Genomic DNA, 144,179 nt, shown 5'->3' on the forward strand with positions numbered 1-144,179 from the left:
ACTCTTCCATTTTCCACATCACCCATTGTTCCTCTGAGTGAGATTGCCAGTTTAGTACCAAGTTAGAGGCAGTTTTAAACTGCACTCATGCCAACTAGAGGCTGTGTTGAACCTGTCCTAACTCACTTCATCTAACATGCCTGCCCTTTTCCAAACAATTAGGCTGACCTGGGAGTGCAGTGAGGAGCGAGGCCCGACCAGAGCGGACCTGCGTGAGGTACGAGGCGAGGTGGCAGTTAAAAGGAGGAGCGAGGCGAGGCCCGACCACAGCGGCTGACCTGGGAGTGCAGTGAGGAGCGAGGCCCGACCAGAGCGGACCTGCATGAGGTACGAGGCGAGGCGGCAGTTAAAAGGAGGAGCGAGGCGAGGCCCGACCACAGCGGCTGACCTGGGAGTGCAGTGAGGAGCGAGGCCCGACCAGAGCGGACCTGCGTGAGGTACGAGGCGAGGCGGCAGTTAAAAGGAGGAGCGAGGCGAGGCATACCAATTCAGCAGCAGGGGAGAGAGGTAAAAAGTAATCCAAGTGTGACGTCACCAGGAAGCAGGTAAGTGATTGGTTGGTGAGATTTCTTTCTCCTTTTCATTACAAGCTTAAATTCTGCGGTTTATATTTTCTTGGGTCTCTGTGGTGTAGTGGGGACAGTTGGTAAATAAGCGCCCTAGGGTATATCTTTAACTGGTGGTATTGAATTAATTTTAATTAATTAAAGGGGTAAGTCATGCCAGGAGAGCCCAGCCCCGTGTTATGCTCCTCTTCCTCTATGTGGGAATTCAGGGAAGCTGCCAGTGTCCCTGACGACCACGTGTGCCAGAAATGCATCCAGCTGCAGCTACTAACGGGCCGTATTGAGGCGCTGGAGCTGCGGATGGATGGGTTGTGGAGCATTCACGATGCTGAGAGGGTCGTGGATTACACATTTGATGAGTTGGTCATGCCGCAGGGTAGGGCTGCACAGGCAGAAGGGAAATGGGTGACCACCAGGCGGAGCAATAGAAGCAGGCAGGTAGTGCAGGGGACCCCTGTGGCCATCCCCCCCTTTCAAACAGGTATACCAATTTGGATACTGTTGAGGGGGATGACTCACCAGGGGAAGGCAGCAGCAGCCAACTTCCTGGCACCAGGGGTGCTTCTGTTGCTCAGGAAGGGAGGAAAAAGAGTGGAAGAGCAATAGTGGTAGGGGATTCTATCGTAAGGGGAACAGTTAGGCGTTTCTGTGGCCGTAGACGTGACTCCAGGATGGTTTGTTGCCTCCCTGGTGCCAGGGTCAAGGATGTCACTGAACGGCTGCAGGGCATTCTGAAGGGGGAGGGTGAACAGGCAGAGGTCATGGTTCACATTGGGACCAACGACATAGGTAGGAAGAGGGATGAGGTCCTGCAGAAAGAACTTAGGGAGCTAGGTAGCAGATTAAAGAGTAGGACCTCAAAGGTTGTAATCTCTAGATTACTCCTGGTGCCACGTGCTGGTGAGTATAGGAATAGGAGGATAGAGCAGATGAATGCGTGGCTAAAGAGTTGGTGCAGGAGGGAGGGCTTTAGTTTCCTGGATCACTGGGCCTGCTTCTGGGGAAGGTGGGACTTGTACAAATCGGACGGGTTGCACCTGAACCAGAGCGGGACAAATATCCTTGCGGGGAGGTTTGCTAGCACTGTTCGGGGGGGTTTAAACTAAAATGGCAGGGGGTTGGGAACCTGAGCAAGGAGGCAGAAGAAAGGAAAACAGGGATAAAAGCAAAAGATAGGAAGGAGAAAAACAAAAGTGGCAGTCAGAGAAATCAACGGTTTAAATCAAACGTGGCCACAGTAAATAATAATTCTAATAGGTCTAAGAGCATTAAAAAAACAAGCCTGAAGGCTTTGTGTCTTAATGCGAGGAGCATTTGTAATAAGGTGGATGAATTGGCTGCGCAAATAGAGGTAAACGAATATGATTTGGTTGGGATTACGGAAACGTGGCTCAAGGATGGCCAAAGCTGGGAACTCAACATCCAGGGGTATTCGATATTCAGGAAAGATAGGCAAAAAGGAAAGGGAGGTGGGGTAGCATTACTGGTTAAAGAAGGGATTAATACAATTGTAATGAAGGATGTTAGCTCTGATGTGGAATCTGTATGGGTAGAATTGAGAAATACTAAGGGGAAAAAAACATTAGTGGGAGTGGTATATAGGCCTCCAAACAGTAATGCGGAGGTTGGGGATGGCATTAAAAGAAGCGTGCAATAAGGGCAAAGCAGTCATCATGGGTGACTTTAGTCTACATATAGATTGGGCCAACCAAATTAGTAACAATACTGTGGAGGAGGAATTCCTGGAGTGTTTACGGGATGGTTTCCTGGACCAATATGTCGAGGAACCAACCAGAGATCAGGCCATCTTAGACTGGGTATTATGTAACGAGAAAGGATTAATTAGCAATCTTGTTGTACGAGGCCCCTTGGGTCGGAGCGATCATAATATGATCGAATTCTTCATTAAGATGGAGAATGAAGTAGTTGACTCAGAGACAAGGGTCCTCAATTTAGATAAAGGAAACTACAATGGTCTGAGGAGCGAGTTGGGTAGGATTGATTGGGGAATGTCACTCAAAGGGTTGACGGTGGATAGGCAATGGCAAACATTCAAAGACCGAATGGATGAGCTACAGAATTTGTTCATCCCAGTTTGGCATAAAAATAAAACAAAAAAGGTGACTCAACTGTGGCTAACAAGGGAAATTAGCGATAGCATAAGATCCAGGGAGAGGACATATAAATTGGCTAGAAAAAGCAATAATCCTGAGGATTGGGAGCAGTTTAGGAGTCAACAAAGGAGGACAAAGGGATTAATTAAGGGAAAATAGAATATGAGAGTAAGCTTGCAGGGAACATAAAAACTGACTGTAAAAGCTTTTATAGATATGTGAAGAGAAAAAGATTGGTGAAGTCAAGCGTAGGTCCCTTACAGTCAGAATCAGGGGAATTTATAATGGGAAACAAGGAAATGGCAGACCAACTAAATACATACTTTGGTTCTGTCTTCACAAAGGAGGACACAAATAACCTCCCAGAGATGCCGGGGAACATAGGGTCTGATGAAAGGGAGGAACTGAAAGAAATCAGTATTTGTAGGGAAATGGTGTTAGGGAAATTGATGGGACTGAAGGCTGATAAAACCCCAGGGCCTGATGGTCTACATCCCAGGGTACTTAAGGAAGTGGCCCTAGAGATAGTAGATGCATTGCTGGTCATCTTCCAGAACTCGATAGACTCTGGAACGGTACCCATGGATTGGAGGGTAGCTAATGTTACCCCACTATTCAAAAAAGGTGGTAGAGAAAAAGCGGGGAATTATAGACCGGTAAGCCTGACATCGGTAGTGGGGAAAATGCTAGAGTCTATTGTAAAGGATGTAATAGCAGAGCACTTGGAAAGCAGTGACAGGATCAGACAAAGTCAACATGGATTTACAAAAGGTAAATCATGCTTGACTAATCTACTGGAATTTTTTGAGGATGTAACTGGTAAAATAGATAAGGGAGAACCAGTGGATGTGGTGTATTTGGACTTTCAGAAGGCTTTCGATAAGGTCCCACATAAGAGATTAGCGTGCAAAATTAAGGCACATGGAATTGGGGGCAAGGTATTGACTTGGATAGAGAACTGGTTGGCGGACAGAAAGCAAAGAGTTGGAATAGACGGGTCGTTTTCCGAGTGGCAGGCAGTGACTAGTGGGGTACCGCAGGGATCGGTCCTAGAACCTGAGGAAATCTACATGATATAAGGGGTTAATTTCAAGTGCTTGCTGGGTAAAAGTTTTCAGACTTGACACTGGGCAAGTGTCGATGTGTAACTAGAGCTATTGTACGTACGCGGACTACAGCCAAGAACAGATGTCTACCCACCTAATGAGAATGTAGAAGTGAAATAATGAGTTCCTTTGATGTACCAATGACCTGATAACTTGTGACCGTAAGCAAAGCTAGCCTCCCAATATACGATTAAAGAGGACCTCCGGTTACACGATTCATGCCCTGTTATAGATTAACGGTTGACTTATGTGTCCAGGATCCTTCTGTTAATATGTCATCAATACCTGATGATTAATCTAAAATGTATCCTGATAGAGGAACAAAGGAATGTCAATTAAACTTGTTTGTTACACTGTATAAATATGGAACGCTTACGCTGTATCATTGGAATAGTAGCCTCACCCCTTGAGTAGAGGTGCTGATTCCCCTTGCAAGAAGAGAAATAAAAGGCCTGTCTGTCTGACGAATCCAAGTGTGTATTGAGTCATTACCCAGAGCTAAGAAGTAAGGCACTTCTACAATTTGGAGGTTCCACCGAGATGGCTTGCTGTACCAATTGGTGAGTTAACAGACGCCGAGTACGTTGCTCGGTTGGGAAAATCCCATCGGCCGAAGGTGGTGTTTTGCCACATTTTTGGGACTTTCCCTGCCAGAAGCATAGCTGCGCATAGTCTGTTTATTCCATTGGACAGTACTGCCATCGGGTAATTGACTCACAAGGTTCGGAGGTTAAACTGCCGTTGTGACTGCTTCCCTTTCAGAAACGGAACAGAGGACCAGCCATGAGGCGCTGACGCCCCGCGAACAGGATCGTGCAGAAAAGGACTGTATAAAGGTACCAGAGAGAGAAGGTTAAGTCAGGAATTTGATTAACTAAGGAGCTAGCGATTTATTGGAAATTGAACTAGCAAGGTTCCAGCTTGCTGAGAGAGAAGGTTAAGTCAGGAATTTGATTAACTAAGGAGCTAGCGATTTACTGGAAATTGAACTAGCAAGGTTCCAGCTTGAAGTTAGTTGGGACAAATTGAAGGCCCTTTTTGCTAAAGATTTGGCTAAAGGGAGTAGGGTAGAAGGAGAGAAGAGCTTGAAGTTAGCTGGGACAAATTGAAGGCCCTTTTTGCTAAAGATTTGGCTAAAGGGAATAGGGTAAAAAAAAGAGAGAAGAGTGGGCGATTGTCTGAAACACAGTGTCAATGTTTAATGTTTATGAGAGTGAGTATTTAACTACTTGTTATTATCAATCAACTTTGTCCAGTAAGGCTGCATAGGTTGGGGATTTAGTAACACTTTGGTTGTTGTTTAACAAGTGTATTGTTTATTGTTTATTGTTATATGTATTAATGTTTAGTCATGTCTGATCTGTAGAGGCGTCCCACGCAGATCATAGAGTGTTACGGAATTGTTGTATGTTTTAACTAAAATATTTAAGCTGAAAAAAAAACTGCAGAAGGGGTTGGAAAAGACCCAAGCCGGGGAAGTGAGTCCCGCAGCGGAATGTATGGTTGAGAAAATAGTGATGTCTTTTACATGATCCACTAAGCTATTGTGGATTCAGTATTTTCCCCAGTTAGAAATACCTTCCACGAGGGTTGAGAACCCTCGAGTTTTATACGTATGTATAGTTTATTAATCTGATCTGTAGGGGCGTACAACGCAGATCATGGATTGTCACGGGAGTTTAGATTGTTTTAAGTGAACCATTTAAGCTGCTAAAATGAGTGCTAGCGCCAGTAAGCCACCCGAGAAAGGCACGCCAGCAGCCTTTATGTTAAAGAACTGGTCAATCATCCATTGATCACCTACCAAATTGGTCCAAATGGACTGTAAATAAGACTAGACCCTTTCCCTCAGATAGTCATTTAACATAGAATTACTTGCCTCGAGAAATGTTTAACGGACAAGAGAGAAATAGAGAACAGCCAGATAAAAAGACTGCCTCTATGTTTGTTGAGTCAGAAAAAAAAAATTACCCCAAAGAAACACCTTTCTCCTCTATTATGGTAGGATAACAAGGTAACTATAGAAGGATGAATAGAGGGGAATATAGAGGAAGACGTGGTAGAGTAAGAGGGTATGGACGATCTGGTAATTGTTACAATTGCGGACAACCCAGACATTGGGCAAACCAATGCCCTGCGAAAAATCGTCAGAACAGAACCTCCAATAATGGACCTCCGTTAGAGAATAAAGGTTCTAATTTCACTGGCCATAACCCTGTTTCGGACCAGTCAGGAGGTTACCCTACAAACGGACAGGGATTTAGGAGAAATAGAGATCAGAATTACTGACTGACACCAGCAGCCCCAGGCGCCACAGACCACCAAATGCCCGTTGTTTCTTTAAATTCACGCAGCGAACCTGAAATTAAAATGCAAATAGCTGGGAGACCTATGTCATTTTAGTAGATACAGGAGCAACCTTTTCAGTGTTAGGGAAAGGATATTCTGAAGGAATGCCTATTAATGGGAAAAAGACCCCGATAGCTGGATTGGCTTGAATACTACAATGCTTGAATCAATCGACTCCCCTCACAGTAAAAGTAGAAGAATTTGAGGAAGAACACTCCTTTCTGTTATCAGGAGATGTCTCTATGAATTTATGTGGAAGAGACTTGCTGTGCAAAATGAATGCTACAATTATTTGCTCCCCATCAGGAGTAACGGTGGAAATCCAAGTAGATAAGGCATATGCGTACCCGGTAACAGAAATAAAACACCCTGTTCTTTACGCATGGGAAATTGCCGACCCAAGTTTGAGTCCCAAACTTGTCAGTCTGTTAGGAGCGTGGGGATTCGTTACAAGCTCCATAAAACAATACCAGGAATCCCTGAAACTAGGGAAATGGCATTCAAAATTGCACTGCACGGCCTGCTATGACAAAACAGGACAAGATTATCAGCCGTTTTTTAAAATTTAAAATACCTCCTAACTATTAGACTGCACAGCCCTATAAAGTTACAATTAATCCAGCTGCACCATTACCCAAAAGGTCACAGTATCCATTGTCAGAGAAAGCAGAAAAAGGAATTGAGCCAGTGATGGAATCATTGTTAAAACAGGGAGTTAACGCCGGATAGAATAAAGGTCGTTTGCAACACATCGTTGCCAAAAACTAAAAGAGAAATGAAGCATTTTCTAGGAATGACTGGCTATTGTAGACAATGGATATTGAACTATTCAGAAATAACCAGACATGAGCATGACAAATTTGGAAAATTCACGGTTACCTGACTTCCTCGGGAACCCAGATTAAAAATGCACAAGAAGTGCAAAATCTTTTACTAGCTATTCAGAGACCTAAACAGATTGCAATTATTAAGTGCCAAGCGCACACAGGGCATTTGGACAAGGTTGCGCTTGGAAACGCTGCTGCAGATAGCGCTAAGTCAGTAGCTATATCAAGTACTGAACGACAAGTTTCAGCCTTCCCTGTTAGGGAAAAGCCAGAGATACCGCAGCCCCCGTCCTTAGGTGATGTGCTGACCCATCAAGATAGGGCCAGTTCTGATGAAGTAAAGGAATGGGTTGTTAATCATTGTTTCAAAAAACACTGACGGCTTATGGGTTCATCATGACGGCCGCATGGTGGCACCCAAATCATTACTATCACCAATTGCCCGATGTGTTCATAAATTCACCCATGCGGGCAAAAGGGGGATGGCGGACTGTATCCTCAAGACCTGGTATGCACCAGGAATCTCAAAGTTGGCAAAACAAATATGTAAAAATTGTACTATCTGCCAGACCATGAATGCAGGGAAAATAAAGAAGGTACAGCCCGCATCCCACCCAAACCCCATGGGCCCTTTTGTACACTTGCAAATGGATTTTATTGAACTACCTGTGTGTATGAGCTTTAAATATGTATTAGTTATTGTTGATATGTTTTCAAGATGGATTGAAGCGTTTCCTTGTAGAAAGAGTGACGCCACTACTGTTGCTAAATGTTTATTGAAGGACATTGTACCTCGCTTTGGGATACCAGCAAAACTGTCAAGTGACAATGGGTCCCATTTTACGGGAACAGTGATTAAGGAACTGTGCAAAGCCTTACAGATTAATCAGCACCTCCATTGCAGTTATCATCCACAGTCGGCTGGACTAGTGGAAAGATATAACGGGATGCTGAAAAATAAGCTTGCAAAACTGTGTAAAAAAACTGGACTTAAATGGGTTGATTTATTACCCATAGCTTTAATGACAATGCGGTCTGCTACCAACAGAACTACAGGATTGTCGCCTCACGAGATCGTCATGGGAAGACCACAAAGATTGCCCTTTTCGGCACCTTTAACAGCTAAACAAATGGACATTCATAAAATGGAGGAAGATATGTTGAGTTATTGCATTGCACTAACAAAATGCATTTCTAGTTTCCATCAACAGGTGAAGGAAGCCCAGGTCGATCCCGCTGAAGGAAAGTGCCATACTTTCGAGCCAGGAGATAATGTCTATATAAAAATCTTCAAGCGAAAGAATGGCCTTCAACCCAGATTTGAGGGACCCTTCCAAGTACTCCTGACCACAAACACCGCTGTAAAAGTAAAGGAGCGACCAACATGGATACACGCGTCCCATTGTAAGAAGGCATCAGTTGAAGACGATACACTGCCAAGATGAACTGGATTTGGACTCTAATAAGACTGTTCCCTTTGTTAACGATAATTGAAACTGCCATATTGATTTATCAGATCCCCTGAAGGGCAAACCATGCATAGAAGAATGTGTACTTTTAAACAGTGATTTCTTTTATATTATATGCTATAACGAGACTATGAAGGTTCAGCTTCAGGATCACACTATGCAGGTACCCCCGTATCAACCCCTGAGTCTTAGGATTAGGCAGGATAAGGTAGTAGAAGAAGATAGATGGAGTGAGTGCAAATGTAACTACACTTTGACTAAAACTACTACTAAACCACCGGGTGCAGTCGAATGGCCCTATTGGGGATGGTGGAACCTGTCCACAGTACAAAATTTGACTAGTAAAAAATCTGGAAAGGAGAAGACGGAATAGGAATGATGCACCAGATATGGAACAAATTTGAAGCCTATAATAACACCTATTTCATCTGTGGGCATAGAGCATACCCTTGGTTACCACAAAATTGGACTGGGTCATGTTACTTGGGATATGTAGTGCCCTATATACATCATATTTCATCTTTGGATAGCCACCCTGGGACACGAGTAAAACGAGCCATTACAGAAACTGAAAGGTTCTTTGCTATAGCATTTCCCTGGTATGGAACAGGGAAGCTAGCAAGAGAATCTATAAACATGGCAGCAGTGCTGGAACAAATAGCCAATGATAAACGCAGAAATGGTGGCTATGCGCACTGTTGCTTTACAAAACCGCATGGCTCTGGACTAATTGTTGGCAAAAGGGGGCACATGTGCAATCATAAAAACCGAATGTTGCACCTATATCCCAGATAGCTCAGAAAATATCACCAATCTGGTAAACCACATAAAGGAGGCTGTAGAGAAACTACGTCAACCTGAACCATGGTCCATGTGGGATTGGATTTCAGGATGGGGAGGAGCACTAGGAAAGCAAATTTTGGAAGCCTTAATCGCAATTGTGATGATAATAATTTTAATTAGTTTATTGATTGGTTGTTTAAAATTATTGTGTACAAAAGTCCTTTCCTTATTAACGTCAACTCCTCCAGTACCAATGATGTCTGAATATGAGGATATTAAGGGTGAGACCTTTGGTGTAGAGTTTCTTAAACTTAGCGAAATAGATTGTCCTTAGAAAGGACAAAAGGGGGGAATGAGGAAATCTACATGATATAAGGGGTTAATTTCAAGTGCTTGCTGGGTAAAAGTTTTCAGACTTGACACTGGGCAAGTGTCGATGTGTAACTAGAGCTATTGTACGTACGCGGACTACAGCCAAGAACAGATGTCTGCCCACCTAATGAGAATGTAGAAGTGAAATAATGAGTTCCTTTGATGTACCAATGACCTGATAACTTGTGACCGTAAGCAAAGCTAGCCTCCCAATATACGATTAAAGAGGACCTCCGGTTACACGATTCATGCCCTGTTATAGATTAACAGTTGACTTATGTGTCCAGGATCCTTCTGTTAATATGTCATTAATACCTGATGATTAATCTAAAATGTATCCTGATAGAGGAACAAAGGAATGTCAATTAAACTTGTTTGTTACACTGTATAAATATGGAACGCTTACGCTGTATCATTGGAATAGTAGCCTCACCCCTTGAGTAGAGGTGCTGATTCCCCTCGCAAGAAGAGAAATAAAAGGCCTGTCCGTCTGACGAATCCAAGTGTGTATTGAGTCATTACCCAGAGCTAAGAAGTAAGGCACTTCTACAGACCCCAGCTGTTCACAATATATATTAATGATCTGGACGAGGGAATTGGATGTAATATCTCCAAATTTGCAGATGACACAAAGCTGGGTGGGAGAGTATGCTGTGAGGAGGATGTCGTGAAACTCCAGTACGATTTGGACAGGTTGGGTGATTGGGCAGAAACATGGCAAATGCACTATAATGTGGATAAATGTGAGGTTATCCACATTGGTGGCAAAAACAGGAAGGCAGATTATTATTTGAATGGCAATAGATTGGGAGAAGGGGAAGTGCAAAGAGACCTGGGTGTTATTGTGCACCAGCCGCTGAAGGTAAGCATGCAGGTGCAGCAGGCGGTTAAGAAGGCAAATGGTATGTTGGCCTTCATAGCAAGAGGGTTCGAGTACAGGAACAAGGATGTCTTGCTACAGTTGTACAGGGCCTTGGTGAGACCGCACCTTGAGTATTGTGTGCAGTTTTGGTCACCTTACTTGAGGAAGGACGTTCTTGCCATGGAGTGCAGCGAAGATTCACCAGGCTGATACCTGGGATGGCAGGAATGACGTATGAGGAGAGATTGTGTCGATTGGGCTTATACTCACTGGAGTTTAGAAGATTGAGAGGGGATCTCATCGAAACCTATAAAATTCTGTCAGGTCTGGACAGACTAGATGCAGGAAGGATGTTTCTGATGGCCGGGGAGTCATAGTCTAAGGATAAGGGGTAAGCCATTTAGGACTGAAATGAGGAGGAATTTCTTCACCCAGAGAGTGGTGACCCTGTGGAATTCTCTGCCACAGAGGACAGTGGAAGCCAGTTCATTAAATATATTCAAGAAAGAGTTGGATATATTTCTTGAGGCTAAAGGGATCAAGGGATATGGGGAGGAGGCAGGGACAGGGTACTGAATTTGGATGATCAGCCATGGTCTCATTGAATGGCGGCGCAGGCTCGAAGGGCCGAATGGCCTACTCCTGCTCCTATCTTCTATGTTTCTATGAAACTTTATCTTGCATATAGGGTGCAAGTATCCTATCAATCTGGGTTGGGAATGGATCCAAGTTCCATGGGCATCACCCAGTTCCCCCCAAAATATCAAATGTGGTACTGGCTGTTTCATGCAGTTATTTCAGGTTCTGAATATTGACTAGGTCATTGGGATGAGGTGGGTGATAGGCTTAGAGTGAAAGTGCATTCCTCCTCCACCTTCCCCTCCTCTACCTTCCCCTCCTCTTTCTTCACACGCACACAGTCTCCTTTTAAAAACTAAAGGAAGGAGGGAACGAGTAATAGTAAAAATGTTTGACAAAAAATATCCTTAATAAAACAGTGCAACACCAATGAACTGTATTCTCTCTTTGGGCTATTATGATACATACTTCTGTCCTGATGAAGGATGGCGATATGCTGGGGATAAGTGATACCCTAATCCGATTATCTAGTAAGCGTAACTTGGAATGTTTCCATTCTCCCCTGCCTTCCCCCAATCACCTGTTCTCACCTGTTCAGTACTAATGTCCAGCTTTGATCCCTGGTTCTTATCTGGGATAGAGAGAGGGATCCTATAAGTGGCCTTGGTGTTCCTGACTGAGGTGGGGAAGAAAATTGGCCAAAGTTCTTGCCTCTAGTTGGAAATGGGTAATGGTGTCCCACAAGATATATTTCTGTGGCCATTTCTGTTCACTGTGTCTATCAATGATTAGGCTATAAACCTAGAGAGAGGTGTCAAAATTTGCAGATGATGTCAAAATAGGAGGTATAGTTAATTACTTAGAAGATCAATGGAAGCTGTAAAGGGATATTGATAAGATGGTAGAATAAACTCAAAAGTGGCAGATGGACTCCAATGTCAGCAAGCGTGAGGTGATACAGTTTTTTTAAAAAAAAGCAGTAATACTCTGAATGGAAGTAGGCTTGGTGCTGTGAAAGAGCAGAGGAATTTGGGGGGTATAGGTTCCCAGGACATTAAAGGCAACACGTCCGATTGATAAGGCTTTTAAAAAGTGAATGGAATTCTAGGTTTTATCACGCAGTATAGAATATAAAAGCCGAGCTAATGGTGAGCCTATATAAAACCTCCCATTGGAGTATACTTTGGGAGGATATGGAGGCTTTAGAGAGGGTCCAATCTGGATTCTCAGATGCTGCCTGGTGTGAGGAAAGACTTGAAAAATTGCATCGTATTTGTTAGAACAATGCAGAAGTTGAAAAATTACCAAAGGATGGGACAGGTAAATAGAAGTATGTAGTTGAGGAGCCAAGAACGAGGGGACATAGATACATGATTAAATATAAGACACTTGGAACAGAGGGCAGGAGAAACGCCTTTAGCGAACTGAGGCTGTGAAATTCACTTCCAGGGTTAGTGGTTGAGGCAGAAACTGTCAACATGGTGGGTAAATGTCATCATTTGAACTATTTGCTCACATCAAGGTTAAACACCGACATGACTGGTTGGGCTGAATGTATTTCCATGATCACGGTCTAGTGACTTGTTCTGGAAAGCGTATGTATGTCGGGTGAGGACAGGTTCTGCATCTTTTTGGAGGAAATAGCCTGCTGACCTTCTGAAGAATGAGCACTTGGTGAGGGAACCAGGAAAATATTTTTACAATATATTAATGAGGTGCTACCGCTCACAATCATTGTATAAAATGCTCATCACCTATACATGCCACTGTGACTAACACCAAATTTACACCTATTTTATGAAAAACACCTGTAATCATTCTGGACAGGATAGATGAACACGATAAGCCTAAGAAATCCAGCTGGCTGTTGCTGAACACACACTGCGCTAATGATACTGAGGAAATACTGGCACCTTGAGGCTCTGAGAACTTGCCAACGCCTGTTGATACTAAAGTCCTGGGTTTTGGACAACACAGACAGCACTGGCACTGACTAATGTGGAAAACCCCTTTATACTCCTTGGTACCAAAAGTTTATCAGCATTGATCAGCACATCAAGAATCTTGGCACCAAATTCTATATAAATCACCGGGCAAATTATACATAATCCCTTTAAGGTGATAATTATTGGTTTTAGGACTCCTTTCAAAAAAGGACTCCCTTTGCTTGGAAGTGCTGAATTTGAGATGGTATTGCTGAAGCAACTGAAGCCAGTTGGTGCAGTTACTCTTTAGATTATATAAGGATGAATGGGAGACAAAGAAGGGGATCTAAAAAGTGGGGCCAGTTTTAACCTACCATGCCCGTTGGGAATAGGGCCAGGGGACCTTTAAAATTGGGCAATTTGATTTGCTGCCTTACTGCTTGTTCCATCTATAATCACACTGGTCGCCATCTTAAGTGAAAGATGGCTGCCATTAGGCTGGGAACTCTTCACTTCTATCCATGGGAACCTCCTACAATCCTTTGCCCTTTCTCTCTCAAATCTCCTCGCTTCCACTGTTCAAGTTCCCCTGGCTCCATTAGTTGGTGCATTTTAGTCCTAACTACAAGCGCGCTTACAACTGCACTTACGAAATCCTAACTGTCCAGCCTTTGGCCCTCCATTCACCATGACATTCCTACAGCTACCGATCAACCACACCCTCACCACCACCTTTGATATCCTAGTCGCTATTAAAACAATTACTCTCTCTCACCCTGGCTGTTCCCCTGGTACGGCCATCATCTTCGCTCCCTCAAGTCCAAGGGATGCAGTCTTGAACGGATATGGCAGACAACTGGTTTAGCCATTCACCACCAGATCTGGCTGGACCATGTAAAGCATTATCGGGTCCTGCTCTCGTTTGCCAAAACTGCTCACTATTCCAGGATCATTCTGAAATGCAAAGATAACCCCCGGCTCCTATTCTCTACTGCTAACAATCTTCTTAAACCCCTCTCCCCTGTCTCCGCCACACTCACCTCCAACAACAAGTGTGAGGAGCTCATGAACTTCTTTGTCTCAGATTGAGACCATCCGATCAGCTGCCTCTGCCACTCCCCTTCCTTCCCCTAGGTCACTGGGCCAAACTTGCTCTAAGGTTCCCCATTTCCCTAGCCTTAACCTCGCATCTTTCTCCAGTTTCTCTCCGATCTCCCCTCTTTACCTCTCCACACTCATCTTGTCCATGAGACCCACTTCCTGCTCCCTCAACCCTATTCCCATTAAACTGCCGACCACCCTACTTCCTTTTCTGGTTCCCATGTTAGCGGACATGGTTAATGGTTTGCTCTCCTCAGGTCCCCCTCTCCTTCAAATCTGCCGTCATCACCCCTCTCCTCAAAAAACAACACTTGACCCCTCTGTCCTTGCAAACTACCGCCCCATCTCCAACCTCCCTTTCCTCTCCAAAGTCCTTGAACGTGTTGTCGCCTCCCAAATCCGTGCCCATCTTTCCCAGGACGCCATGTTTGAATCTCTCCAATCTGGTTTCCGCCCCGCCACAATACCAAAACGGCACTCATCAAAGGCACAAATGACATCCTTTGTGACTGTGACAAAGGTAACCTATCCCTCCTCGTCCTTCTTGATCTGTCTGCAGCCTTTGACACGGTTGACCACTCCATCCACCTCCAACGCCTCTCCACCATCATCCAGCTGGCTGGGACTGCACTCGCCTGGTTCCATTCTTATCTATCTAATCGTAGCCAGAAAATCACCTGCAATGGCTTCTCTTCCCACACCTGCATTGTTACCTCTGGGGTCCCCAAAGGATCTATCCTTGGCTCCCTCCTAATTCTTATCTGTCTGCTGCCTCTTGGTGACATCTTCTGACATGTACGCTGACAACACCCAACTCTACCTCACCACTCTTATGTTCATTAATAAATAGACATTCTTATTATGAACAGAGCTAGCTTTTGCTAGACACTTTTATTGAGCACATGTAGACCAGGTACATTATCTGTAGAGGCATCCATCTTGACTGCTGCCTTGTGGGTAGCCTAGAGCCTCATGGGTAATGTAGTCTTAATATACATACAGCTGGGTAGTGTAGTCTTATATACATACAGCTATATACAGCTCTACACAGCTCTACGGCTCCACCTAGTGTCCACTATAGAATGACATGTTATTGATCATTACAGCCCCCTTTCTTTGAGGTTTAACAAAATCAATATCAATCAACTTTCAAGAAAACAATAAAGATAATATCAGTAACACTTTTGTTAGTGCTCTATAAACATAAACATTTTCAAAACAGTCAACACATTTTCAAAGCTTTACATTGTACTCAAAGATTAAGTCTATCAGGCTTTTTTACTTCACGTGTGGATCTTCTCAACACGGGTAAGTCTGATGTGTCTTCATGAGATTGTTCTGGCGGTGAATGACAAGATGCAGTTGCGGCATTGTTATCAATCTGCTCTTGAATAGTCTCTTGTGTTTTTAGGAGGGAACGGCGGTTCCTCCTGAGAATCTGTCCTTCCTCAGTTCTAACAGTGTATGACCTTGGTCCTACTTCCTGAAGAACTGTAGCTTTCCTGTTTCATGCATCTGGATCCTCAATCCTGACAACATCATCCCTTGTCAATGGTTTTAGAGTTTTGGATGACTTGTCATAGTATGATTTCTGTTTCAGCTTTAACAGTTGAAGTCTCTGTCTCAGTTCCTCACTTTGCTGTTCTTTTGCACAGCAGGGTAGCATGGTGCGCAACTTGCGACCCATTAGTAGTTCAGCAGGTGAAGAACCACAGTCTAAAGGTGAGGCTCGGTAGCTCAGCAGGGTGAGATAAGGATCAGACTTGCTTTCTGTCGCTTTCTTCAGTAGCTGCTTGAGAACTTGAACACCTTTCCCTGCCTTACCATTTGACTGAGCATACAAAGGACTGGATGTGATGTGCTGAAAGTCAATGTGCTGCAAACTGTTGCCACTCCTTACAGTTGAAGCACGGACCATTGTCGCTAACGGCAATCCTGGGAATTCCATGTCTGGCGAAGATGGATTTCACATGCATTATGACACTGCTTGCTGTGGTGCTTGAGAGCAGCGCCATCTCAGGATAGTTAGAATAGTAGTCAATCACTATTAGATAGTCTTTACCATTTAAATGAAAAAGGTCCATACCAACCTTTTGCCATGGTGCTGTTGGTATGTCAGCTACTATCATTGGTTCTTTTGCTTGTTTGTTTTGGTGTTTCTGACATGTCTCACATTTGCCTATCATGTTCTCAATGTCCTTATTTATGCCAGGCCAATAAACAGTGTCTCTTGCCCTCCTTTTGAATTTTTCAATTCCGAGGTGTCCCTCATGAATCCTTTTGAGCATGTCTTGACGTAGAGCCTGTGGAATGACTATTCTATTCTGTTTTAGTAATAGTCCACTTGCGACACTCAATTCTGACCTTATGTGAAAATATTTTGGACAGGAACCTTTTGGCCAACCATGATGAATGTTCTCTATTACTGTTTGTAATACTGTATCTTTTACTGTTTCTTCTGCTGTTTGCTTTGATTTTGTGTCTGACACGGGCAGCACAGCAGTGACCATACTCACATGAACATCCACGTCTTCTTCAGTAGAGCTCACATGACTCATTGTGGGTGCTTGGGATAGTGCATCTGCTAACACTATGTATTTGCCTGGTGTGTAGATCAGTTCAAAGTCATATCTTTGCAGCTTCATCATGAGTCGTTGAATCCTTGGAGACATCTCATTCAGGTTCTTTTTTATGATGGCAACCAGAGGGCTTTGGTCTGTCTCAACTGTGAAGGTGGGAAGTCCATATATGTAGCCATGAAACTTTTCTAGTCCAACTACCAAGCCTAGACATTCCTTTTCAATCTGGGCGTATCGACACTCAGTATCAGTCAATCTTCACCCTCTGCTTGTAGCAAGACCACACCTAGGCCATCTTTTGATGCATCCGTTGACACTTTGATTCTTTTTGTTGGGTCAAAGAAGGTGAGTACAGGTGTGGTTGTCAGCACTGTTTTGAGGTTTATCCATTCTTGTTCATGTCTTTCTGTCCATGCGAACTCATTTGTTTTATGTAGCAGGTCTCGCAGACAGGCTGTCTTGGCTGACAAGTTAGGAATGAACTTTCCAATGAAGTTTATCATCCCCATGATGCGTAGCACTCCTTTTTTGTCAGTGGGTCGGGGCATTTTGAGTATGGCGTTTACTTTTTCCATATCTGGCTCTATTCCTTTACCAGATAGATTATCTCCTCGGAAAGTGACTTCCTGGACGCCAAACTGACACTTGGCTTTGTTGAACTTCAGTCCATTCCGGCGTATGCTCTGTAGCACTTTAGTCAGTCTCTCATTGTGTTCTTTCAGTGTGGAGCCCCAGATGATGATGTCATCAACATAGACCCGAACTCCTTCCAGACCTTCAATTATGTGTTCCATCGCTCTATGAAAGATTTCAGATGCAGATATTATCCCGAAAGGCATTCTGAGGAAACAATACCTGCCAAATGGTGTGTTGAAGGTACAGTATTTGGTGCTCTCTTCATCCAGTTTTAGTTGCCAAAATCCTTGTGAGGCATCGAGCTTTGTAAAGTATCTGGCACCTGACATTTCACTGGTGATTTCTTCTCGCTTGGGAATCTGGTAGTGTTCACGTTTTATGTTTGCATTTAAGTCCTTTGGATCCATGCATATTCTTAGATCATTGTTCTTTTTCTTTACACATACCATGGAGTTAACCCAGTCTGTTGGCTCTTCAACTTTCCTGATGACTCCTAGTGTGGTCATTCTGTCCAGTTCATTCTTGAGCCGGTCACGCAGGGTTGCTGGAACTCTTCATGGAGCATGTACCACTGGCTGAGCATCCTCCTTTAGCTGGATCTTGTAAGTGAATGGTAGAACTCCAAATCCTTTGAACACATCCTGGAAATTATTTACTACAGAATCCACTGAGTCATCTGGTCTGCTTATGGCACAGTTTATACGGTAGACTCTCTGGACCAGTTCTAAGTCCTCACAAGCTTTGTCACCCAGTAGTGAATCAAGTCTTTCAGCCACAACAGAAAACATGAGATGATGCACTTTGTCTTTGACTGTCACTTTAAGTCTGCATACACCTAAGCTATCTATTTTCTGTCCATTATAGTCCTTCAGTAGTACTGACTTTTTCTGTATTTTGGGCTTTTCTTTCATATTGTTAATGTCACTCATACTGATTAAGTTTGCTTTTGCCCCAGTGTCTAGTTTCAAGGTAACGAATGCTCCATTTACCTGCAGTGGGATCATCCATTTGTCCTCTTTTACTGCATTAACTTTATGTTCAGCATTGTCCATTTCTGAGGGCTGCACATTTTCTGTATCCTTTTTGATGTTGTCACATGACACCATTCCAACAAAAAATGTCTCACTTAAATCAGTGTCCTCAATTACATTAACTCGTTGCCCTTTCTTAGTTTTTACTTTTGAAAAGCATTGTTTGGCAAAGTGATTCTTTCCATTACACTTTGTGCACATTTTTCCAAATGCTGGGCATTGTCTTAACTGGTGTTTGTAACCACAGCATTTACAATTAAAAATTTCATCCTCCGATTGCTTTTCATTTCTGTTCTGCCCACGTTTCTTCCCCTTGTAGGACACAGCACCGACAGCAGCATTATCACTCATTACAATCGCATCATTATTGATTTCACTGAAAGTCTTCGCGTGCGTTCGGGCTAGCTCGCTGGCTTGGCATATTTTCACCGCATTTTCCAAATTTATTTCGGTTTCTCTCAACAGACGTTCCCTGACTTTTTTTATCATGAATACCAAACACAATCTGGTCACGAATCATGGATGCTTTGAGCTCAGAGAAATTACATGTCTGTGCTTTCAGTTTCAGATCAGTTATAAAGCAATCAAAAGTCTCATTTTGCTGCTGTGTCCGAGAATGGAAGATGTATCTTTCAAAGGTCTCATTCTTTTTGGGAGAGCAATGTGCATCAAATTTTTTTAGCACATCTTCTAAGTTTTCTCTGTTCTCTTCTGGATTAAATACAAATGTATTAAATACCTCTATCGCCTGTGGGCCTGCAACCGTAAGCAGCAACGCTATCTTCCTTGCGTCTGGCTTCGTACCGAATCCGATGGCTGCAATGTAGAGTTCGAATTGTTGTTTAAGAGTCTGCCAATTGTAGTTGATATTTCCTGTGAGTTTCAAACGCTCTGGTGGATTCAAATTCTCCATTTCGCTTTTCACATTTTTCAGCAGATCTTCCCCATCCTGGTACCATCTTATGTTCATTAATAAATAGACATTCTTATTATGAACACAACTAGCTTTTGCTAGACACTTTTATTGAGCACATGTGGACTAGGTACAGTATCTGTAGAGGCATCCATCTTGGCTGCTGCCTTGTGGGTAGCCTAGTGCCTCGTGGGTAATGTAGTCTTAATATACATACAGCTGGGTAGTGTAGTCTTATATACATACAGCTATATACAGCTCTACGGCTCCACCTAGTGTCCACTATAGAATGACATGTTATTGATCATTACAACCACCACTTCTCTCGACCCCTGCACGGTCTCTAAATTGCCACATTGCTTGACCGACATCCAGTACTGGATGAGCAGAAATTTTCTCCAATTAAATATTGGAAAGACCAAAGCTATTGTCTTCCGGCCCCGCCACAAACTCCGTTCCCTACCCACCAACTCCATCCCTCTCCCTAGCATCTGTCTGAGGCTGAACCACACTGTTTACGACCTTGATGTAATATGTGACCTTGAAATGAGCTTCCGACCTCATATCCACGCATAACTAAGACCGTCTATTTCCACCTCCGTAACATCGCCTGTCTCCACCCTTGCCTCAGCTCATCTGCTGCTGAAACCCTCATCCATGCCTTTGTTACCTCTAGACTTGACTATTCCAACACACTCGTGGCTGGCCTCCCACGTTCTACCCTCTGTAAACTTGAGGTCATCCAAAACTCGGCTGCCCGTGTCCTAACTTGCACTGAGTCCCGTTCACCCATTACCCCTGTGCTCGCTGACCTACATTGGCTCCCGGTTAAGTAATGCGTCGATTTCAAAATTCTCATCCTTGTTTTCAAATCCCTTCATGGCCTCGCCCCTCCCTATCTCTGTAATCTCCTTCAGCCCCACAACCCCCCACCCCTCCGAGATATCTGCGCTCCTCAAATTCTGTCCTCTTGAGCATCCCTGATTATAATCGCTCAACCATTGGTGGCCGTGCCTTCAGCTGCCTAGGCCCTAAGCTTTGGAATTCCCTCCCTAAATCTCACCGCCTCTCTTACCTCCTTTAAGACGTTCCTTAAAACCTGCCTCTTTGACCAAGCTTTTAGTCATCTGTCCTAACTTCTTATGTGGCTCGGTGTCAAATTTTTGTCTTATAACACTCCTGTGAAGCATCTCGAGATGTTTTACTACGTTAAAGGCACTATATAAATACAAGTTGTTGTTGTTGTTCTACACAGGTATCAAGTGCCAAGATTGAAGTGAGTATCCTTTGTCTCCTACGAGACAGCCTTTAAGTCTGCTTCCTGGGATGAAAAGTCTGGAATGTTGGACTGCCTCAGAAAAATGCATCATGACAACTTCCAGGGAATCTGGAGCAGACCTTCAGGAACTTAAATGTAATTTATATTTCCTGTTTACTTCCTGCTTTCAGCCTGCGTGTCTCAGTGAGGATTCGCTAATCTCATTGGTTGAAAAGCCTCGCTGCTGCTTGCCCGCAGACGTCATCTATCCCCTGCAGAGGGTGCCACATTCAAATAGACAGCAGATAACTGGAAGTCTCCGCTAACAAGCCTGCCAAAAGTCTGTGGGGAACTGTATGCAAGGTGAACGCCGCTCACTACAAAATCCAGGCCCATATGTTTGGTCAAATGAAAATTAATATCCTGATAATATGCTGGGCTTTTCTGACAAAAGTGAGACTGAAGCTGGATGTTGGGGGTGCCTCTAAGAAAAATATGTTGTTATTGTCTAGGAGTAAGGAAGCATTAAACTAATCCATAATAAAGTGATACACACTAATGAAGCATTGGCTAAATAACAATATTCTTGAAGTTGGTAATCCTGTTGATTTTAAGGATCATTCCTTTCTAATATTACTTATGAAATGGCCTTTACCAAGCACACTCACTTGCTTGTAATGCATTTAGGCTACTATTAATCTGATCTGATGTTTCAAGGGAAATAAAGAAGATATTGATAATATGTAGGCCATTTAGGATTATACATGATTCTTTGTGTACTTTTCTGTATTTTTTCATCTAACAAGAGGAGCGAGGAATGTAGCTGCCATTTACCAAGGAAACTGCATGTCATTCACAGGTCTGTATTGGCTCAGTACATCACTTCCATGATTTAGGAAAACTCAGGTAGAGGGCCCAGTCTGCACGTTATCTTGAAGAAAAGCTCTGGTCTATGAGGTTGAGAGCTGCAAGTATCAAATGGGGCAGAAGATACTTCGGCTTTCCGCTATAAACCTGACAAAGTCCATCAATTGTTTGAAAAGGGATGTGGAGGACTTGCCAAAATTAACGGCAGGACCTCATTAACATTTTTTTGTTCTGTTTCCCGCCCAGCAGCCGGTCAAATGGACAGCCTGGCCAGTGGCCAAGAGGGAACACCAGTGGCAGGAGGCTGCAGCCAGGGACCCATTGGGGACGGTCCCTGGCAATCGAGAGGGAGGACAGAGGTCAGAAATAGGAAGGGCTGGGGTTGGGGGTGGGAGGGAGGCTGGTGATCGGGGCTGGGAGGGAGGCTGGTGATCGGGGCTGGGAGGGAGGCCAAAGGCTTCCTTGAGGGGCCGGGGGAGCACAGCTGCTCCTTCTGGCCCAGAAGGAATACTGAAAAAGGCACTTACCTTGTCAAGCCGGCAGCTCCTGCCTCTCTTTCACTGCTGAGATTCCCGACCCCTGGGAAACCCATGCAGCACCCCATGCCCATCACCAAGAGTGGCTCGGTAGCACCACTACTGACCGAGCTGGCCGTGTCCTGAAGGATATAGCTGCCAGACTGGGCCTGAGGTTCCTGGTGAGAGAACCAACACGAGGGAAATTTCTACTTGACCTCGTCCTCACCAATCTACCGGTCACAGATGCATCTGTCCATGACAGTATTGGTAGGAGAGACCACTGCACAGTCCTTGTGGAGACGAAGTCCCGTCTTCACACTGAGGACACCCTCCATCGTGTTGTGTGGCACTACCACCGTGCTAAATGGGATAGATTCAGAACAGATTTAGCAGCTCAAAACTGGGCATCCATGAGGCATTGTGGGCCACCAGCAGCAGCAGAATTGTAATCCACCACAATCTGTAATCTCATGGCCCGGCATATCCCTCACCCTACCATTACCATCAAGCCAGGAGACCAGCCCTGGTTTAATGGGGAGTGCAGGAGCAGCAGCAGGTGTACCTAAAAATGAGATGGCAACCTGGTGAAGCTACAACACAGGACTACATACATGCTAAACAGTGGAAACAGCATGCTATTGACAGGGCTAAGCGATCCCACATTCAACAAATCAGATCAAAGCTCTGTAGTCCTACCACATCCAGTTATGGTGGACAATTAAACAACTAATTGGAGGAGGAGACTCTATGAACATCCCCATCCTCAACAATGGTGAAGCACAGCATGTGATTGCATAAGGCAAGGCTGAAGCGTTTGCAACCATCGTCAGCCAGAAGTGCCGAGTGGATGATCCATATCGGCCACCTCCCGAGGTCCCCACCATCACAAGCCAGTCTTCAGCCAATTTGATTTACTCCATATGATATCAAGAAACGGCTAAGCGCATTAGATACAGCAAAGGCTATCGTCCCCGACAACATCCCGCCTGTCGTGCTGAAGACTTATGCTCCAGAACTAGTCACGCCTCTAGCCAAACTGTTCCAGTACAGCTACAACACCGGCATCGAGCCGACAATGTGGAAAATTGCCCAGGTGTGTCCTGTCCACAAAAAGCAGCACAAATCCAATCCGGCCAATTACAGCCCCATCAGTCGACCCTCAATCATCAGCAAAATGATGAAAGCTGTTGTTGACAGTGCTATCAAGTGGCACTTACTCACCAATAACCTGCTCACCAATGCTCAGTTTGGGTTCCGCCAGGACCACTCAGCTCCAGACCTCATTACAGCCTTGGTCCAAACATGGACAAAAGAGCTGAATTTCAGAGGTGAGCTGAGAGTGACTGCCCTTGTCATCAAGGCAGCATTTGACCGAGTGTGGCATCAAGGAGCCCTAGCAAAATTGAAGTCAATGGGAACCAAGGGGAAAACTCTCCACTTGCTGGAGTCGTACCTGGTACAAAGGAAGTTGGGTGTGGTTGTTGGAGGCCAAACATCTCAGCCACAAGACATTGCTGTAGGAGTTCCTCAGGGCAGTGTCCTAGCCCAACCATCATCAGCTGCTTCATCAATGACTTTCCCTCCATCATAAGGTCAGAAGTGGGGATGTTCGCTGATGACTGCACAGTGTTCGATTCCATTCACAACTCCTCAGATAATGAAGCAGTCCGTGACGACATGCAGAAAAACCTGGCGGAACGGTGAGCAGGTTACAAACAAACAAGGAAATGGCAGAGGCATTGAACAAATATTTTGTATCTGTCTTTACAGTAGAGGACAGTAAAAATATCCCAGTAATAGTAGAAAATCAAGGGGCAAAAGGGAGGGTTGAACTTAAAACAATCACTAGAGAAAAAGTGCTAGGCAAACTTATGGGTCTAAAGGCTGACAAGTCCCCTGGACCTGATGGCTTGCATCCTAGGGTCTTAAAAGAAGTGGCTACAGAGATAGTGGATGCATTGGTTGTAATCTTACAAAATTCCCTTGACTCTGGAAAAGTCCCAGCAGATTGGAAAACCGCAAATGTAATGCCCTTATTCAAAAAAGGGAGACAGAAAGCAGGAAACTATAGGCCAGTTAGCCTAACATCTGTCATTGCCAAAATGCTCAAATCCATTATTAAGAAAGTACCTGTAGTAGCAGGGCATTATATTTTGATTTTCTAAATCAGAGTCAGCATGGTTTTATGAAAGGAAAATCGTGTTTGACAAATTTATTGAGGTGGTAACGAGCAGGGTGGATAAAGAGGAACCAGTTGATGTAGTATACTTGGATTTCCAAAAGGCATTCGACAAGGTGCCACATAAAAGGTTACTACATAAGATAAGAGTTCATGGTGTTGGAGGTAATATATTAGCATGGATAGAGGATTGGCCAACTAACAGAAAACAGAGATTCGGGATAAATGGGTCATTTTCAGGATGGCAATCTGTAACTAGCAGGGTGCCACAGGGGTCAGTGCTGGGGTCTCAACTATTTTCAATCTAGATTAATGACTTGGATGAAGGGACTGAGTGTACTGTTGCCAAATTTGCTGGTGATACAAAGATAGGTGGGAAAGCAAGTTGTGAGGACAGAGTCTGCAAAGGGGTATTGATAAGTTAAGTGAGTGGGCAAGAATTTGGCAGATGGAGTATAATGTGGGAAAATGTGAAGTTATCCACTTTGGTAGGAAGAATAGAAAAGAAAAATATTATTTAAATGGAGAAAGACTACAGAATGCGGTGGTACAGAGGGATTTGGGTGTCCTCGTACATGAAACACAAAAAGTTAACATGCAGGTGCAGTAAGTAATTAGGAAGGCAAATGGAATGTTGGCCTTTATTTCAAGGGGGATAGAGTATAAAAGTAGGGAATTCTTGCTGGTGAGACCAAACCTAAAGTACTGCGTACAGTTTTGGCCCCCTTATTTAAGGAGGGATATACTTGCATTGGAAGCAGTTCAGAGAAGGTTCACTAGGTTGATTCCTGGGATGGAAGGGTTGTCTTATGAGGCAAGGTTGAGCAGGTTGGCCTATACTCATTGGAGTTTAGAAGAATGAGAGGTGATCTAATTGAAACATATAAGATTCTGAGGTGGTTGGACAGGGTAGATGTTTCCCCTCGTGGGGGAATCTAGAACAAGGGGGCATAGTCTCAGAATAAGGGGTTCCCATTTAAGACGGAGATGAGGAGGAATTTCTTCTCTCAGAGGGTCAGGAATCTTTGGAATTCTTTACCCCAGAGAGCTGTGGAAGCTGAGTCATTGAATATATTCAAGATTGAGACAGACAGATTTTTGAGCAACAGGAGATTCAAGGGTTATGGGGAGCAGGCAGGAAAGTGGAGTTGAGGCCAAAATTAGATCAGCCATGATCTCATTAAATGGTGGAGCAGGCTCGAGGGGCCGAATGGCCTGCTCTTGCTCCTATTTCTTATGTTCTTATGTTCTTATTGGTGAGTGATGCTTGATAGCACTTTCGACGACACCGTCCATCACTTTGCTGTGGATTAATTAAGGAAAGCCAGCATGGATTTGTCAAAGGCAAATCATATTTATCCAACTTGATTGAGTTTTTTGATGAGGTAACAGAGAGGGTTGATGAGGGCAATGCGTATGATGTGGTGTACATGGACTTCCAAAAGGCGTTTGATAAAGTGCCACATAATAGGCTTGCCAGCAAAGTTGAAGCCCACGGAATAAAAAGGACAGTGGCAGAATGGATACGAAATTGGATAAGGAAACAGAATAGTGGTGAATGGTTGTTTTTCAGACTGGTGGAAGGTATACAGTGGTGTTCCCCAGGGGTCAGTACCAGGACCACCGCTTTTCTTGATATATATTATGACTTGAACTTGGGTGTAGAGGGCACAATTTCAGAATTTTCAGATGACACAAAACTTACAAGTATAGTGAAGAGTGAGGAGGATAGTGATAGACTTTAAGAGGACATAGATAGGCTGGTGGAATGGGCAGACATGTGGCAGATGAAATTTAACACAGAAAATTGCAAAATGTTACAATTTGGTATGAAGAACGAGGAGAGGCAATATAAGCTAAAGGGTACAATTCTAAAGGAGGTGCATGAACAGAGAGACTTGGGGGTATATGTGCACAAATCATTGAAGCTGGCAGGGCAGGTTGAGAAAACGGTTAAAAAAGCATACGGGATACTGGGCTTCATAAATAGAGGTTTAGAGTACAAAAGCAAGGAAGTTATGATGAACCTGTATAAAACACTGGTTCGGCCTCAACTGGAGCATTGTGTCCAATTCTGGGCACCACATGTTAGGAAGGATGTGAAGGCCTTAGAGAGGGTACAAAAAAGATTTACAAGAATATTTCCAGGGATGAGGGACTTCAGTTACCTGGATAGACTAGAGAAGTTGGGGTTGTTCTCCTTAGAGCAGAGAAGTTTGAGAAGAGATTTGATCGAGGTGTTCAAAATCATGAGGGGTCTAGACAGAGTAGATAGAGAGAAACTGTTCCCATTGGCGGAAGGATCAAGAACCAGAGGACACAGATTTCAGGTGATTGGCAAAAGAACCAAAGGCGACATGTGTTGTGTCGGTACCTTTCTACCTAGACACAATTTAGGACTCAGAACTCAGAGATTCAAACATGAAGTGCTTTATTCAGGAAGGAAAGGAAGTTCTGGGAAGTTCTGAACAAAGAGAGCTAAACTTAACCAAGAGAACACCCAACCATTTATCTGCTGTGACAGCGCCACCACAGGTGGGAGGAGAACACATAATACATAACATATTCCTCCCCTCTTAAATGAAAGGTCCACATTATTCCTCAACAGGCAAGTTACTTTCAATGCACTCACTAACCAAGGGTAGAGGTAGACTGCCTCAAACCCTGACTTTACCCTGGGGTTTATTCTGCCCCAGTCTTGTGGGTAAGTCACTAAGCCTACAGATCCAAGCGTCTTGGAGGCTGCCACTCCCTGACAGGATACCGGTGGTCATCGCTGGCTTCCACAGCAGTAGGCATTGACACAGGCCTGGATGGAGAAGGTGCCTGTGTCAGTCGAAAGTCAGGAGTTTGCACAGGTGGAACTGTCTCTATGACTTCCTGTGTTGGAGAAGAGCAGTGTGGCAAAGGATGCTGGTTTGCGGGATCATCCGTAAACAGTTCAGGCCAACCAGCCGTTGGAGCCTCTGTGGCTGTCTCTGCTCCTAGCAACAGTTGATCTGTGTGTCTTCTCCAGATGACGCCCTCGGCAGTCTCAACCGTGTAAGACACAGGGCCTGTCTGTGCGATCACCGTAGCAGGAACCCATTTCGGTCCAGTGTTGTAGTTTCAAGCTAGGACGTGCTCTCCAGGGTGAAACCATCTCTCCTTGGCTCTTTTCTCTCTTTTCAACTTGAGCTTGTTGTTGACAATGGACAACCTGCTCTGCCCTTGGAGGTTTGAGTAAGTCAAAACTTGTCCGCAACTGCCTCTTCATCATGAGCGAAGCGGGGGAAGTTTTGGTTGTGGCATGCGGCTCGTTCCTGTAGGACAACAGGAAGCTGTTCAGACGTTGGTGGATGGAGCCCTGACCTGATCAAGGCGTGCTTCAAAGTTTGCACGAACCTTTCTGCCAGGCCGTTAGTAGAGGGATGATAGGGCGCAGACCTGATGTGTTGGACACCATTCACATGCAAGAAGGTTGCAAACTCCTGTGATACAAATTGTGGACCGTTGTCACTTACGAGTTGTTCCGGTGAGCCATAACGGCTGAACATCTCACCAAGTTTCTCAATTGTTTTCTCTGCCGTGGTAGACCTCATCACAGCGACCTCCGGCCACTTGCTGCAAGCATCCACAACCACCATAAACATCTTCTGTTCGAAAGACCGGCGAAGTCCACATGTACTCGCTGCCACACTTCTGCAGGCCAATCCCAGGGGTGTAGGGTTGCCAGCTGTGGAACATTCCGGACCCTTTGACATGGGGAACATGTTTTGGCTTTCTCCTCAATATTCCCATCGAGACCTGGCCACCAGAAGTAGCTTCTTGCCATTTCCTTCATCCGAACCATCCCACTGTGGCCTGTATGAAGTTGTTGCAGTATAGGTTCCCTCAGAGGTGGCGGAATGATGACATGGCGTCTCCAAAGAAGACAACCTGCCTGGACGGAGAGCTCATTTCTTTTTGAAACGTAAGGTTTCAAACTAGGAGAATCTCCTATAGCTCTCCCTCGAATGACATCGTCCATTACCTCAGACAGGACTGGATCGTTGCGGGTGTACCTTCACACCTGAACTGCCGTGACAGGTGCTCCCTCCACTTGTCTAAAGTAGAAGATGTCTATCTGACAAGGCTATGGGGGAGTAACAGGCAAAGGTAGCCTCGAGAGACCGTCTGCGTTGCCGTGCAAGTCTGATTTGCGATATTTGATGTCGTATGTGTGTCCTGACAACAGTAAAGCCCACCTTTGCATCCTGCTTGCAGCAAGAGACAGAATTCTGGTGTGGGGCCCGAAGATTGAAGTCAATGGACGGTGGTCTGTCAGGAGTGTGAACCTTCTCCCAAACAGGTACTGATGAAATTTTCGAATTCCAAAAACGATTCCCAAGGCCTCGCGCACAATCTGTGCATAGTTACTCTCGGCCTTGTTCAAGGTGCGTGATGCGAAGGCGATAGGTTTCTCTTCACCAGAAGGCATGATGTGGGATATTACTGCTCCCACACCATATGGTGACGCATCACATGCTAGCTGCACGGGTAGCTTTGGGTCGAAGTGTGTGAGGACCTCCGATTTCAGCAATGCTTTCTTTGCTTGGGCGAAAGCTTCGTTGCACAGTTCAGTCCATTTCTATGTTTTGCCTTGACATAGCAACATTGCTGAAGCCGTTACATCAGTTGCTAAGTCTGGAATAAACTTCCCATAGTAGTTAAGTAGCCCCAGAAAGGAACATAACTGGCTCACATTCTGGGGTGCTGGGGCCTCCACGATCGCCTTGACCTTTGACGGCGCCTTATGCAGGCCAGTAGCATCAATCACATGCCCCAGGTACTCAACTGAAGACTGAAAGAATTCACATTTGTCCTTACAAACTCTGAGTCCGTACTCTTTCAGTCATTGTAGTGTCGCATCCAAGTTCAGAAGATGATCCTCCTCATTTGTCCCAGTGACAAGGATGTTGTCCAGGTAGCACTGGACTCCTGGCAGTCCACTCAAAATCTGATCCATTGCCCTTTGGAATAGAGCAGGGGCCGACGTAATTCCAAACGGAAGGCGGCAGTACCTGTATAGCCCCTTGTGTGTCACAATTGTCAGCAGCTCCTTTGATTTGTCATCGGCATGCATTTGTAGATAAGCCTGGCATAAGTCTATTTTGCAGAACTTTTGCCCTCCGGCCAGGCCCGTAAAAAGATCATCAATGAGGGGGTAGAGGGTACTGTTCCGCAGACAGCACCGGGTTAATAGTCACTTTAAAAACCCCGCAGATTTGAAGAGATCCATCCTTTTTCAGGACAGGAACAATGGGTGTGGCCCATTTGCTCACGCTCACAGGCTCCAGGACTCCATTCTCGACTAAGGCCTCCAAGTTAGCCTCAACTTTTGGCCTAATTGCATAGGGTACAGGTCGGGCTTTGTGAAACTTCGGCTTGCTGTCAGGTTTAATGTCCAGTCTCACGCTGATCTTTTTCATGCTCCCAAGTTCCCCATTGAAGAGTTCTGCATGTTTGTTTAACACTGCAGTCAGACCTGACTCCCCTTTTGACATCATGCGGACTGCAGGCCAGTCCAGCGTGATTTTCTCTAGCCACGCACGCCCAGTAGCGATGGGTAATTTCCCTTTACCGCATATAGTGGCAGTTTCGCAGTCTGTCCGTTCAATTTAACTGTCACCTCAATGGCGCACTCATGGCCACAGGTTCGCCGGTATACATCTTTAGCACAATGTTTGTTGGCTGAAGGGTAAGATGCTTTAGCATTTTGTTGTAGACAGTGTCTGAAACAAGGGACACAGCCGCGCCTGTGTCCACCTCCATCCGCACTGATTGTCCCTCCACCAGTGGTGATACCCAGTAGCCATTTGAACCACTTGCAACCGTCAGTATGTGCCCCTCTTCCTCCTCAGTGGTGTCGCTCCCCTCCGTTTTGCTTGTTCCATCATACTGCACTGAATGAACACTCTTTTTCCTTTCTTGTCCAAATACAGACATTTTGCTTTCATGCTTCCCAGCTCTGTCTGTTCTTTTTTTTACCTCTACAGGCGCGTTCAATGTGACCCTTTTTGCCACAATTTCGGCATTCCAGCTACGTACACCAGCAGTCATTAGCATGATGGCCCGTTTTCCCACAACGGTAACATGTGCCGTTCCGCGCACCTTTAGGCTCAGACGACACCTTGTGAACTCTCCCTGTTGAACTCAACTGGTGAGCCTCCTTTTCCGCCATCTCCATGGAGACACTAACTTCAATGGCCTTTTCAAGAGTAAGGTTGTCCTCAGTAAGAAGGCGCTTCTGTGTGGCTGCACTTTGCAGACCACACACAAGTCTGTCTCTAATGGTGTCATTCAGCACCTCCTTGAACTTGCAGTGTTCTGACAACCTTCTTAAAGCAGCAATAAACATCGTCACTGATTCCCCCTCCTCTTGATTCCGTTTGTAAAATCTAAATCTCTCAGCAATAACCAGAGGTTTTGGTGAAAAATGTGCTCCAAGAATTTCCACTAGTTGCTTATATGTTTTAGTTCCTGGCTTATCTGGCTGCGAAGTAAATTGAATGTCTTCAGCCCCAGTACACTCAAAAAGGTAGGCACGACCTTTTCATTTGCCACTGCATTCGCCAATACAAAATAGTCAAAACGTTCCGTATATGCGCTCCATTGCTCCACATTTTCATCAAAATCACCGATGTTTCCTAATATAGTAGCCATCTCACGTTTCAAATTAAAATTTCTGTTTACTCACTGCCGTAACGTTAATGAGATGCTGCAATCTCTGTTCCGAGTGTTTTGTGGTCGAAAACAAGAAAGTTCCCACAACGCAGATTCATCCGATCCTCGTCGCCACTTGTTGTGTCGGTACCTTTCTACCTAGACACAATTTAGGACTCAGAAATTCAAACATGAAGTGCTTTACTGAAGAAGGAAAGGAATTCTGGGAAGTTCCGAACAAAGAGAGCTAAACTTAACCAAGAGAACACCCAACCATTTATCTGCTGTGACAGCGCCACCACAGGTGGGAGGAGAACACACAATACATAACAACATGAGGAAAAACTATTTTACGCAGCGAGTGGTTAGGATCTGGAATGCACTGCCTGAAAGGGTGGTGGAGGCAGATTGAATCATCCTTTGAAAAGGGAATTGGATAAGTAACTGAAGGTAAAAACAATTGCAGGGCTACGGGGAAAGGGTGGGGGAGTGTAACTGGCTGAAGTGCTCTTGCAGAGAGCCAGCATGGGCTCAACGGGCCAAATAGCCTCCTTCTGTGCTGTAACAATTCTATGATTTTCTGAACATTCAGGCTTGGGCTGATAAGTGGCAAGTTACATTTGCACCACACAAATGCCAGGTAATGACCATCTCCAACAAGAGAAAGTCTAACCACCACCCCTTGACAGTCAACGGCATTACCATCACCGAATCCCCCATCATCATCACCATTGACCAGAAACTTAACTGGACCAGCCACATAAGCAGGTCAAAGGCTGGGTATTCTGCAGCGAGTGACTTACCTCCTGACTCCTCAAAGCCTTTCCACCATCTACAAGGCACAAATCAGGATTGTGATGTAATACTCTCCACTTGCCTGGCTGAGTGCAGCTCCAACAACACTCAAGAAGCTCGATACCATCCAGAACAAAGCAGCCCGCTTGATTGGCACCTCATCCACCACCTTAAATATTCACTCTCTTCACCACCGGCGCACCGCGGCTGCAATGTGTACCATCTACAAAGTGCACTGCAGTATCTCACCAAGGCTTCTTCAGCAGCACCTCCCTAACCCTCGACCTCTGCCACCTCGAAGGACAAGGGCAGCAGGCACATGGGAACACTGTTGAATCCGTGGTTCTTAAAGTATGGTGTTTTCCAATAACTAGACGGAGGCTGTGAATTAACAATCAACAGGTGTTTACTGGAGGAGGGTAGTCTAAAGACTAACAGTACAGATGCCTGCTCAAGGCTTATATACAGGTGTGGTCACTGCCAGTACTACAGTATACAGGAGCTGTAAAAGTAGTTCTCTCTTAAAGGTACATACACTACAATTCCTCCCCTTTTAGATTAACAGTACCCATAACATTCAAATAACAGTTAACACTTTAACATGCACATTTAACTGAAATAGTCCATTTATAGATTCAGTCTTTGGGGCGGCTTCCTGATCCTTTCTGGATAGCGCCTTTCCTGAGTGTCTTGTTCTTGGTGCGGAGGCGATTCTGGCCCCCTTTCGTCGGTTAGTTCATCAGTTTCCGCTGCTACTGTTTCTGGGGTAGATGCTACCGGTATGTCGGGTTCATCCCCAGGTACGCGAGACATGGGGTTGACTCGTTCCTGTGACGCTAGGATCTGGTCGACATGGCGTCTCACAATGTTCTCCCCGACATGCACTGTGTACATTAGTGGCCCCTGCCGTGTGCATATCGTTCCGGGTTGCCATTTCTCTGTTCGGTAGTCGCGGGCCAAGACTGGTTGTCCTACATTGAAGCTCCTTGTCGGCTTCTCATTGATGTGCTGGAATTGCTTATCCTCAACATTTCTTCGCACATTTGGTCTGAGCAAATCCAGACGAGATCTCAACCTTCGGTTAAAGAACATCATGGCCGGGGTCTGGTTGGTAACTGCATGTGTCGCATTTCTGTAGGCTAACAGGAAGTTGTCCACCTTATGCTGTAGTGGAATGTCATCATCGCACATGGCCCTTATCACCTTTTTAAAGGTTTGTACGAACCTCTCAGCCAATCGATTTGTGGCTGGATGATACGGGGCGGATGTGTAATGCCTTACCCCATTCCTTCTCATAAATCTTCGAAACTCTTCGGACACAAACTGTGTTCCGTTATCAGAGCAAATCTGCTCTGGCAAGCGTTCCTGGCAAATATGGTCCGTAGGACTGCAATCGTTTTCTGTGTAGTGGTGGAGGACATTTTGATCACCTCAGGCCATTTTGAGTGCACATCCACTGATATTAGGTACATTGAGTCCATGAATGGACCAGCAAAATAAATATGCACCCGTTGCCATGGAGAGGAGGGCCACTCCCATGGGTGTAGAGGGGCATGTGGTGGTGCATTTTGGACCTTCTGGCATCCTGAGCAGCTCTTGGTTAGGTCCTCGATTTGTTGATCGATCCCCGGCCACCACACATAAGCCCTAGCAAGGCTTTTCATTTTCACCCCTCCCAGATGGCCTTCGTGAAGCTCATTGAGCACTCTCTCCCTTAACTTGGGTGGAATTACCACTCGGGATCCACACATCACTGTCCCCTGGCATACTGACAGCTGTTCTCTTCTGGATGAGAATGCTGGCAACAGTGAGTCGCCATGTGTTGGCCATCCCTTCACCGTCAAATCATATACCCGAGACAGTGCCGATCATTTCGGGTCTCCTTCTCTATATCCGCGTTAGTTACTGGCAAGCGTTCAATTATCGATGAATAAAATATTTCGATAGGGTCCACTGCTGGTGCTTCCTCCACAGTAGGCAGTGGCAGGCGTGATAGCCCATCACCGTTTCCATGCTGTTTCGTGCCCTTATACTCTATTTCATATTGGTTTGCCCCTAGAAAAAGGGACCATCTTTGCAGCCGTTGTGCAGTCATCACCAGAACGCCTTTCTTTGGATTAAAGATGGAGACAAGTGGTTGGTGGTCAGTCAGCAAGGTGAACTTCTGCCCATGCAGATAGTGGTTGAATTTTTTTACTCCCCATACTAGGCTGAGGGCCTCCCTGTCAATCTGGGCGTAGTTGCGCTCGGCTGAGGTTAGTGACCGAGACGCAAAGGCTACTGGCCTCTCCAACCCTTCTGGGAATTTGTGCGACAGCACCGCTCCAATACCATAGGGTGATGCATCACACGCCAACCGAATTGGTAGTGCTGGGTTGAAATGGGCCAACACCTCTTTTGATGTGATCAATTCTTTGCACTTCTGGAAAGCTCATTTACATTCGTCATTCCACTTCCATGATACACCCACTGAACACCCTACTGCAAATGGGGGTAATACTGTAGACAAATTTGGTAAGAACTTATGGTAGTAGTTCACCAGCCCGAGGAACGACCTCAGTTGTGACACATTTTCCGGTGCTGGAGCCTTGACTACTGCCTCAATCTTTTTAGGGGACTTATGTAACCCCTCTTCATCAATAACGTGGCCACAATACGAGATCTGCTTCTGAAAAAACTCGCACTTGTGGCAATTAGCTCGTAGCCCATATTCCTTTAATCTAGTGAGCACCTTCTCCAGGTTGGCGAGGTGATCACTGTCATTTTCGCCCGTGACCAGGATGTCATCCAAATAACACTGGGTCCCTGGAATCCCTTGCAGGACTTGATCCATTGCCCTTTGCCAAATAGCCGGAGCCGATGCTACCCCGAACACCAGCCGGTTGTATTGGTAGAGACCTTTATGAGTGTTGATCATGAGGTATTGTTTCGAGGCTTCTTCTACCTCCATTTACAGGTACGCCTGGGCCAGATCTATCTTAGTGAAGCGTTTACCTCCAGATAGCGAGGCGAAAATATCTTCAATCCGTGGAAGCGGATATTGTACCGTGTGAAGGACTGGGTTCACGGTCACCTTAAAATCCCCACAGATGCGGACCTTCTTTGGTTCCCCAGGCGCATTACTCAACGACCTCTTCATTACAGGAACGATGGGTGTAGCCCACTCGCTCCAGTCCACTTTGGACAGTACTCCTGAACGTTCCAAACCTTCCAGCTCTGCTTCGACGGCTGGTTGGATCGCATAAGGCGCCGGTCTGGCCGTAAAAAACTTTGGGCTTGCATTTTCTTCTATTTTAATCGTCGCTGTTATGCCTTTTAGTGTTCCGAGTCCCTCCTGGAACACTTCTTGTGCGTCAGTTAGCATTTTTGACAGTCGTCCAGGTGTGACGTCGTCATCCTTTTTGGCCTCAACCTTCAGTGCCTGTATGGAATGCCAATCTAATTGTATCTTCCGGATCCATTCATGTCCTAGTAGTGGTGGTCCTCCATCTGGCAATACATATAGGTCCATTTGTGGTATTTCCTGGCCTTTGTATATCACGTTCACCCTTATTTTTCCTTTGGGGTAGACTTCTTGCCCCGTGTAAGTCTTCAAGACAATCTCTGTAGCTTTCAAGGGTATATGTGAGAATAGCCGCTTGTAGTCCCTTCAGTTTATGACTGTTAGGGCTGATCCTGTGTCCAATTCCATTTTCACTTGGACTCCGTCTATCTTGAGCGTGACCCAGATAGTCTGGTGATCCTCCATTTTGATTACCTTATGTAGTTTCAGACAACCCAGCTCCTTGCTTCTGGAGTCTGTATCACTTTTCTGTTCGTCTGAACTACTGTCCATCACCTTATGTGCCTTTTTGTACTTCTCCTGTGGAGATTTCTTGCTGCTGGTTTTCTTCCCTGATCTGCAGACTCTTACTATGTGTCCTGCTTTTCCACACTGTCTGTACACTTGGTCCTTGAACCAACAATCCTTCTGGTCGTGTGTTGTTCTGCCGCAGCGATAACACTTCCCTGCTCCATATGACATTTCATTGGTGCCATATTCTTGCGGTCTCCGTTGTATCTCTGCAGCGCCCCGTGCGGCTGCTTCATGTGATACTGCCATGCTGAAAGCCTTGTCCAGCGTAAGATCCTTTTCCGATAGAAGCCGTTTCTGGGCTCCTTCACTTTGAAGCCCACACACAAACTTGTCCCTTAACGTATCTGCTAGTCCCAGTCCAAACTGGTAGTGTTTAGATAGCTTGCGCAGTTCCGTTAAATACTCAGCATTACTTTCGTCTTTATGCTGGTTCCTTTTGTGGAACTTAAATCTTTCTGCTATCAGCAGCGGTGTGGGGTTTAAGTGGTCCCGTAGGATTTCCACTATGCTTTCGAAATCCTTATCCACTGGCTTCTCTGGGGTTATTAGGTTTCGCAGTAAACCATAAGTTTTTGCACCCATGGAATTCAACAAAACCAGTGCTTTCCCAGCATCTGGCACTTCATTCGCCTTGCAGTACACCTCAATACGTTCCACATATGTCGCCCAATCTTCGACTTCATTGTCGAACGCAGTGACACTGCCACTCTTCGGCATCCCTGGGTGTGGTTAAACTGTCTAAAATGGCATCTCCCGCGCTCTCCCTTCTTCTCCGCTGGCTCAAAATGGCATCTCCCGTGCTTTCCTTTCTTCCCACGCTCGCCCTTCTTCTCCGCTGCGGCTTCTAAAATGGCGTCTCCCGCACTCTCCCTTCTTCTCCGTGGCTCAAATGGCATCTCCCGCGCTTCCTTTCTTCCCCCGCAGATGCTGCTCAGCCCTTGAGCCCTGGCTGCGCTCTGCGCGTTCTCCTGTGCGCCTCTCTCATTGCCGCCGCTCGGTCCTGAACCCCGGCTGTGCTTTACCCTCTCTCTCTTTTTGTTTTCCGTCGACGCCGCTCGGTCTTCAACCCCCAGCTGCGCCCTGTGCGCTTTACCCTCTCTTACCCAGTTGACGCTGCTCGGCCTTTTCTGTGCCGTCAGTTGGTTCCAGCCCCCGCTGTCTGGGAAGGGTCTGTGCTGTACCTGTTGCCAGTCTGTTGCTGGGTCGTCGTGGCTGGAGAACCAAGCCTAGCTCTCAACAGCCTCCCCTGCGATGTTCACTCTCTGCCGGATGACTGGGCAGTTGCTTGTGGTCGATGCCTGTGCTTCGGGCCTCGACTTTCTTCCACCCCGGAGTGAATCCTTGAAAGGAAATGCAGAGTTGCAGGTAGATTCGAATCGACCTCGTCGCCACTGTTGAATCCGTGGTTCTTAAAGTATGGTGTTTTCCAATAACTAGACGGAGGCTGTGAATTAACAATCAACAGGTGTTTACTGGAGGAGGGTAGTCTAAAGACTAACAGGACAGATGCCTGCTCAAGGCTTATAGACAGGTGTGGTCACTGCCAGTACTACAGTATACAGGAGCTGTAAAAGTAGTTCTCTCTTAAAGGTACATACACTACAAACACCACCTCCAAGTTCCCCTCCAAGTCACACAGCATCCTGACTTGGAAATATATCGCTGTTCCTTCATCGTTGCTGGGCCAAAATCCTAGAACTCCCTCCCTAACAGCACTGTGGGAGTGTCATCACCACACGGACTGCAGCAGTTCAAGAATGCAGCTCATCACCACCTTCTCGAGGGCAATTAGGGATGGGTAATAAATGCTGGCCTTACCAGCGACGCCCCCATCTCATGAACGAAAAAAAAGCCCTCTGAACCTGGTATTTTTTTGTGTAAACCCGGCCTCCTGAAGCAGGCAGGTGCAGTCCTGTCAATCAACCAGCGGACAGTTAGCCTCACCTCCTCCACCAGATCAGCTCAGATCTGCTAAGGTAGAGAGGCCCACACCCGCATTGCCCCTTGCTGTGGATTCCTGCAGTATCAATCAGTCAGTGTCTTACTGGCACAGTCACGTCTCCTTTATGCTTTGCGAAGGAAAAGCGTGAGTTTTCTGAGGGGAATCGCGAGTTGGGGCCGATTTTCATTAAAAAATGGCGTGTCTCGTGATTAAATCGTGAGAGTTGCCATGACAGTGAACGGCTGGCGCCGTTTATTCGCCGCTGACCTCAAAATCCGGGCCATTATGATTTAATTGAACCGTAAACACCCAAACTATACAAAAAAATAAATTAAAAGGGGCACTTTTGCGAGATTATTTTTATTTGTGTTGATGACACTGGAGGATGTTGTACTACAGTAATTGGCCAATAAGAGCAGGAAATGTATTAGATTTGAGGGAGCTGCAGTAGTTTGCAGCATTTAAAAGGTTAAGGGTGACGGCCCAGCCTGTCCTATCACGCGGGGAAGCCGCGCCTCCAGCTCTTGCGAATCAGCAGCGTCGTGTTGCAAGGGGCGCTCTTGTTTAGTGTCTTTTGAGCTTGGTCCTGGTGAAAGCCGGTTGCGAGTTTATTTCCAGTCAAGGTTATTTTGTCGAAAGACAATACAGGACCGCGATGTCTGCTGAAGACAAGGCAATCGAGCTGTCGAGCGGGTTTCAGCCACCTTTTGAACATTTTTCCACCCAGGCACTTCATGTGGGGCAGGAGCCCGAGCAGTGGAAGTCTATGGCTGTGGTGCCGCCAATATCTCTGTCTACCACATTTAAACAGAGTACCCCGGGGAAGCATGCGGTGAGTGTTTAATGGTGAAATAGCTTTAGGTTTCCGGTGCTAATCTTGGCCAATACGAAGAGCCCCATGTTCGCCTCTACGTGTACATGGTTTTTGATTGCAAAAAAGTGTTACTGGGGCGGGGGAAAACAAGGATATAATTTAAGCATTACCACTATGTTAGTGATTTGTCTTTAAATTTTAAAGATGGCTTACTGGCGAGAGGCATTGGAAGTGTGCTAAGAATCTAATGTATTGAATATGCAGTGGATTGTGAAGCTTCATGTGCTTCCGATTTGAACACTTAGACAAGTGTTGTGTATGATGTGGATTACTAGTTATATTTTGAGCGAAAACTCACCTGATCAGTTGCTCTGCATATTAGGTGAATTAAAAAAAAAATGTAATTTGACTTACAATTGGGCGCAGAGATGAAACACTGGAACAGATGGATCTTTATTATTCAGCTGCTGAAATTGGTTCTTTTGTCCGATCGCAGCCCTGCCTTCGATCTAGTTCCTTTTCTCTCCAGTTTTGAAGAAGGGTCAAACCCGAAACGTCAACTCAAATTTCTCTCCACGGATGTTGCCTGACTTGCTGAGTTTTTCCAGCATTTTCTGTTGTTATGCTGAAATTGGTGCCGTGTCAGGATGGTCAATCAATCACGACTGGAAGTTCCCAAAAAGTTGGCTCTATCCAAAAAACACATCTATCAGACACTTCAGTGACATGCTTCAGCCCCAAACACCGATTTTATGGGCCAGAAATTCGCGGCCAGAAGCGTGAGTACGGTCGGGGTACTCACGCATCTGGCCGTTGGAAATGCCGGCGTTCAGCAGGAACAGCGCATGCGGGGAACGCCGGCATTTCCAGACCCGAGGTCTATTCACAGCGCGTGCGACTGCACAGGCAGCGCTTGCGCAGTGAACTTTGTGGATTTCAATGATGGATTCAGTGAGGGTAAGTCCTTAGAAGTTACACTTGAAAAAAGCAAGTGTAAAGTTGTTCATTGGCTGCGGAGGAAGATATATTTTATCGTGGAGCTTCTGAAATGCAATATTTTTGTTTGGGAAAGGGAGGGAAGTTATTTTAAGAAATTTTAAGTAAGTTTTAAAGTTAAAATTTTTTTTTTTTTAAAAAGGGTTTTCAGAACGGTAGGTAGAAGGAGCAATTGTGGCTGTGTGAATGGAATGTGAGAAGTGAGTTATGTATGTATGTCCACATATATTCCTTTACGTATATGTATGTATGTTTTATATTCCTTTACTAATGTGTATGAATGTATGTTTTTAATTATGATTTTCCAATAAGTTACTTTCTCTGAGTCATAATTAAATAATACATTCATACACATAAGTAAAGGAATATATACATAACACGCAAAGGAATATATACAGACATACATACTTTTCAGAAGCTCCACGATAATAAATATCTTCCTTCGCAGCCTCTGGAGCAACTGTACCCATGCTTTTTTCATGTGTAAGTTGTAATGACTTGACCTCGCTGAAAGCATTAATGAAAGCGGCGAATTATACTGCGCACGCGCTGCCTGTGCAGTCGCACGCGTTCTGCCTCTGAACCCCTTCGTTCAGAGGACAGGAAATGCCGGTTTTCCCCACATGCACTGTGCATGCTGAAAACCGGCATTTCATCCGGCCAGATGCGTAAGTACCCCGACCGTACTCGCGCATTTGGAAGGGAATTACTGGGCCAACATTTTACATGTCAATAAAATGAAAAATGTAACAATTGCACGACTTGCCCCCTCGCATCTGCGACTGAGGGTCCAAGGAGGTGCATTGCGCAAGAGGTCATCATCGTACGTATCCTCACACTGTTCCCTTTGGGGAACTGTATGAAGTGGTGGAAGGATTTATGGCCGTGATTAACGCTCATTCCGTGACCGTAACCATCTTTGAACCAGCCATTAGGGTGGTTAGTCCTATGGCGGGAGGGTTTTACGGGCTCCCACAACCCATCTGAGGGTGGGGGGGGCCACCAACACCCACGGACGCAAGTATCCCGCTGGATGTCCACCCAGAATTTAAAGTTGGAGCTCCGACTCCACTTGCCGGGACTGTCTGGAGTGGGGTTCAAAACCCTACTCCTTCTGGCCCAGCGGCGGGGATGCTTACTGCTACGCAAAAGGCCCACTCCGCACAAAAGGTGACACCCATACGCTTCCTGCGCCTTTTCCCTCCCCATGACTGGAGCCCTATGCTGCCATTTCACGTTGCTAATCGGATTGGGCCTTTGTCATAGCGGTAGGATCCCCGCTGCTGGGCCAGATCAGGGTAGGGTTTCGAACCCCGCTCCAGACAGTCCTGGCAAGTGGAGTCGGAGCTCCGGCTCTAAATTCTGGGTTGACATCCAGTGGGATATTTGCGTCCGTGGGTGTGGGTGGCCCCCCCTCCTTGTATAGCTTGTGGGAGCCCGTAAAACCCTCCCGCCATAGGACTAACCGCCCTAATGGCTGGTTCAAAGATGGTTACGGTCACGGAATGAGCGTTAATCATGGCCATAAATCCTTCCACCACTTCATACAGTTCCCCAAAGGGAACAGTGTGAAGACACGTATGACGACGACATTGCTAAATAAATAAATGGAATTAAAAAAATTATTTTAGGGCTTTTAAAAGTCTTTAAATTGCTTTAATTCTCTTTGAAACTACTTCAGATTACTCAAAATAATGTAAACATTTAAAAAAGTTTATAAAAGTTACCAAAATCTTCAAAAAACTTCCAAAAACCTATTTTAAACTGCTGCTTTGCATGTAAAAATGCTTAGCAGCTTGACAGAAACATTGGGGGCGTGTCCAGTGAAACTGAGACCTCAAGGGGCGTGTCTCACTTGCACTACAGGCTCCTGGCTTCGCGCTGGCTGCAGTCCTGGGCGGCGTGACGTCATACGCTGCCCGGGATTCTTCTTTCTGTTTCAGCAAGTGCAGGCGTCCCTGGAGCTGATCGGCAGGAGCGCGGGGTAAGTGCAAAAACGGGGCTGCAAGCCCCGTTCAGCAATTTCTGGCCCAATATCTCAACCTGACGTGGCGCTCTCCTATTTCCGCGTGTATTCTCTTTACAAATGACATGGTGGGGGTGCGGAAGCGAGCAGTTGGACAAGTGTTCCCTTGACTGACTAGATGGGTTGAATAATGTTTTTTTTCCCCATTCGCTTTTTTTTTCTTCCTTCCCTTCCAACCACCACCCCCGCGACCCCCATGAGTGCGCAATTTTATAGTGTTAAGCAACATTAAGATTGGGTTAGGCAGGCAGGCAAGCTAATTTCAATGTCTATTTAAGTATATATTACCTATAATGTTTGGAAAGTGAGGGGTACTGCATGAGGCAGTGGATTAAGTACAGATCAGAGATGGAACATGGAATATTTCTCCTTTTTTATTTGATCAGTGATGTGATATGGGTTGTGCTGTTATCATTTTTGAGCCATAGAAGAGTGAAATTTGTGTGTTGAATGTTAGACCAGTTGCTGTACAAGTATTTTGGCACACATTAATAGAAATGGACATTTATCTTCACTTTATTCCCTAACTCTGCAACATTGATTTTTGAGGGCCATTTTGGCTCCGCTGGTAGCAATGTTACCCCTGGATCAGAAGCTTGAGAGTTCAAGCACCACTCTAGAACTTGGAGTGCTGAGGGAAGTGGTTTTTTTGTTCAAAGCGATGCCCTTTGGATTAGACTTTAACCTCTACCTGAACAACAGGAGATAAACAAGATTAGGCAGTCCTGTTTGTCAAGACTAGTATTCTTTCCTCAACCAAAGTCACAAAAACTGATCAATTCATCTACAGTAATTGGAAAGTTGCCCATCTTTACTTCTGTTTGTATTTAGTAATTAACAAGAATGAGTATTTGATAATTCTGTTTTGCTCCTGAAGTTGGAATTAATCATTTCCCCAAATAACTAGCTGAATATTGTTGCCTAACTTTAAAAAAAAATTGTAAAATGTTGATTCTAAATTACCCAACATTTTGGAATGGTCTCAAATTCCCTTCCATGAAGTAAACAACTTGTTCAGTGTTAACCTTGTACATACATTTTAATCAAAATATTGATATTTTTTATTTGTTCCTGGGATGTGGGCATTGCTGGCAAGCCCAGGATTTATTGGCCATCCCTAATTGTCCTTGCGAAGGTGGTGGTGAGCCGCCGCCTTGAACTGCTGCAGTCCATGGGGTGAAGGTACTCCCACAGTGTTGTTAGGGAGGGAAGTTCTGGGATTTTGACCCAACGACGATGAAGGAATGGTATTGTATTCCCAAGTCAGGATGGTGTGTGACTTGAAGGGGAACTTGGAAGTGCTGGTGTTCCCATAGAATAGAATGGCTATAGCACAGAAGGAGGCCGTTCGGCCCGTCTTGCCCATGCCAGCTCTCTGCAAGATCACTTCAGCTAGTCCCTTTCCCCGTAGCCCTGCTTTTTTAACTGTTTTCTCAACCTACCCTGCCACCTTCAACGATTTGTGCACATATACCCCCAGGTCTCTGTTAATACATCCCCTTTAGAATTGTACACATTAGTTAATATTGCCTCTCCTCGTTCTTCCTACCAAAATGTATCACTTCTGTGTTAAATTTCATCTGCCACGTGTCTGCCCATTTCACCAGCCTGTCTGCCTTCTTGAAGTCTATCACTCTCCTCCTTGCTGCTCACTATACTTCCAAGTTTTGTGTCCTGTAAATTTTGAAATTGTGCCCTGTACACCCAAGTCCAAGTCATTAATATATATCCATAAAAACAGTGGTCCTAGTACTGACCCCTGGGGAATAGTTTCCTGGATCACTGGGTCTGCTTCTGGGAAAGGTGGGACTTGTACAAGTCGGACGGTTTACACCTGAACCAGGGGGGAACCAATATCCTTGCGGGGAGGTTTGCTAGCACTGCTGGGGAGGGTTTAAACTAACTTGGCAGGGGGTTGGGGTACAGAGTGGAGCTATAGTAGGGGGTGATTTACGGCCAAATACAGAGGGAAAAACAAGTCAGCTGGGAAGGCAGAGCAAATATGTGAAGGCAAAAGAGAATATGGCAGGGCTGGAAGGCATTTATTTTAATGCAAGGAGTCTTGCAAATAAGGTGGATGAACTGAAGTTGTTGTTGAACACATGGGAGTACGATATTGTTGCTATCACGGAGACATGGTTGAGGGAGGGTCGGGACTGGCAGCTCAATATTCCGGGGTATAGAATCTTCAGGCGAGACAGAGGGGGGTGTAAAAGGGGAGGGGGTGTTGCAATATTAATTAAGGAGTCAATTACTGCTGTAAGGAGGGATGATATATTAGCGGGTTCCTCTAATGAGGCCATATGGGTAGAACTTAAAAACAAAAAGGGGGCAAGCACTTTGCTGGGAGTGTACTATAGGCCCCCAAACAGTCAGGGGGAGATAGAGGAACAGATATGTAGGCAAATCTCCGAGAAGTGCGAAAATAATAGGGTAATAATAGTGGGGGATTTCAACTTCCCCAATATAAATTGGGACAGTCAGAGTGTGAAAGGCTTAGAGGGTGCAGAATTCTTAAAGTGCATCCAGGAGAGCTTTTTGAGCCAACATGTAGAAAGTCCTACAAGAGAGGGGGCGGTACTGGACCTAATTCTGGGGAATGTAGCCGGGCAAGTGGTGGAAGTGTCAGTAGGAGAGCATTTTGGCGACAGTGACCATAATTCGGTGAGATTTAAGGTGGTCATGGAAAAAGACAAAGACGGCCCGGAAATAAGGGTTCTAAATTGGGGGAAGGCCGATTTTAATATGATAAGGCAGGATCTGGCCAAAGTGGACTGGGAGCAGCTGCTTATAGGAAAATCCACATCAAAACAGTGGGAGACTTTCAGAAGGGAAATAGAGAGAGTACAACGCCAACATGTTCCTGTAAAGGTCAAGGGTGGGACCAACAAGCAAAGGGAACCTTGGATGACAAGGGATATACAAAAATGCATTAGAAATAAGAGGGGGGCTTTTGGCAGTTACAAAAGACTAAAGACAGAAGAAGCCCTAGAGGAGTATAAAAAGTGCAGGGGCATACTTAAAAAAGAAATTAGGAGGGCGAGGAGGGGCCATGAAATAACACTGGCGAGCAAAATAAAGGAAAATCCTAAGATGTTTTATAAGTATATTAAGGGCAAGAGGATAACCAGGGAAAGGGTAGGGCCCATTAGGGACCAAAGTGGCAATCTGTGTGTAGAGCCAGAGGATGTAGGTGGGGTTTTAAATGAATTTTTTGCATCTGTGTTCACTATGGAGAAAGACGATGCAGACATAGAAATCGGGCAAGGGGACTGTGACATACTTGAACATATTAGCATCGAGAGGGAGGAGGTGCTAGCGGTTTTAGCGGGCCAAAAAGTGGATAAATCCCCAGGCCCGGACGAGATGTATCCCAGGCTGCTGTGGGAGGCAAGGGAGGAGATTGCAGGGGCTCTGACACTAATTTTCAGAACCTCTCTGGCCACAGGGGATGTACCAGAGGACTGGAGAACAGCTAACGTAGTACCATTATTCAAGAAGGGTAGCAGGGATAAACCAGGGAATTACAGGCCAGTGAGTCTAACATCTGTGGTGGGGAAATTATTGGAAAAAATTCTGAGGGACAAAATTAATCTCCACTTGGAGAGGCAAGGATTAATCGGGGATAGTCAGCATGGCTTTGTCAAGGGTAAATCATGTCTAACAAATCTGATCGAATTTTTCGAGGGGGTGACTAGTGGGGTGGATGAGGGAAATGCTGTGGATGTGGTGTACATGGACTTCAGTAAAGCTTTTGACAAAGTCCTGCATAGGAGACTGGTCAAGAAGGTAAGAGCCCATGGGATCCAGGGTGCCTTGGCGCGTTGGATCCTAAACTGGCTGAGTGGCAGGAGGCAGAGGGTGATGGTCGAAGGTTGCTTTTGTGACTGGAAGCCTGTGTCCAGTGGGGTACCTCAGGGATCGGTGCTGGGTCCCTTATTGTTTGTGATCTACATAAATGATTTGGATGAAAATGTAAAAGGTATGATCAGTAAGTTCGCAGATGACACGAAAATTGGTGGGGTGGTAAATTGCGAGGAGGAAAGCCTCCGGCTACAGGACGATATAAACGGGTTGGTCAGATGGGCGGAAAAGTGGCAAATGGAATTTAACCCTGAAAAGTGCGAGGTGATGCATTTTGGACGGACAAATAAGGCAAGGGAATACACAATGAGTGGTAGGACCCTAGGAAGTACAGAGGGTCAGAGGGACCTTGGTGTACATGTACATAGATCCCTGAAGGCAGCGGAGCAGGTAGATAAGGTGGTTAAAAAGGCATATGGGATACTTGCCTTCATTAGCCGAGGCATAGAATATAAGAGCAGGGAGGTTATGATGGAGCTGTACAAAACGCTGGTGAGGCCACAGCTGGAGTACTGTGTGCAGTTCTGGTCGCCTCACTATAGGAAGGATGTGATTGCTTTGGAGAGGGTGCAGAGAAGATTCACCAGGATGTTACCTGGGATGGAGCGCCTCAGCTATGAAGAGAGGCTGGACAGGCTGGAGTTGTTTTCCTTGGAGCAGAGAAGGCTGAGGGGGGACCTGATTGAGGTGTACAAAATAATGAGGGGCATAGATAGGGTAGATAAAGAGGAACTTTTCCCCTTAGTGGGGGGGTCAATAACAAGGGGGCATAGATTCAGGGTAAGGGGCAGGAGATTTAGAGGGGATTTGAGGAGGAACTTTTTCACCCAGAGGGTGGTTGGAATGTGGAACTCAATGCCTGAAAGGGTGGTGGAGGCAGGAACCCTCACAACATTCAAGAAGCATTTGGATGAGCACTTGAAATGCCATTGCATACAAGGCTATGGACCAAATGCTGGAAAATGGGATTAGACTGGACAGGGATGGATGGGCGGCGCAGACACGATGGGCCGAAGGGCCTCTTTCTGTGCTGTAAAACTCTATGACTCTCTATGACTCTACCACTGTATACCATCTTCCAGTCTGAAAAACAACTGTTCACCACTACTCTGTTTCCTGTCACTTAGCCAATTTCGTATCCATGCTGCCACTGTCTTTTATTCCACTTTGCTGCAAGCCTATTATGTGGCACTTTATCAAACTCCTTTTGGAAGTCTATGTACACCACGGCAACGGCATTGCCCTCATCAACCCTCTCTCTTGCCTCATCAAAAAACTCAGATCAAGTTAGTTAAACACGATTTGCCTTTAACAAATCCGTGCTGGCTTTCCTTTAATTAATCCACACTTGTCCAAGTGACTGTTAATCTTGTCCCTGATAATTGTTTCTAAAAGTTTCCCCACTACTGAGGTTAAACTGACTGACCTGTAGTTGCTGGGTTTATCCTTGTAATATTTGCAATTCTCCAGTCCTCTGGCACCACCCCAGTATCTAAGGAGGATTGGAAGATTATGGCCAGTAGCTCTGCGATTTCCTCTAATGTCCCTCCGCATCCTAGGATGCATCCCTTTCGGTGCTGGTGACTTATCTACTTTAAGTACAGACTGCCTTTCTAGTACCTCCTTTATCAATTTTTATCTCATCCAGTATCTCCACTACCTCCTCTTTCCCTATGACTTTGGCAGCATCTTCTTCCTTGGTGAAGACAGTTGCAAGGTACCATTTAGTACCTCAGCCATGCCCTCTGCCTCCATGTGTAGGTCTCCTTTTTGGCCCCTACTCGGCCCCACCCCTTCTTGCTACCCGTTTATACTATTTATATGCCTATCGAAGACTTTTTTTGGATTCCATTTTGTTAGCTTCCAATCTATTCTTATACACTCTTTGCCCCTCTTATTTTCTTTATCACTTCCCCTCTGAACTTTCTATATTCAGTCTGATTCTCAACCTGACACCTGTCATACGCGCTCTTTTTTTTCTGCTTCATCTTGCACTCTATCTCTCATCATCCATGGAGCTCTGGCTTTAGTTGCCCTACCTTTCCCCCTCGTGAGGATGTATCTCTACTGTACCCAAACCATCTCCTCTTTAAAGGCAGCCCGTTGTTCGATTTTACAGTTTTGCCAACCAATCCTTGATTCCAATTTACTTGGGCCAGATCCGTTCTCAACACTGAAATGTGCCTTCCTCCAATTAAGTATTTTTACTCCAGATTGCTCCTTGTCCTTTTCCATAGCTAATCTAAACCTTATGATACTATGATCACTGTTCCCTAAACGTTCCCCTACTGTCACTTGCTCCACTTGACCCACCTCATTTCCCAGAACCAGATCCAGCAAAGCCTCCTTCCTCATTCTGTCGGAAATGTACTGATCAAGAAAGTTCTCCTGACTGCACTACAGAAATTCTTCCCCCTCTCTGCCCTTTACACTACACTATTACTATCCCAGTCTATATTGGGATAATTGAAGTCCCCCATTATCACTGTTCTTGCAACTTTGCTCCTCTATCTTTCCCACTAGTTGGTGGCCTATAGAATGCACCTAGTAGTGTAATGGCACCTCCTATTATTTCATAAGAACATAAGAAATAGGAGTGGGAGTAGGCCATTTGGCCCTTCGAGCCTGCTTCGCCATTCAATAAGATCATGGCTGATCTTCTACCTCATCTGCACTATCCCCATATCCCTTGATTCCCTTAATATTCAAAAATCTATCGATCTCTGTCTTGAATATACTCAACGACTGAGCCTTCACAGCCCTCTGGGGTAGAGAATTCCAAAGATTCACCACCCTCCGTGAAGAAATTTCTTCTCATCACAGTCCTAAATGGCCGACCCTTTTATTCTGAGACTGCGACCCCTGGTCCTAGGCTCCCCAGCTAGGGAAACCATTCTCCCTGCATCTACCCTGTCAAGCCCTGTAAGAATTTTGTATATTTCATTGAGATCACCTCATTCTTCTAAACTCTAGAGAAAATAGGCCTAGTCTACTCAATCTCTCCTCATAGGACAATCCCCCCCATCCCAGGAACCAGCCTGGTGAACCTTCGTTGCACTCCTTCTATGGTAAGTATATCCTTCCTTGGGTAAGGAGACCAATACTCCCAGGTGTGGTCTCACCAGGGCCCTATATAATTGCAGTATGACGTCTTTACTCTTGTACTCAAATCCTCTTGTAATAAAGGCCAGCATACCATTTGCTTTCCTAATTGCTTGCTGTACCTGCATGTTAACTTTCAGTGATCTGTGTACAAGGACACCCAGGTCCCTCTGAACATTTCCCAATCTCTCTCCATTTAAAAAAAAAAATACTCCTGCTTTTCTATTTTTTCCTACCAAAGTGGATCACTTCACATTTTGCTACATTATATTCCATTTGCCATGTTCTTGCCCACTCACTTAGCCTGTCTATAATCCCCTTGAAGCCTCTTTGCATCCTCCTCACTATTTACATTCCCACCCAGCTTTGTATCAACTTGGATATATTACATTTGGTTCACTCATCCAAATCATTGATATAGATTGTGAATAGCTGAGGCCCAAGCACTGATCCTTGTGGTACCCCACTAGTTACAGCCTGCCAACCCGAAAATGACCTGTTTATTCCTACTGTTTTCTGTCCGTTAACCAATCCTCAATCCATATTACCCCTAATCCCATGAGCCCTAATTTTGTTTAATAACCTTGTGTGGCACCTTACCAAATGCCTTCTGAAAATCCAAATACACTATATCCACTGGTTCCCCCTTATCTAATCTGCTAGTTACAACCTCAAAAAACTCTTCATAAATCCATGTTGACTCTGCCCAATCCTATTATTATTTAAGTGCCCTGTTATCACGTCCTTTAATAATAGATTCCAGCATTTTCTCTACTATTGATGTCAGGCTAACTGGTCTGTAGCTCCCCATTTTCTCTCTCCCTCTCTTAAATAGTAGGGTTACATTTGCTACCTTCCAATCCGCAGGAACTGTTCTAGAATCTATGGAATTTTGGACGATGACAGCCAGTGCATCCACTATCTCTCTATAGCCACCTCTTTCAAAACCCTAGGATGTAGGCCATCGGGTCCAGGGATTTATTGGCTTTCAGTCCCATTAATTTCTCCAGTACTTTTTATTAATTTCTTTCAATTCCTCATTCTCACTAGACCCTTGGTTTTTCACAATTTCTGGAAGTTTTTTGCGTCTTCCGTGAAGACCGACACAAAGTATTTGTTAAATTTCTCTGCCATTTCCTTATTCCCATTTATAATTTCTCCTGTCTCAGCCTGTAAGGGTCCCACATTTACTTTCGCCAATCTTTTCCTTTTTACGTACTATAAAAGCTTTTACAGTCTGTGTTTTTATGTTTACTCTTATTCTATTTTCCCTTTCTATCAATTTCTTGGTCCTCCTTTGCTGAATTCTAAAATCCTCCCAATCCTCAGGCTTACTTTTTTTTGGCAACATTATAAGCCTCTTCCTTCAATCTAATACTATCTTTAACTTCTCTTGTTAGCCACGGTTGGACCATTTTTCCTGGTGGGGGTTTTTGTGCCTTAAAGGAATGTATATTTGGAGTAAGTTATGTTAATTCTTTAAATGCTAGCCATTGGCTTGTCTACTGTCATACCTTTTTAATGTAGTTTCCCAATCTCGCCCCTCATACCTACGTAGTTTAACTCTAACCAAATAGATTATGTCCTTGATTTTTTTTCTCTCTCTCTCTCGTACTGTAACATTCTCCTTAACCAATACTGCCACCCCACCTTGCTCTTTCCTTCCATATCTTTCCTGAACACCTATGTGCCTGCTGCCCTTGTTCTTCTAGGTGGTAGAGGTTGTGGTTTTGGGAGGTACTGTCAAAGAAGCTGTGGCGAGTTGCTGCACCCATGTAACCTTCCACACATTGCACAACTTGGCTGTACCCTTAACATGTACTTAATTACTCTTTTGAATAGGGTAATGTGTGCTACTTTGACCTATAATTTTATTGCAGGTTTAAAATCTACTTCCACTTGGACATTTGAGTTCAACATTTGTACAGTAATTAATCTTCGGTTAAGGATAGATAACTATAGTTATGAGGAGAAACTTCAAGTACTATTTCAGAGAGAGAGAGAGAGATTTATCATGTCAGTAGTATGAGGAGTATTTGAGTCATCTGGAGCTGAGTGTGGGTGCAAGCAGGAAGTAAGCTTGAGAAGGTAGTGAGATGGAAAGAAAAACTGAGTGCGGGCAAGTTGGGAGTAAGCTGTGTGGGAAATGGGCGAAGAAGCATGGGAGGTAGAGGCAGCTGTACAAATAGTTTCTAATATGGAGTCTAAGAAATTATTGAACTTTTTGCACTTGGTGTTCGAGGCAATGATGGAGGGGGAAGAGAGAAAAGGTTTGAGAAGGAATTGTGGGTTATTGTTGCCTTCCAGGATCATCATTCTGATAATGGAATGTGTAGTCAGGTGGCTTTGGTGAGGGCAAGTAGTTGTGGCTGAGTTTCTGTCAATACCAGGCTATCAACAGTTCCTCTATTATGTGGTCATTGATGGAGAGAGCTTTGAGAGAGTAAACATTCTAGAGACTTGTGATGATTATTGATCCTTTTGGCGGGGGGGGGGTGGGGAAAGAGGATAGTGGAAGGGTTGGGATAGAGATGTGAGGTTAACCATGTGAAGTGAAGTGAAGTGAACTAGGTGAGATGGTCTTGGGGAGCAGAGGGGGAGAGTTGGGATTGCTGCTCTAGGAGAGCGAGTAACTGGTGCCATGCTGGATAATACCAGGGGAGGCTGTGGATGTGTTCTAAAGGGGCTCGAGCATGTGGTGGGAGCAGTAGTGTGAAGTAGAGGTGCGGGGGAGGAAGAGGAGTGATCATGAGCCATGATGATGGGGCTCATAGCTGAATGAGATGTAGAAGAGGGAGCCGAGCAGGCCCTGACAATGACTGAAAGGTGGAAGTTGGGGTGGTTTCCGGTTTGCATGACCTCCTGCTAATTCATGTTGTATTTTTGAGACTGGCTCTTCAAGAAAGACACTACTTGTGATTGTGGATCCTTGCACAAAATGCTGCTGTACTCAATGGGTGAATGGTGGTAGTATTGGGGGGAAAACAGTGGAGTTTATATGAAGACCTCTCAATCCCTAAACAATAATTGAGTGATACTGTTGTCGCTGCCTCCAAGAGTAGTCAAAGCCAGGTATTTCAGAAATGTATCGTGTGTGTATATATAACTAGTTAAAACTTGCAGGAGCCAATGCTGAGCTCTGAGGCTGCAGCCCAATCTACGTGCACGCGCGCACACGAGAGAGAGAGAGCCACATGCAAGACACGTGACCATAACGCAGACACCACGCATGTACAGTAAATGAGTGTCCCGTGTCACAACTGTGTAGAAGCAAAACATTTTCTTATCGGAGGGAATTGGCAGTGGGTTCTGCAGGTGTTACTCTTGTGTACCTCCCTTGAGGTTGTACAGAGAGCTTGTGGTAAAGCACCTTGTCACATCAAGGGTTGTTTGGGCATGAGAGGGCAAGAATCTTTTTTTTTTTAATGAAGCAAAATGGATTTCCAGCTGTCGAGGGATAATTGTTAACAGTGGTAGTGTATGTTGTTTTTAGACTGAAATTGTAGGCTATAGAGAAACTTGTGTTTTTGTTCCTTTTTAACTGCACATGTCAGGATTATCGCTTCATCTGCAAAGGCTTTTTTGTGAATCTATTGTACTGCTAAAGTGTCTGATTCTGGATTTCTCTACAGGGCTTTGAATACAGTCGCAGTGGAAACCCTACACGGAACTGTTTGGAGAAAGCTATTGCAGCAGTTGATGGAGCAAAATACAGTAGGTCACAGTACCTGATATTTCTAGATTTAGGGTTTTGGTGAATGTACAAATCTGTCAGCATTGCATACTAGGAGGGTGAAATTGGGCTAAGTAGCACCTGTCTTTTGGGCGCTATGAGTCCCCTTAGGGTTCCAACATGGTGAACTAATTCAAATGCAATACCAGTCAGCTCATTGCTTTGTGCATGCCGTATTTCAACTTTGCCATGTAATTGAACTGAAAGGGATTCCACTCCCTCAACGTGCAGCTGGTGTGTGACCATAGTGTGGTAAACCACTGTTTGTATTCCTGTTTGTCCTGTTTGTATTCCACTGTGTACATGCCTGGACATGCCTCGGCTGACTCCTCCCACAGGTCCTAGTATAAAGGTGACTGCTCCCCAGCCCTTAGTATCATGGACCGGTCGACCACGCGAGGCAGACCTCCATTCTGTTGTTAATAAAAGCCTTTGGTTACTCTTCTAACTCTCAGTCTTTTATGAGTAATTGATAGCGCATCAATTTTATTAACAACATTTTTATAATGGAGAAGATCCTCACACCAGCATGCCTGGACTTAGATCATCGGGAGGCGGACTCATCCACCAAGTTTACTCACTGGCTTAAGTGTTTCGAAAAATTCCTGACCGCCTCCGAAGCAATCAAATCGGACGAGGACAAACTGGATGTCCGGACCTCCAAAGTGAACCACCGAGTGTACTCGGTCATCCAAGACGCGACCTCGTACGCGGACGCTATCAAGCTCCTCAAGGACCAGTACACGCGCCCAGTGAACGAAGTGTACGCCAGGCACCTCCTGGGGAGTCGTAAACAACAACCTGGGGAATCGACCGTGGAATACCTTCAGGCACTGTCTGTGCTTGGCCGGGCCTGTGGTTGTAAAGATGTAAAGGCCGCCGTGTACACAGAGGAACTTATCCGGGACGCTTTTGTAGCGGGCCACAGATCCAATTACACCCGACAGCAACTGTTGGAGCAGAGTAACCTCGACCTCAACAAGGCCTCTGAACTCGCACTATCGTTGGATGCAGCCTACCAGGGCATGGATGCCTACTCCTCTGCACCGTGGACGCCGCGGGGAATGACAGCCTGGGACACGGTAGGACCGCCTCATAGCGCCGTGCCACCCCAGCCACACCCCAACAACGGCCCAACTACCGCAGCAGTGTCCCAAGGCCAGACAGCAGTGCCCCAAGGCCAGAAATGCTACTTCTGTGGCCAGGCAAAACACCCCAGAGCGCGCTGCCCGGCGAAAAACGCGATCTGCTCGGGCTGCGGGAAGAAGGGACACTACGCTAGCGTCTGCAGGGCCAAAGCCACCCCGAACCCCAGCAGCGCCGCGTGTGGGCCATGCGGGCCGCCATCTTGGACCTCCGCGGCCATGTGCGAATCACCGGTACAGCAGCCATTCTGGACGCCTCCAGCCACATGGGGATCATGGACGCCGCCATCTTGGACGACAGCCGGGACGCAGCAGGCCCCCGACACCGCCTCATCTGATACCCGCAGCGACACACCGACCCCTACGCTGGCATCCGTTACACTGGACCAAGCGAGACCGCACCAACTGGCCAGTTCCACAATGGACATTAAGGTAAATGGTCACGATACAATCTGCCTTTTTGACTCTGGGAGCACGGAGAGCTTCATCCACCCCGACACGGTGCGGCGTTGCTCTCTCCCAGTCCTGCCTGCGCAACAGCGGATTTCTATGGCCTCCGAGTCCCAGTCGGCGGACATCGGCGGCTACTGCGTGGTGACACTCGTAGTAGACGGGACCGTGTACGATCATTTTAAACTTCTGGTCCTGCCTGACCTCTGCGCTGCCGTCCTGCTGGGGTTAGATTTTCAGTGCCACCTTAAAAGTGTTACGATGGCGTACGGTGGACCCCTACCCCCACTCACAGTCCGCAGCCAGCAGCTTCCAAACTGCCCGCCGCGCACCAGGTGCAACCTCTCCACACTCAGTCACCCCCCCCCCAACTGTTTGCTAACCTCACCCCCGACTGTAAGCCCATCGCCACAAAGAGCAGGCGATACAGTGCCGGGGACAGGGTTTTCATTAAAACCGAAGTGGAGCGGCTCCTGAAAGAAGGGATTATTGAGGGCAGCACCAGCCCCTGGCGAGCCCAGGTTGTGGTCGTTAAGACCGGCGAGAAGCAGCGCCTGGTCATCGACTACAGCCAGACAATAAATCGCTACACTCTGCTGGACGCCTACCCACTCCCCCGTATAGCTGATATGGTTAACCAGATCGCGCAGTACCGCGTCTTCTCGACCATTGACCTGAAATCAGCGTACCACCAGCTCCCCATCCGCCCTGAGGACTGCCAGTACACTGCCTTTGAGGCAAACGGCCGCCTCTATCACTTCCTTAGGGTTCCCTTTGGCGTCACCAACGGGGTCTCCGTCTTCCAAAGGGAGATGGACCGGATGGTAGATCAAAATGCGTTGCAGGCCACTTTCCCATATCTGGACAATGTGACCATCTGCGGCCGTGACTTGCAGGACCATGACGCAAACCTCGAAAAATTCCTCCGCACCGCCCAACTCCTAAACCTGACATATAACAAGGAGAAGTGCATATTCCGCACAAACCGCCTCGCCATCCTTGGCTGTGTTGTGGAACACGGAGTCATCGGCCCCGACCCCGACCGGATGCGTCCCCTTATGGAACTTCCACTGCCCCACTGCCTCAAGGCCCTGAAGAGGTGCCTAGGGTTTTTCTCCTATTACGCCCAGTGGGTCCCCTACTATGCGGACAAGGCCCGTCCGCTGATCAAGTCCACCTCTTTTCCCTTGACGGCAGAGGCCCGCTTAGCCTTCCACCGTATCAAGGAGGACATTGCCAAAGCCACCATGCACGCAGTGGACGAATCCATCCCCTTCCAGGTGGAAAGCGACGCGTCTGACTTTGCCCTGGCCGCTACCCTCAATCAGGCGGGGAGACCCGTGGCCTTCTTTTCACGAACCCTCCAAGGCCCGGAGACCAGACACTCCGCTGTTAAGGAGGCCCAGGCGATTGTGGAGGCTGTGCGTCATTGGAGGCACTACCTGGCCGGAAAACGATTTACCCTGCTCACTGACCAGCGTTCAGTTGCTTTTATGTTTAACAACAAGCAGAGGGGCAAAATCAAAAATGACAAGATCTTGAGGTGGAGAATCGAACTTTCCACCTACAACTACGAGATCTTGTACCGGCCCGGGAAGCTAAATGAACCCCCGGATGCGCTATCGCGTGGCACCTGCGCCAGCGCGCAGATCGATAGACTGCGGGCCCTCCACAATGACCTCTGCCACCCGGGGGTCACCAGGTTCTTCCACTTCATCAAGGCCCGCAACCTGCCTTACTCTATTGAGGAGGTCAGGACCATGACCAGGAACTGCCAAGTCTGCGCTGAGTGCAAACCGCACTTTTATAGACCAGACAGGGCCCACCTGATAAAAGCCACTCGCCCCTTCGAGCGCCTGAGCGTCGATTTTAAAGGGCCTCTCCCCTCCTCCGACCGCAATGTGTACTTCCTCAATATTATTGATGAGTACTCCCGTTTCCCGTTCGCCTTCCCCTGCCCGGACATGACCAGTGCCACGGTCATTAAATGTCTGAACAACCTCTTCACCCTGTTCGGCTTCCCCAGCTATATCCATAGCGACCGGGGCTCATCGTTTATGAGCGACGAACTCCGTCAGTACCTGCTAACTAGGGGTATTGCCACAAGCAGGACCACCAGTTACAACCCCCGGGGGAACGGACAGGTGGAAAGAGAAAATGCGACAGTTTGGAAGGCCGTCCTGCTAGCCTTAAAGTCTAGGGGCCTTCCAACCTCCCGCTGGCAGGATGTGCTCCCCGATGCGCTCCACTCTATTCGGTCACTGCTCTGCACTGCCACTAACGCCACCCCTCATGAGAAAATGTTTGTCTTCCCAAGGAAGTCCACATCGGGGACATCGCTACCGCCATGGCTGACGTCCTCAGGGCCGGTCCTACTGAGAAGACACGTGAGGACCCATAAAACGGACCCCCTGGTCGAGAGGGTCGACCTCCTCCACGCCAACCCCCAGTATGCTTGCATCGCATACCCGGACGGGCGGGAGGACACAGTCTCCATAAGAGACCTTGCACCCTCGGGGGCCGCAGTAACCCACTACCCACTACCACCCCCCCCCCCCCCCCCCCCAACGATCCGATATCCAGCCCCAGCAGACGGCAGGCCTGGGCCCCGCGACCCGCTCGACATCTACGAGGACGACACGCCTGTGCCACAGCCTACGCTGGACTCGACGCCGGAAACTTCACTACCCCTGCCGTCGCCACGCAGATCACAGCGGCAGACAAGACCTCCGGAGAGACTCCAATACACTAACTTTTAATACACTTCACCCCGCCGGACTCAATTTTAAACAAGGGGTGAATGTGGTAAACCACTGTTTGTATTCCTGTTTGTATTCCACTGTGTACATGCCTGGACATGCCTCGGCTGACTCCTCCCACAGGTCCTAGTATAAAGGTGACTGCTCCCCAGCCCTTAGTATCATGGACCGGTTGACCACGCGAGGCAGACCTCCATTCTGTTGTTAATAAAATCCTTTGGTTACTCTTCTAACTCTCAGTCTTTTATGAGTAATTGATAGCGCATCACATAGGCAGCACATCATGCAGGTCAAGGCCTGTTATCCTGGCAGCAGTCATGATATGTTCATTTTGTGGTTGTCTACTGTGCCAGCCACAACAACAATCCAATAGGTGGCTACTGGGTGACGAGGACTATCTACTGACGACATGGCTCATGACTCCGGTTAGCAAACTACACGTGCACAGCATGCACACAATGAGAGCCATGCTGCCACAAGAAATTTGATTGAGTAGACCACTGGCATGCTGAAGCAATGATTCTGCTGGCTGGCCCCCTATTGAGGAGCCCTGCAGTACTCCACTGAATAGGCTTAAGATTTGTGGTGGTATGCTGCACAACCTTGCCATCATGAGGGAACAGCCATTGCCACCAAGAGGTGGATGCAACCTAGAAAGCTCCTTTCTGCCCAGGCTGTATGTGAAGAACTAATTCAAATGCAATACCAGTCAGCTCAACCCAATTTCCCATTCAGCAACAGTCCCACATTCCTTGCCTTCTTTCTGTCATGACTATCACATCATCATCTTGGCTTTTATTTTTGCATTGTGGCCAACACAAAATGCACATTCCAAACCAAATTTATAGATGAAATCATGCCATATTGCATACATCAGTGCCTTAGTGCCTATCGTCCGTGTGCCTTTGCCTGCTCCAAGCTCTGCACAAAGCCCTGAGCCAAGTTGGTGACTGACTCCTCCATGCTCCTTGACATTGAACGCAGGTTTTCTGGCAGGCTTCCCAATGCACCAAGCATTTCGTTGTGTACACATTAGCGTTTTTCTGTAGCCTGGCCCATCGAAGTCCTCATCTGACTCCTCTGCACCAGAACTCGTGAGACCTTGCCCTCTGGCGAGCTGGCACATGTGCTATCCTTGCCCCCTGCCCTGGCTGCAGCACACTTGTGCCCAGCGTCTCACCACGTGCAGATCCTGCCTCTATGCTATCCTCTAAGATACGCGCTGTCAGTATCTGAGCTGGTGGCTGCAAGTGTGAAATCGAGTGGTGTCTTCATCACTGTCTTCTTGGTGTTCCTGCCTGGGCAGGTTATCGTTCTTTGGTATCTGAAAGGAAAAAGGGACAGGGGTAAGGTTGTGGTGAGTGAAGAGGAGAAAGTAAGAAGTGCATGCTTACACCATCAGCAGCTTGTAAGACAGAAGCGATTGTGGTATATGCGAAGGAGGATTAGGTATGATGATGCCGTCGTCTTGAATGAATTCAGCCTCGTTGATGGCCACAGCCTCCGCAGTAGCCCTTCGCCCTTCCCATAATGGCAAGCACTGTCTCTGGCATGGGGGTTAGAACATGCAGCTGCACCTCTTTTCTCCCCCTCTCTTTCCCTCCCCCCCCCCCCCCCCCCCTTAGTTCATGCTGCTTCTGGTTGTGCTCCACTTTTTCTCCTGCAAGAGAGAGTAAAGTGAAGTGAGTGCCGTGCAATATGTTTGGGTAATGTCGCTGTCATGGTTGACTAGCTGGCAGTGCTTGCAAGCTGTGAGATGTAGGTGTGAGGCTTGCAATAGTGCCAAGTGGGTGAGGTGAGGCATATGAATGTTTGGTATAAGTCCTGATTAGTGGGTATTGTTGGTAGATGAGTTTTTGTGGGTGTGGTGAATTGAGCAGTGGCTGAGACTAGTGGTGCAGTTGGTGGGATATGGCATTTGAAGATGCATTCACTGACCTTGACCACTCATGAGAGGTTATTAAACTCTTTGCAGCATTGCATCCAGGTCCTTGGGGCTGAACTCCTGGCATTGACCTCCGCTGCTATCTGTTCCGACTGCCTTCTCATCGTGTGCCTGGAGAGCCTCCTGTGGGTACAGGACATCTTTCCACCTCCTACACCACGACCTCCAGTGCAGCATCCAAAAAGCTTGGTGCATGCTCTTTCCCATGGTCAGCCATTGTTGATTATTACACAGCACTATTCTCAATGATCTCAACACTTCCAGCAGCCACTTTGCATCTTCCCTTTAAGAGGAGCAAGCTAGCTTTAAGTAGTGCTAGCAACTAGCTGATGCAGGCTAGCCAATGAACAGCACAGTTAGTGCAGGTTGCATGTAGTAATCATTATAATGAGCAGACAGCACGATGTTGGCATGCTGCTTGCATTATACTGAACGGGTATGGGGTAATCACACATCACAATTTCAGGGGCTATCCAATTTAGCCCCCTAGTTATTGTCAGATTTTTACATTTCTCCTGATCTTGTTCCCAAATTAGAGCAGTGTACCATCTGAGAAGAGTACTGCACCTAATCTAGGACTGTCTCTTAATAAAAATATTGTTCAAAAGTCAAAATATTTCAGTTATAGTGCAGACAGCTTGTATTTATTGATTCATAAACCTGTTCATTGGACTAAGCTGTATAGATTGCACAGCCTGATGGGTATTTTTTAATTGTGCAGTTTTGTTTTGAGTAGGTTGTGGAAATTTCCAGTGTAACTTGGTGTGTGTTCATGCACCATTACTGCAAAGCTGATGGTGTGTAAAGAAGCTCAATTGAAGTTGAAATCAATCTCTGACCGAGTGTCTACTCCCAGCAGCCGGTGGTTTCATATCTGCACTGTACATCTCTGACCACAGTGTAAATACAATCTTCAACAATTTGAATGCTGAAGGGCAATCTTCAGCAGGGATATGAATTTATATTTTTATCAATCCCTGAAATTGTTGCTGCATTGGGTATTTCTCCTGGCATGAAGTTAATGTCTCAAGTTTACCTGTTTGGGGGCTTTGTGATATGATATTGGCACCAAAGGAATCCCACAAGTTCAGATGAGTTTTGCACTTCCTTGTGTCTGAGGTTTCCAAATGTCAAGGAACCAACTAGTGAACAGGCTATTTTAGACCTAGTATTGTGTAATGAGACAAGGTTAATTAATAACCTTGTAGTAAAGGAGCCTCTGGGGAAGAGTGATCATAATACACTAGACAGTGAGAGTGATCAAGTCCAAAACTAGGGTCTTAAATTTAAACAACACTGGGGGTATGAGAGGGCGAGTTGGCTAAGGTAGATTGGGAAATTAGATTAAAAGATAGAACGGTAGATAAGCAATGGCAAACATTTAAAGAAATGATTCATAATTCTTTAAATATACATTCCCTTGAGGAATATAAACTCAACTGGAAAAAATGGTACAACCCTGGCTAACGGGAGAAGTTAGAGTTGTATTGGATTAAAACAGACTTACAACGTTGCCAATAAGTGTAGTAAACCTGAGGATTGGGAGGGTTTTAAAAATCAGCAAAGGATGACCAACAAATTGATGAAGAAAATAGAATGAGAGTAAACTAGCAAGAAATAGCAAAACAGTTTGCAAGAGCTTCTACAAGTATGTAAAAAGGAAGAAATCAGTGAAAGTAAACATAGGTCCCTTAAAGGCTGATACAGGAGAAATTATAATTGGAAATAAAGATATGGCAGAAATGTTGAACAAAAATTTTGTATCTGTGTTCACAGTAGAAGACACAGAACCTACTGGAAGTTGTGGGGAACCAAGGGTCTAATGAGAGTGAGGAACTTAAAGTAATTAATGTTAGTAAAGAAAAAGCTGCCATCTCCAGAACCTGATTGCCTACACCCTAGGGTTCTAAGAGGTGGCTGCAGAGATAGTGGATGTATTGGTTTTAATCTTCCAGAATTCCCTAGATTCTAGAATGGTCCCCATGGATTGGAAGGTAGCAAATGTAACCCTGCTGTACAAGAAAGGAGGGAGGGAGAAAACTGGAAATTATAGGCCAATTAGCCTGACATCAGTAGAAGGGAAATCATTAGGGATGTGGTAACAGGGCAGTTAAAAAATCATCATGATTAGGCAGAGTCAACACGGTTTTATGAAAGGGAAATAGTGTTTGAGAAATCTAATTGGAGTTTTTTGAGGGTGTAACTAGCAGGGTAGATATGAGAGAATCAGTGGATGCAGCATTTTTGGATTTTCAGAAGGCATTCGATAAGGTTCCACAAGAGGTTGTTACACAAGGTTAGGACTCATGGGATTGGGGGTAATATACAGTATTAGCATGGATTAAAGGACAGCAAATGGTAGGAATAAACAGGTCATTTTTGGGGTGGCAGGGTGGAACTGGTGGAGTGCCACAGGGATCAGTGCTTGGGCCTCAGTTATTTACAATCTATATCAATGACTTAAATGAAGGGACCAAGTGTAATCTATCCAAGTTTGCTGAGAATACAAAGCAAAGTGTGAAAAGTAAGCCATGAGGAGGACACAAAGGGATGTAAACTGGTTGTGATTGGACAAGGTGGCAGATGATCTGGGGAAGTATGAAATTATCCACTTTGGTAGAAAGAATGAAAAAACAGAATATTTTTTAAAAGGTGAGTGACTAGTAAATGTTGGTATTCAGAGAAATTTGGGTGTCATTGTACATGAATCATGCAAAGTTAACCTGCAGGTACAGCAAGCGATTAGGAAAACAAATGGTATATTGGCCTTTATTGCAAGGGTGTTAGAGTATAAGAGTAAGGAAGTCTTGCTACAATTATGTAGGGCTCTGGTGAGAGTTTTAGTCTCCTTCCCTAAGGAAGGATATACTTGCCTTGGAGACAAAAGTTCACTAGATTGATTCCTGGGATGAGAGGGCTGGCTTATGAGGAGAGATTGAGTAGAATGGGCCTACATTCTCTGGAGTTTAGAAAAAGGAGAGGTGATCTCATTGAAACATATAACATTCTTGGAGGGCTTGATGGGGTAAATGCTGAGAGGCTGTTTCTCCTGTTTGGAGAGTCTAGAACTAGGGGGCATAGTCTCAGGATAAGAGGTTGGCCATTTAGGACTGAGATGAGGTGAAATTTCTTCATTCAAAAGGGTTGTGAATCTTTGGAATTATCTACCCCAGAGGGCTGTGGATGCTCAGTTGTTGAGTATATTCAAGACTGAGATCGATAGATTTTTGGGAATCGAGGGATATGGGATAGGGCAGGAAAGTGGAGTTGATGTCACAGTTCAGCCATGATCTTATTGAATGGCTGAGCAGCCTCGAGGGGCTGTATAGCCAACTCCTCCTATTTCTTGTGTTCTTAAATCTGAAGTGATCTTGACTGATTTGCTGGGTTCTAGTTGGGTAGGGAGTATGAATGCATCATAGTGTAGGGATGTCCAAACTCTCCTCTTAAAGGGCCACTTAATATCTTGTCATGAATTTGAGGATTCCTTTTGTGAATTTTCTTGCTTTTATAAAGTATTTATTTAGCAACTGAAGTATTAAGGACCATCTGGCTCTGATTCCTATCTATTGGTTGATTATTGTGGGATCTTTTAACGTTTTCAATGCATATTCATAAAATGTCAGCACTGCTAGTGTGTTCCACTGCCTGCCTGCCCCTATCCACTTTTGGACAAGGTAAAAGATGGCAACCCCACCAGTCTTATTTTTTAGCAGGGTGTTACTCAATGCAATCAAGTGTCCGAATCCTAGCTGATTTTTCTTTTGGTTTTCTTCCAGTCCTTAGCCACAGATGATGTCAATTGTAGTGCTGTAATTGTTAACCTGGTTGAGAGCTAACTCCATATAGTCCAGAGACTGAACCGGAGACTTTCCTGGTTTATATGGCTCATTGCCATACTGGACATTACACTTGCCCACTGAGCCATGCAGAAAGCATATTTTGGCGAAGGTTTATGAATACAGCATTCTAAAAATACTGCACCATCATATCTTGCATTGCATTTTATTGGGTAGCTCGTTAACTTTTTTTTCTTTCTGCAGGTTTAGCATTTGCTTCTGGTTTGGCAACTACGATGACAATTGCACATCTATTGAAGTCTGGTGATAACATCATTTGCATGAATGATGTGTATGGAGGTATAGTTTGCATTCTTTATTGGGATTTATTCAAGAACATAAAGGGAAATTTTTAACTCCTTTACCCAGCAGAAACCAGGTGGACAGGCAGTTAAAATGAAGCAGGAGACTTGTTCGCTGGCCTCCTGCCAACCAAGACACCAAGGACATCTGCCCCATGCTGGTGGGGTCCTTCTTTAGTATACAGATTGAATCCTGATGACTTCATCGGGACCCGACTGCCATTTTAACACTGACCTGAGCGGGCGAGCAGCTGCGGATTTCCCGCCAGGCTGAAGCAGACTGAGCACTGAGAGAAGAGGCCCCTCAGTTTTTTATTTTTTTGTGGGGCCTGAAGGAGCAGAAGAGATCCCCTGTGCCCCACAAAGTGTAGGTCTCCTCTGCTCCATGCAACCCCCCCCCCCCCCCCCCCCCCCACCCCTTCCCTTCTCAAACCTGCCTCACAACCCCTGTGCCCACATTTACTTGGTCTGGCTAGTGTCCTCGGAGCTGCCCAGTTTTAATGGCCAGGCAGCCACTTCCCACCATCTTCCTGGACGTTTTGGTCAGGAAGCTGGCCAGCGACATATTAATAAGGCTGGGCCTCCCGCTGCCTCTCCAGATGGGCTGGTCACTAAGACTTCACTTTTGTGTTCAGACCCCGAGACTTATTGAAATACTAGAAGGTCAAGCAAGATCCGATCAAGCGGTACTTTATTGAATTCGAGCAATAATATTTGCAATAACTATGCACTTAACTATGGATTATTTGGCAATATCTGTGCCCTTGCACACGTTTGGCCAATACATACAGTCACCCTCAGTTGATCAATCCAAGTTGGTTGTAGGTCAATGGGTCTGATTCACCCGGCAGGATCCCGTCTTCCTCTTGGCTGTGTTTCCCGTCTGTGTCCAGAGTTCAGAATTCATTACTTTTTATAGGGTCTCTGTGTGCATGATCACTCACTAACCTGCTCAGAGATGATTTGGTTAGCAAACCCTTAGGTCATCTCATATTTGTTTTCTGGTTCCTTGATTAACTGCCTTGTTTGTTGTGTTCACAAAGTTCAATTGGGCCAGACTGTTTGCATAGCTTCAGGGTTTTTGCCAGCCTTGTAGTCTTACTTTATAAAAAAAATTAAAAAAATATATATATGTGTATGTATATATATATATTATTTCTTACAATCCTGCCAAGTCTCCTTACATCACTCGCTAGGTTCTTTCCTATCCGGGGAGTTAAAACTTTCTTCCCTAAACATCTGCCATCGTCTTCGGCCCCCATCACAAACTTTGCACCCTTACCAACGATTTCATTACCTTCACTGACTACTCATAATCTCAGTCCTATTCGATCCTGAGCTGAGTATCCAATGCCATATCCGCTCCATCTCAAAGACTGCTTACTTCCATTGCCTGTCTCTACCCCTGTCTTTGTCACCTATAGATGTAACTATTCCCACCCTTTACCCTCTGTAAACTTCAGTGGATCTAAAACTCTGCTGCTCCTGTCTTGCCTCAAGTCCTGCTTTTGTCCTGGCTGGTACACATTGGCTTCCAGTCCCCCAACACTGCAACTTTAAAATTCTCATCCTCTTTAAATCCCTTCATGGCTTTACCCCTTCCTACTTCTGTAACCACCTCCAACCCCTCAGCCTGCAGATCTTTCTGTTCCTCTGACTGCTCTCTTGTACATTCTCCCCCTATGTTTGCCCCATCATTGACAGCCATGCCTTCAGCTGCCTAGGACCCATGCTCTGGAATTATTTTCCTAAACTCTTCTATCTCCTCCTTTAACTTGGCATTTGTTTTTTTCCATTGCCTCTTTGGAGCACCTTCTGACTGTTGTGATGTTAAAAGGTACGGTAAAAATACAAGTTTTTCCCTTTTGTCTCTATTTTACATCCCACTACTTCCCTTTCTTTCATTCCTTTCCTCCCTCATGGCCCTTTTTTTTTCTTGCTTCCCACATCAATCTGACTTCTCTCCTTTTTTGAGACCTGCTTTCTGCTCCTTTGATCTCCTCCCCATCCAACTCCTGACTATTCGATTACCTTTCTTTGTCATAGGCCTCGGTGGCCATTAATTTCACTTTGCATAAGCAACATTCCCTTCCCCTTCAAAACTGCTGTACTCTCCTCTCCACAGAAAGCCTACCCTCAACCCCTGTCTTCTTAGCTAGTCTTCTTGGCTAATGCTCAATATCTGATCCAGTTCTACTTCAAACACCTCTGTTTTGTTAAACTGCTTGTATGACAATAAGTCATGGATGAGTCAGAAGTTTGTCCAGTGAAACATAGGGAAAACCACAGCCATCTTATTTGGTACCCACCTAAGCTCCAAATAGTTCCCTGATTGCACACCATCTGGGCCAGCCTGAGGGAACAGTCTCGCTGTGCTGTTTGATCCTGAGCTGAGCCATATTTGATCCCGTATCTTGTCTGTCACCAGGACCACTTGCCCTTATCTCAAAAAAAAATACTAGGGTTGAGTTAGTATGAACATTCATAAATTGCCTGCTGCTATATTGAGTAAATGAAGTGGTAGCTTTATTTAGGTTTGTACTTGAATTTACAGGTAATCTTTACTGTTGGGTGCCATGAGTTGTCTCTGACTACATTGAATAGGAAAGGATGGGGGGAAATTGTGGAGGTGGGAGGTTTGGGACAACATTCTGAGTTCCCAATACTTAAGTGGAAAAGTGCTGATTTGATGCTAGGTGCCTCCTTGCAAGGAGGGAAGGGAAATTGGAGATAGCATTGAGCCAGGCTGTTTTCATGTACCTATTAGCTGACTTGAATAGTCTTAGACACTTGGAACCTGTGAATGATGCATAATGTAAGATAGCACAGAATACCCAGGGAAGGGGAGAATGTGGCTGTGTTTTTTTGTTGAGGTGTCTTGTAAACCATGGCTTGTTGCATTATCACCTTGGTGGAAGGAAGAAGGATAAAACCTTGTTATAACTACAAAACATTGGAAAACTTTCTGAAGGCATGTGTAACCTTGTATTTCAGGTACTAACCGATATTTCTGCCAAGTTGCATCTGAAATGGGATTGGAAACCTCTCTTGTTGACTGCGCATCATTGAAGTGTCTGGATGCAGCTATTAAACCAAACACTAAGGTAACTGGGGGTTTGCGGGAGGCAGAATATGTGTAAGCTGTTTTCCGTATCTTTCCACCTAATCACTTCCCTCATTTGATGCAGCTTAAAAAAAAAAAAAAAAAAAAAATTGCATGAAGTTTAAAGTATAGCTATGTGCAATTTGAAGTCTGGAGATCAATTAAGGCCTAGGAGGGATTTTGGGTTAATTAATAAAGATCTTGCAATAAAGTTAAAATCGGTGCACAAATGGCTATTATAAAAGCGAGTGGAGTGGTAGGATGCTTTGCCAGGACGATTAAATATAAAAAGAAAGACTCTTTGCTCTGTCTCCTTTTTATACATCAGCCAGTGAGGGATGGGGAGTCTGCAGGCTGAGATATGAACATGTGTAATGTAAGAGACAACCTATAGAATTAAATTAGTCTGTTAACAAAGGTAGAGTGGTGTACTTTATTTTCCATGTTTTGAGAAATTATACGAAACTGAATTAATTTCAATGAAAACTAAATTTGTTCAGTCCTGTTGTCCCAGTAAGTGGCTCAAGAATATCATGTGAGACTTGAGTTTGGACATGCCCTAAAGCAAAACACAATGGACGGATGGATTAGTCTGTCTTCTGGAGTGTAGAAGACATGCATGTGGGGGAATTAATAAATTTACAGTATTACCCACACAAACAAGGGGTCTCATTGTTACAATCCTTGGGTCACGCTGTCGTATGACTAGAAATCAGTATTTGTAGGGAAATGGTGTTAGGGAAATTGATGGGATTAAAGGCTGATAAATTCCCAGGGCCTGATAATCTACATCCTAGGGTACTTAAGGAAGTGGCCCTAGAAATAGTAGATGCCTTGCTGGTCATCTTCCAAAATTCTATAGACTCGGGCACAGTTCCCATGGATTGGAGGGTAGCTAATGTAACCTCACTATTTAAAAAAGGTGGTAGAGAAAAAATGGGGAATTATAGACCGGTAAGCCTGATATCGGTACTGGGGAAAATGCTAGTGTCTATTATAAAAGATGTAATAGCAGAGCACTTGGAAAACAGTGACAGGATCGGACAAAGTCAACATGGATTTACAAAAGGTAAATTGTTTGACTAATCTACTGGAATTTTTTGAGGATGTAACTGGTAGAATAGATAAGGGAGAACCAGTGGATGTGGTGTATTTGGACTTTCAGAAGGCTTTCGATAAGGTCCCGCATAAGAGATTAGCGCGTAAAGTTAAAGCACATGGGATTGGGGGTAAGGTACTGACTTGGATAGAGAACTGATTGTTTCCTGTCTGTCTGACAGAGTTGGAATAAACGGGTCTTCGAGTGGCAGGCAGTGACTAGTGGGGTACCGCAGGGATCGGTGCTAGGACCCCAGCTATTCACAATATATATTAATGATCTAGACGAGGGAACTAGATGTAATATCTCCAAGTTTGCAGACGACACAAAGCTGGGTGGGCGTGTGTGCTGTGAGGAGGATGCCGAGAAACTCCAGTATGATTTGGACAGGTTGGGTGATTGGGCAGATGCATGGCAGATGCAGTATATTGTGGACAAATGCGAGGTTATCCACTTTGGTGGCAAAAACAGGAAGGCAGATTATTATCTGAACGGCAATAGATTGGGAGAAGGGGAAGCGCAACGAGACCTGGGTGTCCTTGTGCACCAGTCGCTGAAGGTAAGCATGCATGTGCAGCAGGCGGTTAAGAAGGCAAATGGTATGTTGGCCTTCATAGCGAGAGGATTCGAGTAGAGGAGCAAGGATGTCTTGCTGCAGTTGTACAGGGCCTTGGTGAGACCACACCTTGAATATTGTGTGCAGTTTTGGTCGCCTTATCTGAGGAAGGATGTTCTTGCCATGGAGGGAGTGCAGCGAAGATTCACCAGACTGATACCTGAGATGGCAGGAATGATGTACGAGGAGAGATTGGGTCGATTGGGCTTATATTTGCCAGAGTTTAGAAGAATGAGGGGTTCTCATTGAAACTTATAAAATTCTAACAAGACTAGACAGACTAGATACAGGAAGGCTATTCCCGATGGCGGGGGAGTCCAGAACCAGGGGTCACAGTCTAAAGATAAGCAGTAAGCCATTTAGGACAGAGATAAGGAATTTCTTCACCCAGAGAGTGGTGAACCTGTGGAATTCTCTACCACAGAAGGCAGTTGAGGCCAATTTATTAAATATATTCAAGAAGGAGTTAGATATATTTCTTAAGGCTAAAGGGATATGGGGAGAAAGCAGGGACAGGGTACTGAATTTGGATGATCAGCCATGATCTCATTAAATGGTGGAGCAGGCTCGAGGGGCCGAATGGCCTACTCCTGCTCCTATCTTCTATGTTTCTATATTGGGTAGCAAGGGCAAAGTCCTGATTGGAGGGAATGTGGGGTCCGCTTACAGGAAGAAAAGAAAGATTTGCACTTATATAGTGCCTTTCACGACCAGCGGACATCGCTAAGTGCTTTACAGTCAATGAAGTACTTTTGAAGTGGAGTTGCTGTTGTAATGTGAGTAGCCAGTGATGTTGAATACAAGAGAATATCTAGTGCAGACACAATTTTAAAGTTTAAAAGAACTATTACTTGATTTGTATGAGCAATATAAATGTAGAATTGGAGGATTTTACGGTACAGTAGATTTTTTTGTCCCATTGTGCCTGTGCTGACTCAGAATTATCCATTTAGTCCCATTCCCCTGGCCTTTTTCTTTCTTTTAAATGGGTGCTGCATTGGCCACTCCCCTTATTCCTATGCTTGTTTTTATGTACTGTTTCAGGCTTTATTAAGTGACTAGCAGATCTCCCATGGCATTGCTTACAGTAAGTCAGATATTTTATAAAGGAAGGAGCATTATATAATGTAATGCACAATGTAGTACTGTAATGTTATGATGAAGCTGTGCCCCTTTTAAGGCTACAAAGTGCAATTGATGGTAAACATTCAAAAGTTGATTGTTCCAGCTGGGGATTAGAATCCTGGTTTTACTTGAGGGAAGGTAATTTAAGGGCTGCAGATATTGTGGCCCTGGTGTTTTCCTGTTCTGGATGATTCTTCTGTGTGGAATGGGAAACTATATAGTTATCTGGAGATACTTGAGAGACTCAGCCTATTTCCACGAGAGCAGAGAATAATGGATGTTAAAATTCTGAGGTTTTGGAAGGAAGAATAAGGAAGACTACAATTCTAACAGATATCCCATGGCATTGCTCTATGAATCACTGGCTGCTCTGAATACCTTTTTTCTTTTTACACTTTTAAAATGGAAGATAGTTGACTAGACTGTATTAGGGGTTTGTAGAAGAGTTTAGTAGAACTGGGGTGGGGTACTTGGGCTTGACAAGGCTGTGATGAGGGTGCTGAGGTTTTGTACCATACAGCATGGTCATGTGTTTAGTAGCATAGTGAGGGGTTGTTGGAGTAGCACTCAGGAGAGGTGGGTTGTCTTGGAAATTTGCCAGGAACATGGTGTGAGATCAGATCCTTGAATTTGCTTGTATTAGGGTGGAGCCCTGGAGTTTGGAATGATCTCTAGGGGCAGCATCATTGACTGGGGAGGTGGTTTTTCAGAACTTGGGGTTGGGGGGGGGGGGGGGAGGGGGGTAGTTCCTGGGGGTTGTTTGTATTGGATGTGGCATCCCAGGTCTATTGGTTCTGGGGAGGCATGCACCCATGGTGTCAAAACTAAGGAGTGTTGTCTGGGCTGTGGGAGAACTGGAGAGAGGTGGTCTTGGGGCCTGTCAGCACTGAGGATGTTCTTGGAGTCTAGTAAATTGTTGTAAATCCCAGGATCTGGCAGCACTGGGAGTGGCTTCCATGCTTAGCTGGGGTTGGGATAGGTTGTGGGATCTGATGGCCCTGAATTGGGAAACCCATGAAGATGGGGCAGGAGGCACCAGGCCTGGGGCTATTGGAAAGGATAAAGACTGGAAGATGATGGAAATGGGCAGGCAGACAGGAGGAAAGGGTAATATCTTTAGAATAAACCGTACTAATTCATTCTAGTGGTTGTATTGTGGTGGAGGAGAATAGGCATAATTTAAAAAAAATAATTGCGGAAAAGGGATACACAGAAGTTCCACTGGAATCCCAGAGCCTCTTGAGAAGTCGACCAAAATGTATTCCTGATGTTTCCTTGAGTTAATCGCACCCAGCAGTGACTTCCTCACTTCAGCTCTTCCAAAAGCTGTTCAGGGACATTACAACTGAAAGGAGGATTAGGTCATTCATAGTTTCCAATAGTTACAAGAAAGACTAAAGCTGGAGGAACTTTGTCTGGTTAAACTAAGAGAATATATTGTCTGTACATGCCTGGCGGCCTTCAATATAGACTAGGCCAAGACAAATTTCAATAGCATCTCTACCTGGCTGCAAAATACTGAAATGCAGTACTGAGCTGGGTATGGTAGCTAATCAATCAGCTAAACTGCCCGATCATCCCAGGCTCCGAGACTTTCATAGGACGACCCAATAAACAACGCAAGATCCATTTTGTTCTCCGTCATAGCCTTTGAGAAACCAATAGCCTGCACTACCTTTTTCTCACTTCCCCCTCCCTCAACCCAAAAGGCAAACAGGAGTGCCCCTTTGGAGAAACCTCTGCCTCTAATCTGTTTGTCGTTCTTTTCACAGCTTATCTGGATTGAGACTCCTACTAATCCGATGATGACGTTGCTGACATCAAAGCTTGTGCAGAAACTGTACACAAGCGTGGAGACATCATTCTGGTAGTGGATAACACCTTCATGTCAGCCTATTTTCAGGTAATGGTGGTGGCCCACAAATAGCCAGGCTACTGAATCTAAATTTCAAATTGCTTTCAATCATTTGGCATGGGTTAATTTCTCTTGACTGGAGTATCACATTTTCTTTGCACATGGTTCTTGGCATGTCTGACTCTACATTGTTCAGTAAAATTACCACTGTTACTGCAGTGATATGTCCTGCACTCTAATTGAAGGGCATATTTTTAAAATGATTGTATACAAACAGTTCATGCTATCTGACGAGGACACAAACATGGAACAATAAAGCTGCTTCATTCTACTGCTGTTGCAGAAATAGCTGCACCACTATCCTAACTACATTCTACAAAACATTGTGCAACTGTAAAGCTTTACATATTACAAACTTTACCGCTTCATTGGTCATAGAAACCATTACATTTCAATCAATAATTTTAAATCCAGGCCTCCTTGAGAAAAGGATTTTGTTTACTGTTTTAAGGAACATATGATGGCATTTTGCTAATTTTAATAAAACTTGCCCATAATTAAATGTTAATCATTTTACAGTCTTTGAATGCATTTTGACATCAAATCCATTGCTGAAAGGGCAGAAAAAGACCCATTTCAGTCCATCTGCTCAGTCCCAGACTTCAAAAACAGAATACACAGTTCGCTACCTATGTCCCTCAATGTACTTTCTCACCAAATGGCTGACCAGCCCCTTTTTTTTAATTATCCGCCTCAACTGCTTTACTGGGCAGTCCATTCCAAACTTTCACCATCCCCTGTGTAAAATAGTAAAATATCTGATCTGTGCATTCACCTTCCCTCTTTGAACTTCATATCTTGCCCCTCTCATTGTCATTCTTGGGGTCAAGATAAACATTCTTTTGCTGATGCCCTTTAGAATCTTCCAATACAGGTAGAACGTCCCGAATCCGGCAACCTCAGGACCGAGGCCGAGCCGGTTTTTGTTTTTTTCCGGACTTCGGAATGTGTTTCTGATGCCCGAAGTCCGGAAACGCCCGAGCCCAGGTTCCGGTTTTTGGTAAGCCTCCCTCAGTGTGTCTGGATTCCCGAACATTTTATGGATTCCGGACCCCTGCCAGCAATTGTCCCGAGTCTGGATTCCAGAACTCCGGATTTGGGACGCTCAACCTGTATTTCTGACTTCTCTCTTCGCGTAAACAAACTGTTTCTGTAGTATTTCCTTGTAGCTCAAGTGTTTGCTGCCAAGCATTAGATAGCCTTTTGCTGCATCTTTTCCAGTGCCATGATGTCCTTTCTACAATATGGTGACAGGAGCTAAATACAGTTTTCCAGAAGATGAACCAATGCCCTGTATAGGATCAATATCTCACCCTGTAATTTGAGTTCTATTCCTTATACCATACAATCCAGAATCCTATTTTGAAGAAGGGTTCGACCCGAAACGTCGACTCAAATTTCTCTCCACGGATGTTGCCTGACCTGCTGAGTTTTTCCAGCGTTTTCTTTTGTTATTTCGGATTTCCAACGTCTGCAGTATTTTGCTATCATCCTATTTTCTTTATTTGCTGCTGTCACACCGTGGGTTTAGGTGCAGAAATTAGCCATGTTTTGTGCTTCTTGAAATTCAGCTGGAAGTGCATGTGTGGATGCAATTCAGGATAGAATCAAGCTTGCCTGTGGTGCTGCTACGGTTAAGTAGCCGGCCAGTGTTTTCTGTTTAGATTACATATGTAAAGTACCAACTGCTTGAAATACCGGAGGATATCTATACTCCAGGAAGAGGTCAAATCCTTCAGGCTGTAAAGTGAGAAATTTGGGCTGTGGAAGCAAAAAACAAGATGTGCTTTGGTTTCTGGGATATTTTGTTTCAGCTGGTCTCATTAGACTGGAGTTGACCATCAATCCAATGTAGAATCACCAACTTGGTGTGGGAGATTTGCGCCAGAATTTGTGTATTTACAATTGTGGTTGGGTGAATGCAGCCTTGCAGTATAACTGCTGTTTAACCAATCTGGGAATTGGAAATTGGTTGGATAACCCCATTTGAAATTATTATATCTAATTTAATGTTTCATTTAAAAGGAAAAATGCATGTCTCCACAGCAATAATCTTTCTCTCATTTCTTTAGCGCCCTTTGGCCCTTGGTGCTGACATCTGTATGTATTCTGCGACAAAATACATGAATGGTGAGAGCATTTGGGATTTAAATAAAGCGTTATATTTGCAGTTTAATGTTATGATCTGACATCTGAAAGTGAAATTCTGCTGTAGTGTATTGATCTGTTTAATGTGTTTGTGATATGTATAAATGGTTGTAACCATTTGAATTGCTATGATCTCCATAAGGATTTCTTCCTCCCCAATTTCCAGTTTTCAAATGGCAGCAGTTACATGATTAAGTAGTGCAATTTCAAAATCTATATCGCCTGCAGCTCAAAGCATCCTGTGCTGCAACCTCTGGTTTTTCTTCTTTTTAATAAAAATTACCGAACTTGCCTCTTGAGTTTCTGAATTTCTTTTCTATTTTACTTAATATTTGTGGTCCAGCGCTGTGTATTAAACTTTATGGCTGCCAGGCCTGCTTTGTGACTCTGGTGTCTGCTGCAACCCTGGTTGCACTGATTTTCTCTGATGTATAATTCCCTTGCAACCCTCCCCTTCTTGGTTTGCTGTTTTTTTTTTAAATTCCTTTCTCGGCCCTGCTCTTCATATCCCTGTTGTGCCTCATTGGTTCACTTTAGGGCCCTGCTCTTAAACCCTCTCATTACGCATCTGTTTTCCCCCAGTTGCTGGCCTAACTCTCAATCTCCATTGTTCCTCTTTTTTTTAACCCTCTGTCCCACCTATTTTGTTTCATCCCTTTTCACCTTGTGTCTTTTTAGAATAAAAGCCCTGTGTTCTCTTTTTTTTAAAACACCTGTGCCTTTCCTTCACACCTGTTTCCCATTATCTGAATGCCTGCTCCCAATTTCTTTCATTCTATTGCAATTTCTAACACTTTTTTTCCACCTCACTCACTTTGACACGCCGAGCTGGGCAGACACGCAGAGTGCCGTCTTTCGGATGAGATGTTAAACCGAGACCCCGTCTGCTCTCAGATGGGCGTGAAAGATCCCATGGCACTATTTCAAAGAAGAGCAGGGGAGTTCTCCCCAGTGTCCTGGTCAATATTTATCCCTCAACCAACATAACAAAAAACGATTATCTGGCCATTAGCACATTGCAGTTTGTGGGACCTTGCTGTGCGCAAATTGGCTGCTGCGTTTCCCACATTACAACAGCGACTCCACTTCAAAAGTACTTCATTGACTGAAGTGCTTTGAGACTTCCAGTGGTCATGAAAGGTGCTTTCTAAGTGCAAGTCTTTCTTTCTTGACCTAAAATCTAAGTATCCCAGTCCACACATCCCTACTCCCCACTACTGCAACCCCCTGCAGTACTTGGTATCTTATTACTTCCCTGTGTGTCTTCAAATGAAGCTATTCACTTGAATAACCAGTGTGTGTACAATACTAAAACCATTTAAAAAATGTTTTTGTAAATTTACAGGTCACAGTGATGTAGTCATGGGCTTGGCCTCTATGAATCGGGATGACCTCTATGAAAGATTGAAATTCTTGCAAAATGGTAATGATTTACAGCTCTCTAAATACTAGGTAGATGCAGTTGGATTTTGAGTGGAAAACAAGTTAAAATGTTGTATAACCACATGTTAACTGTTCTCCTGTGGCATCGCTCATGGTAACTGATAATACTGCTCTTCCATAGGACAGGATTGTTCTACTGTGAAATACACAACGCATTCTTCTGGTCAGGTTGAGGTTAATGGTTGGTTTGGGAATTTTGCAAATTGGCATATGCTTATCAGTTTCTGCTCCAAAGCACATAGCATTTTAAGATTACTTGGCATCTATACAAAAACATGATATCTATGTGCAGGTATGTAGTTTTTAATATATTAATGGATCTGCTGTGGCATTGCTTGTGCTAAGTCTGAAGTGCTGTTTCAGAGTTACAAACAGTTGGACCATGTAATGCAGAATGTATTCTGCTACGGTCGAGCTGTGTTTAAGATCAAGTAGATCATCCCTTTTTGGACATCAGGTAAAGTCATATCCTACAACTTCAACTGTGCCTGCCATTTAACAGACAGGCCTTGGATTTACCCAGTTAACTTTATATTAAGAAATACAGCCATAATCTTTAATGTCATCAGATGGAAGAATCAGGGTTATGTGTAGTATGTCGAGTGGGTGTAAATCTTGTGTTCTTTACCCTCTAACACTATCCCTGGCTGTGAGGTTTGATTCTTGTGGCAATTGCTAAGGATTCCAAGTCTGGAGGGAACTAGCATCCATGGCCTGTGCTCTAAGCCTAAACAAATGAGGAGGCGATGATCTAATTTGATAAACTGAAACCAGAAGATAAAATTAGGGCTAAAGTCTTCTGGGGTATGGAACGGGTGCCCCTGCACACTCTAAATGTCGCCTTAGTAACCAATAAAATGGCCGTGGTGAGATACTTGCTGTGCAAGGAGTCCAACAAAGTGCATCTGAGGAGTATGGCCTTTTACAAATCCTTCCCTGTCACTGTACATAATCTGTGGAAGCACTCTTGCAATCTGTTTAAAAGTCAGATGGGCCTTTAATACTGCAGTAGGAGTGTGATGCTTCATTTTTCTATGATACACTGCAGTAGTGATATTTGAATGTTGGCAGAGTTTGGTTTCTAGTAATTTGTTCAGGTTTTCAGTAACTGACTTTTTTTAAATTATTCATTGATGGGATGTGGGTGTCGCTGGCTGGCTAGGCCTGCATTTAGTGCCCATCCCTAATTGCCCTTGAGAAGATGGTGGTGAGCCGCCTTCTTGAACCGCTGCAGTCCATATGGTGTAGGTACACCCACAATGCTGTTAGGAAGGGAGTTCCAGGATTTTGGCCCAGCGACAGTGAAGGAACGGCGATACAGGTCCAAGTCAGGATGGTGTGTGGCTTGGAGGGGAACTTGTAGGTGGTGATGTTCCCATGCGTCTGCTGCCCTGGTCCTTCTAAGTGGTAGAGGTCGTGGGTTTGGAAGGTGCTGTTGAAGGAGCTTTGGCAAGTTGCTGCAGTGCATCTTGTAGATGGTACACACTGCAGCCACAGTGCGCCGGTGGTGGAGGGAGTGAATGTTCAAGGTGGTGGATGGAGTGCCAGTCAAGCGGGCTGCTTTATCCTGAATGGTGTCGAGCTTCTTGAGTGTTGTTGGAGCTGCACTCATCCAGGCAAGTGGAGAGTATTCCATCACACTCCTGACTTGTGCCTTGTAGATGGTGGAAAGGCTTTGGGGAGTCAGGAGGTGAGACACTCTCTGCAGAATTCCCAGCCTCTGGCCTGCTCTTGTAGCCACAGTATTTATATGGCTGGTCCAGTTCAGTTTCTGATCAATGGTAACCCCCAGGATGTTGATAGTGGGGGATTCAGTGATGGTAATGCCATTGAATGTCAAGGGGCACAATTTTTTTAATCTATGGAATTCCCCAGTGTACCTATCTATCCAAGCCTGGTGACTTGCTCCTTTATGTCCCTGAATATCCTTGGACATCAGTTAAATTTATGCCATATTTAATTGATCAAACATGGATTGGTCTAGCTTTGGACCCTTGGAACTTGTAATAAAGTGGTTGTACTCCATGGCTGCTGCCTGTGATTCTGATTGGTGTAGAAGACTGTAGAATTCACAAAGCTGCTGGTTCATTTTATTTGGGTCTGTCTACAGCTACTCTGCCCTATTAATACCCACTGGGATTGTTGTGATTGCTATAGCTGCTTCCACTTATTCTTCTAACCAGATATCATCTTTCTTTATCTTTCTGGTCAAAACATATTTTCCTAGCTCTCTGTGGTAAACCACTGTTTGTATTCCTGTTTGTCCTGTTTGTATTCCACTGTGTACATGCCTGGACATGCCTCGGCTGACTCCTCCCACAGGTCCTAGTATAAAGGTGACTGCTCCCCAGCCCTTAGTATCATGGACCGGTCGACCACGCGAGGCAGACCTCCATTCTGTTGTTAATAAAAGCCTTTGGTTACTCTTCTAACTCTCAGTCTTTTATGAGTAATTGATAGCGCATCAATTTTATTAACAACATTTTTATAATGGAGAAGATCCTCACACCAGCATGCCTGGACTTAGGTCATCGGGAGGCGGACTCATCCACCAAGTTTACTCACTGGCTTAAGTGTTTCGAAAAATTCCTGACCGCCTCCGAAGCAATCAAATCGGACGAGGACAAACTGGATGTCCTGACCTCCAAAGTGAACCACCGAGTGTACTCGGTCATCCAAGACGCGACCTCGTACGCGGACGCTATCAAGCTCCTCAAGGACCAGTACACGCGCCCAGTGAACGAAGTGTACGCCAGGCACCTCCTGGGGAGTCGTAAACAACAACCTGGGGAATCGACCGTGGAATACCTTCAGGCACTGTCTGTGCTTGGCCGGGCCTGTGGTTGTAAGGATGTAAAGGCCGCCGTGTACACAGAGGAACTTATCCGGGACGCTTTTGTAGCGGGCCACAGATCCAATTACACCCGACAGCGACTGTTGGAGCAGAGTAACCTCGACCTCAACAAGGCCTCTGAACTCGCACTATCGTTGGATGCAGCCTACCAGGGCATGGATGCCTACGCCTCTGCACCGTGGACGCCACGGGGAATGACAGCCTGGGACACGGTAGGACCGCCTCATAGCGCCGTGCCACCCCAGCCACACCCCAACAACGGCCCAACTACCGCAGCAGTGTCCCAAGGCCAGACAGCAGTGCCCCAAGGCCAGAAATGCTACTTCTGTGGCCAGGCAAAACACCCCAGGGCGCGCTGCCCGGCGAAAAACGCGATCTGCTCGGGCTGCGGGAAGAAGGGACACTACGCTAGTGTCTGCAGGGCCAAAGCCACCCCGAACCCCAGCAGCGCCGCGTGTGGGCCATGCGGGCCGCCATCTTGGACCTCCGCGGCCATGTGCGAATCACCGGTACAGCAGCCATTTTGGACGCCTCCAGCCACATGGGGATCATGGACGCCGCCATCTTGGACGACAGCCGGGACGCAGCAGGCCCCCGACACCGCCTCATCTGATACCCGCAGCGACACACCGACCCCTACGCTGGCATCCGTTACACTGGACCAAGCGAGACCGCACCAACTGGCCAGTTCCACAATGGACATTAAGGTAAATGGTCACGATACAATCTGCCTTTTTGACTCTGGGAGCACGGAGAGCTTCATCCACCCCGACACGGTGCGGCGTTGCTCTCTCCCAGTCCTGCCTGCGCAACAGCGGATTTCTATGGCCTCCGAGTCCCAGTCGGCGGACATCGGCGGCTACTGCGTGGTGACACTCGTAGTAGACGGGACCGTGTACGATCATTTTAAACTTCTGGTCCTGCCTGACCTCTGCGCTGCCGTCCTGCTGGGGTTAGATTTTCAGTGCCACCTTAAAAGTGTTACGATGGCGTACGGTGGACCCCTACCCCCACTCACAGTCCGCAGCCAGCAGCTTCCAAACTGCCCGCCGCGCACCAGGTGCAACCTCTCCACACTCAGTCACCCCCCCCCCAACTGTTTGCTAACCTCACCCCCGACTGTAAGCCCATCGCCACAAAGAGCAGGCGATACAGTGCCGGGGACAGGGTTTTCATTAAAACCGAAGTGGAGCGGCTCCTGAAAGAAGGGATTATTGAGGGCAGCACCAGCCCCTGGCGAGCCCAGGTTGTGGTCGTTAAGACCGGCGAGAAGCAGCGCCTGGTCATCGACTACAGCCAGACAATAAATCGCTACACCCTGCTGGACGCCTACCCACTCCCCCGTATAGCTGATATGGTCAACCAGATCGCGCAGTACCGCGTCTTCTCGACCATTGACCTGAAATCAGCGTACCACCAGCTCCCCATCCGCCCTGAGGACCGCCAGTACACTGCCTTTGAGGCAAACGGCCGCCTCTATCACTTCCTTAGGGTTCCCTTTGGCGTCACCAACGGGGTCTCCGTCTTCCAAAGGGAGATGGACCGGATGGTAGATCAAAATGCGTTGCAGGCCACTTTCCCATATCTGGACAATGTGACCATCTGCGGCCGTGACTTGCAGGACCATGACGCAAACCTCGAAAAATTCCTCCGCACCGCCCAACTCCTAAACCTGACATATAACAAGGAGAACTGCATATTCCGCACAAACCGCCTCGCCATCCTTGGCTGTGTTGTGGAACACGGAGTCATCGGCCCCGACCCCGACCGGATGCGTCCCCTTATGGAACTTCCACTGCCCCACTGCCTCAAGGCCCTGAAGAGGTGCCTAGGGTTTTTCTCCTATTACGCCCAGTGGGTCCCCTACTATGCGGACAAGGCCCGTCCGCTGATCAAGTCCACCTCTTTTCCCTTGACGGCAGAGGCCCGCTTAGCCTTCCACCGTATCAAGGAGGACATTGCCAAAGCCACCATGCACGCAGTGGACGAATCCATCCCCTTCCAGGTGGAAAGCGATGCGTCCGACTTTGCCCTGGCCGCTACCCTCAATCAGGCGGGGAGACCCGTGGCCTTCTTTTCACGAACCCTCCAAGGCCCGGAGACCAGACACTCCGCTGTTGAGAAGGAGGCCCAGGCGATTGTGGAGGCTGTGCGTCATTGGAGGCACTACCTGGCCGGAAAACGATTTACCCTGCTCACTGACCAGCGTTCAGTTGCTTTTATGTTTAACAACAAGCAGAGGGGCAAAATCAAAAATGACAAGATCTTGAGGTGGAGAATCGAACTTTCCACCTACAACTACGAGATCTTGTACCGGCCCGGGAAGCTAAATGAACCCCCGGATGCGCTATCGCGTGGCACCTGCGCCAGCGCGCAGATCGATAGACTGCGGGCCCTCCACAATGACCTCTGCCACCCGGGGGTCACCAGGTTCTTCCACCTCATCAAGGCCCGCAACCTGCCTTACTCTATTGAGGAGGTCAGGACCATGACCAGGAACTGCCAAGTCTGCGCTGAGTGCAAACCGCACTTTTATAGACCAGACAGGGCCCACCTGATAAAAGCCACTCGCCCCTTCGAGCGCCTGAGCGTCAATTTTAAAGGGCCTCTCCCCTCCTCCGACCGCAATGTGTACTTCCTCAATATTATTGATGAGTACTCCCGTTTCCCGTTCGCCTTCCCCTGCCCGGACATGACCAGTGCCACGGTCATTAAATGTCTGAACGACCTCTTCACCCTGTTCGGCTTCCCCAGCTATATCCATAGCGACCGGGGCTCATCGTTTATGAGCGACGAACTCCGTCAGTACCTGCTAACTAGGGGTATTGCCACAAGCAGGACCACCAGTTACAACCCCCGGGGGAACGGACAGGTGGAAAGAGAAAATGCGACAGTTTGGAAGGCCGTCCTGCTAGCCTTAAAGTCTAGGGGCCTTCCAACCTCCCGCTGGCAGGATGTGCTCCCCGATGCGCTCCACTCTATTCGGTCACTGCTCTGCACTGCCACTAACGCCACCCCTCATGAGAAAATGTTTGTCTTCCCAAGGAAGTCCACATCGGGGACATCGCTACCGCCATGGCTGACGTCCCCAGGGCCGGTCCTACTGAGAAGACACGTGAGGACCCATAAAACGGACCCCCTGGTCGAGAGGGTCGACCTCCTCCACGCCAACCCCCAGTATGCTTACATCGCATACCCGGACGGGCGGGAGGACACAGTCTCCATAAGAGACCTTGCACCCTCGGGGGCCGCAGTAACCCACTACCCACTACCACCCCCCCCCCCCCCCCCCCCCCCCCACGATCCGATATCCAGCCCCAGCAGACGGCAGGCCTGGGCCCCGCGACCCGCTCGACATCTACGAGGACGACACGCCTGTGCCACAGCCTACGCTGGACTCGACGCCAGAAACTTCACTACCCCTGCCGTCGCCACGCAGATCACAGCGGCAGACAAGACCTCCGGAGAGACTCCAATACACTAACTTTTAATACACTTCACCCCGCCGGACTCAATTTTAAACAAGGGGTGAATGTGGTAAACCACTGTTTGTATTCCTGTTTGTCCTGTTTGTATTCCACTGTGTACATGCCTGGACATGCCTCGGCTGACTCCTCCCACAGGTCCTAGTATAAAGGTGACTGCTCCCCAGCCCTTAGTATCATGGACCGGTCGACCACGCGAGGCAGACCTCCATTCTGTTGTTAATAACAGCCTTTGGTTACTCTTCTAACTCTGTCTTTTATGAGTAATTGATAGCGCATCACTCTCTCAAATTCTATTCTGTTAGCAGAAAGTTTAAGATTATGTTTAGGAATAAGGAGGCCAATTATTCCTAGGAAGGTAAGAAACTAAATGCAGTCGAGGAGCAGAGATATTTGGGAATATAGATATATAAATCATTAAAAGTAGCAACACAGTTGATAAGGCCATAAAGAGTGCAAACAGAAGTAATGGGGTTCATTTACAGAGGAATAAAATACAAAAGCATGGAGGTAATTTTACATTTGTATAGAATCTTGGTTCAAGCTGACTTGGAGTACTATGTGCCGTTCTGGTCTCCATAGGGTTGAAGAGGGAGTTAGATGTTGTAGTCCATCTGTACTTCATCTTGGGCCATGTTTTGTTTACCTACTATTGAAATAAATAATTCCAATATACAAAACATGATTTACAGAACCTAATGTTTGAAGAAATCTTTTTATAGGAATATTAATTGTGTTACAGCTATTGGTGCTGTTCCATCTCCATTTGACTGCTACATGTGTAATCGTGGCTTGAAGACCTTGGCCCTTCGAATGAAACAACACTTCAAGAATGCACTGGTTGTAGCCCAGTTTTTGGAGGCAGATCCCCGGGTAGAGAAGGTCATTTTTCCAGGTCAGTGATTCGGACATGATTTCTATTAGATGAGGCAGGCTATTTCTCGATAAACTAACTTGATGAAGGTAGTAGAATTGATGATCTTGCACTGTTTGTATTGTTCTATTGGTTGTTGGATTGCTATCCATAATTCCATCAATTAACAACTCCATCAGATGTGACTTAATTCATTAGATACTCTTCCTTTTCATAAAATGACAGTGCTTTTAACTGTTTACACTTGTCTCGTTCCAATGACTAATGCAGTCTTGTACTGCACTTGCTAGTGCAATACAGACAACTTTTTAACAACCATTTGAGTGGAGAGTTGCATTGCCATTTCTGTGGAATGGGGTGGCAAAACAAATTCCTTTTCGTACTGGCAGCTTATATTGTTCATCAGTGGTGTGGCACAATTTCTAAAGGTGAACTATTTCTGGATTTGTGATGAACTTAGTTTGACTATTTTTTATGTTTTATTTTTTAAAAGCATGTGTTCTTGCAACTGTAAACCTTTTGCCCTTGACCATGTTTGTCGGATGAATAAACAACTTTGTTCCCTGCGCCGCCCCCCCCCCCCCCCCCCATATCATCCCTTCTCTCTGGAAATGCTGAGTCATGGAGGGATGAAGTTCCGTGAGCGCTAGATGCCCTACCGCACCTCTGCTCCAGTAATGTTTGGGCATGGCGTGTTGGCACGCTGCTTTCAGTATAAGGACATTTCAAGCGAGTCCAATCCTGTCTTTAGCTGACGCCTACCTACATGCCATTCCCAGCAGAAATTGCTGGGTAGCCACCAGAAGTGGGCCGTAGGCACAGCTGAGATAACATGTCGCGTCTCTATTGCTGGTGTGGCTAAATCAACACCGATCAGAGATTGAAGTTGGGAACTTCCTCATCTGTTTGGCTCAGTTCTATGCTGGACAGTGCAGTTGTTAACTTGGCCCTTTGGGGAGCTGTTCTACTTTGAAGCAACCTCCATTTACATCCTTTTCCCTTAAAAATGGATATATTGAGTGCTGGCTCTTCATGTAGCCATGAATACAATAGTAATTGCTATGGACACAGAAGAATTCTCAGAAGTATAATCTAATAGATAACAAAGAAAGATACGATAAGGCCACAAACACTTGGAATAGTTAAAACCTAAAGTACTAAACATGGTGTGATTGGGAGGAGTTCCTCTTTCCCAAATTTCCAGCATTTGCATTTGATTTTGTATATGCTGAGCCACATATATGCATACATTCTTTCTTCTCTTTCCCATGCCTCCCATCTTCTCTCTGATTCTTGCTGGAATTTGGTTCTTTGTTTTGCACAAGTGGCTACTTTCATGTGAGATCCTAGACTATCGGCAGGCTATTCTAACAGGGTGGTCATCACAGCTAAATCTGATGCAGCCTTCAACTAATATCCATACATGCATGCTTTCCAGCAGGGATCACTGGATAATGATTAGGAGTGGGAAGCCTGGCTTTTTCCTACTCCAACTCAGGCCCCTGAGGCCGACTGCTGTGCCACCTTAAATCAGCCAACTCCAGAGACTGGGATTCACACCTCAAACCTTCCCAGTCTGTAGGGCTCCGTACCACAGTGGACAATGCAATTACTCACTAAGACCTTGGGGGACAAAAGTGCAACATTTTGCTGTATCTCAGCTGGAAGTTGAGTCATTTGTTAGTGTTTCATGTAGCTGCTTTGTTTGCCACACTTAAACACTGCCTTACAACTTGATTTGCAGTTTATATAATCACACACTTAGAGTGCTTTTGTATCTGGGAGTACATAGTGATTCTAGCATTGATAACCTGCTCACTGCTGTGGTTTGTAAGATTTATACAAAGTGGCCCAGCTAGAACATTTTTCTTTCTTTCAAATGAGTGTTGCTGGGTCTACTCTCTACATTTATACAAAAGTGATTAACAGTTTACCCCCTTTCTACCAGCTCTTAAAGTTGACTTTATTTTCTAACTCTCAATTTATTGTGGAGGGGGTGGGGGGCCCATGCGTGGCTGTAAGGGAGGGGTTCATTTAACATTTTCTCTGGATGAAAAGAAAATTGAACTGAATCCAGCCAATTTGGGACTTGGCTTTCTCATGTATTCATTGAGGGGGAAAAATACGAGATTGAAAATTTGTAGTGAAGGAGCTGTTGAATTTGGAACTTAAGATAATGAAAGGAATCTCGACTGGAAAGAGATGGGTGAATGTGGATGGAGTGGTGGCTGAGAAAATAAGTGATTTTGTGTGCGTGTCTCGTGCACTAGTACATGGAGGGGCTGCAGAAAACTTTTGATCTGCATGAACAGCTCATTACAATGGCCCGGAACTTGCGGTCCTTATGGCGAACTGGCAGCGTTCGCTGTCATTTTGCCGTTGAAACTGACTAACTTCAGGATTCAGCGCATGCACAGCCTAACGTTAAATGGTGAAGTTGCGGTCCATCATTCACTGCTCCTAAACAGGCTGCTCTGGACCACCAATCCCACCCTCACTCCACCCCCGCCCCAGAGCCAGCATTTTGTGAAATCACTGATCTGATTGAAAACTTCCCCTTTTCCGAACAAATCATAGAAGAGTACAGTACAGATGGAGGCCATTCAGCCGAACGCGTCTGTGCTTATTGCTGTTAGAAACCCCGTAAAAAGTTAGACCCATTCAAATGAGGTGTAACTGGGTTGTTAATGGCAATCTGAGCAATGTTCCCCCTAATCTCTCTTTGGGTAGCGCGGCCCAGTCCAACTTCCGTGCATGTGCGTTGTTTTTGCATTAGGAAGCCAGCTCACCAGCCACGCAGCTTCAAGGGAACGTTGGATGTGAGTAACAACTACTGATAAACAGCTGTTCCGGCCCTGAAATGCTACTTTTTATATTGGTGGGATGTCAAATTTCTCTTAAGTTATTATTAGATTTTAAAAATTTAAGTTTGTTTATGATATTTCGGCTTCTCCCTTAACCCAATGTGTATGTTTAAAAAAAAACAAACAAACAAAAAAAAAACAAACAAAAAAAAAACATTCATTTCATAAGAACATAATAATAGCTGGAGTAGGCCATACGGCCCCTCGAGCCTGCTCCGCCATTCAATAGGATCAGGGCTGATCGTCGACCTCAACTCCACTTTCCCGCCCCATCTCATATCCCTTGATTCCCCTAGAGTCCAAAAATCTATCTATCTCAGCCTTGAATATACTCAAAAACTCAGCATCCACAGCCCTCTGGGGCAGAGAATTCCAGAAGATTCACAACCCTCTGAGTGAAGAAATTCCTCCTCATCTCAGTCTTAAATGGCCGACCCCTTATCTTGAGACTGCCCCCCAGTTCTAGACACTCCAGCCGGGGGAAATAACCTCTCAGCATTTACCCTGTCAACCCCCTTCAGAATCTTGTATGTTTCAAGGAGATCATCTCTCATTCTTCTAAACTCTAGAGAGCATAGGCCCATTATACACAACCTCTCACCATTGGACAGCCCTCTCATCCCAGGAATCAATCTAGTGACCCTTCGTTACACCGCCTCCAAGGCAAGTATATCCTTCCTTAGATAAGGAGACCAAAACTGTGCACAGTACTCCAGGTGTGGTCTCACCAAGGCCCTGTACAATTGTAGCAAGACTTCCTTACTCTTAATCTCCAACCCCCTTGCAATAAAGGCCAACATGCCATTTGCTTTCCTTATTGCTTGCTGTACTTGCATGCTAGCTTTGTGTTTCTTGCACGAGGACATCCAAATCTCTCTGAACACCAACATTCAAAAGCTTCTCACCATTTAAAAAAAATTCTGTTCTATTCCTACCAAAGTGAATAACCTTACATTTCCCTACATTATACTCCAACTGCCACCTTACTGCCCGCTCACAGTCTATCTATATCCCTTTGCAGACTCTTTGGGCTGGATTTTCCAAGCCCCGAGGAGGCTGGCATGCAGGCGGGACAGCCGGTAAAATCTGAGAAAGTGGGGGCGGATGGCAAACCCGTTTCCGTGCCCTTTTGCCAGGAGGCGGGAGGATGTGCAGCTTCGGGTCCTGTCTCCTGGAGGTGGGAAAGTCATTTAATTCTTTTAACTGCCTGTTAACCGGCAGAAAAAAGGATTAGTGCCATTTTACCTTCATGGGTGAAGGTTTCCTGACTTCGGAGAACCCCGACGTGGAGGAGGTCGGTGGTGATTGGAGGCACCTGGAAGTAACGTGTAGAGGTGAGTGATGGGTACAAGTGTGGAGTGGTAAGCATGTAAGGTGAGTGATCAGTTTTAAAGTGTGCACTTACCTTGTTTTTTTCTACAGCCTTTACCCTCGCTGGATGGGGAGAGCTGACATTCTCCTTGTCAATTTCACATAATGGCTGTTGGATCCTCCGATCCTACAGACATGTGAAATTTACAAAGTTGAAAGGTTTGATGAGGACTCATCAAACTAAAGAGAATGTCAGTGTTTGACCACTTCACAGAGCTGTCATTTCTTTCAAGAAGTCTTGACCGATAGCACGTCTGACATTGACGTGATCTGTCTGACTTCCTCCCTAATTGGCCTGCTGAGCCCGCAGGGCAGGCTTAAGAAGCTCAATCAGGTGAAAATCCCTCTGATTGGTCAGGCGAGGATGGAGGCGGGACATTGACACGACAGGCAGCAGTCGCGCCTCCATTCACAAAATCCAGCCCTTTGTGTTCTCCTCACAGCTTACTGTCCCACCTAGCTTTGTATCATCAGCAAACTTGGATACATTACACTTGGTCCCTTCAACTAGGTCATTAATATAGATTGTAAATAGCTGAGGCCCCAACACTGATCCTTGCGGCACCCCACTAGTTACAGTCTGCCAACCTGAAAGATCTGTTTATCCCTACTCTGTTTTCTGTCCATTAACCAATCCTCTATCTGCTCTCTGTAAATGTGTTAAACAGCGAGTGAGTGATTGATTATTCGTGCTTTCTATTTTCTGGCACCCTGCCTAAAGAATTCTGCAATGTGATTGGCTGCTTAGATGGCTTGTTGATGGCACAGCAGCTCGCACTATGGGATTCCCACTATACTACGTTGATTTCAGCTGCACGTTGGAAAAGACTAACTTCGTTCCAGAGAGATCGAAATCTTTGTGAAGCTTACTTCAGGGCCAGCGGCAAACTCCTTTGGTTCACCGCTACCTGCAAATTAAGGGCTGTTGTTAACACAACCAAAGTAATTTCAACCTGAGGTGGATTTAACACATTATAAATTGCAGTCTTATTACAACTCTTTTTCCAAACAGGTTGCAGAAGCAAATATTCAACCTTGATACGATATGTTCTAAGAGTTATGGTGATGTCTATTGTAAAAAGCAGTTGGAGATTGTGGAGGTGATGTCTGTCTGAGAGTTAACTAATGTTTTCGATGAATTTAAAGCATTTCTGAATTTTTATATTTTAGAAAGTATACCAACATACTGTTTCTAATTTGTGATTTGATTGACGTTTTCTTTTAAAGTTCATCTGTAGAAGTTTGGGAGAAAAATTGCTTGCCTGCCCCCTTACCCCTTCAATATACAACTGAGTATGCATACTATGGAATGGTCGAAACCAATTTCCCCCTTCCTCTCCAGCCTCCCAAACTCAACGGAGTTCTTAATCATTAGACTTAATGGTTAGACGCTGACTATTTCTCTGCCTCTCTGATAGAGGTTTAGTTTCCTCAAACATTCAACTCTTATTTGTATGTGCATCTTGGTTGATGTGGGGTGGAAAAACTGGAAGGTAAATACCCTTGACTGTGCACTAGCCAAACTAACCCCCCAGGTGATAGTAGATTGCAGTGTTCTCCAACACTGCAGCTTATGGTTCTCAAATGTTGCACAGAATTGTGTTTCAAAGTAAACTGGTAAAGTGGGGAGAGTCCCTACTTAAGTGTATGGCTTGTATTCCTTTACACTTTGTTTTATATTGTTTAAAAATACCTCCTTTATCACCAAATGTATTCTTTTCAGGTCTCCCTTCTCATCCACAATACAAACTTATGAAGCAGCAGTGCACTGGGAGTTCAGGCATGATGGCTTTCTTGATTAAAGGAGAACTGGAAAATGCCAAGACATTCCTTCAAAACCTAAAAGTGAGTACTTCTGACATTCCATCCACAGTTGGCTCTTATTAAAATTGCCTGGGTTATTGGCCCAGAAATTAGGTTCGGGGGCTTGCCGCGCGTGCAAGCCCCCGATGTGCACTTACCCGGCGCGCCGACAGCTGAAGCCTGGGCCTGCTTGGAATTCCTGTCACTGGCCCGGTTCAGCTGTCGCCGCGCTGTGCTTGCCTGATCCAGCGGCGTAGTTAGTTCGATGTGCTGGTTGGGATCAGGTGAGCACTGGGCAGCCAATCTGGAGGGAAAACTTCATTCATGAGTTTGATAGTAAGAACTGTCAAACTCATGAAAACTACGGGCGCCCAAAACACTACTTAAACTTTCAATAAAATTTTAAAAAACATCCCACTAATTAAATGAACTATAAATAACTTTAAAAAACTATTTTAAACAATTAATCAAATTTTTGAAAAAAATAATTTAAGAAATCGGGTCTAAAAATACACTTACCTTACTGTAAAGTCCTTTAAACAATAAAGCTGTGGAAAAAATGTTATAATTTTAAATAATAGACCACTTACCTTAAAGAATCAAGTCCTTGCGTCTCCTTTTTACATTTCTAAAAAGTTGAGGCCCTTACACATGGGCAAACCTGTCAAAAAGAAGGAAGTTCAACGCGTGCACGCAGAGTCCTGCGCGCACGCGTTGGACCTCTGAACCCCTTGGAGGAAATGCCGGTTTCCCGCGCATGCGCTGTGCATGCTGAAATCCGGCACTTCCAACGGGCCCACGCGTGAGTACCCCGTCCGTACTTGCGCGTTGGGACCGGAATTACTGGGCCATTGTGTTTAGCGAGCCCACTTCTAAAATGAGTGGGCTTGTCACTTTATGTCCCCTTCGATTTCTGTCTACAATATGACTGAGCCCTATTTGAACACTGAAACATATGGGCCATTAAATGAGGAGCTGTTCAGCTGTTTTTTTAAGAGAATAATAATAATCAACTTTATTGTCATTGTTAGTGCACAAGTGCAGTACAACGAAATGTAGGCTTGCGGCTCCCGAGAGTGTACATTTAGATTAAGACATTTAAACATTCAACATTCATTTGGCTTGTAATACATAAACATAAACATAACCATAATAAAGTGCATTGGCAGATGTGCAGGCTTTTTAGAGTTTATTTGTGGAGTTCAGTAGGATGACAGCCCTGGGAAAGAAGCTGTTCCTAAATCTGGTCGTACGGGTGCGAATGCATCTGTAGCGTCTCCCAGATGGCAGGGGGGCGAACAGACTGTGGCTGGGGTAGGTAGGGTCTTTGATGATGGTCCGTGACCTCCGTAAACAGCGTTTCTGGTATATGTGCTCTATGGTCGGTAGCCGGGTGCCGGTAATGCGTTGGGTAATTTTGACTACCCGCTGCAGGGCTTTCCGGTCATAGTAGCTACAGCTGCCATACCATACTGTGATACAGTTCGTCAGGATGCTCTCTATTGTGCAGCGGTAAAAGTTAGAGAGGATCAGGGGGTGACGGGTTACATCCCTTCAGCCTCCTTAGGAAATATAGGCGCTGCTGGGCCTTCTTCACCAGAGGAGGTATTGAGGGACCAGGAGAGGTCTTCCGTGATGTGGACTCCGAGAAACTTCAAGCTTTCCACCACAGCCCCATGGATGTGGATGGGGGTGTGACTTCCGCCTTTAGACTTCCTGAAGTCCACAATGATTTCTTTGGTTTTCTTGATGTTAAGGGCCAGGTTGTTATCGGCGCACCACTTCACGAGATGCTGGACCTCCTCCCTGTAGGCTGACTCATCGTTGTGATGAGTTGGTCACGCCGCAGGGTAGGGTGGCACAGGCAGAAGGGAAATGGGTGACCACCAGGCGGAGCAGTAGAAGCAGGCAGGTAGTGCAGGGGACCCCTGTGGCCATCCCCCCCCCCCCCCCCTTTCAAACAGGTATACCAATTTGGATACTGTTGAGGGGGATGACTCACCAGAGGAAGGCAGCAGCAGCCAACTTCCTGGCACCGGGGGTGTTTCTGCTCAGGAAGGGAGGAAAAAGAGTGGGAGAGCAATCGTGGTAGGGGATTCTATCGTAAGGGGAACAGATAGACGTTTCTGTGGCCGTAGACGTGACTCCAGGATGGTTTGTTGCCTCCCTGGTGCCAGGGTCAAGGATGTCACTGAACGGCTGCAGGGCATTCTGAAGGGGGAGGGTGAACAAGCAGAGGTCATGGTTCACATTGGGACCAATGACATAGGTAGGAAGAGGGATGAGGTCCTGCAACAAGAATTTAGGGAGCTAGGTAGCAGATTAAAGAGCAGGACCTCAAAGGTTGTAATCTCTAGATTACTCCCGGTGCCACGTGCTAGTGAGTATAGGAATAGGAGGATAGAGCAGATGAATGCGTGGCTAAAGAGTTGGTGCAGGAGGGAGGGCTTTAGTTTCCTTGATCACTGGGCCTGCTTCTGGGGAAGGTGGGACTTGTACAAGTCGGACGGGTTGCACCTGAACCAGAGCGGGACAAATAACCTTGCAGGGAGGTTTGCTAGCGCTGTTCATGGGGGTTTAAACTAAAATGGCAGGGGGTTGGGAACCTGAGCAGGGAGACAGAGGAAAGGAAAACAGGGATAAAAGCAAAAGATAGGAAGGAGAAAAACAAAAGTGGCAGTCAGAGAAATCAACGGTTTAAATCAAACGTGGCCACAGTAAATAATAATTCTAATAGGTCTAAGAGCGTTAACAAAACAAGCCTGAAGGCTTTGTGTCTTAATGCGAGGAGCATTTGTAATAAGGTGGATGAATTGGCTGCGCAAATAGAGGTAAACTAATACGATTTGGTTGGGATTACGGAAACGTGGCTCAAGGATGGCCAAGACTGGGAACTCAACATACAGGGGTATTCGATATTCAAGAAAGATAGGCAAAAAGGAAAGGGAGGTGGGGTAGCATTACTGGTTAAAGAAGGGATTAATACAATTGTAATGAAGGATATTCACTCTGATGATGTGGAATCTGTATGGGTAGAATTGAGAAATACTAAGGGGAAAAAAACATTAGTGGGAGTGGTATATAGACCTCCAAACAGTAAGGTGGAGGTTGGGGATTGCATTAAAAGGGAAATTAAAGAAGCGTGCAATAAGGGCACAGCAGTCATCATGGGTGACTTTAATCTACATATAGATTGGGCCAACCAAATTAGTAACAATGCTGTGGAGGAGGAATTCCTGGAGTGTTTACGGGATGGTTTCCTGGACCAATATGTCGAGGAACCAACCAGAGATCAGGCCATCTTAGACTGGGTATTATGTAACCAGAAAGGATTAATAAGCAATCTTGTTGTACGAGGCCCCTTGGGTCGGAGCGATCATAATATGATCGAATTCTTCATTAAGATGGAGAATGAAGTAGTTGACTCAGAGACTAGGGTCCTCAATTTAAATAAAGGAAACTACGATGGTCTGAGGAGCGAGTTGGGTAGGATTGATTGGGGAATGGCGCTCAAAGGGTTGACGGTGGATAGGCAATGGCAAACATTCAAAGACCGAATGGATGAGCTACAGAATTTGTTCATCCCAGTTTGGCATAAAAATAAAAGAAAAAAGGTGACTCAACCGTGGCTAACAAGGGAAATAAGGGACAGCATAAGATCCAAGGAGAGGACATATAAATTGGCTAGAAAAAGCAATAATCCTGAGGATTGGGAGCAGTTTAGGAATCAACAAAGGAGGACAAGGGATTAATTAAGAAAGGGAAAATAGAATATGAGAGTAAGCTAGCAGGGAACATAAAAACTGACTGTAAAAGCTTTTATAGATATGTGAAGAGAAAAAGATTGGTGAAGTCAAGCACAGGTCCCTTACAGTCAGAATCAGGGGAATTTATAATGGGAAACAAGGAAATGGCAGACCAACTAAATACATACTTTGGTTCTGTCTTCACAAAGGAGGACACAAATAACCTCCCAGAGATGCCGGGGAACATAGGGTCTGATGAAAGAGAGGAACTGAAAGAAATCAGTATTTGTAGGAAAATGGTGTTAGGAAAATTGATGGGACTGAAGGCCGATAAATCCCCAGGGCCTGATGGTCTACATCCCAGGGTACTTAAGGAAGTGGCCCTAGAGATGGTAGATGCATTACTGGTCATCTTCCAGCACTCGATAGACTCTGGAACGGTACCCATGGATTGGAGGGTAGCTAACGTTACCACACTGTTCAAAAAAGGTGGTAGAGAAAAAGCGGGGAATTATAGACCGGTAAGCCTGACATCGGTAGTGGAGAAAATGCTCGAGTCTATTATAAAAGATGTAATAGCAGAGCACTTGGAAAGCAGTGACAGGATCGGACAAAGTCGACATGGATTTACAAAAGGTAAATCATGCTTGACTAATCTATTGGAATTTTTTGAGGATGTAACTGGTAAAATAGATAAGGGAGAACCAGTGGATGTGGTGTATTTGGACTTTCAGAAGGCTTTCGATAAGGTCCCACATGAGATTAGCGTGCAAAATTAAGGCACATGGGATTGGGGGCAAGGTATTGACTTGGATAGAGAACTGGTTGGCGGACAGAAAGCAAAGAGTTGGAATAAACGGGTCGTTTTCCGAGTGGCAGGCAGTGACTAGTGGGGTACCGCAAGGATCGGTCCTAGGACCCCAGCTGTTCACAATATATATTAATGATCTGGACGAGGGAATTGGATGTAATATTTCCAAATTTGCAGACGACACAAAGTTGGGTGGGAGGGTAAGCTGCGAGGAGGATGTCGGGAAACTCCAGTACGATTTGGAGAGGTTGGGTGATTGGGCAGAAACATGGCAAATGCACTATAATGTGGATAAATGTGAGGTTATCCACTTTGGTGGCAAAAACAGGAAGGCAGATTATTATTTGAATGGCAATAGATTGGGAGAAGGGGAAGTGCAAAGAGACCTGGGTGTCCTTGTGCACCAGTCGCTGAAGGTAAGCATGCAGGTGCAGCAGGCGGTTAAGAAGGCAAATGGTATGTTGGCCTTCGTAGCAAGAGGGTTCGAGTACAGGAACAAGGATGTCTTGCTACAGTTGTACAGGGCCTTGGTGAGACCACACCTTGAGTATTGTGTGCAGTTTTGGTCACCTTACCTGAGGAAGGACGTTCTTGCCATGGAGGGAGTGCAGCGAAGATTCACCAGGCTGATACCTGGGATGGCAGGAATGACGTATGAGGAGAGATTGTGTCGATTGGGCTTATACTCACTGGAGTTTAGAAGATTGAGAGGGGATCTCATCAAAACCTATAAAATTCTGTCAGGTCTGGACAGATTAGATGCTGGAAGGATGTTTCTGATGGCCGGCGAGTCCAGAACCAGGGGTCATAGTCTACGGATAAGGGGTGAGCCATTTAGGACTGAAATGAGGAGGAATTTCTTCACCCAGAGAGTGGTGAACGTGTGGAATTCTCTGCCACAGAGGGCGGTGGAGGCCAGTTCATTAAATATATTCAAGAAAGAGTTGGATATATTTCTTAAGGCTAAAGGGATCAAGCGATATGGGGAAAAGGCAGGGACAGGGTACTGAATTTGGATGATCAGCCATGATCTCATTGAATGGCGGAGCAGGCTCGAAGGGCCAAATGGCCTACTCTTGCTCCTATCTTCTATGTTGGTGATCTGGCCTACTGCCGTGGTATCATCCGCAAACTTGATGATGGTGTTGGAACCATGAACAGCCACACAGTCGTGGGTGAAGAGGGAGTAGAGGAGGGGGCTCAGCACACATCCTTGTGGGGCCCCCGTGTTCAGGGTCCGGGGGGGGGGAGGGGGTGGAGGTGTGGTTACCTAATTTGACAGACTGGGGTCTGTTTGTTAGGAAGTCCAGGGTCCAGTTGCAGAGGGAACTGTTCAGGCCAAGAGTGTGAAGTTTGGTGGCCAGCTTGTTGGGGACGATAGTGTTGAATGCTGAGCTGTAGTCTGAACAGCATTCTGATGTAGGTCTCTTTACCATCTAAGTGATTCAGTGCAGAGTGTAGAGCAGTTGTGATTGCATCCTCCGTTGATCTGTCAAGAGAGGCGGGAACACTGGCTTTGATGTGAGCCAGGACCAGTCTCTCAACACTTCATTATGATGGGTGTGAGTGCGACAGGTCGATAGTCGTTCAGGCACGTCACAGCCGTTTGCTTTGGCACAGGAATAATGGTAGCGGTCTTGAAGCATGTAGGGACTACTGCCTGGGCCAATGACAGATTGAAGATGGCGGTGAAGACATTAGCCAGCTGATCAGCACATTCCTTGAGTACCCGTCCAGGGATGCTATCTGGTCCAGCAGCCTTTCGTGTGTTCACTCCGCGTAGAACATCCCTTATGTCGGAGGTCGACAGAGTGAGCACCTGGTCTTCCGGGGGTGGCAAGGCTTTGGTAGCCGGCTCCCTGTTGTCCCTGTCAAAACGAGCGTAGAGGTTAAGCTCCTCCGGAAGGGAGGCATCGCTAACCGGGGTGCTGGTGTTTTTGCTCTTGTAGTCAGTGATGGACTGGATGCCTTGCCACATGCGCCGCGGGTCCGAGTTGTTGTGGAAATGATCCTCTATTTGCAGTGTCTGTTTCCTTTTGGCAGTCCTGATATCCTTTTTTAGGTTGGTCCTAGCTGCACTGTAAGCTGCCGCGTCGCCAGATTTAAATGCTGCGTCGCGTGCTTTCAACAGCGAGCGGACCTCCGTTCACCCAGGGTTTCTGGTTGGGGTATGTCCTGATATTTTTATGGGTCGTGACGACCCATAAAAGTAGGGGTTCGGTGCATGGGGGGCAGTTAAATTGTTAAAAATGGGATTCCTGACCTGATACTGCCACTTTCCGGTTTTCCCGGAGGCGGGACGGGGCGGGGCGGGCGACCAACCTGCTCCCGGTGGGTGTTACCCCAATTTAATTATTGTAGTGAGGCTGGAAGCCTTTTTTCCCCCCCCCCCCCCCCCCCCCCCCCCCCGTCCATTTTGAATTTAACTGCCTGGGGACGGGTTGCACAATTCATGAAACCCGGCAGTTAAACTGAGGCGGGGACTATTGCATCTAGGAGGTAGGTGGCTTTATACCTACCTCCTGGATCCAGGGTCCCGACCATACCCACCCCCCTGCGATCGGTGACCCTCCCCCCATGAGGCCTCCAATTGCATTCCCAGGCCTCCCCTAGCACGACAACGACCACCCCCCTCCGGTGGCTGGCTCCTATCCTCCGGACCCCTGCCGATCCTCCGCGATCCCCACTTGCCTGCCGATTCCCCGACCTCCCCATCCCTTGCTGATCCTGCAACCTCCACCCTGCCGACCCCATCTTCCACCCCCCCCTCTCCAGATTCCCTACCCCCACCCTGCTGATTCCCTAACCCCCTTCCGATTCCAGACTCCCTTCCCCCGAACAGACCCCTCACAACTGAGGCCTACCTGCCCGCAGCCAGCCAGCCCCTCAAGCTGGGAACAGAGGCCTCGCGTTCAAATTCGGCCCTGCCCGTAAAGTCGGCAGGGCCTGTGGAAAACCCGACCTCCTGGGTTTCCCGCCCGCCTTGGGCCCCCAACCTGCCTCCCTGAAGAAAATTAGGCCTTTGTTTTTTTTTCCCTAAGGAGGGGGAAGGGAATAAGAGGAGGAGTGAGAAATTTGTTAATTGTATTTCAGTACCTTGTCCAGGTGCCCATTTTTCAACAGGCTATTGGATTATGATGGGGCATCACAGGTGACCCCAAATTTCGCCTTGCTTGATATCCCCACACGTACTTTTCCGCAGTTGATTTTTGTTTCTTCCCCATCAAAGCCAGTGGTCGTATTCTTTGATGCCAACTTGGCTGAGATTAGCAAACGTGGCTCAGACTGTGCCTTGAGCCTTCGATCTTTCTGGTCTTTATGGTTCAATGCCACATTTGGGCAGAGCTGCTTGACTCTTGGAATATTATGGTGTAATTTCAGCATTTTAGTAATGTATGTATTTCTACGGTAGAGAAAAATCTGGCATATTTCATTGCTTATCCTCAAATTCCATTTATGTAAATGGTATCTTCTGGTTCCCAATGGGGCAGATTATACATGTTCTGGATCAGGAATGAGATTCTGAGCAGAATGACCTTTTCATGTTTTCATGCTTTACCTTTTCTTTCAGCTGTTTGCCCTTGCCGAGAGTTTGGGAGGATATGAAAGTCTAGCGGAGCATCCGTAAGAAATTTTTTTTATACATGTACTTTTAAACAAATTATTGATCCGACCTTGCCTGGCTGGCTGTTGTAGCAGTCCCTATTTGTATTTTTTTTAAAAAAACTTTCAAGCTTGGAAAGGCTAGCTTTTCAACGTGCAAAGGAAAATATAAATTGGTAACTGGCAGTAGTCAGTTCTCTTAGCACAGTGAGGAACAAATAAATGCAGAGGATGGTTTAATGAGAGCTATAGAGTTGCTAGTCACACTATTCTATCAAAAGATAAAGGGGTTTAAGGATGCATTATTTGAAAGTGAGTATTTAAGTTGTGTTATACAGGTAATGCAAGAAAACCAAACATTTGTTCACAATGTATGTTATGTTTACAGAAGAAATATCAAACGGAAATTGCTGTGCACTGCAAGAAATATCCTGTAGTAATGTCCATTGTCCATGTTCTTTTAAAAGCCTTTATGCTGGTGGCGAGATTAAAGCCCTCAGGAAGTGTTGCGAGGTATAAGGTAACAGTTCCACCTGCTCGAAGGGTAATGCTGTACTGTGTAAATGTAGACATTAAAATAGGTGTCATAGAGTCATAGAGTAATACAGCACGGATAGAGGCCCTTCGGCCCATCGTGTCCGCACCGGCCATCAAGCCCTGTCTAATCTAATCCCATATTCCAGCATTTGGCCCGTAGCCTTGTATGCTATGGCATTTCAAGTGCACATCCAAATGCTTCTTAAATGTTGTGAGGGTTTCTGCCTCCACAACCCTTTCAGGCAGTGAGTTCCAGACTCCAACCACCCTCTGGGTGAAAAAGTTCTTTCTCAAATCCCCTCTAAACCTCCCGCCCTTTACCTTGAATCTATGCCCCCTAGTTATCGACCCCTCTACTAAGGGAAAAAGCTCCTCAGCATCCATCCTATCTATGCCCCTCATAATTTTGTACACCTCAATCATGTCCCCCCTCAGCCTCCTCAGCTCCAAGGAAAACAAACCCAACCTGCCCAGTCTCTCTTCATAGCTGAAGCGCTCCAGCCCTGGTAACATCCTGGTGAACCTCCTCTGCACCCTCTCTAACGCGATCACATCCTTCCTGTAGTGTGGCGACCAGAACTGCACACAATATTCCAGCTGTGGCCTAACCAGTGTTTTATACAGCTCCATCATAACCTCCTTGCTCTTATATTCAATGCCTCGGCTAATGAAGGCAAGTATCCCATATGCCTTTTTTACCACCTTATCCACCTGTTCCGCCGCCTTCAGGGATCTGTGTACTTGCACACCCAGATCCCTCTGACCCTCCGTCTTGCCTAGGGTCTTTCCATTCATTGTGTATTCCTTTGCCTTGTTAGTCCCCCCAAAGTGCATCACCTCGCACTTTTCCGGGTTAAATTCCATTTGCCACTGTTCTGCCCATCTGACCAACCCATCTATATCGTCCTGCAGACTGAGGCTACCCTCCTCGCTATTTACCACCCTACCAATTTTTGTATCATCCGCGAACTTAAAGCAATTCAGTAATAAAGTTCCTATTCACTTTTTGTGAATCTGGACTGAAGATGGTGTGAAAAATATATTTGCGGTTTTGTATAAATGTTTAATCTATATTTCAAAATATATTCCGATGTTTGTCCATTTGGTGCCATCTGATCCATGAGAAGCATGTGACTACCAAATGTCCCTGTTATTGGTCCTATTTCTTTGGTCAGTGGTAATCATGTGATTGATCTCCCTCCCTCCCTACCCAATTACAGGAAACTTTGGTTTATCCGGAGGTTATTTGTCTGGAATACTCGATCTAACGGCAAAAATCAGGAGCCGTTTTCTATTTTTTTTTTAGTTCTCGTTGCAGTGCTTGACTGGGGGGGAAAAAAAAAGCAAGGTCTGTAGCTATAGCAACAGCTTCAGCTACAGACGCTTGCAGCTGACTGTTTGTTTTGAAGCTGTTGCTAAGCAACAGGGTTTGTTGATTCACACGGAGCTTCTCAGTTCCGTATGTTTAAACATTAACTCTGGTATGTCCGGCACTTTTGATGCTACGGCATCAGCTTGGTCCTATCAGTGCCGGGTATCAGAAAGTTTCCTGTACTGGTATTCCCAAGGCAGTCTATTAGTGGCAAACACTTCTGTATAACGTTTTTAACCATACAATCACATTCATTCTTTTTGACCACAGGGAGCAATTAAAAAAAAAAAAAAAAGTCTTGCTTTTCACTCATTACTTACAAGGATTTAAAAAAAAAAAAAAAAAAAAATTTCATGATGCATTGAAACATTAAGTTGCATGTTTGAATATTTATTTTGAAGGATTTTTTTCAACAGATTTTTACTTTTTCACACGGGTGCACTGATGCAGAAAAGAAAATAATTTTAGTGGCTTTTGACTAAAATTGGAAATATTTTTATTACTTTTAATTCCTTCTAAACACTAAAAATTCAAATGCTACACTGCACTTAATTCAAGGTCGCTTAATTCTAATTCTTGGTTACTTGAAAGCTCTTTCAAACAAAAACCGTTCCTGTACAGTTTATTTAAATTGATCAATTCTCAATGGATAATTCAAATTGTTGGAGCAAAGATGACTGCGTTAACAGCAGTAGGCTGTGTAATCATTGTGATCACGTTGTCAAAAATGCTTTAGTTTTACAGCAACTGGTTTTGCTATTTTAATTTCAATAGCCACTTCTATTTTAAAATTACTTCAGCAGACAAAATAATCAAACATTCAATAGATTCCTTGCTCCAGTTATATTTTAAACTTTACATTGAGTGGCTTTTCATCACCCAATTATCCATTTAATTTTAGAGACTACTTTGAATTAATTTTCAATATTACCTGTTAAGTATGTGTATTGTATTGAACAATTAACACAAAGACTTAAACGTATAACTCAAACAGGTCTTTACTGGTTGGAGGTAGGGACTGCACGTAGGTCTTTACTTCATGCCCACAGGCGGGAACTGAGGGGAGATCAGTACCCACAGTACTATTTATACCCCTATGGCCAGGAGTGGTACTGCGTATCACTACACCCTACAAGTAGTGCAGTCCTGTCCATAGGTTCAAAGTAGCACACATATTACATACACAACATTCCTCCCTTCCTAGCTTTACAGTCATCTCCCCATTTAACATAACGTAATAACATATATACATATATAACTTCAGGTTTACATAACAGAATAACATAGATACATAGATAACTTCATGTCAAAACAGATCACAGATTCAGTCTCTGCGGAAAACAGTTCACAGATTCAATCTCTGTGGTGTAGTCGGTTCACGTTGCTGGAGTGACTCATTCAATAGTCCTTCCATGGATTTAACAGTTTGAACTTCCGAACTGAATTGGCTCCGTTCGGAGGGACCACGTGTGTGATCTGGTAGAGGTAATAATGGTTCAGATGGGTCATCTTCTGTTTCGACTTTTCCTTTTCTGCTTCTTGGAGACTCTCTGGGCTCCACTGTCAGCTGCCAGCTGCATGCGCAGTTCCTCCTTCTCTTCCTCCTTTTTCCGTAGTAGAGCCACCTTCTCCCGATGTTCCGTAGACTTTCGGTGCTCCTCCATGATTTCTGTATGGTGGGGGTCGAAGTTACAAGTTGGGCAGGACAGGACATAGTAATATTCGGTGTCGTCCTGATCTAGGCCAGCGAGAGGGTCTTCTATTTCCTCCATACCCAGCTGGGCATTAGCCAGCTTTTGTTCCAAGTCCAGACACCTTTCCTGAAGAGACTTCTTCATGCGTACCTCTTCATCCAGCTTTTTCTGGGCTTTCAGCAAGTCGTTTACTAATGACCTCATTTGAGATTTTACTACTTCAACTTCTTTTGGAGATTGATTGATCGGACTATCCAATCCCTCTACCGGAGCAGCTGTTTCAGCGGTCTGTTGTTCTACGTTGACGTGAGTCAGCGTACTTTTGGCATCCAAGGGCTGCTCTGTTGCAGTCATCTCAGTCTGTGTTGCCACCTCGGCTCTTCCAATAACCTTTGAGAGCTCCGAACCCCTTTCGTTTGAATATTGAAGTTCGTGTTCAAGTTTTTCCCATTTCAGAGTCCTGTCCTTCAGCATATGCAGGAGTTGGCTGACCGTTAACTCCTCTGACATCAGACGTTTTGTGTGCTCCTGCTCCATTTTCTCCATCAGCTGCTTCTGTTGTCTTTCCAGATTCTCCAACTCTATATCAAAGAACTCTTTCGTTGCATTCAACTCTTGCTCACAACGGCGAAGCATTTGTTCTAATTGCTGTTGTAGTTTGAAATGGAGTTGAGTTCGAGCCCGGTGTCCCTCAGAAATGGGCACATCAGTAGACTTGCCAGACTCAGAATCCACAGTTAAACTATGTTGTTGTTGCTCAGTGGAATTCTGTGCTGAAACTTTGTCTTTTGCACCTGAGTTGGGCTTACCATCATCCGTTCCAGAGTCTGGGCCGACTATCTTCACCGAGTTCTCACTCGTTATTGTTTGTAGGAAATGCCAGTCCATATTCATTTTCCTAATCCACTCCCGTCCTAGTAGTGGAGAACCTCCTTCAGATATCACATATAAGTCCATTATTTGACTGTCTTCGCCCTTGTGGACCACTGCAACCTCTATTTTCCCGATGGGGTACACTCTTTGCCCCGTGTATGTTTTCAATATAATCCCCGTATCCTGTAGGGGAATATGTTGGAATAACTTTCCGTAATCTTTCTTATTTATGACCGTCAATGCCGATCCAGTGTCCAATTCCAGTTTTACTTGGACTCCTTCTATCTGAAGAGTGACCCAAATTGTCTGGAGGTCTGCACCCTTACCAGCGTTGAGTACTCTTAAGCTAGCCAGTTCATTACAGCTTAAGCTAGCCAGTTCATTACTGCTAGCGTCTGAATCGGACTCCTGTTCGATCACCTTGTGTACCTTTGCGTATTTTCCTTGCGGTGACTTCTTGTTGCTGGTCTTCTTCCCTGACCTGCATACTCTAGCTATATGTCCAAGCCTACCACAAGTTCTACATTCTTGGTTTTTAAACCAACACTGGTTCTGATCATGCGTTGTCTTTCCACAACGATAACATTTGCCAGAACTCACACCCAATTTGTGTGCACTGAGCTCCGGTGACCGTAGCTGCATTACTGCCGTGCCTCTCGCTGCGGCTTCGTGTGCTGCTGCCATAGTGACCGCCTTCTCAAGCGTCAGCTCATTCTCCTCGAGCAGTCGCTTTTGTGTATCCTGTTTAAATAAACCACACACAAATTTGTCTCTTAGTGCATCTGTCAGTCCCGTTCCAAACTGGCAATATTTCGCTAATTTACGCAATTCCAGCAAATATTCAGCATTATATATCCCATCCTCGTCACCAGTGTTAAGTATGTGTATTGTATTGAACAATTAACACAAAGACTTAAACGTATAACTCAAACAGGTCTTTACTGGTTGGAGGTAGGGACTGCACGTAGGTCTTTACTTCATGCCCACAGGCGGGAACTGAGGGGAGATCAGTACCCACAGTACTATTTATACCCCTATGGCCAGGAGTGGTACTGCGTATCACTACGCCCTACAAGTAGTGCAGTCCTGTCCATAGGTTCAAAGTAGCACACATATTACATACACAACATTACCATTTATATTTTATTAAAGCTCAAGATTATCTGACTTGTAATAATTTTGATAATTGTCATTAGTTTACCGCACCTGCTTTTGCCTGAATCATTTTATTGGACATTTCTATTTAACTTTTACTCATTCCTTTGAGTTGCAGACAGAACATTAAACATTTATGGTTCTTTTAGCACCATGCTATCCTTTTTCTACTTCAATTTTCAGTGAACCTCAAAGGATTTTCCTTTGCTGCTGACTTAAATTGTTTTTATTTTATTTCTTCACTTTTACAGGAATTAAAATATTTAGTACTTTTCAGCACCCCTTCAACAGTTCATCTGTTTTCTTTTAACCGTCTACATCCTGATTGACTTTCACTGTTCAGTTGTACTCCAAGTGGCTGATTAAAAGGCAGTTATCCAAAAAAGGCTTGGCTATAATAAAATATCAATATTTACAAACATAAGGAACATGCCTGATCACATCCTCAGGATGTCTTAGTGATTCACATACAAGTTATTTTTGAACTGTAGTCATTGTTACTTATTAACTATACTCTACATATTACTAAGTTTAAGTCTATACAGGCCTGTCTGTAACTTGACGGTATGAAAGGAATGAACACAAATCATCCTTCCTGATGCAGGTTAACATGCTATTTAAATTCTAGTTTGTAAATCAATCTTCTCTACAAAATCTTCCACGTCAAAGCATGATGACAGCAAATCTTTGCGAATTTTATGTTCCTTGAGGAGGGATGAGAAGAACATTTTTTCATTTTTGTCACCAAGCGCTCGTGGGTCAAGTGTAGCGTGGTTAGATTCAGAATCAAGTTCTCTTTACTCTGACCCAGTAATATGTCTCTGCCCATATTCCATAAAAGCACCCACTGCACCAGTGTGACACTCTTCCATTTTCCACATCACCCATTGTTCCTCTGAGTGAGATTGCCAGTTTAGTACCAAGTTAGAGACAGTTTTAAACTGCACTCCTGTCAACTAGAGGCTGTGTTGAACCTGCCCTAACTCACTTCATCTAACATACCTGCCCTTTTCCAACAATTTTATAAAATGTTATCTTGCATATAGGGTGTAAGTATCCTATCAATCTGGGTTGGGAATGGATCCAAGTTCCATGGGCATCACCCAGTTCCCCCAAAACTATCAAATGTGGTACTGGCTGTTCCATGCAGTTATTTCAGGTTCTGAATATTGGCTAGGTCATTGGAATGAGGTGGGTAATAGGCTTGGACTGAGCGCATTCCTCCTCCACATTCCCCTCTTTCTTCACATGCACAGTCTCTTTAAAAACTAAAGGAAGAAGGGGAAGAGTAATAGTAAAAATGTTTGACGCAAAACATCCTTAATAAAACCGTGCAACACCAATGACCTGTATTTTCTCTCTTAGGGCTATTATGACACATGCCTCTGTCCTGAAGAAGGATCGCGATATGCTGGGGATAAGTGATACCCTAATCCGATTATCCATTGGTTTGGAGGATGTAGCGGACATCATTGAAGACCTACATCAAGCACTAAAAGCTGCAGTAAGAAAGCCAATCTAATTTAAAGGGGAAATCAAAGTTAATGTTTATTGAATATTACTTCTGACCTCTGCAACAGAACATCTTAAGTAAAAGCATGAAATGCAAGTTTTTTTTTCTTTAGTGTAACTTGGAATGTTTCCATTCTCCCCTGCCTTCCCCCAATCACCTGTTCAGTGCTAATGTCCAGCTTTGATCCCTGGTTCTTATCTGGGATAGAGAGAGGGATCCTATAAGTGGCCTTGGTGTTCCTGACTGAGGTGGGGAAGGAAATCAGCCAAAGTTCTTGCCTCTAGTTGGAAATGGGTAATGGTGTCCCACAAGATGCATTTCTGTGGCCATTTCTGTTCACTGTGTCTATCAATGATTAGGCTATAAACCTAGAGAGAGGTGTCAAAATAGGAGGTATAGTTAATTGCTTAGAAGATCAATGGAAGCTGTAAAGGGGTATTGATAAGATGGTGGAATAAACTCAAAAGTGGCAGACGGACTCCAATGTCAGCAAGCGTGAGGTGATACATTTTACCTGCTTTTTAAAAAAGCAGTAATTATACTCTGAATGGAAGTAGGTTTGGTGCTGAGAGCAGAGGAATTTTGGGGGTATAGGTTCACAGGACATTAAAGGCAACATGTCCGGTTGATAAGGCTGCAAAAAAAAAAAAGTTAATGGAATTCTAGGTTTTATCGTGCGGTATAGAATATAAAAGCCAAGCTAATGGTGAGCCTATATAAAACCTCCCATTAGAGTATACTTTGGGAGGATATGGAGGCTTTAGAGAAGGTCCAATCCAGATTCTCGGATGCTGCCGGGTGTGAGGAAAGACATGTAAAAATTACATCTTTTTTGTTAGAACAATGCAGATTATGATGGTTTAAAAATTACCAGGACAGGTAAATAGAAACAGGCAGTTGAGTGGACATAGATACATGATTAAGTATAAGACACTTGGAACAGAAGGCAGGAGAAATGCCTTTAGCGAGCTGAGGCTGTGAAATTCACTTCGGGTTAGTGGTTGAGGCAGAAACTGTCAACATGGTGGGTAAATGTCGTCATTTGAACTATTTGCTTACCTGGAGGTTAAACACCGACTTGGACTAGTTGGGCTGAATGTATTTCCATGTTGTAACTTCCATGTATTTCCATAAAATAATCTCGGTCTAGTGACTTGTTCTGGAAAGCGTATGTATGTCAGGTGAGGACAGGTCCTGCAACTTTTTGGAGGAAATTGCCTGTTGATGTTCTGAAGAATGGGCACTTGGTGAGGTACAGGAGAGTTTCTGGCCCCTGTGAAATTCTACCACAAGCAGGAGTACCTGTTTTCAGGAGAGATGTATATTATTCCATACAAGAGGTTGCTACACTCTGCTTATGGTCATCACTGTGGTGGCCCAGTCAGCTTGTCTATGTTTGCTGACAAAAATCATCACTATGGCCCTGCCACTATCTGCCTCCAGTTCTGTTCCTCTTGACTCTCAATTTTTGGATGAAGTACTAGGAGAGTAAGATTTAAATAATGGGATAGAGGTGAGAGAAAGAATGTCACTTACTTTTGTTCATTTGTTTCTCCAGCATCCGAATGTGATTACACCTGCCGAGCAAAGGAACAAATCACTTCGCAATTAACCGGAGAGGCTCCCTTGAAGGAAATGCAATTATTGATTGGGGGGTGGGGGGAAACCTCAAAAGAAGAGTGGCAAAATATTTTGTATCAATTATGAAATTTGATTAAGCTTGGCTTAATTGCAGCCTCTTAAGATGCTTTGATCTGTGATGAATAATCACCTTGGAGTACTGAAATTGAAAAATGTAATATATATGCAAACTGAGTAGCAGATTTATTCCTTTTGTAATTTTATTGAGTAGCTTTGTGAAGGGTTGACTTGTTCATTTGCTAAAATTAAGATTTTTAAAAAACTATCTTGCACTCTTTGGCATGATGGTGGTGGGGAATCGTGACTATATTTTTACAATATATTAATGAGGTGAAATGACCTGTAATCAGTATGATGCTAGGCTGCTGTCTAAACATTAAACTTCTGACTTTGATACATGTCCTTGCATTTCGTGTTCTTTATTAATCATATAAAGGACTAAAGTACACATTAGAATTTGACATTTGTGTGCCCAAACTGGACAATGGTTGTGCAGTACATCCTTCAGTATTGATACATTGAATACATTGGGTAGCTCAAACAAACTAAGTTTCTCCGTAATTGGGTCTACCCTAACTGCTGTCAAAGGCCTTAAATACTACCAAAGAGCAATAATCCATTGAGTGGCCCTGCTCACAATCATTGTATAAAATGCTCATCACCTATAAATGCTATTGTGACTTGCACCAAATTTACACCTACTTTCTGAAAATCCCCTGTAATCATTCTGGACAGGATAGATGAACACGATAAACCTAAGCAATCCAGTCGGCTATTGCTGAACACCCACTGCGCTAAAGATACTGAGGAAACACTGGCACCTTGAGGCTCTGAGAACTTGTTGATACTAAAGTCCTGGGTTTTGGACAACACAGACAGCACTGGCACTGACTAATGTGGAAGACCCCTTGGTACCAAAAGTTGATCAGCACATCAAGAATCTTGGCACCAAATTCTAAATAAATCACGGGCAAATTATATGTAATCCCTTTTAAGGTGATAATTATTGGCTTTAGGACTCCTTTCAAAAAAGGACTCCCTTGCTTGGAAGTGCTGAGTTTGAGATGGTATTGCTGAAGCAACTGAAGCCAGTTGGTGCAGTTATTCTTTAGATTATATTTCTACAGCTATTTGAAAAAGTATAAATACCCACTTGTGTGGCATTGGGAAGACAGCAAAGTATCTTGAAACAAACCCACTTTGTGTTCACAATCCACCTCTACTTGTGCAGGTTTAGTTCTTCCCCTGCATGATTTCCACTAGGGGCTCCTCTTCCGGATACATCCACATACTCCCTTTTGGAGAGGAGGATTTAAACTGGAGAATCTGGCACCCCTCCCTGGGCACTATGCTTTGGAACTACAGAGCACTGGGGACTTATTTGCCTTTGTCATTTCACTGGCAGTTTTGTTCATAATCAGTGAGAATCATACCCCTGTTTATAGCAGGGTAGCTTCTATTCCTCCAGATAGTGGGGATTCAAGAGCCCACTTTAGAACCTTCTCTTCTAATCCCAGATGATTGGGAGCAGGGCTCCCACAGGAGGGGATGGGTGAGGAAGATGGTGATGAATTGACTCAGTAAATTGGAGCAAAGCTCCAAATCCACAGAAGCAAGAGCCACTCACAGCCTCGGTATGCTGGCTTACGTTTCCAACCACAAAATAGACCCTCTGGATCTTGAGTAGATTATGACCACGTCCTTCGGTACCGCAGTCACCAAGGTCTGAGCTCATAATCACAATTTATTCATGTCTAACCCTAAGGCTGAGGGTACACTGGGAGTCATTGTACTCTTCTATCGTATGTCTGATGCTAACTTGTTGGTTGTGTCTCAGTTTCTCTCCTGGCACAAAAAAATTCACTACCTAGGAGTACAAACCCTAAGACACCAAGTGGATAGAAGTTGGAATATGGGACATGCTGAACCATGGAGAAGGAAGAAGCTTGATGGGAAATTAAGGCTGGCTTAGCATATAGTATAGGGAGCAAACACCACAAGATAGTGTGCATTTGTTAACATGTATTTTTATATATTCACAGGCAATTACAATTAAGCTATGAGGCAAATGAAGTAGCTTGGCAGAGAGCTTGATGGGAAATTAAAAGTTAACTTGGCATATGAAATAGAAATCACATAAGCTTGTGTGTAAGCTTGGTAACAACAGTAACTTAATTGTGCCTGGACCTTAAAAAGCTCCTCTTTGGCAAGTTTTTTTTTTATGACCGTTGTCCGGGAAACCAGATTGGACATGGAGCTGCAGACAGTAATAAGTAAGACTCCATTATTCATACAGAAAAGCAGATTGATTAAGGGTTAGGAACAGACAAGACAAGGGGATGCTACATGTGGAATAGCCTAGGCCTTGGTTCAGCCTGGACACCATGGGAAAACACTGAAATGGAGGTGTCCTGTTAAGTCAGGTGACAGAAGGAATCCAATCAAGGGAAAAGAGGCAGATTTGAGTTTAGTAAGGGGACAAGAAGCATATAAAAAATACTTTTTTTGCTTAGAAAAGTTAGTGTAGCAAGGGAATGGAAATGCATATCTACATTTCTGCACTTGTATCTGTTTAATCTACTTTGTTTGTAAAGTGCTTTGCATGCTGACTGAAGAAATAAAGGTACTGAAGCAACGACTATTTTCATTACTACGCAAGTAAAGAGACATGAGTGTCTTTACCTGTATCATTGGCAAGCTGCCAGGGCCGGAGCTGCTTGTTCTGATAACCGGGGCGGGGAGGTGTTGATATCGAACTGAAGTGAGACCTGGACCATCAAAAACTCGATTCGGACGAGTTCTGGGACAGGAGGTAGACTACTTCTACCATCGGCAACTTATGGTGACAACTACGCTGCAGGGCACAGGATAAGGAACATCTATATCTGCGAGTAGTGTACATTTTATAGAGGGAATCGAACAGGCACAAGAGTGTGTGGTGCTTTGACGTAAGAGTGGAGGAGCCTTTGTGCTAGCCACACAGACCTCAATCACTTATAGCTATCATGGAAAGGGGCAGTTGAAAGAAAGAATAGGGGAGAGTAATCAGCTCCACCTAGAGGCCAAATCCAGATGGGAAAGAACCCAGATAAATAGAGGGACCAAATCCAGATGGGAAAGTGGTCAAATGGAGGCCAAATCCAAAGGGGAAAAAGGCCAGACAGCTGTAATAAAATGTTAAGGGAATAACTATCTGGAGGGTGTGGACAGAAGACTATGTAAATAATTATTGTAAAGATGGACCTTTTGAGGAAGAAAAAACTAATGATCCATATGGGGAATTTTCCATGAAGTGTGATAACCATAATGAGACCAAAAAAAGTAAAAAGATAAAACAGAGTAGTAACTGTGTGGTGGCAATGATGCAAAACAATTAATCTCAATGAAAGATATACTCGCCGTAAAGAGCAGAACTCTGAACTGTCTAATCAGAACCAAACCCTTTAGGCAGAGATAGAAAGTCTGGAAAAATGAGCTGGGAGCATTGTAGGCAGAAAGAATAGTGGCTGCTGCTCAACAGTTTGAAATGCGCCAAGAAATAACACAACTGCGAGCCCAGGTGCAGGACTCTGCAGAAGTAATAGTTAAGACACAGCGAAGATTGGATGATACTAAAGCAGCTTATCGGGAACTATGGGACTTGTCACGGGTGAATAAGGACAGAGAAGTGGTGAAGAAATGGAGAGAGGCACAACAGGGAAGGGAAGAAGACGAAAATTAAAGAACTGAAAGTGAGGGTGGCAGCCCTTTCCGGGGGCACTTATAAGGAAGGAGAGGAGTTTAGTAGTAGTGATGATGATGAAAAGGACCTCCGCATAATATCATCAGCTCCTGCATATGACAGTGCGGGGACTGACGGGAGAAACCTCCAGTCGTGCCTCAAGCCCTTCACGCTCTAGTGGCAGGAACCAGGTCTCCGATAACACTAGGTCTAAAATGTCAAGTGCACACATCCTGTACCCTGCGGATGGGAGGAAGAGGCCAGCAGCAATGACCAAGACTGCATGGCTGGAGATAGCAGAGGAAGTGAGCAGCAGGAGTGTTGTACCAAGGACATGGATCCAGTGTAGGAAACATTTTAACGCCCTCATGATGTCAGGGAAGATGAGGACAATGCCACATTGCCCTACATCCTGATGTGCGTGTCACCCCAACCCCCTCACTCTGCCTTCCCAATCCTCCTGCACATCACTCCTCACACCAACCTAACCTTGCAGGTGCACCCATCCCTCACTGTCTATGCACTTACTCACATCCCCATCTGACCATCCACCACTGACAAACACCTTCATCTTAATGCAATATTACACCTGTCCCTCATAGTCACTTCCAACAGATGTTGCCCATCCATCCCTTACACTCATTCCATGACGCTCACTTAAAGGTCTCTTGTTTCACTCCTTGCAGGACAAGCGAGCGCAGAACACCCGGGAGAGACAGTGAACCGGTGGTGGCCCACCAGTAACCACACCACTCACTTCAGCAGAGGAGGAGGCCCTGGAACTCAGCCACATTGCAGAGCTGCTAGCAGTGGGAGATGGAGAGAGGGGTACCTCCCAGCTACCTGATGACAGAATTAAATATCATACAGCCACATTGCTTACAACAGTCACTCTTGTTCACGTGATGTCAGCAGCCAGTGACGCATGATCATGTGCATAATGGTAACTTAAAGCATTCTTATCATTACATTTCTAATTCATGTCTTTACTCTCCCGCAGGCCCATCAAGTGTCCCCTCCACTGTTCAGCCAAAGGAGGAAGACGACCACTCAGAGGAAGCCGCGGTCTCTGAGGGTGCACTGTCACACGATCCATGCACACCCAACACCAGCGCAGATACGCACACGTCAGTGGGTCCAGTAAGAGAGAGAGTAGTGTCGTCACCTGGTGTCTCACAGATCACATGTGAGCAAGACTAGATGGTGGAGACAGAGGCAGCAGTGGAGAGTCCTCGTTGGAGGGCGCAGGACGCTCCAAGCAGTGCTCAGCTGGACACAGATGCTGAACCTCGGGGGCCGTCGACTAAGCGGATGATTCTTGAGGATCAACAAAAAATGCGGGAGACTCTGGCAGCTTTTGCAGCTGCGATGTGCTCGATTGTCAGGAGAATGGAGGAGTTCACCTCCAACATGAGCAGCACCATGTTGCAGGCGATGCCTATGAGGTGTTTGTCCATGGAAAGGGTGGCCACCTGCATGGAGCATCAAATGTGCCAGTCAAACGAGTGCATGCTTGCTGTGAACAACAGCTTGCAGTCTCTGATTGCAGCCATATCTAGGATGGATAGAAACCTAGAGTTGGCCCTTAATCGCCCCACTGATGTGCAGCAAAGTGCTCTCCAGCTCCTTGCTAGCAGGGAAGTGCAGGTGGGCCATGAGAGAGTGTAAGGGGACATTGAAGTGGGGGTTCTGCTCAAAGCACTCCCACTTCTCCCCCGTTGTCCCCCCTCAGTCAGAGCCCTACAGGCTGCCTCGTATCCTGATGACCGAGTCTGCCCCTGCATCGGTGCAGGAGGAGCAGTCTATGGCGGGGCCTCACAGACTACAAAACTCAGAGGATGTCCGCCAAAAGTGTCTAAGCAGTCAGAGCAGGGAAGTGAGCAGCCTTCTACCTCAGCTGAAGCCACAGGGGTTGTACGAGCTGCAGAAAGAGAAAGAAGACACAATTGTAGATGCACAAGGGTATTCACATAGGTGTGTTATAAAATGTTAGATGGTTAAGCTTCTGTTGAAGTTCTGAGCCACATAAAATTATATTTTTTACACCACTTTCCCATCTTGTCGATTTTGGCCTGCTGCCTGGCAAGTAGCCTTGTCAGTTGGAGTGAATAGTGAGACATTAATTAACCTCGAGCAATGTGTGTGTGTGTGTGACAGGAATGGTTTGGTCATTTTAGGACTGCTTTGTGATGACGAGAGGGGGTGGGAGGGAAGTGGGTTCAGCATATGGATGCACTGGTGCAACTTAACTAAATCATGTCATTATGAGGCCATCCCGGGCCTCCCGGGCAACAAAGTGCACCGCTGCTGGTGCCATGTCCACTTCAGGTTCCTCCTCCTCTGTGCTTTGCTCCTCCTGTAGCTCCAATCCCCGCTGCTGTGCGCTATTGTGCAGAGCGCAGCATATCACGATCATTCTGGAGACCCTGGCTGGTGCATATTGAAGGGCTCCTCCAGATCTGTCCAGGCATCTAAAGCAAATCTTCAGCATCCCGATTGCTTGCTCTATTACACATCTCGTCGTCATCTGGCTTTGATTGTATCTCTCTGTGGCCTCATTGCTTGGCCTGCTCAAGGGTGTCATCAGCCACGCCTTCAGTGGATACCCCTTGTCCCCCAGCAGCCAGCCGGTTAGTTTGGTCGGAGGTGCGAAGAGCTGAGGGAGGGTGGACTGACACAGGATGAATGAATCATGACAGCTCCCTGGGAATCTGGCACACACCTGCATGATGATCTTTTTGTGGTTGCAGACGAGCTGCACATTGATGGAGTGGAAGCCCTTACGGTTCATGAACACTCCTATGTGATCTGGGCGCCTTGATGGTCACATGTGTGCAGTCAATGACGCCCTGCACCTGTGGGAAGCCAGCCAGAGCCGCAAATCCGATCACCCACTCAATCTGACTGGCTTCATCAGTGGCAAAGTGTACCTAACTGCCTGCCCTGGTAAACATGGCATCGGTCATCTGGGTGATGCATTTTTTCAGTGGCCGACTGCGAGATCCTGCAAATGTCTGCTGTAGAACCCTGGAAGGAGCCTGAGGCGAAGAAGTTGAGGGCAATGGTGACTTTGACAGCCACTGGTAACGTGAGTCCACCAGGCCCACTTGGCAGCAGGTCTTCTTCCAGCAGGCTACAAATGTTTGCCACAGCCTGACGCAATAGCCTGAGCCTCCTGAGGCACTGGTGTTCAGGCATGACCAGGAAGCTGATCCTCTGCCTATATACCCTGTGTTGGGAGTATCGCCTCCTGCGAGGTGCACTCCTGTGCTCATCCCCTCTCTCCTGTAGAGCGGCAGGTCGGTGAGGAGAAGGCTCTTGCTGCTCCTGCTGGTGCTGCTGGTGTTGTTGCTGCTGGTGCTCATCTTGGTCTGAATCTGAGGTCCAAGGTGAAATAGCAGAAGCAGCACCCATGCTGATCTGATAGATGCCAGGTAAAGTGGAGATCAGAGGCAAAATCCTCCAATGTAGTGAGAGTGATTTCCGAAGTTATAGAAATCACCTGCAAACTCCTGAAAGCAAACTTTCAGCACAACTGTGTCAGCAAGAGCCTTTCCCTCAGGCAAGGAAGCAGGTGTAAGGTGTGAGTATTAACTGTCAATTGTTCAACTCCCACAATGGCCGCTCTGCTCTCGCCTTGCTTTCATTGGTGAGGTTCAGCAAGCCCGGGAATCCTGTAGATATCCAGTAAGAGCAGGTTAAAAAGACTGTTACTAGCCTCTTAATGAGGTCTAACCTGCTTTAATTGGGTGACCCGCCTCTCCCAAGTGGGTCTCTGGCACGCTGACTAATGCACCTGAGTTAAAGGCAGAAGCTGGCAGGTTGAAACCGGCTTCCAAATGCACTGTCAATTTAAGCGCGTTTAAACTGCCCACCTGCTCGCAATCCCACACACTCTTCAAAGTTGAAATTCAGCTAATGTCGTTGTATGGGAAATAATAATTTTGGTGTAACTAAGATCACTTTTAGGTGGGACAAAACTCATGGGCCTATTAGCAACGAAATAGGGGACTTGGGGATGCTATATAAAGGGGCCTTAATCATTAATGCTGATTACAGTGAATTGAAACAAGCATTGAACTGGCTGAGAATCTGGAAATATAGCTTTCCCAAAGGCCATCGGGAGTGGGATGCTCCGTGATGGACAGTACTGGCGATTTAACTAAAGAATTCAGAAACTGGGTCTATATTAATGTAACAGACGTTGAGAAAAAGCCTAAGCATTTGTCCAGCCCAAACCCACAGATTTACACCTGCCCACCTCAATGACCAAATCCAAATGAAAACGGACTCTAAATACTGTAGTTGAATCTGAGACTGTGCTATATAATGATGTCCGTTTTGAGATTGTACCAGTGTTATTAAATATGAAATTGGATATGTCCAAAATGCTTTGTCATTTTAATTATTCACATATGTTGCATAGAATGTTGCAAGCTTTAGTGGAAAAGTAGGGTAAGGGATTAGAAGAAGAAGCAGACTGGTGGGAAGATAGGGGCGGGGGTGTGGTGAGGTGCGGGGGTGGAGGGGGTAAGAAACGAAGGACGAGGGGGTTATTGGAAAGGATGGGTATTGGAGCAACAGCAGGTTTTTTTGGGATGAAACATGATGAGGTGATGAGAAAGCACTTAAAAGATATTTTATTCAAAATAAACCAAGAAGAGAGAGATTATTTAGTTGAACATCAAGGCACCTTACTATTTACTAAGGAGTTAGTGAGGGAATTGGGCAAAGTACAAAAGAAAATTAATGAATTAATAGAAAATATTGAGGCCAATGAAAAGCAGGAGACAACAAGGGCCTAGAAAGTCGGTCAGTTGCGCCAGCGATTAGCGCCTAAAGAGCCCGAGATTTGGGGCGTTACCCAATTTTCGGACGTGCGCAGTGATCCTAGCGCATCCGGCCATATTGAGTAGCCTGTTAGCGCCGGTGCTAAGTCTTTGCGCCCGCTTGCGGGCGCAGCCAGATAATGACATCATTTCATTGTGCAACGCCTTTTTGGCGCCCCGTACCGGAAATTCAGTGGTGCCCCCCTCCGTTCCGCCTGGCGCTATTAGTGACTCGGGGGGCGCTCTTTGAAGGGGACAGCACTAGTATAAAAGCGGCAGCCATTTGGCCTGGCCATACTGCTCACTGCTGGAGAGAGTTGCAGACCTTCAGTTACACAGACTTGTTCTTATTGAGCCAGAGGAGCCTTGGGACCTTCAGCCCTGTCCAGAACAGTTGGATCCATAAAGCTGACTGCGTCTTACTCGTCGGCCAGAATAATGGGAGCTGCTTTGGAGGGGAACGTCATCCTGGCTGAACAACTGGCAAGGGCACAGAGACGGAGGGAGAGAGGGCTGGGATTGGCCAGAAGGAGGAGGGCCAATGGACGTCGCCAAATCCGACCATACGCTGCCAGGGTTTTCAGGCAGCAGGTCTCCGACCTTACCATGTCGGAGGAGCAGTGTCTGCGAAGGCTCAGATTTGGTAAGGATGTTGTCACTGAGCTGTGCCACCTGCTTGCTGGGGATCTGCAGCTGCGGATACGGTGCAGGACCTCTCTGTCGGTGGCCGTGAAAGTCACTGTTGCGCTCAACTTTTACGCCAGCGGATCGTTTCAGGCAGCAGCTGGGAACATATCAAATATCTCTCAATTTGCGGTGCATTGCTGCATCCGGCAAGTGACAGCTGCCCTCTACAAAAGGAGGCGTGAGTTAATCACCTTCCCTATGACCCTGGAGAAGCAGGGGGAGCGCGCACAGGGCTTCGCGGCTATTGCGGACTTCCCCATGGTGCAGGGGGCCATTGATTGCACACACGTGGCTTTGCGGGCGCCATTACAGAATCCGGAGGAGTTCCGTAACTGAAAGGGGTTCCACTCCCTTAATGTGCAGCTGGTCTGTGATCACCGGCAGATGATCATGGCGGTGAACGCACAATTCCCTGGCAGCAGCCATGACGCGTTCATCCTGCGGCAGACCTCAGTGGCTGACCTTTTTGAGGCCCAGGCTTACCCACGAGGCTGGCTTCTGGGTGACAAGGGCTATCCTCTCTGCCCATGGCTCATGACCCCGCTCCATTTGCCCAGCACCCCGGCAGAAGAGCATTACAATAACAGCCATCAGGCCACCAGGAACATTGTGGAGTACACAATTGGTGTGCTGAAGCAGCGTTTCCGTTGTCTAGACCATTCGGGGGGCGCCCTACAGTACTCGCCGGAGCATGTGGCGCGCATCGTTGTTGTCTGCTGCATGCTCCACAACCTGGCCATTCGACGCACCCAGCCAATGCCAGCCGACCCTCAAGGTCCAGCAGAGCAGGCGGACGAGGAGGAGGAGGAGGAGGAGTAGCATGCGGGTGAGGAGGATCAGGAGGAGGAGGAGGAGGAGGAAGATGGGAGGGCTCCAGAAACTGGAAGGGCCGTTTGTCAGAGGCTCATAAGGACTCGGTTCTTGGCCCCTTGGGCGGAATGGTGGCTGTGATTCGAACAGCGCCCTCCGGTTCGTTGTAAGCCTATGAAGGCCTCGATGATTGTAAATAGTGTACAGCTCGATTGTAAATAAAAAGTTTTCTTTATTTTCAAACAAGTGCTTCCTTCCAGCATGACAACGTCATGGTAACAGAAATCATAACTAACAAACTAACAGATAACTGTCTGGCAACCCGGCGAAACTAACCAAACCATAACAAACAAACACAGCAGGTGTGGACGGCCTTAAAACCAGAAAAAGAGACGTCTTAGCACCTCCCTCTACTGGTGACCTCTTGATGGAGACCGACTCCTCTTACGAGGTCGGCCCCTTCCCTCCCTGCAGCTCCTCCGTAATTGGACCCCAGTGGCTGCGTCAAGGCTGGGGGATGCCTGCTGAGTGTCTGGAAACGCTGAAGCCCCTGAGGGACGGCCTGGACGACCTCTGGGCTTGGAGGTCCCGCAAGCAGGCTGCTCCAACTGGGCATGTCTGCTAGCAGTCTGCCACGCAGGTGGTGGCAGCTGCTCTGCTGACGTGCCAGCGGTGGCATCAGGACTGCTCACATGCAGAGAGAGGACACCTGCACCGTGGTCGGCCGAAACACTAGCACTCTGACGGGGCCGCACAGGATCATACACCACAATCGACTGCTCCACAGATTCATGGCCTGCTGTGGTGCTGCAAGGGCCTGGGGTGATCCTGCCTGATGCAGCTAGGGTGGCAGCAGAGAGTGTTCGCGTGGCCTCAATTTGCGTGTGGACGAGGCCAGCAAGTGACTGCGTGGCAGCAGTGAGGACCTGCGTGGCAGGTGCCAGTGCTTCGGAAAAGCCATGGACAGTCCTTTCCACTGCTTCGGACAAGGCCGGAACACTCCTTTCCACTGCCTCGGACAAGGCATGGACAGACCTTTCCACTGCCTCGGACAAGCCCTGGACAGACCTTCCCACTGCCTCGGACAAGCCCTGGACAGACCTTTCCACTGCCTCGGACAAGCCCTGGACAGACCTTTCCATTGCTGGGCCGAAGCCCTGGACAGTCCTTTCCATTGCTGCCCCAAAGTCCAGCACACTCTTTGCCAGTGTGTCGATCGACGGAGGCATCCTCCCCACTGCAGCCATCAGCTCAGTGTGCCTGAGCCGGGCCTGGGCGCTCATCTCAGCAAGGCTACGCACCTCCTCTGCACTCTGTGCAGCAGTCATGGTGGCCTGCCTCGCCCTCCGGGGAGACGGCCCCCGAGAGTCCCTACCCCCCGCGCGTTGCTGCAGGCCACTGGTTCCTGCAACTGGCTCCTCATCAGAGCCCCCCCCCCCACCCCTCAAGGGAACTACTATCCCCAGTCTCCAGATGCGGTGGCTGGCACGGATGGTCTGGCTTCCTCCTGGTCGTCGCCTCCGGAGGCACTGGCACTGGCAGCTTGAGGGGCCGGCTCCCGAGCTGGTGATGCAGCATCTGAAAGCAGGGAGGTTGAAGAGTGGCTTTAGCAAAAGGACAGTTTGGCAGCAAGGGATGCAACAGTGCGGCAATGCTATGACATGGCTCCACATTGAGAAAGCATGCTGGCGGGGGAAACAACTGGAAGGTGACAGCTGTAATAGTAGAGAACCTTACCATCGCTGTGGACAATGGGGTCGGCAGCTGCAGTGGTGACAGGACCACTCAGACATCCTCCCACAATCTGGTGGACTCTCTCCTCAAGATCCGTCAGAGGCTCCAGTTGAGGACGGCCTCCTCCGGTGCGAAGCTGTTCCTTACGGTTTCTCGCCAGCTTGGCCTGCAGGGCAAAGGACGGGAAGTGATATAACATGATGCCCTGAATTATCATCTCATGCCCCCCATGGTGGAACAGCCCTTACATGATGCCCTGGGTTATCATCTCATGCCCCCCATGGTGGAACAGCCCTTACATGATGCCCTGGGTTATCATCTCATGCCCCCCATGGTGGAACAGCCCTTACATGATGCCCTGAGTCAAATGTGCATGTGTGTGACCAGAAAGGGCCATGGGTGCTTGCTGACAGATGGCCAGTGGGGCATAGTGCACCCTGTAGCCATAAAGTCAGGTGCTAATGGAGAGATGCATAAGTTGGCATTAACTCCACTCACCCTCACGACCCGAGTGAGGTTGTTGAATTTCTTCCTGCATTGCACAGGGCTCCTGGTCGCCATGCTGCTGGAGTTGACCCTCTGAGAAAAATCGCTCCAAGCTCGTCGGTAGTCCTTATGATTAGGCCTCCTGCCATTGTCGGGGTAGAGGACATCTTGCCGGCGCTCCACTGCGGCCACCAATTCCTCCAGAGACACATTGGTGAAGTGCTCTGCTCTCTGCCTTACCCTCTCCATATGCTCCAAGTTTTTTGCGCCAGAGAAGGGCCTGCGCTGATTTGCAGGCCTAAAAGGCGCAGAGTGTGGATGCTGGAGCTGCCTGATCCACCCCTTTAAGAGCTGGCCGGCGCCTGGAAGTCTCGTGGTCATGGGTAATTGAGAGCGCCTGCACTGCGGCTGGACGCCCCGATATTGGGTTGCGCCGGCATGTTAGCGCCTTAGGTGCCCCGTGTAATGCCTGAACTCGCGCCTCAATCACCTTTGGGGCGCTGCAACCCAATATCGCACGAGGTGTCGGTAAGTTGCGTCTGGCTATAAAATTTGCGCTCCACCAATTCTGTTAAGTCCGTGAATGATTTAGACACGGACTAGCAGGAGTGAAAACAAACAGATGTTTACTGGTGGAAATCCATAACGAAACTAAACAGAGGCTCTCTAGCGCCTTTTATACAGGGGTGGTCACTGCCGGTACTGCAGTCTGAGACCAGTTATTCTCTTAAAGGTACATACACAACAATTCCTCCCCTTTTAGATAAACAGTACATAACATTCATTTAACAACTAAATGATAACGAATTACAATCACAATTACTGTTGCTAGATACATTGGTTAAGTTTAAGCAATTATAAGTTCAGTCTTTGAGGAGGCTTCCTGATTCTGTCTGGATAACGCCTCTTTGGGGTATCAGGTTCTTCTGGCAATGTTGCGTCAGGATCAATGTCTTTGTTTGGTTCCTCTGCTTCCAATATTACCGGTTCTGCGGTAGCTGCAATTGGAACGTCAATTTCATTACCAGGTGTATCAGATCGTGGTGTGGAGTTGACGTTTTCCAGTGACTCTAGAATCTGGTCAGCATGGCGCCTTACAATGCTCTCCCCAACGTCCACGGTATACATGAGAGGTCCTTGTCGTGTACAAATCGTTCCTGGCTGCCATTTCTCATCGCGGTAGTCCCGGGCCAAAACTGGTTGACCTATCTTAAAACTCCTGGTCGGCCTTTCATTCATATTCTGAAACTGCCTGTTCTCCATATCTCTTCGGACGTTTGGCTTAACCAAATCCAAGCGGAATCGTAGTCTTCGATTGAAGAACATCATGGCTGGAGTTTGGTTGGTAACCGCATGTGTCGCATTCCGGTAGGCAAACAAGAAGTTGTCCACCTTGTGTTGTAGGGGTATATCTTCATTACACATTGCCTTGATAGCCTTCTTGAATGTTTGGACAAACCTCTCGGCCAATCCATTAGTGGCTGGATGATATGGGGCAGATGTGTAATGCTTAACACCATTGTTCTTTAAGAACCTCCGGAACTCTTCAGACACAAACTGTGGTCCATTGTCAGAGCAAATCTGTTCAGGCAGCCCATTCCTGGCGAATATGGTTCGTAACACTGTGATAGTTTTTTCCGTGGTGGTTGAGGACATTTTTATTACCTCTGGCCACTTTGAATGTGCATCCACCGCAATTAAAAACATCGAGTCCATGAAGGGACCAGCAAAATCAATGTGCACCCTTTGCCATGGAGATGAGGGCCACTCCCATGGATGCAGAGGAGCTTGTGGTGGGGCGTTTTGGACCTTCTGGCATCCTGCACAGCTCTTGGTCATCTCTTCGATTTCTCTATCGATTCCCGGCCACCACACAAACGCTCTGGCTAAGCTCTTCATTTTTACCCCACCCAGATGACCCTCATGAAGCTCATTGAGCACTCTATCCGTCAACTTAGGTGGAATTACTACTCTGGATCCACACATCAAGGTTCCTCTGCACACTGACAGCTGTTCTCTTCTCGGCGAGAATGCTGGCAGCAGTGGTTCGCCATGTGCTGGCCATCCCTTCACCGTTAAATCATAGACCCGTGATAGTGTCGGGTCATTCCGTGTTTCCTTTTCTATGTTTGCATTCGTCACAGGGAGACATTCGACTATGGTCGAGTGGAATAACTCCATTGGATCGACTGCAAGGTCTTCTTCTTCCACCGTCGGCAACGGTAGACGTGACAATCCATCAGCATTTCCATGCTGTTTAGTACCTTTGTACTCGATGTCATATTGGTGTGCCCCTAGGAAAAGGGACCATCTCTGCAGCCGTTGCGCTGTCATTATCAGTACGCCCTTCTGAGGGTTGAAAATGGAGACAAGAGGTTGATGATCGGTTAGTAGAGTAAATTTTTGACCGTGCAGATAGTGATTGAACTTCTTCACCCCCCACACTAGGCTGAGGGCCTCTCTGTCAATCTGGGCGTAGTTACGCTCAGCAGAAGTTAACGAGCGTGACGCAAAAGCTATCGGCCTCTCCAAACCATCAAGGAATTTATGTGACAGTACCGCCCCAATGCCGTAGGGAGATGCATCACACGCCAGCCTGATTGGCAGTGCTGGGTTGTAGTGAGCCAATACTTCCTTTGAAGTGATTAAGTCCTTACTCTTCTGAAAAGCACGCTTACAATCATCGCTCCATTTCCATGCTACCCCCATTCGTAGCAGGGCGTTCAATGGGTGCAGAATTGTCGACAAATTCGGCAAAAACTTATGATAGTAATTCACCAATCCGAGGAATGACCTCAGTTGCGACGCATTTTCAGGCGCTGGGGCCTTAACAACCGCTTCAATTTTGTCAGGGGACTTATGTAACCCCTCTTCATCAATCATGTGGCCACAATACGATATCTGTTTCTTAAAAAATTCGCACTTGGGGCAGTTGGCTCGCAGCCCATGTTCCCGTAGTCTAGTGAGCACCTGTTCTAGGTTGTTAAGGTGTTCACTGTCATCTTCACCTGTTACAAGGATGTCGTCCAAGTAACACTGAGTCCCTGGAATCCCTTGTAGGACTTGTTCCATCGCTCTTTGCCATATCGCCGGAGCCGATGCTACTCCGAATACCAATCGATGATACTGGTAAAGACCTTTGTGAGTGTTTATTGTGAGATACTTCCTAGAGGACTCTTTAACCTCCATCTGCAAATATGCTTGTGCTAGGTCAATCTTTGTAAAACGCTTCCCTCCAGACAGTGAGGCGAAGATGTCTTCTATCCTTGGAAGAGGATATTGTACTGTGTGAAGGACTGGGTTCACCGTCACCTTGAAATCCCCACAGATGCGAATCTTCCTTGGCTCCCCGGACTTATTGCTTAACGTTTTCTTCATGACAGGAACGATGGGTGTCGCCCACTCGCTCCAGTCGACCTTAGACAACACGCCCGCCTTCTCCAGATTCTCCAGCTCTGCCTCGACGGCTGGGCGAATTGCATATGGTACCGGTCTCGCTTTGAAAAACTTGGGAACTGCATTCTCTTCTATTTTTAACGAGGCGGTTACGCCTTTAAGCGTGCCCAGTTCTTGTTGAAATACCTCTTTGGCGTTAGCTAAGATTGTTGACAATCGTCCAGGAGTGACGTCTTCATCTTTTTTACCATCCACCGTCATTGCATGAATGGAATGCCAATCTAACTTTATCTTCCTGATCCATTCCCGTCCCAATAACGGTGGTCCACCATTTGGCAGTATGTAGAGATACAATTTCCGTATTTTCTTGCCATTGTATTCGACAGGCACCCTTATTTTTCCTCTGGGGTATACTTTTTGCCCCGTATACGTCGTCAAGACGATGGATGTCTCTCTCAAGGGTATGTGTGAAAATAGCTGCTCGTAGCCTCGTCGATTCATGGCGGTTAGCGCTGATCCTGTATCCAATTCCATTTTAACTTGGGACCCTGCTATCGTGAGAGTGACCCAAATGGTTCGGTGATCCTCTTTTGCAATTACATTGTGAAGTTTGAGACAGCTTAGTCTCCTGTTTCCGGATTCACTATCGCTCATCTGGTCTTTGGAACTACTGTCCGTCATCTTTTGTACTTTCTTGTACGGTTCCTTAGTAGCCTTTTTGTTGTCGCTGGTCTTCTTCCCAGACCTACAAACTCGTGCAATGTGTCCAATCTTCCCGCATTGTCTGCATATTTTGTCTTTGGACCAGCAGTCCTTCTGGTCATGGTTAGTTCTGTCGCAGCGATAACATTTTGCAAATCCCCGTGTCATTTCGTGGGTGCCATATTCCTGTGGTTTTTGTTGAATTTCTGCAGCTCCCCTGGCTGCTGCTTCATATGATACTGCCACGCTGAAAGCCTTATCTAGCGTCAGCTCTTTTTCTGCGAGTAACTTCTTCTGTGTTCCTTCACTCAGGAGTCCACAGACAAATTTGTCCCGTAGGGTATCTGCCAGTCCTGCTCCGAACTGGCAGTGCTTTGATAGCTTGCATAGTTCCGTAAGATACTCAGCATTGCTCTCATCTTTGTGCTGAGTTCTCCTGTGGAATTTAAATCTTTCTGCTATCAACAGCGGTGCAGGGTTTAAGTGCTCCTGTAGAACAGCAACAATTTCGTTAAAACTCTTCGCCTTCGGTTTGGCTGGAGTAATCAGATCCCGCAATAGGCCGTACGTTCTAGCGCCCATTAAGTTTAGCAATATTGATGCCTTTTTCCCCTCCGCTATTTCATTTGCCTCGAAATATACCTCAACTCTTTCCACATACGTGGTCCAGTCCTCTAATGTGTTATCAAAAGCAGTGATACAGCCAGTCTTCGGCATCTTGCAAATCTAAAATGGCGCCTCCCGCGCTTTGCCTTCTTCCCCGATTTAACAAAATGGCACCTTCCGCGCTTTGTCTTCTTCCCCGCTGTTGTTAGCGCTGCTTTCCACGGTTTCTTGCGCGTATTCTTTTTCTTTTATTATTTTCCCGTCGTGGAGCGGACCCTCTGGGACACTTCCCTCCCTCTTCTGAGGTCCAAACGCTGCCCGGCTTCGAAACACCGGCTGCGCCCTGTGTGCTCCACCCTCTCTCTCTCTCTCTTTGCTTCCCGACTCGCTGCCCGGCCCCGTTGAAAGGCCACCCGATCGAGCTTCAGCCCGCCGCAGCCCAGGAAGGATCAGAGCACTACCTGCCACCAGCCCGATTAGCTGGGAAACCACGGATCGAGGAACCCAGCCTAGCTCTGGAAAGTCGCTCCTGCCATTTTTTAAATCGATGATTGACGGTCGACGCCCGTTTCTCGAGTTTCAATGGCCTCTTTTTTTTTCTTCTGTCTCCGACCTTCAACAACGTCGTTGGAGCTGCTGCTGAGCTGCAGGTAAGTTCGTTTCTTACTCGTCGCCAGTGTTAAGTCCGTGAATGATTTAGACACGGACTAGCAGGAGTGAAAACAAACAGATGTTTACTGGTGGAAGTCCATAACGAAACTAAACAACAGAGGCTCTCTAGCGCCTTTTATACAGGGGTGGTCACTGCCGGTACTGCAGTCTGAGACCAGTTATTCTCTTAAAGGTACATACACAACAAATTCTAATGCCCCAAGTGGGGCTATACCCAATTTCTAGGCCAAGATGTATTATGTGTAGCCTATATGAGGCTTTTTGTGATGAACGTAATCCAGGAAGGAATGGAAAAAATAAAGAGACGTGAGGTGCCTCTGTTTATTCATGAAAACAAATGAGAAGGTGGTTTTACAGCTTGAAAAATTCAGATAATTAATGGGACTATGATATGATGCAGCAGATGGGAATGGTGTTTTTGGACCCTAGGGAATGGGAGAAAAACAAAGATATTATACCAGTGGTATTGGTCTTGCCTTTGTTAAGGAAATACAGAAATAAAACAAAACCTTGGAAGGTAATCGATTGGAATGTTGGAAGACTCTGAGTTAGGTCCGATCCATAAACAATATGAGGAATATCCGAGATATCTGATTAAGAAGGGAAGAATTTGCCTAGCACCAGATATGGCCAAAGAAGAGCTTTTTATGACAGTTGCCTGGAAAGCCAGATTGGACATACAGCTGCAGATTGTGTGATAAGTAAGATTCAATTGTTCACACAATAAAGCAGACTGATTAAGGGTTGGGAACAGACAAGATAAGGGGATGCTATGTGTGGAATAGCCTAGGCCTTGGTTCAGCCTGGACACCATGGGAAAGCACTGAAAGGGAGATGCCATGTTAATTCAGATGACAGAAGAGGCAGATTCGAGTTTAGTAAGGGGACAAGGAGCATATAAAAATAGACATTTTGTGCTTAGAAAAGTTATTGTAGCGAGGGAATGGTGAAATGCTGTCTACATTTTTGACAGGTTTGCCCGTGTGCAAGGGCCTGAACTTTTTACACATATAAAAAGGAGGCGTAAGGACTGGATTCTTGAAGGTAAGTGGTCTATTATTTAAAATTATTACATTTTTTCCACAGCTTCATTGTTTTTAAGGACTTTACAGTAAGGTAAGTTTATTTTTAGACCCGATTTATTAAAAAATTATTTTTTTCAAAAATTTTATTAATTGTATAAAATAGTTTTTAAAAGTTATTTATAGTTTATTTAATTATTGGGATTTTTTTTTAATGTTATTTAAAGTTAAACTAGTCTTTTGGGCACCCGTACTTTTCATGAGTTTGACAGTTCTTACTGTCAAACTCATGAATGAAGTTTCCCCTCCCCTGATTGGCTGCACAGTGCTCACCTGATCCCAGCCGGCACATCGCACTAACTACACCGCTGGATCAGGCAAGCACAGCGCGCCGACAGCTGAACCGGGCCAGTGACAGGAATTCCAAGCAGGCCCAGGCTTCAGCTGTCGGCGCGCCGGGTGAGTGCACATCGGGGGCGTGCACGCGCAGCAAGCACCCGATCCTAATTTCTGGCCCAATTTCTGTTTCCATAAAAGCATTATTATAACACTCATTACATGCAGCACTTCCATATTATGAGTATTATAGAGTATTATCATTTTGATGTGGGGTTTGTGATTACTAATAGATTTGAAAAGGGGTCCTTCAAACAAAAAGCTTTGAGAACCACTGTATTAGATTTCCATTTATCAGCCAAACTGTTGTGTTAGTGAGAAAAATAAAAATCCAACAGCAGGTAGCAGCACTGTGCTATTGGAATCAAATGTAGGTTTATAATTTTCAGTGCCGTGCAATTCACTGTCTAGGCTCACACATGAACAATAATCAGTCGGGAGTGTAACTAGTGTCCGTAAAACTGTACACCAACATTAATCAGCTACTTTAGATGAGGAGCGGAGAAAATCTGGGAGGCAGGAGGGCATCTTTAATAGACCTAAACAAGAATAATGACTCAAGATTGGAAGAAAGATCATGGCCTGGATTTTGCTCTACTAATAACAGCGATGCTATCAGCGCTCGTTGTTATTATTGGGTAAAATTGATAGGCTACGCTATTGCAGTCTTCGCTGATGGAATCTGCATAGAGATCCCTGTAATGGCGTGAATTTAGGATAATTACCCACTATTCTCACTCTAAAGACAGATGAAAAAGTTAGGGCTTATACAATCATAAAAACCTATCTGGCTCACTTATGTCCTTTAGGGAAGGAAATCCTCCATCCTTAGCTGGTCTGATCTATATGGGACTCCAGACCCACAGCAATGTGGCCAAATACGAGATCTGTTTTCTAAAAAACTCGCATTTGGGGCGGTTAGCTCGGAGCCCATATTCCTGCAATCTAGTGAGCACCTGCTCCAGGTTGGCAAGGTGATCACTGTCATTTTCGCCCATGACCAGGATGTCGTCCAAATAACACTGGGTCCCTGGGATCCCTTGCAGGACTTGTTCCATTGCCCTCTGCCAAATAGCCGGAGCTGATGCTACCCCGAATACCAGCCGGTTGTATTGGTAGAGACCTTTATGGGTGTTGATTTTGAGGTATTTTTTTGATGCTTCTTCTACCTCCATTTGCAGATATGCCTGGGCCAGATCAATCTTAGTGAGGCGTTTCCCTCCAAATAGCGAGGCGAAAATATCTTCAATCCGCGGAAGTGGATATTGTACGGTGTGAAGGACCGGGTTCACTGTTACCTTAAAGTCCCCACAGATGCGAACCTTCCTTGGTTCCCCAGGCGTGCTGCTCAACGACTTTTTCACCACAGGGACGATGGGTGTAGCCCACTCGCTCCAGTCTACCTTGGACAGTACACCTGGACGTTCCAGACTCTCCAGCTCTGCTTCGACGGCTGGGTGGATCACATAAGGTACCGGTCTGGCCTTAAAAAATTTTGGGCTTGCGTTTTCTTCAATTTTAATCGTCGCTGTCATGCCTTTTAGTGTTCCGAGTCCTTGCTGGAACACTTCTTTCGCGTCAGTTAGGATCTTTGACAGTCGCCCAGGTGTGATGTCGTCATCCTTTTTGTCAGCCACAGTCAGTGCCTGTATGGAATGCCAATCCAGTTGTATTTTCCGGATCCATTCACGTTCCAGTAATGGTGGTCCTCCATCTTGCAATACATACAGGTCTAGTTTTGGTGTTTCCTTACCGTTATATATAACGGTCACCCTTATTTTTCCTTTGGGGTAGACTTTTTGCCCCGTGTACGTCTTCAAAATAATTTTTGTGTCTCTCAAGGGTATGTGTGAGAATAGCCGCTCATTGTCCCGTTGGTTTATGACTGTTAGGGCTGATCCTGTGTCCAATTCCATCTTTACCTGGATTCCTGCTATCTTGTGAGTGACCCAAATGGTTCGGTGATCCTCTGTTGTGATCACATTATGTAGTTTCAGACAACTCAGTTCCCTGCTTTCGGAGTCGTTATCACTCTTTTGTTCATCTGAACTATTCTCCGTTATCTTATGTACCTTCTTGTACTTTCCTTTGGTCGGTTTCTTATTGCTGGTTTTCTTTCCCGACCTGCAGACTCGTGCTATGTGTCCTACTTTTCCACACTGTCTGCACACTTTCTCTTTGAACCAGCAATCATTCTGGTCATGTGTTGTTCTGCCGCAGCGATAGCACTTCTCTGTTCCATATGACATTTCGTTTGTGCCATATTCTTGTGGTCTCTGTTGTATCTCTGCAGCGCCCCGTGCTGCTGCTTCATATAATAATAATAATCATATAATAATAATCAACTTTATTGTCATTGTTAATGCACAAGTGCAGTACAACGAAATGTAGGCTTGCGGCTCCCGAGAGTGTACATTTAGATTAAGACATTTAAACAATCGACATTCATTTGGCTTGTAATACATTAACATAAACATAATAAAGTGCATTGGCAGATGTGCAGGCTTTAGAGTTTATTTGTGGAGTTCAGTAGGATGACAGCCCTGGGAAAGAAGCTGTTCCTAAATCTGGCGGTTCGGGCGCGAATGCATCTGTAGCATCTCCCAGATGGCAGGGGGGCAAACAGACTGTGGCTGGGGTGGGTATGGTCTTTGATGATGGTCAGTGACCTCCGTAAACAGCGTTTCTGGTAGATGTTCTCTATGGTCGGTAGCCGGGTGCCGGTAATGCGTTGGGCAGTTTTGACTACCCGCTGCAGGGCTTTCCGGTCATAGTAGCTACAGCTGCCATACCATACTGTGATACAGTTCGTCAGGATGCTCTCTATTGTGCAGCGGTAAAAGTTAGAGAGGATCAGGGGTGACAGGTTACATCCCGTCAGCCGCCTTAGGAAATATAGGCGCTGCTGGGCCTTCTTCACCAAAGAGGAGGTATTGAGGGACCAGGAGAGGTCTTCCGTGATGTGGACTCCGAGGAACTTAAAGCTGTCCAGCCTTTCCACCACAGCCCCATGGATGTGGATGGGGGTGTGACTTCCGCCTTTAGACTTCCTGAAGTCCACAATGATTTCCTTGGTTTTCTTGATGTTAAGGGCCAGGTTGTTATCGGCGCACCACTTCACGAGATGCTGGACCTCCTCCCTGTAGGCTGACTCATCGTGGTTGGTGATCTGGCCTACCACCGTGGTATCATCCGCAAACTTGATGATGGTATTGGAACCATGAACAGCCACACAGTCGTGGGTGAAGAGGGAGTAGAGGAGGGGGCTCAGCATACATCCTTGTTGGGCCCCTGTGTTCAGGGTCGGGGTGGGGAGGTGTGGTTACCTAATTTGACAGACTGGGGTCTGTTTGTTAGGAAGTCCAGGGTCCAGTTGCAGAGGGAAGTGTTCAGGCCAAGAGTGTGGTGTTTGGTGGCCAGCTTGTTTGGGACGATAGTGTTGAATGCTGAGCTGTAGTCTATGAACAGCATTCTGATGTAGGTCTCTTTACCGTCTAAGTGATTCAATGCAGAGTGTAGAGCAGTTGTGATTGCATCCTCCGTTGATCTGTTTGCACGATAGGCAAACTGGTGTTGGTCAAGAGAGGCGGGAACACTGGCTTTGATGTGAGCCAGGACCAGCCTCTCGAAACACTTCATTATGATGGGTGTGAGTGCGACAGGTCGATAGTCGTTCAGACATGTCACAGCCGTTTGCTTTGGCACAGGAATAATGGTAGCGGTCTTGAAGCATGTAGGGACTACTGCCTGGGCCAATGACAGATTGAAGATGGCGGTGAAGACATCAGCCAGCTGATCAGCACATTCCTTGAGTACCCGTCCAGGGATGCTATCGGGTCCGGCAGCCTTACGTGTGTTCACTCTGCGTAGAACACCCCTTACGTCGGAGGTCGACAGAGTGAGCACCTGGTCTTCCGGGGGTGGCAAGGCTTTGGTAGCCGGCTCCCTGTTGTCCCTGTCAAAGCGAGCGTAGAAGTTGTTAAGCTCCTCCGGAAGGGAGGCATCGCTAACCGGGGGGCTGGTGTTTATACTCTTGTAGTCAGTGATGGACTGGATGCCTTGCCACCTGCGCCGGGGGTCCGAGTTGTTGTGGAAATGATCCTCAATCCGCAGTGTCTGTTTCCTTTTGGCAGTCCTGATACCCTTTTTTAGGTTGGTCCTAGCTGCACTGTAAGCCGCCGCGTCGCCAGATTTAAATGCTACGTCGCGTGCTTTCAACAGCGAGCGGACCTCCCCGTTCATCCAGGGTTTCTGGTTGGGGTATGTCCTGATATTTTTATGGGTCGTGACGACCTCGACGCAACTGTTGATATAGAATAGCACTGTGGATGCGTATTCCTCGATGTCATTATGGGCAAACATGCTCCAATCAGTGCGTTCGAAGCAATCCTGAAGCTCCGAGACTGCCCCCTCTGGCCATACTTTCACTGATCTCACTGATGTTTTCACTCTTTTGATGAGCGGTTTGTATGCCAGGGCTAGAAACAGGGAGAGGTGGTCAGACTTCCCAAGGTGGGGGCAGGGAATGGCCTTATAAGCATCTACAATGCTCGTGTAGACTTGATCCAGTGTGTTCTCCCCTCTTGTGGGGCAGGAAACATTCTGGTGGAATTTCGGGAGTACAGATTTTAGGTTTATGTGATTGAAGTCCCCCGCGACGATAAAAGCTCCGTCTGGGTGCGCAGTTTGTTGTTCGCTGATGGCCCTGTAGAGGTCCTTCAGTACTAGTTTGGCATTAGCGTGTGGTGGGATGTAGACCGCAGTGATGATAACAGCCGTGAATTCCCGAGGCAGGTAGAAGGGTCTGCACCTTACCATGAGGAATTCCAAATCAGCCGAACAGGATCTATCGATTATGTCCGTGTTAGTGCACCAGGCATATGATACCGCAATGCTGAAAGCCTTTTCCAGCGTAAGGTCCTTTTCAGATAAAAGCCGTTTCTGGGTTCCTTCACTTTGAAGCCCACACACAAACTTGTCCCTTAAGGTATCTGCCAGTCCCGCTCCAAACTGGCAGTGTTTCGATAGTTTGCGCAGTTCTGTTAAATAATCAGCATTGCTTTCATCCTTATGCTGGTTCCGTTTGTGAAACTTGAATCTTTCTGCTATCAGCAGCGGTGTGGGGTTTAAATGTTCCTTTAGTATCGTTACTATGTCTTCAAAACTCTTTTCTATTGGCTTCGTTGGGGTTACTAGATTTCGTAATAAACCATACGTCTTTGCACCCATTAAATTTAACAATACCGACGCTTTCTTGTCATCTGACACCCCATTTGCCTTGCAGTACACCTCTATTCGTTCGACATATGTAGTCCAATCTTCGACTTCATTGTCAAATGCGGTGATACTGCCACTCTTCGGCATTTTTGGTGTGGTTTAAAATGGCGTCTCCCAATGGCTTAAAATGGCGTCTCCCGTGCTTTCCTTCCTCCCCCGCTGCTGCCGACGCCGCTCTCGGCGGCGCTCCCGGCGGTTCTCGTGGCAATGGCGGCGCCCTGTAGGTTTCGCGCGCTTCTCCTGCGCTGCTGCCAACGCCGCTCTCGGCGGTCCTTGTGGCAATGGCGGCGCCTCGCGGGTTTCTGCGCGTCTCTCTTTCCCTCTCTCCGACGCTGCTCGGCCCCTGAACACCGGCTGCGCCCTGTGCGCTCTGCCCTCTCTCTATCTCCCCTGTCGACGCTGCTCGGCCCTTTGCTGTGCCGCTCGGTTGGGCTCTAGCCCGCCGCTGTCCGGGAAGGGTCTGCTCACTACCTGTTGTCAGCCCGTTTCGCTGGACCACCTTCGACTGGAAAGCCAAGCCTGGCTCTCGACAGCCTCCCCCGCAATTCTCGAGTCTCTGCTGGATGACTGGGCGGTTGCCCGTGGTCGACGCCCGAGTCTCTAGCCTTGACCTCCAATCCACTGATCTCCAGGAACGAATCCCCGGGAGGTGATGCAGAGTTGCAGGTAGGTTCGAACCTGCCTCGTCACCAATGTTGCGTCCGTGTATAATAAGACACAGACTGTGGAGAACGGTACAACAGGTGTTTACTCAACGTGGCTCACACTGCAACTGATCTGTACAGATTACTACTCAGTGTTATATACAGGTGTGGCCACTGCTGGTACTGCAGTATACATGAGCTGTAAAACATAGTTCCCCCCCTTAAAGGTATATACATTACAGGTTTCCCAGGGGTCAGGAAACCCGTGCAGTGAAAGGGAGGCAGGCGCTGCCGGCTCGACAAGGAATGTTACCTACAAGGCTACGGGCCAAGAGCTGTAAAGTGGGATTAGGCTGGATAGCTCTTTTTCGATTGGCACAGACACGATGAGCCGAATGACCTCCTTCTGTGCCATAAATTTCTATGATTCTATGTGACTTTTCCAGCATTCCTTGTGGGTCAGAAGGAACAGGTGTGCTCCCCCCAGCCCCTCAAGGAAGCTTTCGACCTCCCGCAGCCCGGATCACCAGCAACCTCCCCCCCCAACCCCAGCCCTTCCGATTGCCGACCTCTCTTACCCCTCCTGATTGTTTGCCAGCCTCCCCACTCACCCCATTCCCCATCGCAGCCTCTGTCCTCCCTCTCGATTGCCAGGGACCATCCTCAATGGGTCCCCGGCTGCAGCCTCCTGCCACTGGAGTTCCCTCTCAACCACTGGCCAGGCTGTCCATTTGGCTGTCTGTTAGGTGGGTAACAGAACAAAAAAGTGTTAATGAGGTCCTGCCGTTAAGATTGGCAAGACCTCCACATCCCCAGCCTTGCTGGGTTCTTCGGCCGTTTTCGGCCTCCTCCACACCCACCCCGCCTCCTTGTAAGTATCGCGACCATCAAGTCTGCACTGGGTGTTTTTTCATATTACCTACCTATCCCACACTCCTATTCACTCCCCATAACCTATAACATTCCTCTTTTTCAAACGAATGCCTTAATTTCCTTTTCAAACAATTGATGGACTTTGTCAGGTTTATAGCGGAAAGCCGAAGTATCTTCTGCCCCATTTGATACTTGCAGCTCTCAACCTCATAGACCAGAGCTTTTCTTCAAGCTAACGTGCAGACTGGGCCCTCTACCTGAATTTTCCGAAATCATGGAAGTGATGTACTGAGCCAATACAGACCTGTGAATGACATGCAGTTTCCTTGGTAAATGGCAGCTACATTCCTCGCTCCTCTTGTTAGATGAAAAAATACAGAAAAGTACACAAAGAATCATGTATAATCCTAAATGGCCTAATTATTATCAATATCTTTTATATTTCCCTTGAAACATCAGATCAGATTAACAGCAGCCTAAATGCATTACAAGCAAGTGAGTGTGCTTGGTAATATTAGAGAGGAATGACCCTTAAAATCAACAGGATTACCAACTTCAAAAATATTGTTATTTAGCCAATGCTTCATTAGTGTGTATCACTTTATTACAGATTAGAAAGAAAGAAAGACTTGCATTTATATAGCGCCTTTCATGATCACTGGACATCCCAAAGCGCTTTACAGCCAATGAAGTACTTTTGAAGTGTGGTCACTGTTGTAATGTAGGAAACGCGGCAGCCAAATTGCACACAGCAAGGTCCCACAAACAGCAATGTGATAATGACCAGATAATCTGTTTTTGTTATGTTGATTGAGGGATAAATATTAGCCAGGACACTGGGGATAACTCCCCTGATCGTCTTTGAAATATGGATGAAATGGATCTTTTACGTCCACCTGGGAGAGCAGACAGGGCCTCGGTTTAACACCTCATTGTTGGAACATGGGGCATGTTGAAACATGGAGAAGGAAGAGGCAGAGAGCTTGATTGGATATTAAGACTAGCTTAGCATATAGTATAGGGAGCAAACACTACAAGATAGTGCGCATTTGTTTATTAACATGTATTATCTTTATATATTCACATAGGTAATTACAATAAACTTGTGAGCCAAATGAACTAACTTAGAGAGCTTGCTGGGAAATTAGAAGTTAGCTTAGCATACAAAATAAAATCAAGTGATTGAAACGTTAAGATATTAGCTTGGTAGAAAGATGGTGGGAAAAACTAACAGCTAGTTTAGCACAGTGAATAGGTAACATCATTGCAGGATAGTATGTGTGTGTGCGCCATCAGTTGAATAAAGCATTCTGCTTGGAACCTGAACGCCTGCCAGATGAAGGCTTTTTGGCTGTAAAAGTTTGAAAGACAAAGGCGTTATTAAATGCAGCTGCTTTTCACACAGAAAAGCAGACAGCTAACGTTCTGAGGACAGGCGGGATAAGGAAAGCTACGTGACATGGAGCTTGAACTTTGATTCAAAATGGACACCATGGGAAGATTACTAAAGGGGGTGTCATATTAAGTCAGGTGAAAGAAGGAATTTAATCAAGGGACAAGAGGCAGATTCGAGTTCACTACAGGCACAGAATTATATAAAAACATTTTTGGGGAAAAATTCAGTTGGTAGCGCAACCCGTTAGCGCCTTAAGAGGGTGCTAAGTGGGGCACAAACCAACTAGCGCCCGGGCGCGGCGATATTTGTGCCTCTCGCGGGATTGACCGGACATTTTGCAGTGGCGCTAAACAATACCGCCCGATCTCCTGCACACGCAGATCTTGACGTCATTCGAGAGTGCAACGCCCTTGGGGCACCCCGGACCGGAAATTCAGTGGCGCCCCCCTCCTTTCCGCCTGGCACTACCAACGACAGGTTGACTGGAACGCTTCCCAGTCGCTGTGGGGCTGGGGGGGCGCTATTTAAAGGGGGCCTCTTCCTGGCTTTTGTGTGGTAGCCATTTTTGCACCACTCGTTCTGAGAGAGAGAGAGAGAGAGAGATTTGGAGAGAGACAAAGAGAGAAAGAGAGACTTCTGCATTGAGTCAACGCTGTCTGAGGTAGTTTTGGCTTCTGACCATAACTTTGCAGGTACTTTGCTTTTTGACCTTCATAACATTGATTGCCCAGATACTATGGGGGCTACAATGGATGGGAACATCGTCCTTCTCCATCACATTCGGAGGGCACAGAGACGCAGAGAGAGAGTGGCAATCATGGCCAGATGGAGGAGGGCCAACAGGCCTCAGTACAGGAGACCTTACCCTCCCAGGGTTTTTCGCCAACAGTTCTCCTACATTAATATGTCTGAGGAGCAGCATTTGCGAAGGCTGCGATTCAGCAAGGAGGTGTTCACTGAGCTCTGCCACCTGCTTCAGCCAGATCTGCAGCCTCAACTGAGGAGCAGGTCATCTCTGTCAGTGGCAGTGAAGATAACAGTGGCTCTCAACTTTTATGCCACCGGCTCATTTCAATCAGCTACTGGGGACATCGCCAATATCTCCCAGTTCGCGGTGCATTGCTGCATCCGTCAGGTAACAAATGCCCTCTTTAAAAGGAGACGAGAGTACATCTCTTTCCCCATGACCCCGGAGAAGCAGCAAGAACGCGCAATGGGCTTTGTGATGATAGCGGGCTTCCCCATGGTGCGGGCGCCATTGACTGCACGCATGTGGCTTTGCGGGCGCCGCAAGAGAATGCCGAGGATTTCCACAACTGAAAGGGCTTCCATTCCTTAAACATTCAATTGGTCTGTGACTACAGGCAGCTGATACTCGCTGTCAATGCCCATTTTCCAGGCAGCAGCCACAATGCCTTCATCCTGCGCCAGACTTCTGTGGCAGACCTTTTCCAGGCACCGCATCACCCAGGAGGTTGGCTTCTCGGGGACAAGGGATATCCTCTGTGCACCTGGCTGATGACACCGCTCTGTTCGCCCAGCACCCCTGCTGAGCTATGATACAACGAGAGCCATCAAGCTACCAGGAACATCGTTGAGCACACAATCAGCGTGCTCAAGCAACGGTTCCGCTGCCTGGACCATTCTGAAGGAGCCCTGCAGTACTCGCCTGAGCGAGTCTCCCACTTCGTTGTTGTGTGCTGCATGCTGCATAACCTTGCAATCCTCAGGACCCAGCTAATGCCACCAGACATTGGAGCACCAGCAGAGGAGGAGGAGGAGGAAGATGAGGAGGATGATCATCAGCAGCACCAAGGCGGGAGGGAGGCACAAAGTGGAAGGGCCGTCTGTCAAAGGCTCATAGCAAGTCGCTTCTAGGCCCCCTCTGAGGGAATGGCTTCTGCCATTCAAACAACCTGAATGAAACCATCCCGCAACCCCTAAGCCGGTCAAGGCAACAATGAGTGCAAAGACCAAACATGTACATTTTGAATACAGACACTTCTTTATTTCACAAACTCTGTGTGTCTCATTTCCACATGACAAAGTAATAGAAAGAAACGCAAAAAAAAGCAGTCATTCACATAACTGGCTCTCACAACCTGGAGACAATGTCCAAAACAGTAACAAAAATTTGACCACGAACCTCGGCCTTCAATAAAACAATGAAAAACATTTTGCCACACCTCCTACTTTTTGCCCTTCGAGGGTGATCTGCTTCCCTTGTGAAATTCCCCCCTTCCCACCCTGCAGCTCCTCCGTAATGGGACTCCAGTGGCTAGAGCAAGGCTGGGGGAAGGCTGCTGCGTGTCAGAAACTGAGACTGCAGATGCCCTTGAGGGACAGCCTGGACCAGCTCTGGGCCTGGAGGGCCCGGCTGTTGACTGCTCCAACTCTGCATGGGCGGCAGCAGTCTGTCCTACAGGTGGTGGCAACTGCAGTGGAGAAGTGCCAGTGGTGGCAGCAGGAATGCTGTCATCTTGAGAGAGGACAGCAACTCCCTGCTCAACCGACACACTGGCACTCCCATGGGGCAGCACTTCAGCATCCAGAGCAATCTGACACCCGAGTGAGGTTGTTGAACTTTTTCCTACATTGCACATGGGTCCTGGGCACCATGCTGCTTGAGGAGACTCTCTGAGCCACCTCCCTCCACACTCTTCTGTACTTGCATGGCAAAGGCCTCCTGCCACTCTCTGGGTACAGAATGGATCTTCTGCGCTCCACCCCGCGAACCAGAGCCTCCAAAGTCCGCTCGCAGAAGCGCTGTGCTCGCTCCCTGGCCCTTTCCATAGTGTCTGCTAGATTTAGCCACAGGTCTGCCCAGGCCGAGATTCAAGGCTCCAGTGAGCAGGGTGTGGCTGCAGAGCAAGATCGATCCTCCCCTTTAAGAACTGACCAGCGCCAGTGTGTCTGTGTTCAATCGCTAACTGACGGCACCTGCGCTGCGCCCACCCTCTGAGGTAGCGTCTCGCTCCTCGGCCTTAGCACCTTAAGAGAGTTGTGTAGCGCCTGATTTAGCACTCCAATCACCTCCAGGGGCGATAAAAGCCAAGTTTGCTGTCGGAGGCGATAATTAGCACCAGGCGCTAAACTTTGCGCACGGCCGATAATGGCGCCCCAAACGGGGCGATACTGAATTTTTACCCCCTTGTGTTTTAAAGTTTAGTACAAGGTTAGGATGCATGCTTACATCTACTGTACTCATACCTGTTTAATCTACTCTGCTTATAAAGTCCTTTGCATACTGACTGAAGAAATAAAGATATTGAACCTGAAGCAATTACTATTTTTGTTACTACTCAAGTAAAGACACAACGTGAATCTCTTATCATTACAACAATGATCCAAAAGGCAGGAGCTCCAACAGTACAGAGTCCCTCAGCACTGCACTTGAGTGTCCGCCTAGATTTTTGTGCCTGGATTTTGCAGTGAGCGGCGTTCACCTCGCGTACAGTACCCCACAGACTTTTAGCAGATTTGTTAGCGGAGACTTCCAGTTATCCGCTGTCTGTTTGAATGTGGAGCCCTCTGCAGGGGATCAGTGACATCTGCAGGCAAGCAGCAGCGAGGCTTTTCAACCAATCAGATTGCTGAATCCTCACTGAGACACGCAAACTGCAAAGCAGGAAGTAAACAACAGGAAATATAAATTACATTTAAATCATTGTAAAAAGATAAAAAGGTTGGGACATACACATGGGATTAAGGGAAAGAAATAAAAGAGAAAAACATAAAAACTATTAAAAATATATCTTTTTTAAAATCTGCAACATTAATTTTCTTCTGAAGGAATGAGACTCTACACTGGTCAAATTATTTTTTCATAGCCAGAGAGGTTGTTCAGCAGTAGTTATCATTTACTATGCCGTTAAAAACTCAGTTACTCCTTTTATTTTTACTCATTCACAGGATGTGGACGTCGCCGGCAAGACCAGCATTTATTGCCCATCCCTAATTGCCCTCGAGAAGGTGGTGGTGAGCCGTCTTCTTGTATAAATGAGTGGCTTGCAACGCCATTTCAGTGGGCAGTTCAGTGGCCTGCGGGCCAAAATCATTGGCCCGCAGGCATCTGTAAGGAATACCTATTATATTCACATGTGATCACATGCTGAGTTGTCATTGGCCTGCAGGCATCTGTAAGGGGTCCTAACTCCATCTTGTCCCCACTGTGCTGTATGATTGAGATCATAGACCTGATGCTTCATAAAAGAGTTTAAACTGTAATACTCCGTTGTCCTGCAATTTATTATTTTTGTACAAAGTGTGCAAAGCAAGACAATGACTTAAAAAAAATTGCTGTGTATCGCCTTGACTATAGAATCCCCCACTGCAAACACTCTCTTATTCTTGTAGCCTATCTGCCTCTCACCCCCTTGGGTTTTTCCCCTTGGGTGCAGCGATGTTGCTATGAAAAAAGAAAGACTTGCATTTATATAGCGCCATTCACGACTACCGGACGTCTCAAAGCGCTTTACAGCCAATGAAGTACTTTTGAAGTGTAGTCACTGTTGTAATGTGGGAAATGCGACAGCCAATTTGCACACAGCAAGCTCCCATAAACAGCAATGTGATACTGAGCAGATAATCTGTTTTTGATATGTTGGTTGAGGGTTAAATATTGGCCAGGACACCGGGGATAACTCCCCTGCTCTTCTTCGAAATAGAAATAATGGGATCTTTTATGTCCACCTGAGAGAGCAGATGGGGCCTCGGTTTAACGTCTCATCCAAAAGATGATACCTCCTGCAGTGTCAGCCTAGCTTTATGTGTTCAAATCCCTGGAATGGGACTGTGAACCCACAACTTTCTGACTCAGAGGCAAGTGTGCTACCAACTGGTCCACAGCTGACCCAGAGAACCACACTCTCATTGTCCACCTTATACTTGTCCAACACTAAATATGCAGTAATTTGGGTGTTTCCTGCACTTCTGAGTCTTATCTCCCTCTGCTGCCCCTGCAGATGATCACCCACCTCTATCTCTCTACAGTATCCCTGTCCTGAACTACCAAGCACTGCCTCTTGGCTGCCCACATTCTGGAGAGTTCAATCCAGAAACCCCTAATCCTCTCTGATGCTGTGGAGTGAGTTCAATTGTTAATTGAGCACAAAGATCCTTTGCTTCAGAGAATCAATATTCTGATACTCAGTGCAAATGTGTTGCCCCTGAATACACTGAGGAGCCATGTTGACTCACATATCACACTCCACAGACATCAGAAGGGTCTTCTGCACTGCCATTGCTTTGTGGCACCACAAGGCTGAATTCCCGCTGAGGCTAAACTTCACACTCCTCTCACAGCTCAAGATTGATGTCTCGCTACTTGTCTCACTGTCTTAACTTACGCAATAGCCCAACTGTCAAAGGAAAAAACTGCCAATCACAAAATTAAAAACAGAAAAGGCTGTAAACACTCAGCAATTCAGGCAGCATTTGCAAAGAAATGGAAAAATGTTAACGCTTCAGGCATAACCCTTCACACCTCTTTTGTAGCTAATTAGTTACCTATTATCAATCCAATCCGGCTCACAATTAACATACCTAATAAACAATTTTAAACAGTTTTTAAGATGAACAGCTAAAATGAAGTAAATTAAAATAAATTTAAATTCAAAATACAGTAAAATGTATAAATAAAAATGTCAATACTTATGTCTTGATCACTCCCGCTGAGGCTAACCTCTGTATTCTTCTGACCTCACACTCCCCTGAACTCGAGCAGCTTGCTGATTCATTTACCTGCCTGTTTTAAATAGGTATCCAGACTTACTAGGGTCATGCAGTAAAAGTCTTAGGCAGGCTCTAATAGGCAACACATTCATCTACCTGCCTGAAACACCCTGTGCATATTTCCCTTATACCTTGGCCAAATCAAGCATTGCTGCCGTCTCCCACAGTCTTACATCAGGACCCATGAATACAACAGTATTTACCCCAACTATCTTATTGTGACCCTAAATGAACTGTCATGACACCTTACAGTAATAGTTATGCCAAATGTTATTTACCCTATCAGTGTGGGGTGCAGATATATTCAGTGTGCTTTACCCTGGGGTTTCCCCTTTATGACAGTGTATAGCTGCATGGCTGCTATTTCCCAGCTCTGCAACCTTGTTAGTGGTTCCTCAGTAGGAGCAAAAAGTGAGGTGGATGGCTGCTGGGTATCAGTGTCTGCCTCTAGCGATGGAGGTAGTTCAGTACTTCCTTGTGTTGGGTCAGTGGCCCTGAAACCGTAGGTGCCACAAGTATTGATACTTGCATTCCTTGGACCTGTATGCTATTTGACACATCTGCCACCATTTGAGTGGGGTAGCTAGGGGTTATGGATATGGTGCCGACCTGAGAAATATATTCTTTTTCCTTGCTGGAGCTGCAGCTCCTGACAATCCCTTGCTCCTGGGCAATCCCTTAGTGTGCTTCATTGACTGAAGCAGTTCTCATACTTACTCCGTCCATTTAGCATCCCATGCAATCCTCCAGTGGGGTTTTAAACTGTGCAGGAGGCATCTGTCAGTTTGCAGACAGGTGTTTGTAAATAAGGCAAAAATAACAGTATTTTGATATCCAAGCCAATCTCTAGGAGTTAAAACGGGTGTACTGCTGATTCCTGAAACTGTCTAGGGTTGCTAGGAACTGTGCTGCTTACAGAAGAGGATTCCAAAAGCACTATAGTAATACAGTACCAGTAAGGGCATTTTGAAGATATTCTTTATCTTTATTCTTCCTTTCCTTTTGTGTTTCTGCTTAGATGGCCAGGAGCTTTGGCTGGAATTTTGCCGGTCCTCAGAGTGCGGGATTGGAGGCGGGACCGTTGTCAAAATGGCAAAGATTGACAGCGGGCAGAAAACCCGCTGTCAACCCACCTCCAAACAATCTTCCCAAGTGCCGGGTCCCTGATTTGCGCATGGACCCGACAACTAGCAGCGAGAAGAGGATTATAGCCACTTACCTGGCTGTTAACAGGTACTTGATACTTGTTAACAGGCTCTTTTTCAATTTTGCCGCTTCTGCCGCTGATTCCCTGACGTCCGGACACCACGCCAGGTAAGTGTGGCATGTTGTGAGTCTGCAGTAATGTTTGTGCATTGATGACAGCTGCAGAAGTGGTGTGAAGGTTCCAATGGTGCACTGGTGAGTTTCAGAGGTAAGGAAATGTTGGGGAAATAATTTTTAATGCATTTACACTTTTCTGTAGGTTAGAAGTTTTGAATTGGATGTCTAGTCCCACCTCATTGGGAGAACCTCTCTCACCAGTGACAGATCGCTTCTGTAACCTCACCTGCAGCTGCCATCTGTTCTAGCCTAAGGAGGGAGTCACTGGAGGGCCTGGGTGCAAGAGCTCACCTGTGTACAGTCATTGTCAGTGTTTGCAGCACCTCAAAGCTGATAAATGAGCTGTCAAAGAAAAATTGTGTGTGTGGCCCCTTTAAGAAAACCAGCAGATGGCGCGTCATCAAATGACGTCATCTAACTGGCTTCTTCTTAATTGGCTGGCAAGCCCGCAGAGTGGGCTTAACAAGGCCAATCGACGTAAAATCACGTCCGTTGGCCAGATGAAGTTGGGGGTAGGACTGGAACCCATAAACCAGCTGACCCGCTCCCAAGCTGCATCCATTTGCAAAATCGCAGCCAAATTTGTCTAGTGTTTAGTATTGCCATCTATTTCTAATGTCCTTGTGGTGTATGTAACTGTTCCACCTTTAAGAGAACTATTTTAAGAGATGCACTACTTTATCTTGGCTGCTGTATACTGTAATACCGGTGGTGACCACACCGGTATATAAGTGCTGTGTAATGATTTATTGGGCAGTTCAGCCTGACCTTCGACTAGTAAAGACCTGTTGAATTTATTCTTGTGGTCTGTGTGCAGTGATTCTTATTAATAATAACTAGAACACACAGACTTAACAGTGGCGACGATGACGATCTTACCCTGCGGCAGAGATATATCCAAGGCAGTTTAACAGGTGTCGAGAAGAGGCATCCGCCCTCGTCATCCTGCTGAGAAAAGACTCGGGTCTGAAGAGCAAGGAAGAATCCTGACACGAAGCCTTTCATCAGCAACAGGCAGTGATCATCCCTTCTATCACGGTGGTGGGTAAGCCGATCAGCGACGAGCAGCAAGTCGGCCACGTTGGCTGTGAAGTAGGGGAGGGAAAAACGGAGGATATAAGGGCGGAGAACTCGACCACGGCCGGGGAAAAGAGCCGGACAGAAGTCGGGGCCAGAGGCGCTGAGACTGGGGCAGCGTAAGGCACGGGAGCCGCGGTGAATGCAAACGCAGCCGGTGTAAAAGACCGGGCTGCAAGCGGGCTGGGAGATGCAACAGCGTCGAGAGAGAGCTCGACCGCGACCGGGGAGAAAGGCCGGGCAGCTACCGAGGCCGCGAGGCACGGGAGAAAATAAAAATAATTTTTAAAAAAAACCGCGGAGAACTCAGCCGCAGCCGGGGGAAAGGACCGGACTGCAAGAGGGGCTGGGAGGCACGATTTGAGAACCGCTGGGGAGGGCGAACGCAGCAATACGGCAATCGCCATTACAGCCAGCGGGGGAGAAAGGCAAACGCGGGAAGCCGCCATTTTCGTAGGCGGGGGAAGAAGACAAGCGCGGGAAACCGCCATTTTGAAAAAAAAATAAAAGAAAAATTTCTTTTTGTTTCTCAAGAAGATTGCGAGGATGCCTAAGCGTGGTAACATCAACGATTTTGATGCTGATGTTGAAGATTGGGCCACGTATGTAGAACGCATAGAGATTTATTGTAAGGCAAATAAAATATCAGATGAAGATAAAGCACTAACCTTACTAAACTCAATGGGTGCGAAGACATACGGGCTATTGAAACATCTTCTATCACCAGCTAAACTGGCGGATCAGGCTTTCGCTAATATTGTTGCTGTCCTGAGAAATCATTTGAACCCCATACCGCTGATGTTAGCGGAACGATTTAAATTTTATGCGAGAACGCAACTGAAAGAGGAAAGCAACGTGGAGTATTTAATTGAACTGCGTAAGCTAGCGAAATACTGTCAGTTTGGGGAAAGACTGACAGAGGCACTGAGAGACAAATTCGTGTGTGGATTGTTGAAAGAAGGAACACAAAAGCGGCTGCTTGAAGAGAATGATCTTACACTTGATAAGGCTGCCACTATTGCAGCATCGCACGAAGCCGCAGCGAGAGGCACTGCGGAAATGCAGCTGAAGGCAGTGGTACTCAGCGTAGATCAGATGGCTTTGGGTACAGCGAAATGTTATCATTGTGGAAAGACAACACACGATCAGAACCAATGCTGGTTTAAAAATCAGGAATGTAGAAAATGTGGCAAGCTTGGTCACATAGCTAAAGTATGCCGGTCAGGAAAGAAGACCAGCAACAAGAAGTCACCGCAGGAAAAGTGCAGAAAGGTACATAAGGTGGCTGAGAAGAGTTCGGATGAACAGAATTCGGATTCAGTCTCCAACAGCAAGGAACTGGGTAGTCTGAGAATTCACAATGTGAGTAAGGAAGCTGACCTACAAACTATCTGGGTCACACTTCAGATAGCAGGAGTCCAAGTGAAGATGGAATTGGACACCGGATCGGCGTTGACGGTCATGAATAAGCAAGATTACAAAAGGTTATTCACACATATTCCCCTACGGGATACGGAGATAGTATTGCAGACATACACGGGGCAAAGAGTATACCCCATCGGAAAGATAAAAGTCAAGGTGGTACACAAGGGCAAAGAACACCAAGGAATGGACTTATATGTACTACCTGAGGGAGGTCCACCACTTCTGGGACGGGAGTGGATCAGGAAAATAAATATGGACTGGCACTCCCTAAAAGCAATAACGGTAGATTCCGGAAAAAAAGTTGTCAAACCTGAACGATTGTCCAGAATATTGGATGAGGCTAAAGAGGTGTTCCAACAGGGACTGGGAACACTGAGAGGAATTACGGCAAAAATCAAGATTGCAGAACATGCAAACCCAAAATTTTTCAAAGCCAGACCGGTACCTTATGCGATACGACCTGCTGTGGAAGCTGAGCTGGAAGGGCTAGAACGTTCAGGAGTACTGTCTAAGGTGGACTGGAGTGAGTGGGCCATGCCCATTGTTCCTGTCATGACGCGCATCGAGTAACAAGCCAGGGGAACCGGGGAAGGTCCGCATCTGTGGAGACTTCAAGATCACGGTTAATCCGATGCTTCACACGGTGCAATATCCACTTCCGCGGATTGAGGATATCTTTGTTTCATTGTCTGGCGGGAAACACTTCACCAAGATAGACCTGGCGCAAGCGTACTTACAGATGGAAGTTGAGGAAGAGTCGCGCCAGTATCTCACAATCAACACGCACAGAGGCTTGTATCGATATAATAGACTGGTTTTTGGAGTGGCTTCGGCTCCAGCAATTTGGCAGAGGGCCATGGAGCAGGTATTACAGGGAATTCCAAGCACTCAATGTTACTTGGACGATATCCTGATTACAGGAGATGACGATGAGGAACACCTTGCACATTTGAAACTGGTGCTTACCAGATTGAAGGAATATGGACTTCGAGTTAATCGCCAGAAATGTGAGTTCTTTCAGAAACGGATCTCGTACTGTGGTCATGTCATTGACCAGGAGGGGCTGCACAAGTCACCTGACAAGATCGAAGCTGTTGTGAAGGCTCCCGCTCCAGAAAATGTATCCCAGTTGAGGTCGTTCCTAGGGTTGATTAACTATTACCATAAGTTTCTGCCAAATCTATCCACGGTGCTGCACCCGCTGAACGCTCTTTTGCAGAAAGAAGTACCATGGAAGTGGAGCGAGGACTGTAAGAAGGCCTTTCGCAAAAGCAAGGCATTGATCACCTCAGAGGAAGTGTTGGCTCACTTCAACCCAACGCTACCTATTTGTTTAGCTTGTGATGCTTCTCCTTATGGTATTGGAGCAGTACTCTCACACAAGTTGCCAAATGGCTTGGAAAGGCTAGTCACATTTGCATCCAGATCATTGACCTCCGCTGAGCACAACTATGTTCAGATAGATAGGGAGGCTCTCAGCCTTGTGTGGGGAGTAAAGAAGTTTAATCATTACCTGCAGGGCCAGAAGTTTTCACTGCTGACAGACCACCAGCCGTTGGTATCCATTTTTAACCCTAAGAAGGGTGTTTCGGTGATGACAGCACAGAGGCTCCAGAGATGGTCCCTTTTCCTAGGGGCACATCAATATCAGATAGAATTCAAAGGTACAAAGCAGCATGGTAATGCTGATGGGCTGTCGCGCCTGCCACTACCTACTGAGGAGGAGGCACCGACGGTTGACCCGGTGGAGTTATTTCACTCGACCATCATCGAATGTTTACCTGTCACCAATGCAAATATTGAAAGGGAGACTAGGAATGACCCGACACTGTCCCGGGTCTACGAATTGACAGTAAAGGGATGGCCAGCCCATGGTGATCCACTGTTAGCGGCGTTCTCAGCAAGACGAGAACAGCTGTCCATCTGTCAGGGAACATTGATGTATGGAACAAGGGTGATTATCCCTCCTAAGTTAAGAGAGAGAGTTCTAAAAGAACTACATGAAGGTCATCTGGGGGGAGTCAAGATGAAAAGCCTTGCTAGGGCTTATGTGTGGTGGCCGGGTATCGACCAACAGATAGAGGATCTGACGAAAAGCTGCTCAGGGTGCCAAAAAGTCCAAAATGCACCTCCAATTGCACCGCTGCATCCATGGGAATGGCCTTCAACCCCATGGCAACGTGTACATATTGACTTTGCTGGTCCATTCATGGACTCCATGTTTTTAATTGCGGTGGACGCACATTCTAAATGGCCAGAAGTGATTAAAATGACTACCACTACCTCGGAGAAGACGATCGCGGTGCTAAGAACGATATTTGCAAGAAATGGATTGCCAGAGCAAATATGTTCAGACAACGGACCACAGTTCGTGTCAGAGGAATTCCAGAAATTCCTGAAGAAGAATGGGGTGAAACATTATACCTCTGCCCCATATCATCCAGCTACGAATGGGCTGGCCGAGAGGTTTGTACAGACGTTCAAAAAGGCAATAAAGGCCATGAGCGAAGATCAGATTCCACTGCAACACAAGGTGGACAATTTCCTACTGGCATATCGAAACGCCACCCATGCAACAACAAACCAACGTCCTGCCATGATGTTCTATAACAGGAGGTTGCGGTCCAGGTTGGACTTGTTAAAACCAAATGTGCGGAGGGAAGTCGAAAACAAACAGTTCCAGCATATCAATAACAAGCCCACTCGGAGTTTTGAAATAGGACAACCGGTGTTAGCCAGGGACTATAAAAATGAGAAATGGCAATCTGGAACAATTCGGGCCAGACAAGGACCCCTGATGTACACGGTAGATGTTGGTGAAAACGTAATGCGACGTCATGCTGACCAACTGGTGGGATCGAGAACAAGGGTCGAGCCCATGGTTACGACAGAGACAACCGTGGAGGAAGTTAGTGAACCTGAAGCATCTACCTCAGAAGTGAATATACCTGATGATGATGTCCTATCCATAGGGGATCAACTAGATGAGTCACCCCAGCAACGAGAACCAGAGACCCCTGAAAGGCGTTATCCATCTCGGATCAGGAGGCCTCCTCAGAGACTGAATCTGTGAACTGTTTTTACATGAAGTTGTGTATATATGTTATTATGCTATGTTAAATGGGGAATATATACTGTTAAGCTAAAAAGGGAGGATTGTGGTGTATGTAACCGTTCCACCTTTAAGAGAACTATTTTAAGAGATGCACTACTTTATCTTGGCTGCTGTATACTGTAATACCGGTGGTGACCACACCGGTATATAAGTGCTGTGTAATGATTTATTGGGCAGTTCAGCCTGACCTTCGACTAGTAAAGACCTGTTGAATTTATTCTTGTGGTCTGTGTGCAGTGATTCTTATTAACAATAACTAGAACACACAGACTTAACAGTCCTCAATATTGGCACAGTTTTCCAATGAGAATTTTGCTTAATTTG

The 144,179-nt window shown here is 46.1% G+C and overlaps 1 protein-coding gene across 1 annotated transcript; it reads left to right on the forward strand.

Moving 5' to 3' along the window:
- The first annotated feature begins 37,807 nt into the window (after positions 1-37,807).
- Positions 37,808-104,329, forward strand: LOC147122066 (cystathionine gamma-lyase-like). The gene is given in 13 exon segments (XM_085982783.1): positions 37,808-38,143; positions 51,746-51,827; positions 62,189-62,284; positions 65,281-65,390; positions 70,002-70,035; positions 70,038-70,132; positions 72,217-72,274; positions 73,638-73,715; positions 80,817-80,969; positions 86,907-87,028; positions 95,115-95,167; positions 102,143-102,281; positions 103,849-104,329. Coding segments are annotated over 13 exon segments (1,251 nt in total). The 5' UTR covers positions 37,808-37,966; the 3' UTR covers positions 103,903-104,329.
- Positions 104,330-144,179: the final 39,850 nt, after the last annotated feature.

This window comes from Somniosus microcephalus, chromosome 3 (assembly GCF_052327205.1).
Source record: "Somniosus microcephalus isolate GS21.2 chromosome 3, FLI_Smic_1.0, whole genome shotgun sequence".
NCBI lineage: Eukaryota > Metazoa > Chordata > Chondrichthyes > Squaliformes > Somniosidae > Somniosus > Somniosus microcephalus.